We start from the raw sequence: 132823 nt of genomic DNA, 5'->3' as shown, positions 1-132823 counted from the left end.
CAAAGCCGAAGTTATGCATCCTGCATGATGTAGAGGGCGTGTTTTACCGATGTGAGAAGTGTACAATACACGTGGGTGTACGTGCGTACACCACGTACGTGCCGGTAGAAAGGTCGGTCAAGCTTACCCACATGTAAGCTCTCTTGGGGCTCCGACAGCTACAGGGGTGCTGTTGCTAAGTTTCGTGGCTGGGTGGGTACGTACGTGCACACATATGTGTGCACGTACGTACCCACCCAGCCACGAAACTTAGCAACAGCACCCCTGTAGCTGTCGGAGCCCCAAGAGAGCTTTGTGAGTAAAATCGCGGTAGAATCGGTGTATATGTATTTGTTTAAAGTATTTGTGCAATCGGTGGGCCAAGATTTATCAGGAGTGCACAAAAGCTGGCATTATCTTTTTAATCCGTTGAAGTCTGAGGCAGAACTTTAGTGAAATTGCAGTTTGCGCCATTGCCGTGCGTGATTGGTAAGTGTTGTGGGTGTATTGCGTAACTTTGCACAGAATAGCTCTATCATTTTTCAGGTGAACTCGGGCATTGTCGGCGGTTGAACTTCTGTCCTAGGTCAGCAGCGAGAGATTGTGTGTGTCATTGCTGGAGGGCAGAGTGCATTTACTGTTCAGCGCAACTTGCTTGACGTACATGTAGGTCAGGTGTAACCTGTAGCCACCCGCAGTCAGCCGTGAGTTCGATGACATTTTGAGTTTCTGAAGGGAACCCAACAAACTTGATATCGTTCGAAAGCTTATGAACTGAGAAACCTGATGATACTTAAATCAGCTCATTACCTTTAAAATAAACTGAGATATTCCAATTTCACTGGAACAAAGTGCAGAGTTTTATTCTGCCAGTTTTGATTGTGTATTGCAGATTCACTGCAATCAAACCAGCATATAAGTAGCAATAAAGAATTGATAGTTATTGGTTATATCCACATAACTTTAGTATCATCGGAATGCTTATTGAAAAAGACATCTAATGTTGTTTAAAGTAGTTTATTACCTTTAAATTTGACCAACATAATGCAACTCTGAATGGAACTGTGTAAATTTCTCCTCGCACAATCGATTAGAAATAATTCTACAAAATTGGTCCATAAAAGGCCTCTATATTTCACTGCAGTGACAGGCTGACATGATGACATCTAGAAGAGCTTGTCTGCACTTGCTCCATAGCTCGTTGTCTTAAAGTGGTGCTCGACTTGACTTGTACGTGTACTTACTCTAAGTAAATTGACTTGTGACCTAACTTGTGACTCGACCAAATGACTTGTGACTTGACTTGGGCTTGCACGAATTGACTTGCTATCACCTTTGAAAAGTAGGTACGAAAACTGACGTGTGTTTCATGATTACGATAAATTTGACATCTGTGCGTATACATATAGCAAAATAATTGAGGGTTAACATTTTGTGGGTTGGGATTTTGTACCAAGACTTAATACTTGCATATCCCTAGTATGAGGTGCCTAGTGGGGCTTCATAGTAAACTAGGGTTAGACAATGTGTAGTTGTGAGAATATTTAATTTTTGTGTTTGTGTGTGCAATTTTTATCTTCCCCCAGACTTTGGACAAATTTTTCACTTTCTCGAACATCGATTGTCGACCATCATGGCCCCGGGAATCATTTCCAAGCTGATTGCTTTTGCCTTTACTCTGACCTATGCCCTGCTGAGCGCCAGCATGGTCCTGTTTGGTATTTTCATGAAAATCATCAAGAAGGGACCCAAGGGGGTCTTCAGCTGCAAGACACGGGATACCAGACCGCCCTGCATGGACAATCCAGACCTTGGAACACACGGCTTCCTACGAATAAAGGTCAGTAGCTCTTCTGCAGTTCATTTTAAAGTGTGAGTCTGCATTTGACAACCAGATTTAGAAGTCATCACTGAGCTAGCACAACGCTCGTGGACAGGTGGTATGCAAATATTACATGCCTCTTTGACCAATAAGGTGTTGGGATTTCCCAAATGCACTCCTGCATCAAGGTGGAGAATGTGGGTGTGAATGAGGTGCCACCTCATATGTCAGATCTAATCAGATCAGTCCATAAAGTACCAAAAGTTATTGACGTTATTGTGAATAAGAAAGTACGGTGCAAAGAAATAGAGCATGTGCTGTGTTCACGCTCTAATGCCCTCTGCACACATAAATGTGTACGTGACATATCCACTTTGGTACTCTGTATGGGCCATGTGGATTTGAAGTGAAGAGATCTACAAGTTTTTGTATTCAGAGGCGCCTGCTTTTTCTCAGCTTTATAATTATGTTGGAAAGAATGCCACGGAAAGAATATGGATGCCACTTGACACCCTGTGTACAAACCCCCTGAGACTGGTCTGCAAAATGTGAATTGTTTTGTACATGCACCTGTGAGTGAATATTGCCTCAATATTTGCTAGGCTTAAAATTTGTTGTTGTTTTGTTTTAAAGGCACTTCCAGCTACTCAGGCATTTTGCGCCAATGTTTATTCGGTTATTCATAACCTTTATTAGCTTCACATTATGGAGTTAGGAAGAAGGTCCAATTTTAGAGGCAGGAGGAAACCGCAGTACCCGAAGAAAACCAGTGAGAGCGAGTATGGACTGGAAACCAAATGCACTTAAAGCCTGGGCCAAGCCGGGACTCGAACCCGGGCCTCATTGGTGCAAAGCGAGGAAAGAACAGCTACGCTAACCCGCTCCCCCGCTTAAAATTTGACCTTTCAGGACATGTTATTACTTTCAGATGACTAAATAGGTCATTGCAGGGAAAACTTGGTGGTGTCCATACAATGTAGATTGAATACAGTACTTTCCGCTCACCATTTCATGCGCAAGTGACCTTTCTTCATTTACAAAGAGGCTGGGATGACACTTTAACTCCTGTGGGATGCCCTTTGTGAGCAACTGGTGTTAACACTCTGCATTGACTGTGCCCAATGAGACATCACTGCTGAGTGACAGCAGTGTAGCCGGACCCGGCATATTCTTAGTATCTTTTTTTTTCTTCACCATTCGGGAGGGGGGGAGGCAAAACAAGGGGTGTGTGATGATTGTTTGTGTAGGGTGTGTGCCCTTAAGCCCCCCCCCTCGACAATGCTGTTACTGAGTAATCATATAATGTACATCTTGCTTCAATCCACTTGCAGTTTCTGTAAGCCAAATCCTAATGTTGTCTTAGTTTCCGTGTATACCCATGATTTCCAATGTCCGCCTCATATCTACACAGTTCCCCCTCTCCCATTTCTCTGCCATTCATTCTGTGTGGCACAGGCTGGTTTCATTTCTTGTCAACTACTCTTATTTTGGTGGTGTTGCCTTGATCAGGATGTCCGGCTGCACTATGTCTCGGCTGGTGATGAGACCAAACCCTTGATGCTGATGCTGCATGGGTTTCCAGAATGCTGGTACTCTTGGCGCTACCAGATCACCGAATTCAAGAAAACCTACAGGTAGGATTCCTACAGCGGGCTTCCCTTGATCGTAGAATATCATCCATGTCAACTGTCTGAATTGACTAACAGTAAAATGCAATTTTGTGGATGAATCCAGCCATTTTTTTCTTCACATTCCCAATGTCTTCTTAAATTGTGGGAAGTGTTGTGTTGGGTGCTTTGTATAGAGCGACTGTCACAGAACCATGGCTCTGTACAATATTATCACTGTGCTTTTGATAGGGCTGGATCAATTCAAATAATTCACTATTCAAATATTCGACCTTCATTTGGATCAAGTATCCAATTATTCGGTTGTACCAACCGGCAGATTGTTGTGGAACAAACCATTTACAAAATCAGTTGCAATAACACACACAATTGTAAATTAAGATCAATATAATAGCTTCTCACATCTATGAGTGTCTCCAGCCATGAATTTAGTAAGAGTTAAGAGATGAATAATACTTCTTTTCCTGTTGAAAATGTATATTCCTTTTAAATTTTTTATTAGTAATGTGCTTTTTAAATTGTAAGGTTTCGGTCACTTTTCGTTTGAATCTGCTTGGAACAAGCCTCCCATACTGCAATTTTTCTCATTTAAAACAAAAGAAAATTCTCCCTTTTCGTAAATTTTGCATTTGAATATTTAAATTCAAAAATAATATTTGAATATTTAATGATCGATGGGATGTTCGGTGTAGCCTTCCCTTTTGGCCGTCGATTGGGGCTACTACATATGACCAGTGAAAGCATTGTAATGGGCAATGGATTGGTCTTTGGTTAATCACGGTCTAATTTTAGGAGTTGAGAGGAATCGTGCATCATTATTTACTCAAATGCACCTTCTGCAAAAATTACTGTCCCAATCTTGTCAATGTTAAGTGAGACACCTCTTTTCACTTTATGCGTTGTACATGTATATGTTTGTTGTGCAGACATTATGTTAAGTTGATGGAAAGATAAGGGTAAAGTTTATTTCGTAGTCAGTTAACTTCTTGCTACTTTTATGCAACCACAGGGTTGTTGCGATTGATCAGCGGGGCTACGGTGACTCAGACATACCAAGTGGTGTTGCTAACTACTCTGTGAAGAAACTAGTAGGTGAGGAACTCTGGTAAATTAACAGATTCTTTGTGGCTCAAGGCTGAATCAGACTATCCTAACACCAACCTGCCAGCTTTTCCTCTGGGGAACCCACTCATAATTACAGAGCTTTTGGTTAGCTGCGATTTAATATTGTTGACGTTCTCAGGAGGGATGTGCATGTAGGCAAGGCTCACTCATCAAAGCTTGGAGCCTGCCAAATGGACAGGAACAAACTAACATCCTGATGAACAGCCTGGCTAAGGTCACCATGATTGATTGCATCTGACAGTTGATTTCTTATTAGACCATACATGCAAGCTCTGGGCAGAAGTCCTTTAAATGGTTTTGGGGGCAGAAATGAAACTGCTGTCATTTCTATGTGCAGAGGACATAAAAGAGGTGGTGTCTGGCTTGGGCTACAATTCCTGCACCCTGGTGGCCCATGACTGGGGTGGACTCGTAGCTTGGTATGTGGCTGCTACGTATCCAGATATCGTGGACAAGTTAATTGTGATGAACATACCCCACCCTCGCTGCTTCACGGACTCTGTCGAAGGAGGCAACTTGAAGCAACTCCTGGCATCCTGGTAAGATTAGAGACGCTGGTAAAAAGTGGCAAAGTGATTCTCAGCAAGAGGCTAAACTAATGTCTCCGAAGTCAACTCGGTTTGGATCATCATTCCATTATGTGGTATGCCCAAATAGATCCCAGTCATCTGATTGGTGAATTACTGATCATGTGACGTGAACTATTTCAACCAGCACATGGCTTGCACTGCAAAAAGCATGTACTTGTAATATAGCCACACACAAAGCTGCATGATAGTGCACAAGTTTTTTAAGTTACATGTACATGCAACAGTTGTAGAATGACAATCACATCAAATTGGCTGGAAAACCTTGAATGCAGCTTGAAGGACAGGCACCTTTGTTTACATCAAAACTGTTCTCCTGTCGTCCACTAGGTACATGTTCTTCTTCCAGCTACCATTCCTTCCAGAGCTGAACGGCTGGATAAATGACTATGGTTTGATCTCTGGCTGCTTCCTGGGAGATGGAATAGGCCTCCAAAACAAGGACAACATGAGCAAGGAAGACCTCGAGGCATTCAAGTACAGTGCCTCTCGGAAAGGTACATGCGCTGGTCACATTTCTCATCAGTCTTTCTGGCTCTTTTAACCTTTAAACAAAGGGTTTTACCTCGATGGTGCTGCTCAGAGTCTACCAAGGGGTAGAACTCATTCAGTAAGCATTTTGACCTGCATGAACGAAAGCAAGTGCTAAAACATGGACATCAGCTGATAGTTGTTACAGAATTCAAATGACTCAGCACAAATGCTGGTTTACGGTCCAGATTTCCATTGATTTTTCACTTGACAATGTCATGGTATTGATAATGTACTGGAGCACGTCTGAGAAATGAGTCTTTATACAGATATTACACAGGCAATTATTTCAAATTAGTTTAACAGGGGATTAAAAATGTGTTTGGTCAGTCTTAAGCATTTGTCTAAGGACCAATAAGGAAAATGGATGCTGAGAATGACCAGGCTGAAGACAAGGGACATTATCAACTTCAATCCTGAGCGTTGCCAGTCTTAAATGAATGCTTAAGACTGGTCAAGCTGGTCATAAATACCCTTTGAGTCACAAAGTCAAAACAAACTTTAAATAATAAATTTCTCATGATTTTGTTTAACAAGTTGACTTCTTTTTTTTTCAAATACCCCCCTTGCCATGGTATGGAATGTTCCTCTCATGAGTAGTCATTAACAATCTTCCTATATGGAGAGTGGTGCACGCACAGCATGTACTGCTTGAGGTGGCGCACAGCCAGCTGGTATGGCGTGCAAAGTTAATATTTATTCCTGAAAGAAAGATACCTCTATTTCTATACTTGCAAAGTTAACAATTTATAGTGAAAAAGAAATATCTCTATTTCTAACAGAGATATCTTCATAGAAATATCTCTTTCTAGAGAGACCAATCAGAGTGCTCACGTAAAACCTACTAGCGATTCTCATGTGTTATTTACAAAACTGAAAAAGGCTCCAAGTTGGTAATTGAATAGTCAGTCATCCTCGTGTTGGGGACAAGACAACCAGCGTCCCTGTGCAAATACATGTATACACACATGTACATGTATACTGTGCGGGTCATGTGTGGAGCACCAAACTGAATGAACTACCAACTTGGCACCAAGTCTAACCACCCACTTGCCAACTAAATAGGCCAGTCTACGTGTGTTCATCCCACGGCTTTTAAAGAGAAGTGCCATACTGTATGTATAACGTTGTAGATTTAGGATATAAGAAGTGTTCCCTCTGAAAAGTGGTTTTGATTAACCAAATAGAAAAATGCAACTACGTGCATGTACATGTAACTGACACATGAATAGATTAACCATGTGATTGATTTTGCTGACCTGAAACCAGCCTGTTTTCCAGCAACACAGAGGAAAAACTAACAAAGCTGAACCTGCATCTCCACAAACATGCACAATGAGATCCACATCTGCCAGTTTTATTTCATTTTCCTCTCTCTTTATGGGACTCTTTGGAAATGGAAAACCTGCTGACCGGCTCATTTGAAATCATCTTTGATTTTACAAATCTGATGTTTGGAAAGATTTTCAATAATACGGAGGTGATGCAAGTCGGCGTCATGTTTACTTAATCTGTCATCATGTTGACCTCCAGGAGTATGGGTCGGTTTCATGAGCAAAGGTGTTTCTTTATCATATCACTGTCATAACTATTTGCCTTTTGTCTGGGTTTGTATTTACTTTTGTGACATAAACTCCTATAACGTGATTCATTAGGTAGTAGTGGTAGTAGGTATTTTCGATTGAAGTTATGCAAACTGTGAAATCAAATTTCATTTAAAAGTGCCTTTGTGGATAAGTTTATACATTCAAAATTTCAGATGAAATATGACATAGGTTATTGCTTAAAGGTATAGTCCTTCATTTGCAGCTATCGAAAAAGCAACTGACGAAATTACCGTTGTAAAGTACAAGTTGTTTAAAGACAGTTATGGGACTAAACTCCTTGTGAAACTATGCTTTCCGGTATGCTGTTATTTTTGAGAAAACAATGAAAGAAGGCAATTTCTGATGATGCGTCTAAAGACACATTTCCTGGAAATTGCCAGTAGCAGTTTGTTTTCAAGTGGGAGCAAACAGTGACAGGGCGCACGCTCACAGACGCTTATTATAGCTCGTCGGTTCAGTGCGTGCAACATTGCATAACCACAATTGGCTGAATGAAAATTTGTTTGGTTGAAAGTAGGCACTATTCAAAATAAGACTCACCAACTGTTAATTTGAAACAACAATCTTAGAATATTGTTCATTTCAGAATGTACAGCATTCACTGAACTAAACCCTCCCCAGGGTTAGCTTGAACTAAACTTTCCCTGGGGTTAGCCTGAACTAAACCCTCCCCAGGGTTAGCCTGAACTAAACCCTCCCCGGGGTTAGCCTCAACTAAACCCTCCCCGGGGTTAGCCTCAACTAAACCCTCCCCAGGGTTAGCTTGAACTAAACTTTCCCTGGGGTTAGCCTGAACTAAACCCTCCCCAGGGTTAGCTTGAACTAAACTTTCCCAGGGGTTAGCCTCAACTAAACCCTCCCCGGGCTTAGCCTGAACTAAACCCTCCCAGGGTTAGCCTGAACTAAACCCTCCCCGGGGTAAGCTTGAACAAAACTTTCCCTGGGGTTAGCCTCAACTAAACCCTCCCCGGGGTTAGCCTCAACTAAACCCTCCCCGGGCTTAGCCTGAACTAAACCCTCCCCAGGGTTAGCTTGAACTAAACTTTCCCAGGGGTTAGCCTCAACTAAACCCTCCCCAGGGTTAGCCTGAACTAAACCCTCCCCGGGGTAAGCTTGAACAAAACTTTCCCTGGGGTTAGCCTCAACTAAACCCTCCCAGGGTTAGCCTGAACTAACCCCCCCCCCAGGGTTAGTTGTCAGGCACCCGTCTTTACATTTTGAGCACTGTTGTTGCCTCAAACGAACTTAATGCACAAATAACAATGAATAGACTGTTTAATAGACCTTTAATTTTTTTTTTAGAATTGTAACTTTTACCCGGATCAGCTACTGCCCTCTCTTTTCCATGTATGGCTGTACCGTACATGTATGCCCTAACAAATTAAAATTACTCTGGAAAAAGACGAGTGCAGCTTGGAAATCCAGCTGCTTGCTCGTTTTTGATTAGCTGATTCATATTTTTTGTACATTTGTTTACCGGCTTGTTCATTCACAATTCTCCCAGAGGTGGTTTTGACCTCTAAGGAGACAAGAAAGAAGATTTTTTCCCCAGAGTTGGGGAGAAAAAGTAGCCGGTCTGTGCAAGCACGATACTATATGCTAGGCTCAGACCTTGAACATCCTAACCACATTGTACCCTGGTTGCTGTCCCTAAGTCACCCTGGATGCTGGCAACATGGAGACTAGAACAGTGTGAATGGCTGACTTGATATTTATTGAAGTAGTATAAATGCAGTGTATGTGCAGACGTGTTTCAGTCACCTCACATGATACTCAATGGCGAAACAGGGTTTGGATATGCAAACTGGTTTAATAACAATGCTCTCTCTTTTATGAAACCTGTGAGAAGGTTTACAAAATTATCAGTATCTTTACCATCGTCACCCTTATGAGTGAGTGATATTCAGGTTTGTGTTCCCAGACATTTTGCCTTAAAGTACAAGATGTACAGTTTTGTTGAATTAACTTTCACGGATACCATCAACAAGTGCAACCAGAATGTTACAAATTTGCCCGTATTAGTCCATGTTGTCATTGGTCACCACCCATACTGTGGTATTTGATATTAGCACTATCTTGGGTGCCGCATACGCCATAATTTATAGAAAAGTTACCAATTTGCATAATCATCATCCAGTGGCAAATCCCAGTGGAGGTAATCGTTTTCCATTCTCACCACCAGGTAGCCTGACTGGGATGATCAACTACTACCGAGCTGCTTTTCGTTACCGTGTCGGCATCAAGTCATCCATGTCCACCCCTACCCTCATCATCTGGGGTGACCAAGACAAGGCCCTGACCCTGAAGCTCTTGGACGGCACAGGCAAGTATGTCCAGGACTTGACCATCAAGATCGTGCCCGGAGCCAGCCACTGGGTGCAGCAGGATGCCCCGGAGGCGGTCAACAAGCACATGAGGGAATTCCTTAGTGGCAAGTAAACGAGATGATGGCGGAGGAAAAGTAACACGGCTGGCACAGGGTGTATAACAAATGCATTCCAGAGGTTGTGCTTTACTCTCAAAGGATGTATGAGAAGGTTGAAAGTTCCAAAAGACCAGATTAATGAACTACGAAAGATAACAGGAGCTCTTTGCGGTGTTCCACGTGCCAGAAGTAATCAGCCTGAAAAATGATCCGACATTATGAGCAGACTGCATATTCTGTGGCTATTTTGTGCGTGTAATGCAAAATTGTTAATTAGTCGATTGGTAACACAAGAGTGTAAAAAGTGTCAGTGATTTTATTTGTTCTTTTTTTTTAAAGAATTTAGTTATTAGAGCTGTGCTGTGATTAGTCTCAGTGTCATGTACCATTTATGTAGTTCGCAACATTCATGTACACGAGTACACAATGACAACTCACAAAACTTACTCTTATCTGAAAGATGAATCGTCATAAAATACTTTTCATAACACTTTTGCTGCACTCTCATCGATAAGATGAAGGCATCTTAAACTTGAGACCAATTAATGAAAACATTTATTACTGCAAACATGTTGAACATAACCTATTAGTTAGATATCTTTTCATACAGCAGTTTTCATAGTCGTGTGTCGGGTTTACCATATTTTGAAGTGTTCATTTTTAAAAGTTGAGCAGTTACGGTCAAGATGGTCATAACTGTAATTTGAGAGAGTGACACAAAATAAGCCATCAGAGCAGCATTTGTCAGTTTCATTTGAGAATTGAAACAAAATAGTAAGTCAGGTTGGAAATTAGTTTTAAAATGCGGAGACAATATTTGGACTTTTTGCTGTAGAAGTTTTAAGGTCAGAATATGGCAGTTGTTTGCTATTAGAATGCAGTTTTCATTTACTTGAGAGTTTAAATTCACAATGAGTTTGTACATTTCTTCCTAATGTGTAAGACTGTGAATCTTTCAAGCATTATAGAAAAAAACAAGGCCTTGTCCAAGGCTTATCCTACGTAGATTTCAGTACTTTATACAATCATCATATTCCATGTGTTGCTAGATCATAGGCCATGTTGGCATGGTAGGACATGGACATTGGACCTGGCTTGTAGTGCTTCATTTTTTAAATGTTTGTCCTTATAGCTTTTACAGCTTTGTAAACGTGCTTGAGATAAGCCAATATTTGGTGGGTACTATAATGTATACATGCTTTGTCCACAGCTTGAAATAGAAAATTTTGTAATGAAATTCAGAAGTGGGACATATAGAATGTAATCTGTCAAAGTTATATTAAAACCAAAATTGCAAAATACTTTATCTCATTGGTTGTGTCATTTTGTCACAAAAAGTATTCATAGCCATGTCATGTACCTGCCTAATCACTGCTAATGTAAAGGGGGAGGTCCAGAACCGACTTTTTTTTGGGGGGGGGAGACATTTTTCCTGGGGGCAATAACAAGTTGAGGAATTTTTTGATAAAATGTTAATTGCTCATCGGAAGAATGCAGCCCTTAAACACGCTTTCGCAAGATGGGAAATTAAATTTCCCCTAACGCCTTTCATTCATAGTTGAAACAAAAATTTTCCCCGGGGGGATAACCCCTTTGGGCCGCTCATCTGACCAGCTATAGGGCAAAAGAGAAGAACCATGCCCCAAGTTTCTCGGCAAAGCCGTCTTCAAAACGAAAATGTAGGTTATGCCTGGTTGGCAACAGGTACTTCCAGCTCGTTGGAGCCACGTCGATCAATTTAATGCTACCCTTCCCCTTGCAATCACGTTTGCTGTCGTTATCGTTCATGGTTATAACTCGGCATTTTAACTTCAGAGCAGTCGCCTATATTACGCGTGTATATTGGCTACACACCTTGGCTCAGAGTTCACTCGTTACCGCTGACTGAATCGGTACCCTTTGCCTATAGGATAGGGGGGTGACACTAGGGTCATTAGTAACAGCTACGTGGTCTTCAATCTGTTCTCTGTGCAGTGCGCATTTCCTTTTCCTTTTTGTCTTCTCTCGAAACTCGCTGAGTGCCATCGACACGCCGGAGAAGGTAATGGAAATGATACTTAGGCCTAGCAGAATGTACACGATAAATATCACTTTGATGGAGTAGGCGTAGCCAGTATACGGCGAGGTTCTACGGGGCTGCTCGTCCCCGAAGCCGATGGTGCTAAGTGTGACAAAGCTGTAATACTGCGCCGTCAGATACGGCCATCCCTCGGTCTGCATCAGCGTCAGGTTTGGTATGACAGCCAGGAAGATCCACAGCGAAGTGAGGGGCATGATGAGGTACAGAATACGGCGGCCCACTCGGTGTTTCAGGTTGGCAAAGCAGTTGAACAGTGTCACCCAAGCCGTCCGGAACGTCTTACCCACCACCATAAGCATGTAGTAACATAGTGGGACCCCTGCTGCTGCGTACAGCGTGCAGAACACCTGGCCTCCCGTGGTCCTTGGTACTAGATCTCCGTATCCTGACAAGAAATTCAAACCGAGTTCACTCTTCAACCTTTTTTTGAAAGGGATTCTTTATCTAAAGGGGGGGAAGAATTCTGTATCGGACCGTCACAAATTTCACTGAAACACCCCATGAAGTTTAAAGGAGGACACCTGTTAATCATGTTAGATGGATTTTGGCTAGAAAAGGGCTTCAATACACAGAGGAATAGATTTAAATATAAAATAAAAAATTTTGCTGGTGTTAAATTTTTACTAATGATGACAACCTAATCCGGAATTTATTCGACATCAATAAGCGGAATGGTCTTTTCTTACGTGCAGCATAGCTAAACTTTTTGCAATGATTGTTGATTTTTTTTGGGGGGGGGAATGAACGGTGAAGTTGTCTGACGTAAACCCATCAACTCAGCCCACTTACTATAAGCTCAAGCGTGAATGGGTGACACATTTTATGCGCTAATAAAAGTCGACTGCAGGGATGATTGTGACGTTATTTTCTGCTGAAGCTGTTCATTGGACTGTAACCTTTGGCTCATCATGGCCATTAACACAGGGTCCTCCACGAAGCTAATTTCAATGACAGACCTTGATATATGCTTTTGTTTCATTTGAAGACCCTTAGTCACGCCCTTGACTTCACTTCGGCATTGCCGGTGTGTAATTTGCACTGATGCGAAGGATAAACCAAAAATTTCCAGTCTTGTCTTTTATTTACCTGCACAAAAGTAAGGCCTTAATTGACTCGTACGACTTGTAATTTGCGGGATACACCAACGTTGTCTGTGAGCATAATTTGGCATACAGCAGGCACGTATAACTGGGGGGAGGGGGTCCGCCCCCACGCGACTAAAAGGTCTGCTTTTGAGGAACTTGAAGAAGAGATTTGGAGCCATAGTGGAACATTTTGCGCAAACAAATGCCGCGAACTTTTTGCCTTGGTCAATACCCTCTTCGGGAGTTTACTTGTAACCCCCTGAAATCCCCCTATGCTTGGTCCGCTTTGTTAAGGATTCGCACCCCCCCCCCACGAAAAGTCCTAGTTACGGGCCTGTACAGTGTTATGAATATATGTCATTGTAAGAGCAAAGCCTGTCGTTCAAAATTTTTCTGTACATTTACATAGAATGTACATAGAATTGACTTACGTCAATTGTTATTACAAATGTGAAGTTAGCTCGTTTTGTTCATGAACAGATTTTTATTTGTGGATTTACAAAGACGTCGTTTTTCTGACTTGTGGAAGCAACGTGACGAGGGTGAAGGAGGCCTGCTTACAAGGTTGAGGTTGCTACTTACGTTTTTGATGGCATAGACACATTTGGTTCATATTTTATGTGTTAAGACATATTTCCTCACCCGATCGATGCAGTATGATCATGGTTGCTGCTAGCCTGATCTATAATGGCACGCAGCTTGCTTATATATATGTGCATCGCTTTGTCTTTCGAATTTAGTCACAGTTGGCAGGATGGCAAGTTAAAACCATATTTGTTTTAGCAGTTCTTATTTTTTGGCACACAAGATGACTCAGAACAAAATTCTTTCTCCACAAAAACATTACCTGTTACTCGCAATAACAGGAAACACGAGAAAAATGGCGAAATCAGCTTTATGAAAGTGCTTTTGAGCACCAAAGTCAATATGCAAATTAATGTTAATTCATGTTACAGAGAAAAATTGTACAATTACAAAGCTTTTTATGGGGTTCTGTTGTAACACAAAAAATCACTGTACAGTCACGAGGTGCGTCCGTTACAAAGATTCCCTGTCAATTACTGATACACTTTACAGAAAAAGCATTGTAGCACAACACAATTTTAACAGTGTACATCTTGCAATTTGCTGTTTTGTTTGAAGTCACATGAATGACATAAATGACAAGGCGTGCCCGCTATGTACAGACTGCCAGTGAAAATGCGCAACTACAATATTATATACAATGTTATACTCCAAGTGTAGTTGGCATTATCTATCGTGTTCGAAAACAAGTACTGTGGCTTGACACCGCTGTGCAAAAAAGGAGGAAAAATATTTGATTCAAACTAGAGGCCTGCGACAAGTAGTGTACTTTGCGTCGGGGAGACGTTAATTTTGATAACAGGTTTTCCCCTTACCCGACTTATATATTTTTGCCATATCCTTTCATCAAAACATTAATATCTACTCATGGGCGTCGTCAGGGTTTTTTTTCCAGGGAAGGGCAAATCTCTTTTTTTTTCATGGAAAAGATGGGGAGGAGGAGCACTGATTATTTAACATCGTGGATTTTTCCAACCATGTAAAGTTTGTGATTTTCTTCAACTTTCATGTCATATTTTCCGTTTGTTTCCCCCTTCTTTCGCTTTTACATTTTTCTTTTTTTTTCAGATCAGTGCACCCTCTCCCTAACAGCAACCATAAATCTGCTCCTTTCCAAAGCCTGGTATTAAGACCAGGCTATGAAGGGCTCCAACAAAGGACATTTTAGGTTGAAACTTCAGCTTCATTCCCACCTATTGTTGTGACGACCGCCAAGCTGAATGCCATTGAGTCGACCAGGTTCCAAACAGGTTGGACACCATTGGACGGATCGACGAGGAAAGCATCCCGTTCCCACGCGTTGTTGGCCGCCTGGAGCAGGGCCCTGACACGGTCCATAGCGACGCCGCATCCTTGGTTCGCGTCAGTGAAGTTTTGGAGGGCTCGGAGAAGTTGTCGTCGCGATTTCTTGAGCAAGTTCCGGTGTGGCTCAGCCTCTGTTGCTTGGAAAGTGAGCGCTCCCAGCATCAGGTAACCATAGAAACAAACGCTCAGGATGATTGTCTTAATCAGCCGACGGGGAAGCGGTTTCATCGTGTGGTGCAGTTCATTGTATACCTCTTCAGTATTAGGAAATGGTTCGACTTTTTGACGGTGTTGAGAAGATCCTGAGTGCTGAATATTGAAGCTCTGGGCTCAGTTTTCTTCGTAAGTGCAAGTTCGTCAGAAATGTTTTGGACATGTGTGGTTGAACACTGAAGATAATGTCATCATAGTGTAGGCCACCTCAGCTATATACGAGATTGCGTTACCCCCTCCAGCAGAGGTCTTGAGATCCTAACCTTTCAGGCGCGAAACTTGAATACCAGTGAACCGTTTCGAGTATGGCATTTCTCCATCTGTCTGGGTACTGTATACTTGAGATCACGAGCATGACTTCAGTTTTATACATGTACGTACCATCAGATTGTTCTCTTGAAATAGCAGTCCTTTAATTTTAACTACAGCAGACCTCGTGTTTACTTTTATACCACTACACGTTTACGTAGGCCTACGTTTGTTGTATCAGTTGCTACAACAGTTGACCGTCACACTTGAAAAGTCAGACAACACAGGGAGGCAGTAACAAACCTGTGTGAGCTGGTAGACAATATTCGGACTGGTAAGTTCACATAAGACGAGTGAGTTTGATGGACCACTCCATTTTTCTGACAAAATTCCTATAATTCACGAGGATCACACCCAATGATCTCAGCAGAACTCAGGCAGTGTACCGTCCAGCAACTAAGTATTCATTCGGCGTTAACTGAGAAATTTAAACCCTTTTCTTTGAATATCTGAGAAAATTCTTAATGCAAATGAATATCAACAAGTGCCTGTAAATAACCTTATTCTTATTTAGGCTGAGGAAACACACTGGAATAAATTATTCCAGAAACGAACGTGACAAATTATTTTGCTGGTATGCCAGTGTCGCCCGAATACGTGTCCAACCGCAATTTGGACAGCCATCCTCTTATAATCTAATCCAATGAAAGTGTCAGTCAGTTTTATGGTCCTCTGTAGTTTTGTCGAGACTATTATTAATGCGGGTATGGTACAATTTGATGAACACGTTGAAAGAGTATCAACCTCTATAAAACGGATAGCATCGAAGCGTCTAAACGTAGGTCAATGTCTATTGAAATTCACATGTACATTTAGAATTCACATGTAAAGCATATAGGCCTATGCCACTTTGTATTATGTCAAAGTGTACCGATGCACCATTTTGTGTGAGTGACCAATGCTACGTAATTTTAAATCACGATGATCTCCATGGGGTAAAGTTCAAATGAACCGCATTTTTTCGTCTTTATGAAGAGAAAAAAGTCTTCCATAGCTTTAACAACAAGACCAATGGCAAAACTTGTTTTGCCGTTTTTATGAAAAGACGGAGTTGACAAATATAACAATAAGCCTTCTGCGAATTAAATTTGATTAAAATTTGGTAGTTCTTTAAATTCGGGTGAACATAACGATTTAAATTCTCCTTACTAAAGACACTGCTGCTATACGTCGTGATTTGGGGCAAGCTTTTGCTTAACTCAACATATGAGGCGCCTTGCTCCAATACAATTTTATACTGTGCACAAGGGCACAAGGGAACCAGTCCATTCCTGAGATGGTGGTTGCAATGTAAAAGTTTGCCCTGAATCACAATGTATAGCAACAGAGTTCAAATTGTTATGTTTATGTACAATCAGTTTAATCAGTGTACAAGATTTTATTCGCAAGCACGCTGTCCACACTGTGCGTGCTTTTTCCAGAAGAGATAAAGTGTGTTTTTACAACATTAACAATTTTCATTGATATCTATGCATGTTGCTTTGTAGTTTTGTGTCTTAAGATCCTTTCTTTCATGAAGTATCATCGATTAAGTCAAAGGAGTGCTAAATACTTGGGAAATAAGCGTTTGAAAGAGATACCTACTTCAAAAATGCGATTTTCATGAAATTTAGTTTTTACCCTCCGGCGAGACTCTCTTCGTGAAAACGATGACGATTTGTCAAAAGCATTATTGAAAAATTTCAATGTCTAAAAAGGACACTTATCAATGAAAGCCATCAAAAAAAGGATTGTATACGGTGTTTTTAAATTAAAGAGGAGTAGAAAGTTGCACGAAAATGATCCCAGGAAAGGTTTCCATAAATCTTTCAACCTTAGCTTCTAAAATAATTGATGCAGTGGTTTCAAAAATTAGGTTGGTAACGTGATTGAATCATGAAATTGCCTTTTTTTTTTACATTTTCTGACCTTTTTTTTCGGAATTTGTTGTAGTCAAGTGGAAAAGACCATGAAGACAACTAACAAATTTGTGACATACGGCACAAGACACAAGAAGGTGGTTGTTAAAAAGTTACCGATAGTGCTTGAAAACATAATAATAATTTTTGCATATACGTGTATCCAACAATTCTAAGAAGAACAGATTTCTTTAACTTCACAAAAAGTTATATATAACAGGTTTTGCCCTTACCCAACGTATATTAATGAGCACTGTATGCTCAGTGCTTGTCCGAGAGCTTGCGAAAAAACCTCCCAAACTTACTCGGACGGGACTCGAACCCACGACCTCCTGCTTACTAGTGCAGATGTCTTAACCACTCGACCACCGAGCTTGCCGTGGTCGGCTGGCCGGTCCGAGTGAAATGAAGCAGCGGGTACCACGAACTATTTTCAAGATGTATTTTTTTTTCGCAAGCTCTCGGACAAGCACTGAGCATACAGTGCTTATTAATATACGCTGGGTAAGGGCACAACCTGTTATATATAATTAACCTCTCCCCAACGCAAAAATTCACAAAAGGTCATTGCAAACCTTCAAGACTTTAGAAAAGAAGACAAACGTCAAATGTCGGTATGGTATTTGTCACGAAACAGTAAGAATAAAAGGTTTTACAAATACAAATAAATTTGGTTACATTGTTAAAGTTTTAAAAAAGTGTATATTGTCAAATAATACTTATTTTTATGTATATTGTAACAGGAGGTTAAAGTCACGTGTTCGATTTCAGCCTAACCGATTGAAATTTTTGCGTCTTTTGGATGGAATGAAAATCTCTGAAGACAATTCCATTTATTTATAATGATAAACTTGGGAAAATCCTTTTGAGTTTTATCAAGTATACTGCTTTTCCAGAAATTCTGTGCACAGGCAGGAGGACACTGGTGCTTTTCTCGCGCCATTGCGCCTGTGTTTTGTTTTTTTAATTGTTCCTTGAAAGAAACAAGCGGGCCTCGTTGCAATCAAGCCAATTGCTTCTAAACCGCCTCCCAATGGGGTAGGTACCCTGTTAATGTGTTTCAACGGATGCCCTTCTTGCGTTGTGTCATAGTATTTTGACTCTTCTATTTAATTGCATTTGATCCTGAGACTAACACTGTTGCCTCTTGCATTTTAAGATTTTGGCTGATCGTAAATCCATGCCTCAAAGTATTAAAATTAATTTATTGTACGAATGTCATTATAAACAACGACAACAGAAAACATTGTTTGGATTCGAAAGACTGACCCTCCAGTATTTAAGAGAGTGCTGTGTCAAAGGGGAAGGCAGATTCGTTTTCCGGACCACGTGATTCAATACGCTCCGGTGTCTTTGATACAGGGACAACCAAAATCCTGTTCGGAGTCTTGAGAAGTGGAGAGCCCTTGCTCTGTGGGCAACTGATCGACACTGTAAGGAATGAAGGCGACCTTTCTTGCTTCCCCTTTCCCAGTCTCCTTCTTCAGTCTCTTGGCCTCCCTGTGGCTACGCACTTCCTTCCTGTACTCATTTATACCCTTCAAGATGACGGAGATGATGCCGAGACAGACAAAGTCGTAGATCACGGAGAAGACCTTCCTGATCCAGTTCATCATGACCGAGTCCGAACTGTGCGCTTTCCGGGACAAGTCTCCGAGTCCCACGGTGCTCATGATCATGAAGCAGTAATACTCTGAGGTGAAGTAGTTCCAACCCTCCGCTATACCCACGAATGTAGCCGGAATGGTGACCAGGACTAGATACAACACGAAGAGGGTACACGGCACTCCTAAGGTCAGGCGAATGGATCGTCGTCGGATGCGAGAGAAGAGTCGACGCAGTTTCCTCCACATGAAGTAGCAAGTGTCGCCCACCGTGGTCAGCATTAAGTAGCAGAGTGGAACTCCGAAGATGGCGTAAAACATGCAGAACAATCGACCCCGGAATGTCCTTGGCACAATCAATCCTTGCCCTGTTTATATTGAGGGAAAAGCTAAATTAAAAAATTGCAGTGTGACTTTGGTATTAATGATCTGGTACTGCCCACGTACCTAGCAAAACAGTCGTCAGCCTTCGTTTGACTTTCACAAGGATCAAGGTTTAAATCACGGTGCTCTATAAATTGACACAGTGTATTCAAATAGCATTATATCCCTTTGGAATGTTTTCTCACGAAATGGACCGTTTTAAGTTAAAGTTCAGCTCCCACTTACAGTGACAAAAGCAGCGGAGTAGACAGAGGGTCTTTGCGGCAGCGATAACCTCGCCAAGTAGGCTCAGTTCCAAACTGTTTTTGGATAATAAAAACCCTTGCAATGTATAAACAGCAGATAAGCCCCCCCCCAAAAAAAGACTCCGGTTTCTGGTCATGGACTTGGTTCAAATGTGATGCGGTGAAACGTGTTTTCCCCTCCTCTTTTTTTTCTTAGAAGTGATGTACATGCACATAGACTTTAGAGCGCATGGCCTTGTTACTATAAGAAGTGTGAATTAACAATTAACAATTCTTTGAATTAATAAAAAGACCATCAAATATGACAAGAGGCAATGGCTTCAGTCATCTCACTCAAACAAGAGGCTTCTATTCTTGGCATGATTGAGCTTGTTAAAATACAGTAGCACAACCATGGAAAAATTAAATGTGAAAAATAAATGTTCAGCTCCAGATTCCGGTTTTAAAGAAATTCTCATGAGGTAGCATTATATGACATTCTTTGGCACATTGTTTTCTGCTTTAGCTTATGAGAAACAAGTTGCATATAACATATTGGAGAAAAAATTCAGCTCAGAAAATGAAATCTCCTCTCACTCTAATCTGCCTTCGTTCTTGGCAAGTGACGATGAGTGTGTTGTTACGTGTACATCATGTATGGTTGCCATAATATGATAACGCGATGTCCATCGCCACAGCATGCACTGCATACGTATATGTAAGTGTATGTACCGCCCCTGCCTCACCGACACTGAAATAGACTGACCTCCCACGGCTTAAAACCGTTTTCAGATTATATATGTAAGCAGGACGTAAGACCACTTCGTTTGTCTGGTTCGCAGACGTGGGCCTGGGTCCGAATCAATTGGCTACGGCCGGAAATTACACCGAGTATTTGGCAGCATCCACGGTCAGTACCCGTAGAATCATGCATAATATCAAGCCGCAGCCAACTGATTCGGACACGGTCTTCGTGTGAAGATACACGCATGATGTCATCTGATGAGAGTACCTGACTGAAATGTGTGGAGGCCTAGGGGATTCCTTCACCGTGCATTTTTATCACTCAACTGCACCCGTCAAAAACACGTTAAAATTACGCGGTAGCAGAATTCCTGCTGATCAAGTAAGTTTAGAGACTTTTGAAATCGTTTTTTACTAAATACAAAATATTATTATTATTTTGCCGACGCGCAGGTCTACGGCAACGCGCGCGGTGACCGGGGACTGTTTTTTGGGCCTGAAACCGATAGTTCAACGCACATGTGCATACGCGCAGAAAAATGATAAAATCAAAACACCCCAAATGATTTTTGGTCTATAGTCTACGTTTTCAAAGTGACCGTTCATTTTTAGCATAATTATTGTCAATGCTTTTGTTTACATGGTAGCGCTAAGAGCTTTAATCATTACCAATTGTTGTAACGACTTCAAACGAGAGCTGAAAGGCGTTTGAAAGGACCCAGACTTCTTTTAAGCCCGTGGCGGGGTGCGCTTTGGACCAAAACACCCCATTTTCGTTCGCCTTGATGACCACTTCCTCCAGGAAGTCTCGCAGGGTTTCATCCGTTACACCACAGCAACTGTTGTTGGCCACGAAGCTGGCCACAGCCTCGGTGAGTTCTCGCTGAACTCTGATGGGCTCCTCATGCTCTAGGGCGATGAAGGTGACTCCGCCCAGCACGATGTAACTACAGGTGCAGGCGAGGAGCAGCAGGCATTTTATCCAAGCTTTCATGACCGAGTTATTCCTCCGATGAGCTGAACTACTACGGTTCAGGCAGTTGTCTCTGACCAGAAAAGCAATGGCACGACGGTCAAAGCCCTTCAAAATAGCTGTGGGTAACCACAAAGTGTCCACGGTGACATCTTATTGATGTTTCCATTCGTTTCCTTTGCTTGTTTCCGTAACTTGTCGTGAGATCAGTTGTAGCGCTAACACAAAACCGGTAATGGATGTCCGACAAATGAGGAAATTGGTACGTGCCTGACACTGCTTCGGGAGTTGTTTACTTCGTTCCTGTCTGCAATTAATGTCTGTATACCTGTTCACAGGTATTGAAATGCGACTTAGAGTGGAAGAGCAGAAACATGCTGGTAGTTGGACAGTATTACAGCTTGTCATTATGCATAAAATGTAATAAGTACCTTAAATTAGCTCACTACTCAACAGGTAAGCCCCAGGTACCAGGCAAAATCGACCAGGGGTTGACAAATTAATGGTCGATGCTCAAACTCGCCCTGGTGTTATTCGCCCGTTATAAAGCCACAAATCTCAGGCCCTTTTAACAAAGAAAGGTCGCGTCAATTAGTACCTGTACGGGGAACTGGGGGTGTGGGGTATGACTTGGCCAGCCATGGAATGGGGATACTGACATTGGGACATTCATGATGTGCATCTGCAGTATATTACACTCCTGCAGGAAATTACATCAAACGGCATATTTATGGTAAGTTTTTAACCCTGGTGTCAACGGCGTGGTTCTCCCCCTTTGAGTCTTATTGAATACATTTTGGCTGTAAGGAAGCTCCAACAGTTCTTCACATCCCACCTTAGTTTTTCTCACAAAAACGGAGGGGGCTGATTATGATTGCCTCGTCAAAGAGTGTGGGGTAATATATACCTCCACATGCGGGAATTACGCCCGTGAACAACGCAGACACTTTTTGTGCAGGGGTAATGTAGAAGCTTTAAGTGACTAGCTGCATTAATAAAAACTATTACGTTCGCTATGTATCCTGAGATAGCCCCAGACTGAGGGCCAGTCTACTGGACTCCCTCTGTATCCTAGGCCGTTTTCCAATACTCAACTTGGGGTCCGTCGGGGGCTTCAACTGTTTTTTTTTTAACTCCCTGACTTTGAGGTTGTAAGCGCAATAGTAAGTCTGATAGTGCCACAAAAGATCAAGTAAGATGCAAAAGAGCCAAACATTACAGTATTTCAATTTAAGTTAAACGCTTCAGGCCTACAATCGGGGATTGGTTTCTAAATACGAAGCCTGAGACGAAGACGAAGTTGAGTGTTGGTATCGGTATCGGTCCGTTCAAAACGTGGAGACACAGCGGAAACGCCTTCTTTGATTGAAACCCCTTTTGCGTGTATATATCACTCACCCCATCAATACCTTGATGTATTACTTTGGGCGATTTCCAATTTGTAAAAGTCCGTGTAATTTTGGTTTCGATTTGGGCCATTCGTTTACTAAAGCAAATAACTCCCAATCGGTGACCGATGCCAAACACAGTTGGGATCTGTTTGGTCTGGGAACCAAACAGCATTATTACGTAGATCCCCAGAGCATGACATTGTCAATGAACATTGATGAACAATGAACCCAAGTGCATACAATGCGTGGGATCGAGTGTGAACTCGTCGCCAGACATAGAGCGTGGCACGTGTAGAGCGCACACCATTAGCTCGTCCAATCCTCATCCCGCACGATGATGACGCGCACCCATGAAAATTGCTGCAGTCTTGGTCACGTGGACATTGGGTGATACCGGACCATCGATTCTTGAAGTAGTCGGAATCATCGGGTCTGGTATCCAAACTAACCGCAGTAATGGCTCTTGAGTCTTGTCACCGGATCTGGGTGTTTGGGTGGCTGGGTGGTGTCTGGGTGGAGCTTAGATCAGTGTGTGAATTTTATTTTGTATAGTTGTGTGTTTGTTGAGGTGTCTGTGGTGACTGTTTTTACCGGGGTTTTGTTGAGTTTCTTGGCTGGCAGCTGTAAGCACAGTAAGTAGGCGATATTGCTTAGTTGAACTCTGAATGTCAAGGGATTAATTGGTTATTGCATTTAATGGTGCTTCCTTAGCTGAAATTTCAAAGTTGTTGAAGAGATTGAAGTTGCCTTGGGAATTTTGCAAAATTTATTTTGTTTTCACCATGAGCTTGGCATAGGTCTGTGAAAATTTCCTGAAATTATTCACGCTTCTTCTGGTAAAAAGTACAGTGGACATGGTCGTAAACCCCGAGGTTGGCAAACTATTGAATCCCACCCCCCTTTTTGTTAATGTGATGAGCAAAAAAAATTTTAAAAATAAGCGGGTCGTGAAGAACTTTTAGGATTTCCCAACGACTGAAATGTTTGCAATATCACTTAAAAGGGAAAACAATTGTATAAAACCATACATATGTCACTCTGATGTAAGATTCTGCATGATTTTGATACACATTACAGATACGTCTTTATCATGAACATCACCCGATATGTAGTGTATGGTGTAGCCCCCCCCCCGCTATTCAAATGTCCATGCATGGCTAGGCAGGTCACCCCCCCTCCAGTTTCCTGCACAGATTTACGCCATTGACAATATACCCAGCAAGAAATGAGACCGAGGGGTACCCCCCTAACATGTCCAATCCCTATACACATTCCAGACTATTGTTACTTAACACATCCCCCCAAGATGTCTGAAAGGAGTTCCCCAGATTCCTGCGAGACAATGACCAACACAAAGCAGGGGGGGTTCTCTCCGTCTCATACCTTGCTGCATATGATTGACAGTGGCATCACATAGGAACGCTGCACCCTTTTCATGCCATCCACCCCCCCCCAAGAAAAACCCATCCGGGTTAAGTCGAATTTTTGTACAGGGCAATGAAATATTAAGGGCTACTGACCTACAGTGAAGTTAATAGATATAATTATTTAAGGGCAGCACCAGTCATTAAAGTACACTGCTTGAAGTGTAAACAATTTCTAAGTTTCTCTAAACTGTATATAGGTTTTCCCAGCCGAATTTGTGTATTAAAACGTGTGTATTACAATTTACAATTACAATTCGTGAACATGCATTCACATTCGAGCGATTTCTCAAAGCCCATTATTTCCGTGATTCATTCCATTTTGTTTGCAAGGATTCGATTTCGTAACAGTATCGGTCAATTTCACGATGCACAAGCGTCACTCAATTTCGCTCTAGGTGACTGGGAGGCGGATTCGTATCCAAATTTTACTTTCGTTTTCGTCAATGGGCACTCATATTCGCAATGTAAGCTGTTAAAAGTATACGCTGCCTGAATATTGGAGACAATATAGAAGTGTCTGTATAATTATAATAGGCGTACAATTCCAAAAACTTCTTGATCGCTGGTGATATTTGTCCTGGACCTTTATTATCCCCAACCTTTTCATTTAACTTCACTTTTCTTCTGTTAAATGCTTTCCTTAGGATAATATCGAGTTTGATTTTATTCTTTTAAAGTAGAACATGTCGGATTACACGAAACCAATTTTTTTCTTTCTTTTCATAAATCTTCATTGTACCAAGGTTATCTGCCAGTTCTAGGTATACTTGCCCATTTCCCTCAAATGCTTCAATCAAACGACCACGATCAACATTGGATATTCTTGTGTGGCGAGCACGAGCTGCTGCCATATTGTTTCAACGTTTGAGCTCATAGAATAAGAGGTTCTCCCACCAAGGTGAATAGTGTACTAAGAGAGATTTCTTCATAGTGAAACACGTTTTCTTCATGATGTTATTTGAATAAATTATTCAAACCTCAAACATTTCAAATTTATACTTTGATGAAAAACATTGCTCGGATATCAGAAATGCTTGCCTATTACGAGTACCACAGAATGACTGTGCGAAGGACTGCTGTTCCTAGTATTTTCTAAATTGAATAGCGACTTAACCTTATGGTTTAACAAAAAATCGCAATCGTATATTCATGGAGTTAAAGTGATAGATTATTTTGGCTGATTGAATGTTGATATGGATCATCAATCAATTTCGTGCTAAATCGAACGAGCCTAACGTCAATTGGAGCGCCAATTTTGAAAAGTTGCGGGAAAACCTATATTATTGTGCAATCGATATTTCAATACAACGGGGTATTTTCCCCGGCTGGCCACAATCAGAGCGCTTCCCCGTGGTGCTCCGATGCTCCAGCAGACTCTACCTGGCGCCCTACCAGTTTTCTGTTATAATATAACTCAAGAAATCAATATCGTCGAAATTGGATCAGAGGAATATTGACAAAATGTCACGGGGATATAACCAATGCAGTGTCCACACATCTCATTACCAGGTATCTGACGCGAAGTGGGAATCCATGTAAAGTAATGTATGAACCGAGGGAGGGAACGGTGTCTGCTTGATTAATTTCTCGGTCGTGTGTTTGTCAAGAACTGAGTATGCGCTCTCAATTTTTGTGAAACCAGATTTTACTAAACCGTACCAGGGATTAATATCCCCACTGCCCCGAAATACTTGTGCAGCCCTATGCACTCCGAGTGGAAGTAAAGGGGGCGTGTTTTTTGGTACTCACCTCATAGGCGCGCCTCATGGCGCGCAAGTATATGCGCGTTTGATGCGGAGCACAGTAATACGCGCAACCAATTTATTCCGGCTTGCGCAGTGTTTGCATTGATCTCCATATAATGGAGATCAATGGGTCTTTGCGTACATGCAGAACACGTGCAAGAACCCACTTGTAACCACCTTTCTTTCTTCCGCCGATGGGGGGGGCACTTCATTTATTATACTCAAACAAAAAAATCATCTTTTTATTCACTGTCCAGGGTCCGATGACGTCAGCAGAATAATTAAAGAAAAAAACTTGATGAAGAACACTGCGCGCGGACCGCACTGCGTGATCTCGTGCGCGTTTGGCAGCGGCTATTCACCGACGTTACGTTACCACCACTGCAAAGCAAAAAAATGATAATGTATGGTATTATGTTGGTTGTCCCGTATGGCGTCTCTTTAAATGCATGCCACTTTATGAAATGTATAATTCACTTGTTTGCGGGGCGACAAAACTTGTCTCTTTATTTGCTTCCATTCTGAACCGGTGCGAACCAACTCCAAATTTCGGTTCTCTTCTGTTCGGAACAATGACGTCACAGACACATAGCCAAAGTCGCTGCAGAGCGGCAGTTTTAAAACTCCCTAGGCCCTATCCGAAGCTCGGCGAAGCAAGGGCTCGTTTGTGTATATTTGTGCTTTTGTGTTTCTTATTCACTAATGTATACCGGTGATAATCTGCCCCGAGTTGAAGTACACCCCCTAGCGGCAAAACAAAGACAGATGGTAGCAAGTTTTTGCACGCGTTCTGCGCGTGCGCAAAGACCATCCTGTTCGTAAGTGACTTCGTCACAAAGGCAAACGCGCCAAGATTTGCAGGCTCTCATTGGACAATCGCTGAAGGTGCACATGTAAACGGCAATCAATGCATGTAACCCTATGTGCAGTGAACGTGTGCAGTGGGCGTGGCTTAAACTGAAGTGACGTCACACTTACGAACCGGATACATCAAGGAATAAATTCATCACGCTCACTCATTGTGCTCCGCGTCAAACGCGCCATTAATCCATTATAAACGCGCGCCATTGCGGAGAGTATACTTTAAAAACCTGCCCTCTTTTGTTCCGATCGGAGCGGCGCCGTCCCATCTGTTTGTTTTCTTCTATCTCTCTCTCTCTCTCTTGTGTCGGGGGAAACAGAGCACATTTTCGGTGCCTTGTTTTTCGCACTTCATCAGTCACCATTTTTGGTTCTTTTTTACTGATTTGTTGCAACTGTTGGTCAAGAATCTTTATCGTTGTTCTGTAAGGTAAGATCGGAGTAGGCAAATTCCAATGTTTGTTATTTTGGGAGTGAATTCCATGCCTAACCGACACTTTTTAAACTTTGTTCCTCAAGGTGTTCCATTAGAATTTGAATCAATGTTCTCCACGTCCATTCTTTTCTTAAAGTGGATATCGATAAATGCTCGACAGTACCACTCCTGTGCTGTTTATATGCAATGAAGGGTTTAGTTGGGACGAGTGCATTAAGATATTCATTTCAGTCGATCAAATCCCAGTTTTTAAGAAGGGCCTGTTTTAGCGCTGAGTGTCGCCTTGCTGGTAAGTGGAGTTTTTTCTTTTTAGCACGCTTGCTCGAATTCATGTAAGCTCGCCTTTTTGAGGAAAGGTATTTTGCTATTTCATGTTAACTCGTGTTGAAGCCATTGTCACATGTTACATTGGTAAGGGTTATCTGTAACCTTCCAGCATTGTACTTTATTATTTGGGATAACTATTCTCTCAGAAACAGGCTAGCTTGGTGGCCACTTTTTTTAGGCATCCCGTCGATTCTTCATGGTTGTATCCGCGTTTTTGAAGTTTGTCTCCGCATAATTCAACCTTCTCCTCAAAATCTATCGAGTACAGTTATATCTCGCTGTTTCTCCCTTGATTAATCCGCCAAATACTGACTTAGGGTGGGCTGAAGCTCGAGTACGATACTGAATTATGTCCTTTTTTGGTAGCTACCGGAGTGTTCAATTTCCATTCAAATGTAAACCGTTCGCCTTTGTTGATGACGAAATCGTAGTTTCGTCCTATATATATTTCTTTCGTCATATATATTATTTTCATTTGATTTCTTTTACTAAAAAAGTGATAGAGGGCGCCCACAGTGATCAGATCGGATCACATAGCACGCTAGTCTTGCCCCAAGACTGGTTTTACGTTTTTGGCCGGTGCATTGTGCATGTAGCAGAGGGCGCTATATTCACACGAGACGTCGTATATAAGTGACTACGTCAGGCGCATAATTGTGTGTGTAAACAGCATTAGAGCACGGACGTGTACAATAAACGCTGGACTCGCAATGCCCTTAATCAGCTTATAGAGGTCATTGAATCCACTCGCGGCCATTTTACCGAGCCGAATACAAAGCTTTCCTGGTAATGCCCGCCCTTGTTCTTCCTGACGTCAATAAAAGGGAGCCAACCCACGCAAATTTTGTATTCGGCTCAGTAAAATGGCCGCTGGTTGGCTTCTTCTTCATACAAAGGCGTTGCAAGTCCATGTTTTTTATACACGTCCGTGCATTAGAGTGAGAATCAGCGCACGAACCAACACGCGCGCATACTCCATTTGTTTGCACTACACTTTTTGGTTCGCAGTGACGTCACACTTTGGTACTCTATGGTCGAGATTGGGCGGCCTGTTCTCGTATGTTCACGAACAGCCCGATTTGTTGTTCGTGGGTCGGCCGCTCGAACGCCGGGAACAACTTGAAACAACCGGTTATCGCTGGTAGTTTATGGCATGCACATGCAACATGGCAGCGTTTATGCTTTGGCTATGGAGGACGAGCGTTGTTACTCTTGTGTGCACTTTTTACTGTGACTTCAGAAATCCTAACTTGAATCCGACAGCTACAGCTGCTGATTCGCCGCTGTTTGTATAAAGCGGCGAATCAGCTCATCTACCAAAACAGGTAACAGTCAATCAAATTGCTGGACTTGTTTTTACGGCATTCATACCGCTACTACAATGAACGAGTCTACAAGTCTGACTACATGTACTTTGGTGGAAATTCCGTATACATTATGCAAGATCACGTCGTTCATATGCAATAATGAATGACTATAAATCACCGACAGGGGTCTGGTTGGCTTATCCTTCAAGTTGGACTTACTAACTGGTAGCACACATTTTACAACAGACCTTCTACCAATAAATTCTAATTTATGTGCGCATGCGCATAAATGGCATGTTGAGGCAAAAGCTTCAGCGCTTGAGCGACCCCGTGAAAATGTACAGGGGCACAAATTTCAATGTCATTTTCTCTCAGCTTATACACTTTTTCACTGTCATCTTCGGAAAACCATCAAAAATTATTATAGCTATCCGAGCGCAACGACCGTGTACTATGTATGCGAAGGGATGGCTGACTGGGGAAGAGAAACGTAAGCCCGACTTGATTCAAGTCAAGGTCAGCACTGTAAACCGGGCCGTTATTTTATGCTGGTACCAAGCGTTTCACACGTCTCTCCTTGGAGTTGGAAAACAAAGCGCCTCCTCTTGTTAAGGGGTGGCTATCGATTGACATGAGCATTAGGCTGTTTTCCAATACTCTTCACAATCAATGCCCAATAATAAATTGAAATACTGTAACATTTTGCTCATTTGCGTCATATTATTTTGACATTCCTGTGGCACTATTGGACTTGTTTTGGGCGAATAACTTCAAAGCTCTTCAAAACTGCAGATAAAAGCTGAGATTAGAGATCAACGTGAAAAATTGGGAGATCTCCATGGCTAATTTCTTTCTACTCCAATACTATTCAGCGCATTCTGAGATAAGTGGATATTTAGGGACTGATGCGTCCAAAATTGAAACGTTATTAGAGTATTCAAAATCACACATAAAAGTGTCAGTCACGTGATATAATTAATGCAGCAGACACGCGAGACATATTTTGAAATTCGTGAGATTTGTTGAAACTCATTTTCTTAGAAACAAAACAAAAGACGCATTCCTAATTTAACTTTCCACTTTATTTTAAAGAATGCAAACAAATGATGTGACTGTTACGTCGACCTGTCGCTTTTTTAATGATAAGGTACAACAACAAAGTGACAATTCACATAGCTTCACAAAACTTTTCTTAGTTTTGAAAGTGAGTGAAAATAAACATGTCTCCTCATTATTTGTGATTGGGCAATGAGTCAAAAAGTGCATTTTAGACTGTAAAATGATCCTAACTATATGCCATCGATATTTGAAAATGCCTCACAAAAACCTTTTCATTACCTTTTCTAACTAGATCTTCTCAAAAGACGCAAGTAACAAAAATAGAATTACATCTGAAAACCGAAGTTATTTCACTTGTAGGCCTAACGTTTGTCCTTGAGACAAAAATATATCGACTCTAGAAGGCAAATTCTTTATGTCCTCTATTTCGAATTCTTTAAAATTACAATGTAAAGGAAGTGCTTACAATGATGGGATTTCGTTTTCAAGTGTGCTCTCTGGCACTGGTGCTTCTTGAGGAACAATGAAAGTAACAAATTAAATTGACTTTTAGTCATTCAAAGGTTGATTTCTTGGCAATGTTTTTTTCTTGTTCTACGTGGAGTCAGGTGGTCACATCACGGGTGGACTTCTTCTAGGAACGAAGTATTGCACAACCCATGACGCAAGTCTCGATCAGCCAAGTTTTGTCTCAGCGAGACAGTCCGGTATGACAGGGAGATTATGGAAATTTTCCTGTCTCTCACCTCCATGGCATCCATGGCCATTGTCTTATCAATCTCCTCATCGTCTCCAGCGGAGTGCTTCTCGAAGACAGGCTCGACCACGTCGCCGCTTCGCTTGCGCGTAAACAAGCCGTTCGCCAGCAGGGCCTTGTCTATGGCCTCGGGAGTTCCGAGCGAGTAGTTGCGGTGCCGACCGCCCCGGTTCTGCCAAAACTGGCGAGTAGTCTTCTGGGCGCGTTTGATGCGCGCCTTCTGAACGCGCCATACCCCCTTGAAGACGATAGAAATCACGCTGAGGCCGATCAGAAAGTAGACCAGCATGCCGATCTTGTACAGCCAGTCCTGCTTGACTGTGGCCAGCCGGTCTTCCATCCCGTAGATGATGTCTCCGAAGCCGATGGTGCTGAGAGACACGAAGCTGAAGTATTGGGCGTCCACCAATGACCATGATTCCGTGTTGGCAAAGATGACGGCCGGAATCATGACCAAGAAAATCCAGAGAACCAGACAGGTTACCAGCACCCCCAATACTTTGCGGGTGCGCTGAGATTTCACGCAGGCGGCAGCCCGGTCGAACAGTCGGAAAGAGTGATGCCAGAGACTGTGGAAGGTATCACCGACCACTGACAGCATTTTGTAGCATAGAGGGATACCGAAGATAGCATAGAAGATACAGACAATCTGACCGACGGCTGTTATGGGCACAAGCCTTCCATACCCTGTGTTTTGTGAAGAGATAAACAAAACCCACTTTCAAATATCTGGATTTAAGTATCTCGTGATTCTGGTCCTATATGACCAACATGTAGGCCTATGGCGATCATTATAAGAATAGGCTTATGTGCTGATTTTACAAGATAAATGAATTTGCGGTTACAACCACCAACATGAAGAAAAAACATCTCAACCACCAAAACTTGAGACAATTACTTCAGGAAGGGAACATTCTACCTCCAGTCTACGACTGAAACACACGTCACAGGGCCACCACTTGGAGTTGGGCGAATCTGGCGTATGCGTAGCCTACTGCTCATGCGGTGTGTGGACCCGTTACATGAATGCATTGGGCCACGCTGGTACATGAATTCCAAAATGTTCGTTGTGTGTGTACGCGTAGCTTGGTATGGTCTGCCGTATTGCAGTACTTGCACCGTACGAGGGTTGGAGCGCTATACGTGATAGTACACACTATTTTTGGCGCGTTTGCCGTGGGTCCCGTGCGTGAGGCCGGATAATCTCCCTATACGACATAAAGCGCCGAGACCGCCTCGGGCATGGCTAATAAGACCTCTGTCTTTCTTTCAGTGTATTTATATGAATGTGAATGTTGAATTTCCCCATTGTTTGTAAAGAAAATGTTTTAATCAAGTGGGAAGAGAAGAAAAAAACGACAAACGGTACTTTATAGCGACAGCACGGCGACATGATAGCTTGGCCGTGGAGGGTTAGAGATGGGCAGGGGGTTCCCCTACAAACAGCGGAAAAAAGGGGGGAGACCGGAAGAAATGAAACAAAAAATGAAAGGAATCTGTAATGACCGATTAAAAATAATCAAATTAACCCTTTCCCGCTGTAAACTCTCAGTACTAAGCCGATTCGTGCTCCCCCCCCAGGAAAAAAAATCCCACGACGCCCACGAGCTCGGCCAACATTCAAAAGAGCCCACCAACCTGTTGAACAGACCTGAAGCAGTGATATCAACATCTTACCTACGGTTGTAACGATGGTCGCCGCAAACACGACGGCATTAGACCAACTCCAAAAGCCAACCAAGTGCCCGGCCAACACCTGGGAGGGGTACATCACACCCTTGGCCCTGGCTTCCGAAGCCCGGTCCAGGACAGAGAGCAGAGCGTCACTCGATAGACAGTCTGAGTGGTTGATCGCAAAAGGTATCAGGAACTTGAAAAACTCCTCCCGCTCAGCGGCCGCGTTCCCCTCCTCGAGTTTGTGAAAAACATACGCCCCCAGAAAGATGTACACGATGAATATTGGAATCAGTATCAGCGATTTCAACCAAGCCTTCATTTTGACAGCTTTCAGTGGGAGAGTCAAATGGAATGTTAATACGTATCCAGCTGATAAAACGGTCTAACTAAAAAAAAAAAAAATCTCGTGCTTGTGAATGGTTTTGGACTGAACACATTACATACATATCGCATAGAAGCCAAAGACCCGATCACAGAACCATTACATTTCTCAAAATATGCGGGTTCCTTTATGCTCTGGTGTGCAATGGTAGACAGTCAAGTTGAGAGTATATACCCTTCATGAGTTGTCTCTGTGCAGTGATATTCAACCTCATCAATTCATCCAAAGATGGGTGTTGTGACACAAAATGGAGGTCAATGGTTTCGGTTGAGATAATTTCTGACAGCTTTATGTATTGACAAAGCGAATGTAACTATACAGTGTGCGTTTTCATTTTGTTTACACGAAGGATATCAGACCCCATAAATTGGGCAATTGTTCTTCGTTCAAAAAGATATTTTATCCAGGAATTTATTTTTGAAAGTGGCGGAGATTGCCGTGATAATGGCACAGTGGTGGCAGAGAAATGACAGCGACAAAAACGCGACAAATGACGAATACAAAAGGGACTTTGGGATCAGACTCAGCATTTTCCCAACCTGGTGGAATCATATCAGTACAATACTCAAATCTCTCTGTCAACCCTAACGGCAAAATAACGACGTCATTACACCTGTCAACTTTGAGGGGATCGACGAAGCATCTTCGCCCCGTCGGCCCTGACTTCATTATATGAAAGTTCATGCCTGCCTGTCATGCTTTATCTGCACTCAGTGAGTGCGGCACACGATAAGTATCCAGTGGCATATCACGTAGGGCGGGTATAGGGGGAACCCCCTCCCCCAATATTGTGTACCAAGTGCCTTTTGCATTGAACGGCGGCAGAACAATACTTTTCAAGGGAGGGGGCAATTGTGAGTCGTCCATAAAAAGGCCTATCCGTTAAGCCCAACTCAACAACTGGGGGGAGTGGGGGGGGCACTGGGTTCCCTGTTTGTTTTCTTCGATGCCCTTTTTATTTCAGTGTAATAGTCTAAAAATGTTCTCGTTCCAAAGATGTCCCGGGCCCCCTTCTAGCTCCAGTACTTTGCAATATAAGTTTCCTTTTCCCCATATTAAAGTAACTTAGGCGCCCTTATTCACGAGTGTGCTTTTCACGTAATAATTTTCATTAATACCGCACAGAATGGCAAAGCACTGTTTATTGTCCGATAAAGTTGGCTTTGAAAGAGCAGCAGCGCCATTAAAAGATGGTGTTAGACGACTGGTGAAACAAACGGTCTATTTTTCAGCGGTGATGTGGACTGAGTGCTACTTTTTGTATTAATTAAGACGTATTTTCTGCAGTGAATTTTCTTAGAAGCTTTTTTGAAACTGTATGTTCCTGTCCAATGTGTGAAAACTACGTTCATCCCAATTTAGGGTAAATGCACTAGACATTGCACTTTTTAATATATTTAAAATTATCTATGCATTTCCTGAACAACTGAGGGCGCTGTTTTGATGTCATCCAGGGAAGATTTGTGTAAGATTTCTCCTCAAATTGTAAACCAGAATTTACTCACTGGAAACGTGTCTCAGAAGAGATTTGTTGATTGCTAGCTTAGTGATAAGTACGTAATATAAAACAGTAGACAAAAATAATAACAGACAAAATTTAGTCTGACAAAAGTCATATACGAGCAGAATTTTTTGTGTACAAAGCGATGTAATATCGAGGTTTCGGATCCCTGGGTGACATCACAGTTTTGCTCATGAATGTGGGCAACAGAAATATGTATTAACATATAAATCAAAAAGGAAGGAAAATACCGTTTGACATAGTGAAACACAAATTGAAAGTGAGGTTGACTGAGACAGGTGTGTCGTGAACGCTTTGCAAGCTACCCTTCGAAACACTTCCAATCAAGATGACCTTGTTATACCATTCCTCTCAACCCGCATTTTTTTGTCTTTCCTTTTTGCAAGAAGAAACTGCAGCATTGTACAATGGATATATGCATGTAGCTCAGTTTTTCTGTGGGGCAGGTATATATATAATGGCACTTGAGAAAAATGGTTTTATTTTAATCAAATCCTAAACTCTCACTCAATTGGGCCTCTCAAGCGCAAGGACAGAAAGGAAAGAATCACATTTTATTACTCTGATCTCGACAATGATCAATCACTCGCACGCACGAACGACAAGGCCTTGATTCGTCGTGATCATGAAACCCTGGAAGAAGTGCCTGCTACTCCTCGCCGCCTTCTTGGCCTACTTGTTCGCCGGTGCCTTCGTCATTATTCTGATAGAAAGGGATGAGGTAACCCGGGCCCAGGAAAAGTTCTTCGGCGAGCTGGGCGCCTTCGTTCAGAGCCACTATGCCTGCGGTGCGACACCAGACGAGGTGATAGCGTTGATGGAGAAGGCAGGAGTTGCGTATTCGAGGGGAGCATTCTATTCGGAGATGGCCAGCAGTCACAACGAGCTACTTGCGGTCTGGTCATGGCCGAATTCCATTCTTTTTGCATCTAGCGTTGTCACAACTATTGGTGAGTACTGCTAAAGCGTTATCTTTGTTAAAAACGAATTTAGCAAATACAAATTTCATCGATGAATGACCTTGGCCGAAAGAGGACGAAACACAAACATATTAACAGCATGTGATACCGACGTGATCTTTATCTAGTATGCACTTTATAAACTGAAAACCTCAGCTGCATGTGTTAAGATTTTACTTGCAGGGAGGGAGCGTCATTTGATTTGTCATAAAAGAAACTTCCCCAACGCTTTTAATTCCCGAGATGAATAAAAACACATTATGATGTGGACGACACGTCTATTCACGGTAAACGTGAATCTTAATCAGATCGTAATCAGTTTTATTTATCTGCGGTTATTTGGACCCATTGCATGCTTGCCGCGAAGAGACGTTATCCTTTCTTTAAAAAAAAAGTGACAACCGTAGCTATGGTACGGTAACCAGTAAAGGCTAGTTCAAAGTTCGGGTTCGGGGTCGAAGAGAAGCAATTCGACATTACGGAATATTTGCGGAGAATTTTGCTTGAGTCGAAATGTGTTAGCTTTTGTGATTTAGAAGCACGAGTAGTCGATCTGACGTCACGGTTTTGCGTTGCTGCTAGCCAATTGTGAATCAGACTGAAGACGTTCCCATATTCCCACTAAAATGTTATAAATGTTGCTGTGTTTCAACTGTAGTAGATTCCTCGACGTTTTACAACGTGAGTTTTTTCTCCTGGCAGGCTATGGTAGATTGGCACCCAAAACTGTTGGTGGGCAGGTTTTCTGCCTGTTCTTTGCAGTTCTTGGGGTACCGCTGTGCTACGTCGTCTTCTCCATGGTGGGCGACACTTTCAACGCGCTCTGGAAAAGGTTTACCCGGTGCTCTGATAAGTGCTTAGAGGTGATCAGGTCAAAGAATGCCCGACGGTTTCTTCTGGGTGCAATCACCCTCATGGGACTGTGGATCCTTCTGGTTCTCCTACCTTCCGTCATCTTCACCCATACAGAGCCCTGGGAATGGTGGCGCGCTCAGTACTTCTGCTTCGTCTCGCTCAGCACCATCGGCTTTGGGGACGTCATCTACGGCCTGGAGAGGGAAGGCGACTCCTACGCCCTGGACTGGAGCTACAAACTGGGCATCTTGGTGTACTTTTTCCTCGGCCTAAGCTTGATCTCCATCGTCTTCAAGGGGGTCTGGCACTCGCAGAGGAAGAATCTGAACCGCGCCAAGGCCAGAATCCGCAGCACAACACGTGGTCTTCGGAGCCGCACATTCAACCTGGGTCCCCATTCCGACAGACACACTTTCCTCTCGTCGGCGCACCGGCACGACGTCTTGGACCCTGTCGGTGTGATGGATGCCTTGGGGAAGGAATCGTGGAAACAGGGCGTGGTTGGAGTGTCTTATCGGATCATCGAAAAGAATGATGCAGGTGGCAGCTCCTCGGGTTATTCGGACACAGTATTAGAAACAACGGTTTGATCATGTTCAGGAGCACTAACTAAACATTTTCATCTCGCAATAAAAGGCTGGAAGAAACGGCACAATGAATGTGAGCTAAACCCCTGAGAGCCCCAAGCTGGACCTAGAGAGCAAGGGTGCAATTTTCCTAGCAACAGGCTTCTGTGGTGGGAACTACACTTCACTGGTTCACAAACGACTACGCAATGCATACGTTACGGTCGCGTCGCTGGCGCTCCCAACAAAATGAATACTCCCCACCAACCTGGCTCTTTTCAACATATGGTTTTATGCTCAAGGCGGATGGACGAATCCTGTGACGTGGTGATTTCTTGAAGCAAAATACAGCCGTGGAAAATGATTTCTAAGATTTTTGGTCCCCTGCTAATAAACTATTATACACAACAAATAAATGAACAAAGGGTCTACTTACATGTATCCTTACGGAGCAAGAATAGTCATTTATAGTCACGAAAGGATTGGTTTGTAGACGCAATGGTGACTGGCTATAGGCCTACATACAAAAATGGGTTTGGCTTCAATATCACCGGAGACAGGTTTTCAGCGGTCCAAAAGAAAAAGGCGAGATAAAAAAAAATTGAGAAATAAAGTTTCTCAAAAAATTAAACACACATTAAAACGTGTTAGCGTTGACTTTAAATACAAAGTTTAAAACGCGAAGAGTAATTTTATATATAATATGTTCGCATCTCATTATGCTGGAAATTATTAATTCAGACCAGATAACAGGTTCTTTATTTGATATCGAGAAGTATTTTATTATAGCTTTATCACTGTAAATTTTATCAAGTGATATATGTTTTGAAGACGAGTGATTACTGAAATTTATAACAATCTGAAAGGAATTTGTTTTATATCGGCTGTCTAGAGTAGACTATACATTAATAAATTTGAATCTTTATTGCCGTTTGTTCAGATCCCAAGACGACTCTCTGTCAGGATGATTCGTCATCACCAGTTTTTGAATTCGTGTCTTATTTTGAATGTTTATGATCACACTCGCAAAATGCTTGATCATTTTTGAATTTTGAAAGTGAAATTTAAATTTCGGCTAATTTTACTTGACCTACTCGACAAATCTTTTGGGAAATTATCGTCCAGAAAATTGTCATCCTTTTGACCGACCCCGAAAAACTCATTCTGCCTGATTTGAGCTATGCTTGCTTGCGGGTAGGTTAGTGCTTTTGAAAATTTCGATCCGTACGGTTTGCTTCAAAGTCCATTCCCTGGGCATATTGAAGTGGAATCAACCCGCATAAACTGGTTTTTGATGTCACTGACTGTTGTTGAAGGCGATGCACTAACATTTGTCCTTGTCCTCTAGGCAAAAACGATATCATACCAGTCGTTTGTAAATTTCTGTTTGTAAAACGTGATTTTCTGAGATCGTGGTCTGTTACATGCCCACTAAACATTAAAGAAATGTAAATTTCAGAGGTATCTGTTAATCAAGTATTTAAAAGCTCATTAGTTTTCCGATGAATAGTGTTATATAATACGTTTCTGCTGGGATGTTGGAGAATGATGTAGTATGATATGACCATAGGCCCATTTCATTTAGTAGTGCAGTGATATGAACACGAAAATAGTCTTTTACGGTTGACATTCGATTTTTCTGCAAAGCTAACATGATGCACCATTTGGCAGACGATAAAAACAGACCAGTGTTCCTTAGGTATCTAAATATTTTTCTGTGTTAACAGTAATTGTCAAACCTTAAATCCACGTACCTCACCCTGACATGAAAGCGTATAACATATGCACAACATGTTTTAATAAACGTGTCAAAAATTCGTAAACCAAAACAACTTGGTTACTCGATAGCACGTGTGTGCATCGTGGCCGTATCCACACACTTGAAATTTCCGTGTAAGACAACTGTGCCGTTGAGAAATTTATCCCGTCTTCATTGGATGAAACATGTTGCGAAAGAAACAGAGTTTATTGTGTAAAGTGTACAATGTGCTTGTCTTAGATGCTCTGGCATAAGCGTATATATGAATCGGCCGGTAGCAGAATAGACAATATGGAACTTGATCACTACATTTTAGTTGGTGAATCTTTTTAAGCGGCCAACGTTGGCTTTGCAGGATACAAATTGTGTTCTTTTTGTGTATAAAAAACTGCAGCAGGAGAGTTTTTTGTTACATAAATCGGCGTGAATGACTAAGACATCTGTAAAAACAAAATAATAATATGAAATATCGATTGTATAAAACCAGGGAACGACACAATCACTCGGAAAGTAATGCAGGACACAGTTAATATGGGGCAGAAAACGAGAATGAACTTAATTAATGTGCAGCAGCAAGGCACCGTCGCCATTGGGGGGGTGTCTCTCCGACCCTTACACGAGGGTGAAAATGTAACGAGTATAAATAGCAAAAGGGAAATGGTAGCAAAGGAGAATCATGAGATATCGACAAGGTGAGGTAGCAAAGGACAAAGATGGGAGGGCTGTCTAAGGGGGAACGGGTGGGGAGGGAGACTGTTGGGAGAGAGAGAGGAGGGGGAGGAGACAGAGAAGGGGAGGGAGGCGACAGAAAGGGGAGATGATAAAAGCTGGTGGCAAATCATTATTAACCGAGTTTTTCAAAAATGCTATCCAAACGAGACAACAAGTATAAAATCCCTTAGTGTAAGCCTACAGGAAAGGATCTTATAACCTAAAGGGAGATCATAGATTACAGATTAAGAAAATGTTTTAGTTCCAGCATTAAAACGGAATAGGGATTAATTTTACTTCCGGGTTTTTCCCTTACACCGACGTGCATACATGCATAGATGCATGTACATGTACATGTACATGTCCACAAAAACGATGCCCGCGCACACGGTAAAAGTATGCGCACACGGTCGCCGCATAACGTGCTGGTGTACAGCCTGGTTTCCGTATCAACGTAAAAGAAACGCAGAGAGCAACGCGATCAAGACGCAAACTGCAACCTAGACATTATGGAAACATGTTAAACGGAGGTATCGCCGATAACCCACGCATAACGCAAACCAGCCCCAGACGGATCGACAAAGTTGAGCCCAGTTCAACTTTGCCGACTGTCTGCGTTGAGTCGCTGAGAAGGCCTATACAAACACGCACGCAGGAATGACGGGCGTTCAACGATGTTTCTCCCAACGTTCACATTTTGCCCATTTTGTCCCTGCTACTAGAATATGCAGCCCCGATCGTCAACATAATAGCTGACCATTAACAAATCACATAAAACTGGAGTATCAGTTTGGCTTCAAGAGGCAACATTGTCACTTAAAAAGGCATTTCTTTGGCGAACATTTTCCAAGTTTCGACGGCCATTTTGTATATTTTTTTGGTGGAATGGCGTAGCGTAGCGTTTCTTCCGCGAATGTCTCTGTGTCGTTTTCTTGCGGACCGTCTGCGTTATTTACAAACGAAACCAATTATTACACACAAGTAGATTGAGTGGAATAGAACGGTCCGATTGGGAAGCATTTCATACAGTTGGTCGTTCGCGTTTCATGAAAGTTCATGAAATCTCAAACGAGTCCTATGTTCGGAAGAAAACAAAGTGGCTAGAAATGCCCACTGCACAGTTTGGAGCTTGTCGGTCCTGACCATTTGGCTCTGGTCAGTCTGACTTTCCATGTCTAAATTCCGCTTTGGTTGGATACTTATGCAGGCTTGTCCCATCTTTATACGTGTTGCCGTAGCCTTTGGCAACACATCTACTCGGTATATTTTCAAGATGTACTTTTTTGCGTTGGGGAGACGTTAATTTATATAACGGGTTTTGCCCTTACCCAACGTATATATTAATAAACACTGTATGCTCAGTGCTTGTCCGAGAGCTTGCGAAAAAAGTCACAAGCTTACTCGGGTGGGACTCGAACCCACGACCTCCTGCTTACTAATACAGACGTCTTAACCACTCGACCACCGAGCTGGCCGGGGTCGGCTGGCCGGTCCGAGTCACGTGAAGCAGCGGGTACCGCGAACTATTTTCAAGATGTATTTTTGCTCGGTATAATCTATAAACACCCGAATATTGGACTGAATTTTCTGGACTCGACCCAAGACAAGCATAAACGCGTTAGCGACGTGCGACGATGTCTTCTCAAATGTACGGGAACGTTTCGCCTAAAACTTAAAACTTCTCGTATTTATTAATCGCATTAATTAATCAAATCAGCAACTTTCACATTTTGGATATCGTTTAAATACGAACAATTTTCAATTATAACTAATAAAAAACCCCTTTCATGGACCTTCAATTAATCACTTTCGGTTTTGTCATAACTGTTTTCCCCTCTGATTTAATAATAAAGTCATCCGAAAAAAAGTTAACTAAATGGCTGATCTTAGGATAAGTAAAGAAATGAACAGAATAATAATTCAAATAACTAGGCCAAACCACTGAACGCAATCAATTTTACACTCGAGATAAGTGGAATTAATTTCAAAATTTCGTGTTTTCCAAAAGAAAAAAATGCGACTAGAGAGTACTGTTGCCCAATGAATGATTTAAGTAACCAACAAACTGAAACTTTTTGATGATAAAATATTCAAAAGAGAACATGGGAAAGTTACAGGTACCAATAATCTGCTTTTACTGCTGGTGTAGCTATGTGAAACACAACACAAAGGAATGTACCTGCAACCCCATGTAACGAGGCAAAATTTATATTAGTCATTATTTTGCTAGGCCTATTGTCTGCGCGTATCCTTGTATAACTAAAGGAGTTAGGACGTAACATCTCCCCCCCCAAAAAAAACAGATTTGGATGCAGTCTATGCTCTGGATCGTGGTCGCACCTAACAGACATCTTTTAGGTGACGTAAGCGAGAGGATTGCCTTTGCGCTGCTTCGTATGAAAGAAAAAAGATCTCAGAATTTCATACTTCCTGAATACTGAGTCACAATTGAAGTGACGAGAGCACGGGGGAAGGAAATTTCATCGGCAGCAAACTGGCTAACAATGGATGGCGGAAAGGTGACATTTCAGATGATTTCTACCCAAAGTAGAGTTTTTATTTCAATTTATCTCTTTCTCTTTTAGTCCCCTTTTTGTTAAAATCTAATTTATTTCCTTTAATTTTAATTTTTTTCGGGAGAGGAGGGAGTACCACCTCTGCTCCCCTCGCGACGTCCATGTCATTCACGTCATATAAAAAGTCTGGACGGGGGACGGGTACGGTGCTTTTGTATCGACTAAAGCGACCAGCAACTATCTTAGCCGGGGCCGTCCATAAAGCACGGGCCCTACGCATAAAGGGGGGGGGGGATTGGTGCCGTTGCGTAAACTATGGGTACAGGGGGTCAAGCCAGTACGTACCGTACTCAAACCGAAAATTGTCCTGCAATTAATCTTCATCATAGGCCTATTAATAAACTTTTTCATACAAATAACTACCGCAATCAGCTTTTGTGCGTCAACATTCAAACACAGTATTCCCTACCGTCCACATCACCATTTATCCTTCCATACCATGCAAAGCCCATTATTAGTAAACCGCAACATTACTCATATCACAAAGACCGGCAGCGTCTTCCAGGATTGTAGAGTGCGCATGCGTACAGGGGGACGGGGTGGAGCCACTGCGTACGCCATGCGCACAGGGGAAGGGGGGGTCTGAAAATATGGCTTTTGGGCGTACATATACATGTACGTAGTTTATGGACGGCCCCTGTCGAGTGCATGTTATGAAGGTGATCGTCCGCTTGTAGGCCACTGCTGTTATTATTGTCACGAACGATTTGGTTAACAATGGAGTGCAAGCTTTTGTTTTATTGGCTCGTTATGATTGCCGCCAGTGGCTTCAATGACGTAATTATGTGGGCTAAACAAGGGCCTAGCTATACTTTATGACGTCCGTGGTTCATGTCGGAGATCACGAGGCAGATCGTTAATGAATTTCGATCAATCCACTGATCTCTATGCACTGGATAGGCAGCTCTGCTCTGCGAATTAAAGCGACTGCGCGGCCATCTTGGGCTATTCAATACAATATGGCAGTTTCCATGTCACACGACGAACATCTAACAAAAGAAACAAGTTCACAAACAATGAGCGTCCACTGTTATTGCAGCGCGCTTCTTTTGTTAGATGTTCATAATGTCACCGGCTTTAGAGCACCGTGCATGAATGCACTTAGTGCATGAATGCACTTAGTGAATGGACTGAAATTGGAGGGGAATTACATGTACACGCATATTGAATATCCTAACATGGCCGTGCAGTCACATCAATTCACAAATAGGCACTTACGCTGAGTTGCCTATCCAGCGTACAGAGATCAGTGGTTCAATCCCGTCGGTCCTCTGTAGCGCCTCCTCGTGTCAATTTATATTCAGCACTCCCTTACCCCATTTGTGACGAGTCAAACCGTAAGCACACCCTGCCAGGGGTATGGAGGTATATATCCCCCAGATGTTTGTCCGTGGGAATGCGCTATTGAATCTTCCCCCACTGTCATGTTTCATGGTGAGAGAAACATTAAGGGGGATAGAGCCTGAAAGTAAAAGATCACGCGGCAAGCTTCCGGAACCCTTGCGCAGTTTTTCAGGATTTTCCTATCACGTTCGATAATGTTTGGAAGAATAATTGCTTATTGAAACCACCCCATGAAATACTTGGATTTTTACCTTTGTCTTCCTCAATTAATTTATTTTGGAAAAGTCACATGGATATGGGTAAAAAACGAATTTTATTGACGACCTTTCACGGAGTCCGGCGTCTCTCACTCATCGTGCTTTCTTGAAAACGAGATTGTACAACCTTGCAAGGATTGACCTACCTGCAGTCAATGGGTTCCAGATTCTGTTGAGTTGAAATCACGCAGTTGTTGTCAGCAAAGGTTAAATAAAATATTCCAATCTTTCGTAAAGTAGAATAATGCTTTGTTTATTACCGTATAAATAAATTCGGCTCTTACACAAAGACGAGCATAAACTTATAAATCGTTAATGTGCATCTGCGTACGAGACTGCCTCATGTATTTTAGATTTTCGGAAGTTATGGGTCAATTTTTGGCAGGACATTTCTCTTTTAAATCAGGTAATTTTTCGGTTTCTATAAATTGATATACTAGCAAATGTTTTTCTAAGCCCTTTTCCCAAGTAGGATTTTAATAGAAGAAACTGAAAAAAGAACTATTACAAATTCTAAAGTCTTTGCACGTTATTTGTCCTATCCAAGGGTTCCGGAAGCGCGCCATCGGGGGTCAACTTTCAGGCTCTATTACACACAATTTTTCGGACTTATCAACATCCAAAATGTAGTCAATTGCACTCAACAAGGAGGATAATTTAAAAAGCCACAACGATGTCGTTTTGCTGGAAGATTAGGAATACGATTCATATTACGGATACACATGTATATCGGTATCACGAATATTGCCCCCATGGCGTCATATGGTGTCAGTATCCCCCCCCCACACTTTTCAGGTTACCAGTAAGTCATCCTCCCACATTATCCATCCCCCATTTCGTTCAAAATTTATGCCACTAACGCAGAACCCATTTTTCGGAGGGATGGGGGTTTTTTAGGGAGAGGGCAAAATTTTGGAATTTTCAAATGTAAGTGTTGCCTTTTTTGAGGAGGGAGTTTTTGTGCATTTGTCTGCTTTGGAAGGAAGGAAAAGGAAATGAACTATTAAAAAACTCACCCTTCCTTCATGTTTGGCTCTTGTTTTTTTGGGGGGGGCATGGCCCCCTTTGCCCCCCCCCCCCAATTAACCTCCCTCTCCCTGATCCACCTGCCTCCACCCCAAACATTGCCTGCAGATTTGGGGGAGGGGTTTGTGTTGCATGTCGACCTTGATAACTCGTTGACTAAACACAATGAATAGGAAACCCAACTTCTTTGATAACTCAAAGGACTAAAGTGTACCCTTTCGAGGCCGGTTCATACTTCACGCAAAATGGAACACCTCAACGCAAATTTGCGCTGTTTATTCGCAAAATGTGGATACATCTAAAACTCGAGCGAAACTTTGCCACAAATCTCTCGTGACGTCAAATTCCTTTCACTTCCACATCTGCCTGTGATATAATATGGCATTACAGATGTTAAACTACCCTTATTAGTCATGCACTCTGTAAAAGCCAGAAACACGCTAAAGTGAACACTACCGCAAATATGTGACGCTACAATGAATATGCGCATTGAAAATTCTTTGAACAGTTGAACACATTCAACTCAGCGAAAGTTCGCTGCAAGTCTTTCATAACGTCCAGTTTGCTTCGCTTTTGCATTTGCGTTAAGTATGAACCGGCCTTATAGTTGCACCGTCTTCAAAGAGTGTATGAGTCAACATTACAATTTTGCCCTTGCACTGTCTTTCGCACCAGGTAGAAATGACCTTTAAGGCAAAATGCATGGGGTATATCGCGGCTGCATAACATCTAAACAAACATCCTTGGAAAAATCCTGGTCATACTCATATATACTAAAAGTTTTTTTTTCAGAACCAAAATGACGAGACGTCGATCTTGAGCTGTGAGCATCATGATTAGGATAAACGACTTCCTGCTCTGTTATTAATCTCTCCGCTTTAGTGATAAAAAGGTGTAATGTTACTTTGTTTAATTAACTGTTAAAATGTCATATTGGCCACTGCTCCTTCAACTTTGCACACATGTTTGCAAACTGATATCAATACAGCGTTTAGAAAAGTATGCAACAATTATACCAGGTTTTTGTAGTGCGAATGATAAATTCAGTGACAAGTATAAAAAGCCCCCAGTGCAATGACCCCCTTATATCTTACAAAATGAGCAGTTTATTGTTTTGAGTACAATATGTACTTTTAAAATTGATTTTGCAACGTGCAATCCTCTATGCCGTTCTTCAACAAATATAAGTCTTGTACAAATAACACCAGTTCTTAAATGATACAAAACAACTTAAATAAAAAACTTGTATGAACTTTCAAAAATTCGTATTGTCTGTTTTCCTGCGGTGCAGCGTCACTGTCAAATGAAGACTGAATCTACTCAAAAGAGGAGAGCTATGTACATATTCTACTGTGAAAAATCAGGAACGTACTATGAAACACCAAGAGCCACAACGCCCAGGCCTTGGGTCTCTGGTAATAATTCGTTCATTATTTTCCACTGGTCTGCATGCTCAGTCCACATCAGCGAGAATGTCTGAACTTCGCCATACCAGTCTTTAGCACTGATGAACGAATGACCAAGCTCGCTGAATGAAAACTAACTCTTCATTCTTGAGGTTACTTCACGCCCTAGACAGCAAGGACCATTTCAGTTCCGTGGTTTACTGTACTGCTCTGGGGTTGCAGACTGCTATATGTGATCTCTGCTGTACTGTATAGCCTAGCCGCATTCATGCGCGAGGACTCTGCGTCGTGCACATTGAGATGGATAAAATGAGACAGTTTCAGAAGCAAGTGCTAGTTTGTAGTTTCTGGTTTGAAGATGGAATGACCATGCCTGGCTCTACCCGTACATCTACTGCCGCAGCCCTCGAGGGGTGTGACCAAACATAGGGACAGGTTGTGGATTCCAACCTCCTGTTGGAGGTTTGTGTTAAAACAGCGGTGCAGGGGGGGTCATTTTCATTAAGTTCCGGTTAGTGACGAAATGAGTCTCCAGTACTGAGGGAGGGATGTTGCTGCAGAGCAGGTCCATGTCATTACCTTGCTTGGTTTTAGGCAGCAAGATATTGCTCTGCGTGAAGTGTCTGAACTGTCTGCCTCTAACGTTTCTTTAAAGCAGCTCTTGCTGAGCAAGATCTGCGATCTGACAACTAACGGAATCCAGGCGTGTTTAAACAAACTGACGGATACAAACCGACCCGACTGTACACATTTTTTTTTTTTACAAAGGAATGCATTCTGTGCAAACATCAACTCCTCTGATTTCAGTGAAAATTAAAAGCAGTTCATTGTTTAAATTATTACGAAGTCCCATTTTCGGCATGTTAAATTACCTCCGTTACAGGCACCTGAGGGCGCTAACTCCCGACTCACTTCACGTTAATAATTATGATTCACGCGCAATTGTGTCGAACAAAAAAAGAAAACTCTTAAGACAGTTAACAATTTAAAATCAATTATTAATATAAAAACGAACAAAAGCATTGACTAAAGCGGATATGAACTTTGACCTCCAAAGCTCAATCTTAACTATCGCTATACCACTCCTGAAATGTCCAGACAAAACTGAAAAACAGTGGCAATGTTTTGTGGAGGTAAGGAAATTTGCTTCCAGTCTTTTAGATTTTTGTGTGACGTACAAAGAGGTCCAACAATACTTCATTCTTGTTAGCAAAATTAATCAAATTCTGACGGTTCTTCTCACTTTTAAAACCATCTTTAGAATTCATTGTAATACATTCTAGTGCTTGGTGTAGAAACACTAACCTACATAACAATTGTATATCACGCGTAAATATGAGAATCCCTTTTATGTTATCCCAAATATAGTCTTTGGTAAATTAATTTAATTAAAAAAACAATGTTCTCTGATGAATATTATCCGCTCGTGCACGGGTTATTCAGTTTGATTGTCGCATGTTTACCGTTGCACTCCTGAGCATGCTCAGTAGCTAGCTGGTGTTCCTCTTGCTGCTGATGCGGCTGGTGTTGTTGCTGGTGTAACTGCACCAGTCTCTTGGCCGCAGTCTTCGCCTTCCACTTGTTAATTTTGGTCTGCTGTGAGGCCATGAAGCCTTTGATGGCCACAGATAGAATGCTGAGCCCTATGATGAGATAGGCCGAGGTACCCAGCTTATACACCCACCTGGAGAGAGGGGTCAGAGCCGGGTTCTCGGCCGGCACGAAATCCCCGAAGCCTATGGTGCTCAGGGAGATGAAGCAGAAATAGTGAGACTGGAAGAAGTTCCAGTGCTCCAGGTAGGCGAAGGCAATTCCCGGTAAGGCCACAATGAGGACATACAGACAGATGCAGATGATGACAACCTCGACCACGGTCCGGGCGTTACCGGCCTTGACGTGCTTGGTGCACCGTCGAATCAGACCGTGGCAGGGTCGCCAACATCCCTGAAACGTATCACCTACCGCGGAGAGAAGCCAATACGTCAGCGGGATGCCCACCAGTGCGTAGAACATGCAAACAACCCGCCCGATGGAGGTCTTTGGTGCCAAATTACCGTAACCTGAAAGAAATAGTTGAAAGGTTCATACCTGTTCGATTTCTTATTGGCTTTTTCTTCCTCTCTTTCATTTCTTGAAATTGTAGAGCACACGTAAATGCCAAAAGTTACTGAGCGTATGGAGTTATGTATACACCAAACCGTCGGAAAAATATCACCCTTTCAAACGAACACAATAACGCATCCTTTGGAAGCATAAAATAAAATCCTAAGCTTAAACTGTAATTTTCAGCGCTTTAAATTAAGTAGAAATTTGCACTGGCAATAACGATGGTATATAATGATGAACAAACAAACCTGGTATTATAACGCAACAAGGAAAGCCCGATTATGCCCTCTGTTTCTTATTTTGCTCTGCAATACGGAGAACTATTTTGTAAAAAAAGTGATACTGACTTACCGATAGTGGTCACTACAGTGGTTGTGAAGAACACAGCACCAGGCATGTCCCAGACAACCAAGTCCCTATCGTTGGTTGGGTCGCTGTCCAACTTGAAGGCCCCACTGAGTAGAGCTGTCTCCACCGCCTGGAAGAGTTCCCGGAGGTCGTCCGCAGAGACGCAGGTGTGGTTCTCCAAGAAATCCTCCACCTCCCCCAAGAAAACGAGCTGGGCCTCTTCGTTGGCTCCCAACTCCAGGAATCGGAATACCACCGCCCCGAGCAAGAGGTAGATGAATAGTGCCAGCATGAGCACCAGGGACTTTTGCCACAGTTTCATGGCTTGGTGAGGCTCTGATGTCATCTGCTGTGTACGGACCCAGGAGACAATCCACCAGTCTCAGCGATAGGTGGTAGCCATTTTGGATTGCGGTAAGATGCCCGTTAAAGTAAGCGCAGCCGATATCTGGGTAAACTTTCGCTAATGCAGGCTTCAGTGGAAAAAAAATGACGAATTCAAACATTCGAATGAAGGAAATGAAGAGACAATTTTTCTTTTCTCACTGTTTTCAGTAAATGGGACTCCATGCCCTAAACATCATTCCTTGATGTCAAAGAATACTGCATTTTCAAGCATTTTGACAAGTGTTCTTTCTCTGTTGTAAACCGTTACAAGCAGTCAACCACAAAATGGTTCCACGAAAGCAATCAACTACCAGCATGTTGTTTCAACAGACCTGCGCACATGTCAGAACCTCATAAGCTCAAGGATTTCTTGTTGGTCGTTGTTTTCTCTGTCAGTATTTCACGCTGGTGTAATACGTTTCGTGCCGCAGGTATTAAAGTCCTTAGTTTCGATGCCGGTTGAGCTTTTTGGAGAGGTTGGCATGGGCTGGGAGGGCAAAAATCCATTATAATTTTGCAACATATCCCCAGATATCAAGTAGTTAAATTAAAGCGTCTCGGCATATCCCGTCAAAATGCTGGTATTGCCGGCATTTTTACTGCTTATAACGCCTTCTGCAAATGCATTTAGTCGTCGGTGTTAATGGCCATATTTTGAAACCACTGCGGTTGCGAGTTGAAGATAAGCATAGGCGATTTCATTCTGGTGCAAATGGTAACAATTTAAGCTGGAGCCTTTAAAAAATCCAATTTGTACTCCGTTAGCCGAATCGTGAACAAAGCGAAGCCAAAGATGGCGGACAACAAAGGACGTCAAACAGAATGCAAATGATGCTGTCTGCTTCAGCCAGGTCACAGTTTGCGTCATGTTTTGAGTTTTTAATTCCACGCCATTAAGTAACTGGAATGAAAGCTATCGTCGGTACCTTGGGTATAATTTATTGTAATTTTTTTTCACGAAGGAAAGATATGGGGGATTAAATCCTTATTCACGAAGTCCTTATTAGAAAAAGGTATTTTAAGAGCAGAGGTCCGTAAAAGTCCTTGTGCATTTCTTGCATTGAAGGAAAATGGAAGAACAGATGAATTTTGTCTTGGATGATTAAATAGTCAAAATGATCATGAACACATCGTACTGCAATATGTAATATCAAATAGCTTTTTCTCCAGGTCCACTGTTTTTCATCGAAATTAAATTCATCGTGTGATTTTTTTTCTCTGCTGGCGTTCCTCCTGTTTAGTTTTTTTTACGTGTGGAATTCTTGAGATGCGGCTTTGCCTTCAGTTTGAGCCTTTGCACAATAGTTTTCTATGGTGTTCTACTACTGCCAAAACTGCGTCGTTTCGTCCCGTCGCCCCAACGCCATGACGCGACGCTACAACGGCTCCGTTGCATCCCGTCGCATCGTGGCGTCGCCTCCTTTCTCGTTACTTTTACGCTGTGATTAATGCATCGCGTCGTGCCGCCGTGGCATCGCGTCGTGCCATCGCGTCATGCTGTTTCTTGATGCCGTCGCGTCGTGCCGGCTAATCTCGCTGTCGTATCGTGCCGCCGTGACGTCGCGTCTTCCCGTTGTATCGTCGCGTCGTGGCGTCGAGGTGACGGGACGATGGGACGCAATTTTGGCGGATATAGAACACAATAATTTTCTTTCTTTAGCATTCAATCACTAAGCAAACTTTACGAGCAAACTGCTGCTTGGAGATCGCGTGATTAAGTTTAACCGGCCTGCCTGATTTTTAAAGTCAAATTACCAAATTAACTTAATTTGAAATAAGGCACAAAACTTGAAATTTTAACTTTTGCCCACTGGGAATCATTTTCAAGTGGTTGATTTAACAGGCTTAATTAAAAGGAATATCAGTAAAAATCTGACTTGTACATAAAAGACTACCGAACGGAACACCAAGTACAACAAACTGTGTTTATTTTTTTTTGTTCACAACTTTGCTTGACTCAATAGTAAACTACAGTTTCTGGCTCAGGCTCTAAGGTTCATAGATAGGCGGGTTCATAAGTACAGATAATGCACAGACTAGGATGAGTGTTTTTCAGTAACATCACAACAGTAGCTTCTAAGGTGTCTGGAACATGAACTTTGGTACCGAAAACGGTAAAATTGTGCACTTTTAATCCAAGTGTCAAGACATTTGTTACTCTATGCTTGTATTTTCCAAATTCAGGCATCTGCGTCAGTGTGATCCCCATCCCTCATGGACTTCGGAACGTACTTCCTCAAATATCTACAGGATTCCAGCTCAGTTAAGTCCAGAGGCTCCACGCTGATACCAGCCAGAGCTGCCGCCTCTGGAACGTCCTGGTAGTAGCGAATCACCTCCGCCGTGGATGGGTCTTCCTGCCGTGCCCTGTTCCCCCGGAGCGCCATCGATCCCCTCTCTCTGGATCTCTCGGCCGCGTTTGTCGGCACACCTTGCGACGGCCTCCTGCCGAGATTGAAGTTGGAGATTGCCACTAGATCCGAGTCCAGCGCGATCCCGCCCCCCTCGGCCTGGTCCAAGAAAGCACTGCTCATGGACGCCGCCAGTCCCGTCCCAGGGCGGCGGAGTGTCCCGTGCAAGGCAGCCGAGATGTTGACCAGCGGAGGACTTCCTTCGACGGAGACTTTCCTAACAGCTCTCTGGAGGGCCTCCTGAGACGGAGCCGGTCCCAGGAGATTGTTACCCTGCTGAGAACCAGTTGACGTCTTGCGCTGAGATGCTGAAGTTTGAGACGATTGTGGCAAGGATGTGACAGGCATCTCATTGGTGCACGTATCAGAGCTTAGCTGACCATAATGATTGATTTGGAAATCAGAGGAATGAAGAGTCGGTTTCGTCTCAGTCGGAGGTTTGTCACCTTTGGGGGCTTGAACTTGTCCTGACTCGCTTTTGACTGTCTTGTTTGTTTCAATCTTTCCATCGGGAATGCTAGGGCTCAGGAAACTTGGTTCCAATTGCATATCTTCATCTTCCGGAGCCTCGTCCTTTGTTATCTCCATTTCGACGTTCATTGTTGCTCTTTGGCCACGGGGAGATGACTGGCCGGCTGCCTCCGACTCCTGATTGACTCTGGACTCTCCCGGCGTTGGATGGAGCCCAGGGATGTTATCCGATTGGCTTCCCCTAAAGACCCTCTTGGCACAGGGTTCTGACACAAAACGGAGTTGATAATCGCTTGAGGCCTCGGTTACCCTTTGTTCTGGAAATGGCGCGTTATTTGAAGCGTAGATCAACTGCGCCAGTTCTTCACTGTGGTTACTGGGTTGACCCAGAAGTTTCAAAGGCCGTAACTGTGGTCGCTGGGTGGTCACCGTCCCATGCTTAAAGGTGCGCGGAACCCGGAATATGTCGGGCCCCACTATCGGTTGTTTATCCTTTTGCCTATCCGATAAAGTAGACGAACCTTGGAAATAATTCAAGCCGTCCGAAGTCGATAATGGCGGGAGACTGTTGGTCGTGGAAATGCTCTTGTGATAGAAGATAGACGCCGGCGATTTCTTGCATGAAGTTCCCATGTTCAGCGAACTAGATTCCTGCTTTTTAAACGGTAGACGTTCGTAGGACATGCTCAGTTCGTGGTTATGTGTACCTTCAAGGTTTCGCAGCTCTCCGGGTAAGTCTACAAGACTTCTGGACTTGGCCCGTGGACGTCTGAAGAATGTCTCTCCATCCGAAGAATCGCTCCTGGCGAATTCAGGCTCTCGCGTTCCTGATAAGAGTCTTGAAGGTGTGGAAATCTTTCTGATAGCCCTATTACCGGAAGTGCTGCTGAAGGTTGTCCGCTCCGTGTCAGTTGGTGGCGTTGACGATGAGCGGGGACCAATGCACCTCTTCCCCCGAGACAGATCACGGAGCTCTTGGGCTAGTTGCCTCCTCTCAAGCTCATAGGCGGAGCGTTTACTCACGAATTGTCGATCCAGCTTGACGGTAGTTTCTTCGAGTTCGGCCTCTGCAAGCTTATTTTGGTAGGAGAGATACTGTGCTCGTCTTCCACTCGCTTTCCTCATTTTTGAAGTGGCAGGCCTAAAGATCCCAAGGTAAATTCCACACGTTTTAAGTGATAGTTAAAGAACGCGAGCACCCTTGGGCGGCGGATGATATTGAGCCTACATTATTTTTCTTCCATTCATTAGTGAGTCTGGAAACCAACCAGTTTGTGTCCTGTCCAATTCAGGCTCACTAAATTTTCTACAGTTAACGAACAGATGTCCTAGTTTTGAGGACGACATATGATGATAATTTCTCACAAGAAGCATATAATTTAGTCCTAAACACCCGAGCATCAGACCATTTATGGTTTCAAGCACACACGCAAAACGACAAAATTGGTTTACAGTGATTTTTGTTCTCAGCAGCTGAGACCAATACACACCACGAACAATATCAATCTGATTACATACGTGCCAAGGGCAAGGGTCAAACCTGTCAACATGGCCCGACAGTGACACTCGAGCAGCGCAAACAACGGAGCAAGCTTACCGTTCCTAGTTATTCCTTCACGTTTCCTTTGTGACGCATTCCAATCTCGCTAAGCCCCGGGCCAGGCCCTTTATCTGAATTTTATCGATCAAGTGGTGTTTCTTCCGCCAATTTTGACAAGTGTGTAGACAATCATAAAATTAGAGCTGCATTATTTGAAAAGGGCTCTTTGTGGGTGTGGGATCGTGCCAGCACTCAGAATTATGGGTCTGTCAGAAAAATTAGTGCCCGAGATAAGTTTTTACATATACGTAGGTGTTTAAGGGGAGTCTGGGCCGCGAGGTATGTACTCCCTCCTTTCACGACTTAAAGTGGGATGCCCGCTCCTAATTCTTGCTTCAATATGTTTCGAGTTCCTTGCTGGTTTTTTGTCTGGCTTGGCTTCGTATTGTCTTGTCGTTCCGGATTTTGTTCTCCAGTCTCCATAGAAACATTCGTCCATTGGTGGTGATGATAAAGTAATAGTTGAGTAATGGATGACAATCAAGAAAATATTACAAAATTATTGTTATAGGCTAGCCATGTAATGTAGGAAGTGTCAAATAAATAAATATGTTCCTTGGCAGTGGCACACCCAGGATTTGTCGTGCAGGAGGCTCGGACCGGAATTGGCAGTCCCATTCCCCTTGCGTCACACTGGACTGGGATTTACGGCTATATCCAAGCTCGTACTGTAATTATGTAGGTGTATCGGTATGTATCTTGTATCTTCGCTTGTAGGAAAGACAAAAGAAGCCTGGGGAGGGCTCAAGCGCCCCGCCTTCTTGGGTGCGCTGCTCTCCCTGGACATTCGCCAATCATTGTGACGACTTGACCTGAGTATAGCTGTGATTTCAGCTCTCTGGAAATGCCACAAGTGTCGCTTCACTTAATTTAGACCTGGGTTTAACTTTACCGCGTTAACTGTAACCTACAGGTTTATGCAGCCGCGGATACTGTACATCAGTGCCAAAATAGAATATTAGTAACCTGTGCACTGTTTCAAGTGAAGCTCTATTCCTTCCTTTCTATGAATGGAGGAGTCACCTAAAGTGATTTGACACTTTTCATTTGTTTAAACTTTTGAAATCATCTTTATAGTAAGTTTTTATTTCACTTTAGTAAAAGATTAATACAAACTATGTTGCCATTAATCAGTGCATCAGCTGATTGTAATTTCTTGACGACCGAAATATAAAATAAACGGTTAAGTTTAGAAAACTATAAAAAGTGTAAACAGAAATAATCTTTTTATAGCTTCCCTAAGTTGTTAGGTACTTGCCACGCGGGATCAATAGATTTGTGAAAATAAGCAATTTCGTGGTCAGTGAAGCGGGCGTTGCGCGACAACGCTTAAGCAACACCCCAGTCACCCTTGCCATCTCTCAAGGTGTGCTTGGTTTGCTGAGTGAGCTCGCTATTTACCAACCGTTGCTTGGCAAAGCGCGTGTACTTGTTTAGTGTGCACGAACTATTTACCAACTCACGTCTAGATACGGATGTTTGTTGATGGCTTGTTTATAGCCGACCTCTTTTGGAAATGGAGTCTTTTAACCTTGAACCATGAGTTGCAATCATAATGTCCAATACTTTAAGGGGAATTCAAGTACAACAGACTGTTTTCCTAGGGAATTTTATTAAGGGAAAGTCCGCTCTCACAATCATTACAATTCAGTAGAATTATCTTTCCCAGTATCTAGTGCTTGGCACTTGGGGCTTCGGCAAATTGCATTATGCTAAAAAATATTCCCTTTGCAGAAGCCCGTATAGTTTGATAATTTCATTGCGATTGAAGGTGGGCACTGAACGTCGTAGTTAAACCTTTGGTACTCTTAGTCATCAAACATGAGGTAGGTATTAAGCACAGATTTTGCCTTCTCTGCAATTCATTTTGAAAATATCAGACCAGTTTGAATGGGAGGAAACGTAAGTCACAATAAAAGATGGTAACAACCGTCAGCTTTGAAATCAAGACAACTTTCACAATGAATCAAGATGGTGACACTGCCTTTAAACGCAAATAACTCAAAGGCCTAGGAATCACAAATTCATTTCTGGAATACACTAGGATCAGATATTGTACGTGGTCGAAACAGCAAATGTGGCCTATTCTCCGGCGGTACACTGTGTGCGTTGTCATGATGCACACGAGCATTTCCATGTAAAATCTCAACAATAAAAATTTTGGTAGATGCTGGGCAGGACAGATTGCTCTGTTGTGCTTTATTTTGTAATTACATCTATATATCAGTGCGGAAGATTGAAATATATCATTTTGTTACAATGAGCCGATAATTTTCGTTCACTTTTACGAGTCCTTTGTCATTTATGTTGGTCCTGGGACGAAGAGGAAATGAGGAAATTTCTCATCGATAAGTGAAAGACAATAAATCTTCTCACGAAATTCGGGTCATTTAGGTTTTTTGTTCAATAAGTTACCCGTTAAATAATATAGTGTAATTGTCTGGTTCATAAATCTTTCATTAGATGTAATTCATTGGCTTATAAATAAAGAAAAAATGCCAAAACAAACTTAACTCTTCCCAAAACTCTGAAACCAAAACTTACATTATGATGAGATGTTTGATCATATCTTTTTGCATAAATATTTCCATGTGTAAACTTAGTGACTGTTATCCAATCAGTTTCCATTTTTATCGTGTTTGGCAGGTTCACTTCATGACAAGTGGCTTTCTGTTCAAGTTGCTTTCCCCTCGAAGAACCCGTCTTTTCTCAATTCGCACCGTTGTATGTCTACCCTGTCCGAAGGCGTTCGTTCTGCGAGCTTTGGTTGCTACAGCTGGTCCCAAACCCGACCCAACCCCTTGGTCAGGACCGTAGAACGTCCCCTCCTCGAGGTAGTGCAGTGCAGCTGTGTTCACACGGTAACGGTTCGCACGGGCTGACCTTTCTTGCTGCCTTGTGCAGAATAAAATGTCACCAGCATCCAAAGTTCCAAGATGTGATCTTTTTCCCACGCAGCTTGTTGATGAATTACTAGGTTCGATCGGTGGAAGAAGGTGATCGCTGGTTTGCGAGGGTTCAACAGTCGGCACCATTACTTCACCTGCCTTTGAAGACTCGGGAGATGACATTGTAATTTCGTCACCAACCCCGGTTCCGAGAGCAGTCTGTCTCATCTTGTTGCTGAGCCATTCTAAGCCCCGCAAAAGTCTGACGGATTGACTGAAATCACCGGTTCCAGATTGCCCTTGCTGGGACAGCGACAAACGGGGAGTGGTGCCTGTCTCAACAAGCTCGTCAGTTTCCTCAATCTTTCCGAGACGGGAGGGTTTGATGTAGGACGGTAGCTCAATGTCTGGAGGAGGAAGAATCAGTGCCTTATTGGAATCTGCGACAACCGATATGATATTATCCTCGGTAGGCGTCCGGAGTCCTGATTCTGTCGTCTGACGCTTCAGGGCCTCTTCTTTTTCGTTTGCATTCATCCCAGATGAACGGTTGTAGAATATTTGTAGGACGTCCTTTTTCGTATCTATTTTTCGTTCTGCTCTCTGCCAAGGCCCAGAGGAAATCGGACTTCCTTCACCTCCGACGTTAAACTCCATATGGTTGCTCCGGAATTGATTGAAACGCTCATTTAAACCCTTCAATTTAGAGGGCTCTGTTACCGACAGTGATGGGTCAACGAGCTTCTGGACCGATTCATCCCTCGTTTTTGCGGTAAAAGCGGCTGCAGATTTCCCCCGTTCCAGTCCAGTGCTGATCTTCACCATCTTGCCCTTGTGTCTTGGAGACCGAGGTGATCTCGCCGGACGAGACTCTCGAATCCTCTCGTGTGATGGGACCGTGGCTGGCCTCCCAGTTTCGTCGTCCGGAGGTCGCATGCTCCTCTTGGCCTGGGTGAAGCGGTGCAGCTCCTTCCTGAGATCGGACATTTCCGAGTCGTAGGCCCGGAGCTGCCGGACGTTGGCCCGGTCCAGCCGCTGGCAGGTCTCCAGGTATCTGCGGTGTTCCAGCATGTTGGACATCAGGACTCGCTTGGACTGCTCTGCCATGTCATAGTCGGCAAATCCGCAGATGAACTCCATCATTGGTTTGTGTCACCATTCCATTATCAACCCAAATGGAATGAATGTCTTTTAAAGTTTGTGATGAAGCTGCTGAATCTCAGCAAAAGTTATTGCGCTGAGACTCACGTTAAACCGTGTTATTGTCATCTGCTGTTCGGAGTCCTGCTCTCGCAGTCCAGCCGTTCTAATCTTCAGTATATTGAGAACTACTTCCAAAGTGTCCAGCCTGTCCGTTACCGTGCAGTACGTGAACCAAAATGGGACGGTTCATCCTGAAACATGGTCGACGACACCGAAAAAGTTTACGTTAGGTTTCCACTCCAAATGTGTAGCAACGTACCCACTCTTAAGATTGCCACCCACCCGAGTATTATTCCGCTTGAAAAGTCAAACAGCGATTTTGTCTTATCTTCGCTGCTTGCACGATCAACAAATACGACACGGTGTTTAATGTTTTTCTTTGGGGGGACCGCAATTACCTCACTGGCTACATAGATTAATCTCAGCTCATGTTTGTCTTTTAAAGTGTACACAGAGGAGATAATCCATCAACAACCCCTTTCAAAACTGTTGCCACAAACTGAGTGTTTGAAAACGACGCTGAATGGCTAGCAAGAGGTCGAAGAAAAGAAACAATTTACATTCTGCTTTGCATTCTCGTCTAGGTCTTGCTGGTGTAAAGACCCTACACTGTGCATGGGATTCAATCGTTCATGTGGGCTACGGTTCGATACCAACGTTGCATATCAACAACCTCGAATTATGAAAGCGAGGTTGTGGGAAACCCTTTACACGTAGACCTTTGACCCTGTTGTCAACGGGGCGGTGATGAAAGTCTCCACATATTACCAAATATGGTCATTACGTTTTCCCAATTGACCAACTTCGCAAAGATTCCTTGTAATCTTCACCCCAGGCATACACCACAAGCCTGTATAGACTCCCATTGGCCAGACTCCAACCACTGCAGAGTAAGGAATGTTGAAAGATTAGTAACGCCAAGACGCCCATAAAAAATGACCCGGTAGTACAAACATCCACCTCGCAGCTCAGAGTTATTTTGGGGGCGTGGCTACAAATGTACTTCCACAGCAGCATAATGAAATGTAGTCAAAGAGGGGGCCTGAGAGATGTATTGGCTACCATAAAACTGCCGTACAGGTTCAGGCATGACCGGGAACTCCGGGAACTGATATGGTGATGATTTTTTTCCCCGTGGAGAAAAGGTCCCCCTTATTTTGGCGTTGCGCCTCCGAGGGCTTTTAATTAATTAAAAACGAGACAACTACCCACCAGACAATACCGTGGATAATAAAGTGACGATCAGTCGTTCGACTATCAGGTCATTTTGATGAGTTACGCAAGTCCATTACGACTCATTCCGTCGCAAGCCAATACATATCTCAACTGATCTTTGGCCAAAGTTTTTGTTTGCCATTTTTCTCCATGTTATATTTGTGGCTGATATGTGAGACCTTACGACTGATGGTCTTATGAAAGGACTTGTAGCTTGACTTGTGAAAGGGCTTGAAAACAAATCTTTCTATAACTCCATGACAATAGCACTATTGCTTTATCTTTACATGTGCCATTCGTCCATTATTGCTAGTTCTGCGCCCGAAGTAGCAAACCGATCTATGTTGATAAGTTATCGTTAATCGCTGGTCAGGATAACTCGATCCGTGGACTTTGGTATTAGTGTGTTAATGATACTCAAACAATCCCCTGAAATGTTTGCCTTTAAGCAAACACATACACGCTCGCAATACCGCGATGACACTGAGACAAAGCACCTGTCGGTATTGTGTAATGGGTCATCAACAGAGGCTGCAAGTGAAAAGGTTGTCGCAGAGCTGCGACATGAGTCTCTCAATTGTTGGAACCAAAATGGTGGATTTATCAGTGCATACGGACAATTAACACACAATAGAAGCACGCTGTACTGCACACAACAGCCAGTTGGGATCCATAAGTGTGACGTCAGCACTACTCTCTCTGTATACAGATCTGGCTTGTTGCAGGCCAGTAAATTACAGACCCTAATTTGCCTGCGCGGACCAAATCACGATTTGCATGCTATCAAAAAAGTTTCTTCTAGGAGAGCGTTTTGTTGCAAAATTCTCAAGTCATCGATTAAGCCACTGAAAATTGAAACGATAGTGAAGAATGAGGAAACGAGCTTCAATTTGTTTTATGTGTCTTGAAGTCCTTAAACACCTGATTTTTTAAATTGGGGCTATTTATCACCCTTTTGTAAGGCAACTTATTTACTAGCCTGCAAAGCCAACTTTGCTTATGTCAAATTCAACCGGTACTGTATTTTACTGGTTCACTGGCAAGGTCTGGTTCTTTCGGGACAATGTATTGACAATTTTTTTAATGGCCCCCATTGTATAGACGTTTAATCAATCTCGTAGTTCTTGCCAACCAGATATTGCCAAACTGGGATTCGCTGTCAGTACAAAGGAAAAAAAATATAATTCGCCTCGTACTTAAAAAATGGAGCTGCTGTCAAGCTGCAAATACTGCTGCTAAATGAAAATGCCTCCGTTTGTAAAACTAAGGGGGTACTAATAAGATATTAAAATATTTCCATATATGCATGTTTTCTGCATTGTCTTCCCTAGGTGTTGGTTCCAGAGCCCACTATGTACGATCACTTCAGAAATAAAATTGATACAAAGTTAATAACACGAAGTTCCCTCAATGCGACTTGAACATTTTGCCTGTAAGCCTCGCGCGTGCAGATGGAGGCTTCCTGTAGGCTGACAAACGGCGTGGACATGGTTTGACTAATAACGCCCCGTTCCAGACCACTAGCTGGATTTAGTTTCCTGAGTATCATTTATGGGTGAGTGTACGTCATAATCCATGTTAGCCTTCAAATCTGTTATCGGTTATATGCAAATTTCAACAAAAGAGCCTTGCAAGGCTTTGGCCTGTTTCCTCACTGATCAACATGCGGTGAAATTGAGAGATACTTTTTAATCCAAGAACTTATTCATCGTAACACTTTGTAGATACGTGATGTACGAAATATACAGCATGTCTTAGAAATGACTACTCGTTTTTAAAATTAAAAACCTGAATACACAGCAAACACTTTTTATTGTCAGAATCGTAACGCAAGTGGCAAATGTACTTAGCAGAAAATGTAACCGTATTGAAAGAGAAAAAGGGGAGAAAACCAAAAATGAGAATATTGTTTAAGCCTTCAATTTCTTCATGTCGGAGGATTTAACACTTGCAAGAACGACTGCTTGACATATACATTTTCAGTGATACTTTTGAGATCTGAGAACCCAGATTTGCCGATCTATTGAATTATCGATTCGAAAGTGTTCATGATTATCCCAGAATATTAAAAAAAAATAACACATAAAAGAATTACAACAAACTTAACAACGGGTACAAAATTTTGCAATTTGTGTCATATATACGAAGGCGATAAAAAAAATAGCAACTGAGCTCTAAGTGATAAGTGCATTATTTATATTACATAGAAAAGCATACGATAGAAGAACACGTTTAGATTCCTGGCGGTTGTTGCAAAACCTTTACGGTTTTTGTGACAGACTCGGGAACGCGACTAAATTCAAGGGCACTGCGAATTTGTTTATTAATTATAAAGTCAAGTCCCACTGCACCCACATCAGGAAGGTTATAGATGTGAACTGGACCTGCCAAAAGCCAATTTAGGATGAAACGGTTTTTTTTCCGACTTGTACATTGAATTTAAAAAAAGTTATCCTGAGCAATGAAAGTGCAAAGTCTTTTGTGATCAAAGCCCAAATAAAGGTTAGAAACTAGAGTTTTTATCACGAAAACGGAGATTCAAACTTGACTCAGGATTTTTTTCTGAAAGATATAACAGTATCAGTCTTTAACTGAAGGTGTCACCTTTTTACTAGAGGTACTGTTTTTCCTTGTCGGATTATTACCAGGACGGTTAACAAAGAACGGATCTTTGGTAAACACACCACCCTTCATTACGTCCTCCCCTTGGCTGCCATGAATCCTGTCTCGTCGTTTGTTCTGTATCTCGATGCACTCTCCTGCAGTCAGGAGCCGTGTGTTCAACTGCGACAGCGTCTTTCTCCTCTGCAAGATCTGCTTCTGAGACGCCACCATCACCTCCATGGATTTGGCGTGGGACACCCTGGGCCCCGCGGTGGATTTGAGCGGCAGCAGGGAGCGCCCAGCGATTGGGCCGGTGGAGCTGCCGTCCTCCGACGCGGAGTACCGCCGGCCGGTAGCGTCAGCGTGGACGCTGGGATCGTAAGCCTTGGTGTCCATGGCGAAGCCCTCCGAGATCTCCACGCTCTTGCGAATGGAGGTGGACGAGATAGGGTGGGCCACAGAATGCCTCCGGGTCGGTAAGCCCGTTTTAGGGGCCGGGGAAGACGAACGGCTGGACGAGGAGCCAGACGGGTCATGGTTGATTCCCTTGGGGTGTAGATGGCTCAGAGAGGGAACCGTGTAGGACACACCGTTGCTTCCATTTGAAGGCAGAGGCAGGGATGATGAGAGATGTTTCTGCTGATCAACGTTATTGTTCACTTCTGGAATGGGGCTTCTGGAATGCCTCCGGATAGGCACGCTTAGCTGACTTTCGAAGGATGTTGATCGGGACAGTCTCCGCCCGCCGCTGTCACTCTTCATGTTGAATTCCAATGTTATGGTGTGAGACTTAGGTTTTTCTTTAGTCTGCGGTGGACGAGGAGCACTTGCATCGTGCGAAGTCTCTGACGTCCGTCTCGACTGCTTCCATGTTGGCTGGTCCTCCGGGATGGGCGATGAGGACGGGAGCATCAGGCGCGGTAAGCGATGATCGCCACCGTTTAGGCTCCCCTTCCGTGGTGAGGTCGGCTCGCTGACAGCCCCATGTTTACCTGAGTCACCATTGACTGGCAAAGCACTATCACTCACAGACCTCTGCCTGTTTTTTCGGTGATTGCTGGGTGGCTCGGCTACCGTATTCGGTCTGGTCGGTTGCTTGTTAGACCCATCGTCGGGAACCAGGGCAAGGCTGTCTTTACTGGGTGCAGTGACGGCACGTACCAAACTCTTCCCCGTGCCCGCGACGAAACCGTCGTCCAAAGACGCACCGGGTCCACCGTCAGAGTTGACGGCACGGATACTGTACAGGAACCGCTTGAGCTCTGCGTACTCTCGGTTATGAAGCAACATGCTGTCTGCGTGGCACTTGTCCAAGCGCAGATTTTGCTTATCAAGGCTCTGCTGTGTCTGTTTGAAAGCGTTAGAGTTGACTAGGTCCACTTCAGCAAGAGTAATGCTCCGCCGTTTGTTCACAATCTTTGTTGCTGCACTCATGATCAACGATTACCGTGTACTAATGTCAGTTGCTAAAGTGCATTATTTGGATGTATTCCAAAAGAAATTGATTTGGAAAGACTTCAAATAGTATCAAACGGTACAATATACTTCTAGATGATCGACATTAAGATGTTCGACAGGGTAAACATTATCGACATCAAGTCCCGCTTTTCACCATTCTCTTGACGTAAGGGCTCCAAGAGTAAACACCAGCAGTTTTCACTGTTACATTCCGCTAGAGGATACAGTTCTGGTCCACGGCTTTGAAGATGTCTTGCGGAGACATCACAGCTAGTTTACTTGAGGTCGCTCATGTGCTTAGGTCAAAATCACTAGTCCAAACACTTTAATTAACGACTGTTCCGTCTGTTGCCATGACAAGTTTCAAAGGCGCTTCGTTGCTGGAGTTCGGTCTTTTGCTGTGCTGCATTGCTGAGAAGTAAGAAGTCATTTCGTCTGTCCAACTTCCGCCACTTCCATATCTGCAGATGTCTTCCAGTGATATGAGCATCGGCAAAATATGATTTAATCCACGGCCCTCAGATGAGGATCATCTCCTTAAACAACTTCACCAGCAAACAGATCTTGTCTCTTAGCATGGTGGCAGAGACAAAGACTCTAGATCCTTTGAAGAGATGCGCAAATTGGGACGAGTGTTTGACCTACAGGGATTTGCGGACGATCTTTTCCAAGAGTAGGACCACAATGGGCCACCACCAGCAGGTACACAACAGGTAGAGCCTCCCCGATAAAAGGCACCGTTCCGAACCTTTGTCAATCCTCATTGGGGCGAGAGGTTACCAAGAAGATGATGCTCTGGGCATGAATGACAGATAAGGAGCATATGTAGGTTTTCAACCTCCAAAGCCCCCGGGGAACCTCCGTCTATTTTGGTTGGACGGCTGGAGATAACGGTGCACCGCTACAGGGAGTCGATTTCAATGATTCAATTTGAAAGGAAGCTGGCCTCCAAAATAGAGTGCATTTTATCGCCAAACCGTAGAGTTTTGTCAGTAGTTCATTTGTAAAAGATCAAGTTTGTTCCAGTCTAAATAATTTCCTTTCATATAAGTTTATCGAAGACGCAAAACTCCTTAGAACTATATTGTACCGGTAATGGATTGACGGAGCACGACTTGCTCGAAAATAACACATCGCCGAGAAACCGTAGAAATGAAATGTATCTTTTCATCTATCACGCGCACACGGCTTCTCCAAACATCATTAATCCTGCAAGTATTCAGAGGCAGGCAGTTTGTATTTTTAAAGGGCATCGTGTCTGTCCTGTTGTGTTGACAAACACTGGACATAGCAACCGTGCCATCATTAGTTACAGCATTTGAATTGTATGTTTACATTGCCAGCTGGGAGTTGATTACCAGTCGTGTAATTTAATCTCGAGGTGTATTTGTTTACTTTTAGTTTTCATAATGGAACCCACGATAATTATTCGCAAAGACATCTTGTCGATCTTGCTTAATGGCCACGGCAGGTTTCATTATCACACGTTTCAACACAACATCCACTGGTGAAATTTATTGTGCATTTTCGCTCGGTGCGTGCAAAAGGCCGAAGATACCAAACACTTTTTACATTTATATATATGTAAGCGGTGCCATGTGGATCATGGTTGAAAGCTGGGAATGCTGGTTTGCACTTTTCCTTTTTCTGCAAGGTCACAGGTTGCTCTCTTCATATCCATAATAGGGTTTATCATAATCTCTGCACGGTAGCAACAGCACCAATTTTCTCGCACCATGGACAATGAGGCTCCAGATAGGATGTAGGGCAATGTTCATTCATACATTCTAAAACAGTGAAACAATCTGCAACCGAGTAAACAACGCAGATTGTGCAAATAAGACCATCCTTTCCACAAAATGCGGCTTGTATCGATTTCGTCAAGTATATGGAAACGACGGGGGTAAGAAGAAGTTAGGTGAAGTTTTGTCTAATCCTGCCTCCTTGAGCTGCAATCCAAAAGACGGACCGACCTTCCGTCCAAGCTGCTCCCCTACCAGCAGTTCCCTTTTTTAAGATGAGTGTTTTCAAGAGAGCTCAGCCAACCAAAGGTATGCCGTGAAGTGTTTGGGGCGTTTCTTTCAAGTGGATTTTACAAGTGCAGTTCCGAACAGCGGCTCTAAGAATTTAACAGTTTCTAATTCTCGTAAGTTTAAAGCAAGACGAATTCAAGGGAACAATGATGGAGAATTAGGCGTGCATGATTAAGCGTAAAGGCACCCAAGAATTTAACATCAATTGTAAATTTGTACTTAACAACGTCATCTGGAAACCGGATTTAATCTTTGCCGTCCGTCACTGGATTGAAGTTTGACTTCTAGGGTCATACTGGTCTGCCTTTACCCTGCCGAAGGCAAGAGATTACCGCCAGGGCTTAATCCGGTCTCTCTCGTTCTCAGCTTTTGAAGGGGTGAAAAGAAAGATTTACACACTACAAGGAGACCGTACATTATTTGCATGCAACTGTGACAGTGTTGCATCACGTTTCTGTTTCTTATTCAGTGGAAGGTCCCCGCCAGATTAAAAAGAATCTTGTTACAGAGATTTTTTGTGAGATTGTTGTAATTTATGCAAGCTATTCTTTAATCGAACGTCCACTAGTTTCCCAACTTTCATTTTTTAAGGACTCCCCCATATTTTTCCGAACATCTTTCAATCAGACGTTATTCGCTGCTCACTAAAATCTAAATTCCATATAACGTCTTTGTTCAACCCCGCCACAAAGGGAATTTTAGAGCCGCATCAGTAAATCTTGCATTTATTTTTATTAGTCACTTAGTAGGCTTAAATAATAACAGGATCTTGCAACCTGACATGTATATGTACTGGTATTCCACAAGTTTTTCAACGCAACGAGCATGCATCAAAATGTTTGATCTTATCAACAGAAAAGCTCTGATAGCTAAATCCACCCTTCAGGTTTTCCTCACTTGTCTTATAGACCAATACTCGTCAAGCAAGACTATTAAACCTAACCCCCAAGGGTGCAAGTAAAATCATATTGAAATCAAAGGATTTTAGACTGTTAGGGTAACAATCATCTTTCAATAACCCCTGAAATATTTCATTTCACCGCATCTGTTCACCCCTAAACTACAAAGTTGGATTTTTCACCTTCCCTGTGGTTAACTTTTAGTTTCTCAGTGTGTGATTTCAGCACTGGTTAGACCGGTGGAAATTGCTTTGTACTGCCAATATATAAACCTGAGCGTATATGACCTCCCTCGTAAGTGTATCACTGAAGAAAAAGTACACACGTGCTAAAGCAACGAGGGATGGACTTCATTTCTTCGCGAATGCACTTTATGTCTCATGAAGCTTACTGATGTGGAAAAAAATAAAAAACGGGTGGGTACCTTCAGTTCTGTGGTTTTCAATAAATGCCAAGAATTTTAGAAATTCGTTTAGAATATCTACAGGGTGTATTTGAAAGAAATGTGAATTATTCTGAAAACTGACTTTTTTTTAAACGTCTCAACTCTCCCATTTCTCACAATGAGCGGCAGCGGGAGATGATTAATCAGACATTAGGCATTCCATTCACATCACACTACGATACTAATTTCTCTGAAACTCATCAGGCCATATAGCTATAGCACCACTGGGTATAAAAGCCAAAAGATAAAAAGAATGGGTGAACAAATGTCAAACAAACGATTATGAGTCAGCAATCTTGGTGTCATACTCAGTTATGGTATTGTGCCATTTTAAAATTTCAGACTTTTGGCTTAAAGTAGAACCATGCCCAGAGCTACCAGTAGTTTATTATGGAATGATGCCATGCTCAAGTTGTTTACATGGAAGCCTATATTTATCTACCCATTTCTAGTCATCTTTGAAAGATATTGTGATGTGCAGATCTACACAAAGAGTTTGCTTATGTGTGTACAAATATATGCATTACTGGCGCTGATGGTCTCAGATTTTATGCCAGGGTACATCATGTACTCAAGTATATGAAACGTGAGTAACTTGTAACGTTCACATGTCCTTATTTCTATGCACAAATGATTCATGGCAGGGAATATAGTTTCCCACATTCCTATATTCACGGACAGTCTGTGAAAGTTCATCTTTTCTAGCCTCCAAGGCATGGGTGTAGACCAATATGCTAAGACGACGACCACATCTAGTAAACAGCCACATCAGTGTATACATGTAACACACAGTCACCCTCCAGAGACAAGTCGGATTTTCTGTTTGAGTACAACATAAACGGAAACCACTCAAGTGTGAGGGTCTGCATGCTCGTCACCCACTAAGATGAGCAGAAATTGCAAGACTGTATGAAAAAGTTGCCTGCGTTCCTGCTGCAGAAAACCATTGCAGTGTGAAGTGGTTGAGAAAAAGTTAGGCTGAACAACAGAACTGGGAGCCCCACTACCCAACTGCTGAAGTCAGGAACTGGTTGATAAACATAGGCCTGGGTCCTCCTACTCAATTTCAAAAACGGGAAATTTTAAAATAAAAATCTGATGAGGCATCATGGGCGATGAAACACTGCATGTACATGTATGTCCAAATGTTGTGATGAAAGTTTTGAGTAAGACAGAACTGGCACAGCATTTGAACAATATCCTTTTTTTTCGCTGAAGTTTGGGATGGGGTTTCTTTTAGGTTAACGACATGTAGGTCCCTGTGATTTACTTAAATAAGGTACCTGGTTTCCTCTACTGCAGACCACTATTAAATGCTATGAACGGAGCAACGTCATAGTGGGGTATTAGTTAAACCTCTCAAACGAAAGCAAGATTGTCTTGATGGACATTTCATCTCTCAACAGTATGCAAATAAACTCCTCACTCCAACGTAAGTCAGTTCCTGTACAGTTATTGCCCAAAGGCGATTAAGAGATGCGGCTGGGGTCATACAAAAGTTGTTGCGATGGCAAACACTTTGGACAGGTCTTTGCGACTCCTGAGATGGGACGGAATGGGCACCTTGATCCTGGTGCCAGTGGGGTTCCCGTTGTCCTCCAACAGGATGATGTTGTTGGTGTCAAAGCGCGGGGTCATCCTGGGACCCGTTTGCTTGGTGCCCACGATCAGGGCCTTCTTCTTCTGGCCTCGGATGGCCACCAGGATCTTGTCCCCGACTTTGCCGATGCGCTGCTTGTTGTAGACCATGATGCAGCGGGGCGGCTTGTGGGCAGCGGCCGCCCCCAGGGCGGAGTTGTCGACGACGCGTAGCCTAGACAGGAGGATGATGCTCATGGCAGGGTTGGTTGTGCTGCCAAGACAAGTTTGGCCACATAAAAGTTGTTAAATCTTGACTATCAATTAGCTTCTGACTGTTCGAGTCACTACATGGAGATGACAAGATAATATCAAACTGCAAACCCGACTAAATAATAGTAAAGGACACAATCTCGCTGAAAGGATAAATTAGGCTGCATTTCAATCTCTTGTCTAGAGCTAGGTCTAGGTCTTCACTCCATTGGAAATACACAGAGACGTGCTGACAGTAGACCCAGCCGTAGCTCTGCAAGCCCATTTCGGACCTGGCCTTACATCCAGAATCTTCACCAAATCTTTCCAAGACACACTATTTGTTTAGCAGAATCATGTGTACATTTCTCACTTAAACTAGAAATATCTACTGCTAGGCTCATGACATTGGGAGATTCCCCTGAAGCACAAGTAATGGGTTCATTGGGTTTTTGGCGATTTCCCTTTTCAGGCTGATATTTTCCTTTTTCAGGTCGATATTTTCCCTTTCCAGGTCGATATTTTCCCTTTTCAGACTGATATTTTCCTTTTTCAGGCTGATATTTTGCCTGTTCAGGCTGATACTTTGCCTGTTCAGGCTGATATTCTCCCTTTTCAGGCTGATATTTTCCTTTTTCAGGTCGATATTTTCCCTTTCCAGGTTGATATTTTCCCTTTTCAGGCTGATATTTTCCCTTTGCAGGTTGATATTTTCCCTTTTCAGGCTGCTATTTTCCCTTTGCAGGTTGATATTTTCCCTTTTCAGGCTGCTATTTTCCGCTTTGGTCATGGTATCAATTTATCACTCACCAGTTTAACGGAGTAAACGTTCATTAAGCAGCAATCCACCCAATGTGTAAATACATGTATAACTCAGCTGAACCAGACAAAAAGAGATATTTCCTGCACTAATATCAGTATGCACAACTGTCTAATTTGTCAAGCCTTCAGAACTTTGTACAAAGAAAATTGTCAACCTTGTCCCCGGAGGGGAGAGCAGCTTGGGGACACATTGCTCAACATTATCAAACTATGGAACAAGGTAACAGCACGTAGAATCATGTTGTGTGAATGGTCAGAGCCCCTTGTGTCTTTGTTCACATGGTCCAGGACCTGTACTCAATTTTTTGTACACAGTTCAATAAGCTTGACGAGTTGGTTGTGCATATCCCAAGTAGCCCAGAAAAATGCCCCTTAAATTGTATTGAATCTGAATTACACATGTATTTACCCCTTGAGTGGATTCTTTGCTTCATGAAAGTTTGTTCCATTAAATTGGAGAGTGTTAAGTTGATACCTTGTCGGAATGGAAAAATATTCACCTGAAATGAGAAAAGTGCCAAAATAACCCAATGAAGTACTGGGAAATTTGTCAATGAGCCTAGTGCTAGATATTTCTAGCTACATGTATTCCCACTTACCTAAACTTAGCTGAACAATTGTCGGTAATGCTTAACGCTGTCCCTAGTGCCTGCCGAGAGACAAGTCGGTTGAACTGCTGTAGCAGAAACATCTATAAAAAAAAAAATTCCAGTTCCCGATTTTTTTTAATGGTTGGTATTTTCCAGTTTCGTTTCAGGTCATTTGTCCAGTCATTACAAATAATTTGTGATGTAAACCACCGACACGTCCATGTAGCAATAGGTCTAGCAATCCTAACTTTTGTACAACTGCAGAGTTCAAAATTACCTGTCATCAGGTCATGCCTGTGCATCCAGTGTTAACTTGCTGTTTGCATTTTATTAGCCTTGGCAATCTTTTCTTGCCAATACATGTTGTTTGACTGTGACACAATTGATATTTTGTGGAGGAAGTAGACAGAAAAATTGAAGTCCTCTCAAACTATTTGATGAATGTAATCAACAAACATGAGGGAGGAATGCTACATGTATGATAAATCAATTAAATAGACTACATGTAACTAGGCTAGTATGCACGGATAGTTACTTGTGTTAAATTTGTTCCTTTTGCTGTCTGGAAATTGGCCATCATGTAAAAATACCTTGCAAGTAATGAAGTGGGTAAGCATGTGCATGTAAAACGGTAGCTGTAACAAGACCATCAAATTCTATAGTTAAATGGCATTAGTCAATTATCACTGCCAATCAATATAACATTTTAATTTCCCCCTCTCGTGGTGGTACTGCAATAACCAGATCAGTGTTACACCGTACAGGGAGCTGAACATGAGGGATTTGAGCATGCCTTGTACGCCAGTTTCTTTTTCAGTTTGGGTACAAATCCGCCAAAAATTAAAGGAAAAACAAGCATAAAAGTAAACATGCGATCAGATTGAGAAAAAAAAGAAAATGGAAAGAGTTCCATACATGGACATCATTTGACACCCTGTACACAGACCCTGGTCTGAAAAATTCTGCGTGATTTCTAAGTGAATGCTTTTCTATTTTCACTGCTAAATTTGACTGTTTAGGATATGTGTTATCCCTTTTGATGTGTTACAAGCTACGCAAGCAAATATAATTGATTTATGTACATTTATCAAGAAAATAAAAGAAGAAAAAAAAGGAAAAAAATTGCATACAGAATGGACTTGATCGTGGCACGCCGGAATTGAAGAAAAGTGTGCATAAAAATTGCAGTAACATGATAAGCGGAAATTTAAACCTTACAGACTGGCAATAATTGTGTAATGCTGTAACTCTAGAGGGATTATGTATATAGAGACACCCCCCCAGTTTTTGTCATTTTAATCTTGCAAAACTGATCACTCCCCCACAAAAAAAGCCAAAGGCAATTCTCTCTTTATTGTGCTGACCCTTTTTTTTTAGAAATATGGAGTTAGGCCTAAATTAGGAGAAAACTCCATCACGTGTCACATGTTAAACACTCAAGAGTTCCCCTCATAATTTCCCTGAAAACACAAAACCGTGTTCTCTTTTCACAACATCGCCCCTAAAGTTATTCAGCATGATGTCATCTACCTAGGTGAATCCAACCATGGAGGATGTGTCCTTCGTCCATGATCCAACAGTTAACCCTAATAGTACTGGGCGTTGTTTGGCTTAGAGAACTCAGTACTACAAAATACTACATGTATGTAACACTCTGAGCCTGAAGGACCTAGCACTACGAATTACTATTTCTGGCTAGGTTTATTCCATCGTTACTCCTACAGAGAACAATGAAACCATGCATTCATTGTACCACAGCAATGTATGGTACATTGTCTTCTCTATTGTATTTTATGGCTTCAGAGAATAATAATGTCATGTCCTCTTACAAGCGACAGGGCTGAGTACTACATTTTACTACTAAGTAGTACTTTGTAGCATTCGGAACTGATAAGGTTTAAATGTAATGTCCCTGACCATGTAGCCACCAGGCCCCTTATTTCACCACTTACAGTGAAAACCAACCAGTCAACCAGACTTGGCAATAGGTGGTGAAATTATACAGCAACAGTTGTTAGGTCTCGCATGTACATGTAGGCTTAAACCTTCATGGCCTTATCGCTAACCGCAGGGGTAATTTGCACAATGGTAGAAAGGCATTGTGGGAAGGAAAAGGAGCAAGATTGCCCTATTTCCCTTCCCACAGTGCCTAACATTGTGCCAAATCGCTCATGCAGTATTAGCGATAAGGCTTATAGGAATGAGGTCCCCAAATAACCTGGTGTCGGTCACTTCACTCATATACCACTTTGCTCACAACCACTTAGCCCACGAGCCAATTCGCCCATGGCCTTTATCAAATTGGAGAGGAAGACACAGTAGAACAACCACACAACCCTTCCTGAATCCACTCTGATTGCTGGGAAAGATAAAAATATCAAATACGTGTAGTAATATTTAAGATACATGTATGAATTGATGGATTTAGAAACTGTCGAAGTTTTCTTTGACGTGGAATACCTGAGCCACTCCTGCAACAACATAAAGTACATTCCCAAGTTTGCCAACCCAGATTTGATACAAAATGATCAAAAACTTCAGAAATATTTCTGTGACTTAGTTCATAGAATTAGAGTCCTCTTTGCATATTTACTATTTTTTATGAAGTCCCAGTACAGTGCACCCTGTTGGAAAACTTCAGAGCATTGTGACAGAAACACTGCTTTTGAAAATACATTTAGGGCCACTGTGTCAAAATCCTGATGTTTTTATTTTTATATCCGTTGCATGCAATGGAGATTTGTCGATTAGTGAAATTAGGGCATGCATTATCACCACCCGAAATTTTGTGCGGACGAAGTGGCACGTGGGCGAAGTGGTATGTGGGCGAAGTGGTTAATGGGCAGAGTGGTAAATGTGCCAAGTGGCAAATGTGCAACATGGTTGTGGGCGAAGTGGTTGTGGGTGGAGTTCCAACTACTAGGCCTACCTACCCTGCCTAGGCCCTAAAATTGAAATGAAAATGTTCATCACTATTATACAAACCAACGTACTGATTTCCGCCGGGTTTTATCGTGCACTGAGCTTGCTGCAACCACGATAAAACACGAGAGACCAAAATTATGGAGTTCATTAGATTCCTCGTTAAAAAGTATTGACAGTAAGTCAGTATTTAAAACTAAATATAAGACTTACATGTACTTGTTAAATAATTATTTATAGATACAGATAAAGGGTTTACTTGTCATACGTATGTCCATGTTTTATTAATTTATATTGTCTTATGTTGTATGTGTACATGTGTAATCTCTTGATGTAACTTTAACTTAATTAACATGGGGCCTTTTCTTGACAAGCTTTGCTTTTTAGTGACCCCCGTCCACCCTAATTATATAAACAATCTAAATAATGTGTATTTATCCTATCTTTGTGGTGGTAAATAAAGTAAGACTGACTGACTGAAGTAAAATTTGGAAGTCACACAGGCCTACCATGATTACAGTTAGGTCTACAGTTAGGCACATGCCTCCTCCACAAATTCCCCCTCCCCCCCACTGAAAACACAACAGAGTGATGGATATTGAACAAGGCTAACAAAAACTAGCCCCAAAACACCCCACCACTGCAAGCTGGTGCCCCTCGCATACATGTACATGTAAGATGCTGGTGCCCGCTTTGTCCCCCCCCAGTAAAATCCTAGCTACACCACTGCAAAAAGCAAATGCATGCCCAGAAAAGTTCATTTTAGGCAGGTTAGGAGGTACTTCCTGAGCAGTAAGGCACTACTCCTTAGGCCTTCTTGGGTTCATCTTTTTGATGGTTCTGGAAGCTATGACATTTGTGGCCGTACGTAGCGTGACAAAAACAGGCGCAGCGTATTCACGTAACGTACATTTTTGTTGCTTTGGATACCAGTTCCTATAGTTCTAGCTCACGCTAAGATTATGTATAGAGACCTCAGGGAAATCTGTGGTCAGGGAAGCAAACTAAAAAGTGATGCAGATGTGTATGGATCATCGAGGAATGAGAGGTGAGGATGGTAGAAAAAACCTCATTTTTTGCCAATAATATAGGTTAAATGCTACAAAATACATTCAAGCCCAGTAGTTCCAAATGGAGGTTTTCTCTGGGATGATCACCTGATGATTGCAGGGCACTTTTCAAATGCCATAGCATACCGAACCATCAAAAAGATGGACTCAGTAAGGCCTACGGAGTAGTGCCTTACTGTTCAGGAAATACTAGTTAGGTTCGGAGGGAAAATGTTACACCCCAACTGAACAGTCCCGACTGTAGTGCTGCAGTTGGGCTGGCCCAACTATTGTTGACCAATTTCTAGGCCCCCATATAGAAATTTTCTCAACCTTATCCAAGTTTATGCATCTTAGTTTACACTTGACACAGTTCATCTAAAATATGGCACTTCATCTATGACATGACACTGTAAACGATATGACTCTGTGCTGTAGTTGGGCCGGCCCAACTAGCATGCCTAACTATAGTTGGGACTGATGCTGTAGTTGGGCGTAACAAAAATACCAAACCAAGCATGCCAAATCGTTCAAAGATTTAGACATGTTAGAAAACACAGTCTGCTGTCCATAGGCATATGGAACTCTTTCTTAAAACAGAATCTTAGGGCCTACGTAAAAGTGAAAACTGTACAAACTCGACGGCTGATACAATGTATTTTTGACTTAGCATTAGCAAAGCCCTACCTCGGGACGTACATGTAGAATAGCGAGGAAGTGTGGCTACACTACATGCAGATGAACATCAATGCACATAATGCGCCGGTACGATACCGTACCGGTGAAGATCGAAGATGACAGCGCCCCCATTCGTCCAAAATAATAGTCGGGTTCTCGCTATATTAAGTAAAGTGCTTATTTGGTAATATTGTCAGTCAGGGTTTCGAACAATTTTTTGCGGGGGGGGGTTTGCAGTGGCTGTGTCGAGGGTCCGGTGTCAGGTGCTTCGTTAACGTTTTCGAGGAGCTGTCACATGAACGATCTAACGATCGTGAACGCTGGAGTCTGAAATAACGAAGAGGCTTTTTCGTGTACCTGGAACCGTAAGGTAGTATTCTTGTTTCAGAAACGACGTAAAATGAGTTTGTGTTCTTGTTTGCATCGAAACATTTCTTGCATGATATCTGAATTAAAAAAATGTTGAGTCTGTAATTTGTGTAAAGTTACAGTGTAACGTTAGGCAAGCCTCATGAACGTCAGGCCTAGGCCTATCCATATGCACTGACTATAGACTAATGAGGCTACATACATGTACATGTACACTGTCTGACTAAACTTAGTCATTCCTTCATCCACGGTCCAATCTGACCATGATCAGACTAATAAAAATATCCTTCCATTTGTGTAATGCTGTTAACCCCAACTCAGATTTGAACTGAACCCCGATTTAAGCAGGTTGGGGACCAAACCACAGTCTAGCAGCGTCCCTAGTTTCTGCTTATGTCATGTACGATGTATGTTGCTTGTTCAAGCGGCAATGACGTCATTTTTATCAGGTCCCGTGATATTATTACGCCCCAACTATAGCATAAGTCCCAACTATAGTTGGGACAGTCCCAACTGTAGTGCTGCGGTTGGGCTGGCCCAACTATTCTTGACCAATGTCTGTGGGAAATGTCTCAACATTATCCATGTCAATGTGTCTCACACTTGACACAATTCATCAAAAATGTGGCACTTAGCCCTATGACCAATGACATGACATTTGTAAACAATATGATTTTGGCACATGCTGGGCACATCATGCACACAGGACCTCTCTGCTGTAGTTGGGCCGACCCAATTGTGGAACTCTAGTTGGGACCGGCCCAACTATAGTTGGGACGGGCCCAACTATAGTTGGGACTGATGCTATAGTTGGGGCGTAACAACATGATGTAATTTCCCCGCACGATTTTGGGAAAATAACGAGATTTGAAATGCTGGCAGCCAACATGGCCGCTGTTACCGCAATGACCATTGGAATCTATGGCAAAATTGTTTGCGATCGCTAGGATTTTGGAAAATCGCCACTGTAGACATAAATTTTGCCACTGAGAATCGATGGAAATTTTTAATGGCAACATTTTCATGCCTAAAGTAAACTTCGGCAGAGCTTTATTTTTCCACATAAACGCTTTCATCAGCAGAATAAGACTCTCCTGCCCACCGAATTATACAAAGCCAGTGCAAGATTGAACCAAAAAATCTCCTTGATCCACCTTTATAGATACCAAATGAAAGGACAGTTTCATTTAGATCTTGGGTAGCAATGTTTCCTTTAAATTTGATTCTGAGGAATTTGTATTTGTATTGAAGCTTTTTGCCGACAAAGAGATCAAAGTCATCTGTGAACCATGATCGCAAAATACATGTAGTTCAAAAATTACATCATCGTTGCACAAACAAGCAGCGTATGCATAGTCTGGTGTCGTTGCTAGATTGTGGTTTGGTCCCCGACCATACTATTACAACCCTGTGTAAAGTAAAATGGCTGTAAGGCACCCTGCAGGTGCCTTTTGGTTTCGAATTTACCTGTTTCCTCACTTCACTCTGGTGCCAAGATCATAATTTTGGCTTCAGAACCATGTCTGTGTGTACAGGAACAGTGAACAGCCATGACAGTTGTATTTGTTATCTTTGGAAGTACGTGTACATGTAGGTGTACAGGTGTGTCTACACTGTATATGTACATGTACAAGACAGTTACTACGTGTGTAACTGATTGATACACATGTACAAGTTCATATCAATTTACCCTGCATCTACATGTAAATATGCTTTTCCTGCAAGGGTAAGGCAGATGACTGGCGAATTGGTCTGTCCATATGCTTTTGCTGTAACATGTACATGTAAGTGCATGTACATGTACACGCACTGTATTTTAGGGTTGTTCTAAATCTTCATCTGGTTCCGTGCCTACATTGTCAATGTGAATTCGTATTCACAAAATGGAATTTAGATCAACTGCAGTTTTGAACTTATTAATTAATCAGTATATTAGTAAAAGCTTGTCCAGAGCCATGCATCACAATTTTAAGGAAATGTGTAATATCTTGTAATTGAAGTTCTGCTTTGATTTACTAGTACAGTGTACTTGTACCTGTATGCACCGGTAGATCATTCATGTTGCAGGTTTTTTGGGTAGCAAAAGAAACTTTGCATTCTGCTGATCTGCCTAGGGAATCGATGCGTGATCACATGACTTCATGGTTGGCTGCCTGACTAATTACACCATATACCGGTACTCAACCATTCCCACCAGGACTTTAGCATTGATTCAATGCAGTCTGTTTTAAAGAAAAATGACCAAATGAGGCAAAATATACACTTTAGAAAAAATGGTTCACAAAAAAATTTGAAAAATGCAAGAGCTACTATTTTGTTCAAAGAGGCTTCTGTTTCTATTACATGTACATGCATGTATGGGTAGGTCTATACCATTGTGCTTAGAATCTGCATTAAGATTGGAAATCAGATATACCGGTACCGTACACACCAAAAGGAGTCCATTACAAAGTATTATGCTTGTTTGATTAATTTGAGTCCTAGTAATGCTCAACATGTCACTAAGGACTTGAGCTATGTATTGGTACAGGTACCCGGTACTAGTACTGTGTACCATACATGTAGAGTTTATAAATGTACGTACCTGCCCATTGCTGAAAAAGAAATACATTGTACTTTGATAATTTCCTTTGAAAGAAATTTCTTCGATCTTTATAATAACCATGATGTTAAGCACCTTATTGGTTTCGCTACGTTGTTTGTTGGATGATGTCTAAATTTAAGTACATGTATAAAAAATGCAAGAGAAGGCAGGTTGTAACACAAAACCAAGGCATTGCTGACTGAGGGTTTCAAGTCCGTGAAAACCTTCTTCAGCCATCAGTGTTTTGATTGGTGCCTGACTAGTTAGGTGTCCTTGCAAAGCTTTTGCTTTATTTCTTTTTTTTTCTTTTTTTTAATTTTTCTGCTGTTATCCTTGCAACTGGTGGGCCCAGGTTTGTGAATGTGTGGTCCTACATGTGCACATGTACATGTATTTTACCAACTGGTGCATGCAACTTTCAACATGTATTGTACACTTACACGTGCACTTACCGTATGTATCGTGGTTTATGCAGAACTGTACATGTCAAGTTCCAACTGTGGTCATTAGCTGATTTTGATATTTGCTCAAGTACGAGTACATCTTGGACACGAGTCTGACCTCTAAACACTTAATTGCCATTCAGCCATTTGTGAATACAAATCCAAATGATTGTTAATTCAACCATCCCAACAATGCTAAAGACAGTTAAGGCACAATTGATATTCTCTGCACTTCAACAACCTCAGGGCAAGAAATGCATGTAAGATGAGGTGTTCTGGCAACGTTTCCGTGCGATGTTAGTCTGAGGATTGATATTGATAATTTTGGGGTCAGGTTGGCGTAGTCGTTCTTTCCTTGCCTGTCACCTCTACAGCCCGAGTTCAATTCCCGGCTCGCTCCACATGTGGATTTGGTTTTCAGACCCTATCTGATCCTGTGGGTTTTACCTTGTGGTTTTCCTCCCACCTCTATAACTGTAACGGCGTCTCACTGTCTCCTCTCTACAGATATGGGCTGTTTGGCGGCTGCCTGAGGCACCCTGCCTTGTACAGTATACATGTATGCCTTTGGCCCACCTTGTAAATCTGAGGGCCTCCACGAAAAGCAGTGCTGTGCACTTGGAGCTTACCCTCATTAAACATGACATGCATGTAAATAAAAGATATTGAACACAGAGGAAACTACTTTAAAGACATGCAATGACATTTGTTTCCCCCGCCAGACAACCATGCGTTATCCGTTGAAGATCTGGCGGCCTTAAGAGTATACATGTACATGTACATGTACAGTAGCTAAGGTGTAGAAGGCAGCGCTTAAATTCAGTTGAAGATTGAGATGATCACTTGAGTGTTACACATTTTACTCTTTTGCACAATGTATGGTACAATTACATGCACATGTAGGTGACTTAGATACACTGTACCACTTGACTTTAATTAACCATTAGACTTCACAGGCTATTATCAAACTTTTAAAAGGTTAAAAAGTTTTTAACTTACACTGTAGCTTAGAAGATGTTATTTTGAAATAGAGATAGTGACAAATTATACATGCACATACCGGTACATGTACATGTAGGTAATACTACATGTACATGTATAGGTACATGTATACATATGTAGTCATGTTCACACTTCAGAAGTCTAAAAACTGAAATTTTCCAACTGGACTCTTTATTTATAGAATAACCCATGTATACGCATACATGTACATACTGTACATATATTACATGCATATATGTATGTATTACATGTACATGTATTCAAGTACATGTATACATGTACATGTACATGTATGTGTGCACTGGTTGCGTGCCTAAGGCTGTTCATACCGAGACTTCAGGTGAAAAAACGGTGAAACCAAAGCGAATTTGAGATCTCAAATTCTTACAGCAAACTTTACATGAATTGAAATGTGCTCAACTTGAGCGGATATTTTACATGTACATGTACATGAACTTGTACAGGATTTTGGTCCAGTGTCACAATTTTTGACATTTTTTTCATGTTCTTTTTTAAGCCACCCATGAACCAGCCCTCATGCGTGTACATGTACTGTACGTGTACAGTACATGCACGGTTACACTGGATGCTTTTACATACATGTGCAGTACCAAAACACCCAATAAAGAAAGGTTGACTCACAATACATGGTAGTGAATGTTCACCTGGATTTTGTTGCATCGCTGTGGTTACATGTACATGTACGTACTTATGTTGTACCGGCAGCTTAAGGCTTTAAAATGGATTGTAATATGAAATGTAGGCCCTACATGTACTGTATGTCATCTGCAAATTAATAGGTTTAAATAAATGTGTTACACATACATGTACATGTAGTATGTCGAATTCTAATTTTACAAATTACAGTTAATTTCATTTTCCTATCCCTCTCTCTGTACTCTGATGAGAATTCCCTGTGTCTTCGTTTATACATGTAGTATCTCTAACCAGATGACAAATTATTCCATTGACATGAATATTGGTGAAGGGCTAATGAAGAACATGTACATGTACAGTGCATACATGTACATGTACATACATGTACACATGTAATGTAGGAAGTACAGAATGGATGAGCAATGTGTACTCTGCACTTGCAGATTAAGTTGCAGCTGCAATGTTAATGGTTTTTCCATTGATTGTCAGACAAATTAGTGAGAAGCCAGTGCAAAATGTCAGGTGCTCACCATGCACTGGGAAAACAGAGTCCTGATCTGTCATTGAGAAATCCACTGCTTGTGTGCAAGTACAAATCGATGATGAGACGGTGCAGTGTATCAACTTGAAGCAGCTAGTCCAGAGGAGGAAAAAGCCTCTGGCATCTACAGGATCACAGCAAGATTTACCCCATGCACCCCGTGAGGATGTATGGCATTGTGTGAGAATGATTGCATTGCATCTTGCAAGACATTAGGGATACATTATCACCTGCCAGATGTTGCATTCTATGTACATGTGTATGTACATGTGTAATTCCTCACAAGAACACACTTGAATGCTTTTTGTGCCAGATCATTTAGAAATTTCAGTGTTGAGTTTAAATTTTTTTTTTAAATTTAGGATACAGTGTACTTGTACTGAAAAAGGTCTGGCTCAGTTCTTTTTGTTTTTTTTTGTGGCTGATCGTTGTTTATATGAACATCATACAATGTACCATTATTGTACATTATACCATGATACATACGGTGTATTTTTGGCCATACCGTTTAGGTGTTAAGGACTTTAGAATAAATTAATGTGCCCATGCATTGCAACATGAAAACAATACCGGTGTGTTTTTCAGTCATCTATTGTTGATCATTTTGCTTAAAATTGGAAATTTAAAATTGATGTGTGAGTTAATTGTGAGTGAGGGATGGTACCAGTACATGTACATGTATTAAGGTATTTCATTTAAAATGCTCTTTTGATTAAGTGAAAAAACTTCCTCACTAAAAGTTTACCAAAATGTAGCGGTAGAAATAACTTGTTTCTAAAAAATCAAAATTTAATGATCCAATACATGTATTTCATGTTCACTGTACATGTGCATACAGGGTACATGTTGGCTTCACATAAATTGCATAGTTTACATTAACAAAATGTGATACTGAAAATATTACAACAAACCAAAATGTGTAAACTTAAGCCATGGCCTGTACACGTAGATCTTGAACGTGTGTTTATACCTGTATGCCTTGGCCCTGCTTTCATGGCTTTCTGCCAGGCATGTACTGTACATACATGTATATAGTACAGTGTGTTAGAATTATGTACAATTTGTACAATTTTTGTGTGCCTTTCAACTAATGCAAATGAACAGATGCTGGCTACATTATAACAACAAACAGATGGTTTGTTGACATCTGGGCCATTCTATAACTTTGGGCCCAATTTTTTCTGCATGCCTGTACATGTACAGGTATGTCTTTAATTTCCAAGAGTGATAAAGTAATTTTACATGTAAATGACAGTATGGTACCTTCCAACATGTCCAAATGTACCTGTATGTACATACTGCATGTACATGTACATGTGCAAGTACAGTTTGAAGTTACATGTTATTTCAACGACATTTCCAGGTCAAATTACACAGGTCTGAGTCAGGAACACAAATTATTGCTCATTTGGACCCCAAATTTATGGAAAGACTTTGGTACCGCTACCCCATTTTTGTAACTGTATTTCAGTAGATTTCCTTGAAATTCTTCCCACATCAATCCGCTCCGAGCGGAACAAAAGAGGGCCTGTTTTTTGGTACTCACCACATACATACATGCACACCATGAGGTGCGCAAGTATATGCATGTTTGACGTGGAGCGTGCTGAGTATACGTAACTAATTTATTCCGGCATGTACATGTATGGTCTTTGTGCACACACAGAATGCGTGGAAGAACCCGCTGGTAACTGTCTTCCTTTTGCCTGTTGGGGGTACACTTCAGCTCGGGGCGGATAGGCCTACAGGTACATACATGTACATGTACCGGTATTTGAATGCAATGTAGTTTGGGCATGCTGAGTGTGCCATGGTACCGGTATTATAGAAGTGGGCAGGCCATCACCTCATTAAGGAGACTATTCAAGTTCTGTTGTTGTGCAAAATACCGGTAGGACCGAGTTGTTGATTCATTTGTCTATCCTCACAGCATTTTGGTCCCCACAAAATCATGAAAATAGGTGAAATACTGGGCATCATATACATGTACATGTATACCGGTATCACCACAACTGTAGAACAAGTACATGTACATGTACATGCACTAGTATGTGTGTGTACTGTACTGGTACACTTGGCACATGTACCATACATGTATGTTCCAATTGATAACCTTTTACGTGTACATGTACATGTAGCTGGTTTATATTGTACATGTCACATGTACTGGTTCATATTGTACATTTGGCATTAAAGTGAACATGAATGCAAAATTATGTACATGTATAAGTACATGTACATGCACATCTAAAAGGTTATCAATTGGAACATACATGTATGGTACATGTGCACTATTCACCAATGTACATATACATGTACATTGTACATACATACATGTACATGTGGGAACTAGCCTAGGCTGCAAGAGTTCAGCAATATTTACCTTTGCCATGTTTGCTGTAAATTTACACTAGTACATGTTAATGAACATGTACCTGTACCAGTACAATAGGCCTACATACATGTACCTGTACATGTACATTTCTTATGGATACATGTAACAGGATCTTATTCAACATTTTTCATGGTTTTTAGGAAATTGTAGACACTTGTTACTTGTCTTGTAACTGTGCATAATGTATGTGTACATGTACATGTATTTCACTGTTGTAACAGTCATGACTGTGTACATGTAACCATGGAAAGCATGGTGTATTCACCAATAGAACCTTGTACATGTAAGTCATTATTTCAGGCTGTCATGGCTGCGCAGCTGGGTACTTTTTACCAAAATATGATAACTTATTACCTGAATAATTACCGGTATATAACTGAATTCTTTAGGAATTGATCAATATGAAACCTCAGTGCTTCACCGTTACATTTGGGACCAGTTCTAAATTAGCAAACTGAATGTATTAACCTCATCCACTGGAAAAGAATATAAACATTTTAAAAAAATTTTAATTTAAAAAAATCTGTAATTATGGCAAGTCATGCCCTCATTCATCATTGATAGTGTAGGCATGTAGACAATGATTTTGTAGTAATTTTGATGTTTAGAATAGAAAAAAATTCTTTCTTGTCAGGCATATGTCAGGACTGTTTCTTTTTTTTTTAATTTTGGATTGGGTATTGTTAACAGTGTTTATACAAACATTACCTGGATACACAAGTTTTACATGCATTACATGTACATGTAGAGCATATATGTACATGTACTTGTAGTTCTCATACTGGTGTTGTAGTCAAGACTATCATAAGACCAGTCATGAGACCAGTTAATGTACGGTACAACCCCAATCATGAGTTACTTTTTGAATAGCAGAAGCATGCCTTTGTTGCAGTTCATTTGGTTAGCTTGCAAATTGTGACTTGCATCATGCACTGGTGGTTGGTTGATGGTTTTGTCAGGTTTGTGATGGCAAAGAGGTCTGGACCACATGTGCAACATTTTCCCACACCGTACTACAGTGTACATGTATGTATGTACACTGTAAATGTACATGTACGTATATGCACCCCCCTACTGTACATGTACAGGTACCAGGGGTGCATTGCACTCAAGCACACAACAGGAACGTTGCGTGTTTTATGCACACATTTCCAAACCGAAATTGGTTACCAATATACCAGTATTTCTTTAGCAGATAACATTTTCTCCTGCACAGTTACACACGGTCCAACAATCTTTGCTCTCAACTTCCACTCACATTTGCTAAAACTAATTTTCCAAGGTATAGAAACCAAACCAGCAACATTGTAAGTATCATAAATTCTTCAAATTTCTGGCTGCACGAAGTGAGACAATGCTGTTTTCTGCCATGTTTACAAACTGTGGCGAAAGCACTGAGGAACATGTACATGTACATTCACGTACGCTCTAGTCCAAACTTAGCTTGGTGCACAGTTTTCAGACATTTACCCAAATGCTAGCGTAAATTGAATGTACAATATACAGTATGTGTAAGTCCTGAACTGTTCACCTTTTCCCTCACATTGTAGATTGTCATTCTGCTAAGGTTGAAGTGAGAGGGGCTGTTTGCCATGGAGAACTGTGTCCTGGCTGGAAAGAACAACTCTGCGATTGCATTCCTGGAGTATGGAGGGATTCCGTCCAATATCGGCTATAATATCCTCTTCTTTGTGGTGAGACATGCACTACATGTATCTGTCCTCTTTTAAAAAATATTTCTTAATTTGATCATTGATAAATCTGTATACTTTGTGCTTTGGTATACACTTTATGCCATACGCTGTATAATATCAGCCATTGAACTGTGATTTTATTTCATAAAAATGAAAACAAGAATTTGACAACTCGTTTACCTGTATGTACAGTACATACTTGTTTTGTACCGGTCGCTCTGGGGACTGTCCTCGTGTTGAAACAATGAAGCAAATGGCATATACATGTCCATGTTACCATGACTTGTTCTGCGCATTCTAATGGACTGCCTCTTCGAAAATAGTTGCTCTCAGAGGTCCCTTTCAGTTTTTAAATTTAATACCGGTACCTTAACATACTGTACCCTTTCAGTCTTGACATGCCTAGACCACAGAGGAACTCATCTAATGTTCCTTCCGCATTCAGTGACCTGTCTCTTTCAATTAAGGTTTGTCTTGCACATGCACTGGTACACGTGTAGCTGGGAGTATTACATGTGCATGACAGATCATGGAAAGTCACGAAGAAAGCAATCCTGTGAGTTACATGGCCTGTCATCTCAGTGATCTCATTTATCAAGTGACACATGTATGGTACATGTACGTGTACATGTACACTGTATGCATGTTTTCATGTATACACATGTTGTGCATGTTGTAAGGATTTTCATACATTGTAAGTTGCTTTGTTAGATGTATACATGTACGGTAGTTTAAGTACATTTAGCGGTACTGCTATGGAGAAATAGTACTTTTACTAATGTAGGCATGTTCAATAGGCAAACTGTTTTGGATTTGTTTCAGATTCTAGTGCTGCTTTTTTCAGTTTTCCGGAAGATAGCAGGAGACTACGGGCGCATCGCTCTTATGCAAAATGGAGAAGAGAGGTGGGTTATACACGTACACTTGTTGAAGTGACAGTATGCCTTGCATTATTAATGATCACATGATCTGGAGAAAACCATCTGGTTAAAAAGATCATGTGAAGTTTGGTGACAGAAAGTGTGTACCATTTGGCGCATGTGTGATAACATGAACCTCATGTTGTGTAGACGTACGTAAAACTTGGTCATGCATATACAGTGTATGCTTCAGCTCAACATTTGCAGCCTTTGGTAGGTTCGGTACTTATCCCTCCAAACGGATAAAAATTGTAATAAGTACAATGCAGGCGAGGTGAGGGCCTCTGCAGAGAAGCGTATGAACAACAGATCATGTATTGAATGAATGAGACAAAAGTTTGGGTTGGCACCCTGTGAACCTCTTGTGATTAGCGAGGCTCTGACTTAGATCAGTGAATCAGTGGGCTCAGCATTACCGACAGTATACTCTGTCAGTCATCGGGAGAAGATGACCACGGATCTTCTGAGAACCTCACTCACTCATGAAAGAGTTAACACGCACACATTCATATCACAAACCAGTATCTTATTGCTATTTTTTTAGTTGTACATGTACACACCCGTATATACTGTAAATTGTACTGTAAGTCCATCGTGCAGACCTTCAGATCATATGTATTGATTCCCAATCACTTTTACTCAGTCACATGTAACTGAATTGTAATCACTTCATTTTGTGTTGCTCTCCCCATTGATATCATTTTCCCCCTTTATTCAGGTTTCTCCGTGGAGATTCAAGGTAAAGCATACTGCCAGCTATTCTTTTTTTTGTTCCAGTTAACTGCCATTAACATTATTGCTGATTGTGGAAATGTCACAATTAATCTCATGGCCTCTTTCATGTACCGGTACATGTACAGCACATGTACATGTACATGTAGCTGGGCAGGCATACATGTTCTGAAACTTTTAAGTCCCGTCTTTGTCCTTTGTCCAGCTATTCCTTTAGTTGAATTTCAAGGTTCTGGCACATGTACATGTACATGTAGAAATCTAGTTGTGTCATGACAGAAGTTTGCTTTACCGTTTTCTAAAGCTGGTTGTTTCTGTCACATTTAGTGCAAGAGGGTTTTTTAGTCTGATTCCATTATAACCGGTAGTTGGGGTGATTTTTCCGACTGGGATCTTGAGGCGAAGATACATGTACATACATGTAGTTGAGGAGGGGATATGGAAGATCAGCGGTTATTTGACCACTTGAACTTCTGTCATAGGATCTTGGGCTCATGTCCTGGTTTCACATAAATCTTACCACTTAAACCTTTTGTCTTGAATAAATATATTGACAACTTATTGCTTTGTCATGTAAATGACAAGCTTGTAAAAAAGTGGGTGCAGTGCGTACTGGGGGTACACTGTACATGCACATCTGAAAAAATTATCTCTAAATACCACTGCAAGATGTCTGTGTACATTTACCGTATCATTTCTGTTATCCAGTTGTTTTCCCATCGTTGAACACTTTTATGCCTAGTGATGAGAGCGTCAATAACAACATTTTAAATTTGACTTGGTTTTTTTTTTTACACTTACGGTACATGTACATGTACATGCACCCACGCATAGTGAATCACCTACCTGTATGTTGATTAAGGTTATGAACACTGTCTTGTGAAAGTGGATGATACTTCAGTGCGCCCATACAGGTGTGAATCCATGTACAATGCCTCAGACATGGCAGTTAATTCTACATTATACAAATTATACATTTTCAGTTGGTTGAAAATGTGCTGCTTTTTCATTCATATCAGGAAACTTTTTTATTTCAAAATGCACCAGCTGAGTTGGATTAAAAAATTATTTCCCTCGTGTACATAAGTGTATATGATTGATGCATGTTGTTCATAAATGTATGTACCGGTACATGTGTAGTCAACTCCTGTGTTATACATGTACCGGTACACAGCATCATGTATTCTCCAGAATCTTACAGGGGTGTGGGGGCAGAAAGTGTGAAAGTGCCAATTTCATCATGATGATCAGTCTCAGTTGATGCACCCCATGGTGGTTATGTAAATGTACCTGTACTTGACGTACACGTGTAAGGCATTAGCCTTCAAATTTTCTAGATTTCTCAATTTCAACCCTCCTCCCTGAAAAGGCTCTGCAAAGGACACAAGCCAATAATAATGTTGTGTCTCTATAGACCAGCATTCAAGTGGTCGCCAAGTGTCCACAATCCATTTACTGTCCCCTTTAATTAACACAGTATGCCTACCCAGCGTGATACACATCTCATATACCACATGTCCAGGTTGGATACAATGTTGTGGGTTCTAGCCTATTTAGATTATTGATTGCAGAGGACAATAATTCAATCAAGCCGGCTAGATTCCCCTCAATGTATGAAGCCATCCCCTATCCCCCATCCAGCACTACACTTCAGTGCAACATCCATCTGTCCCTCCCTCCCACGTACATGTAGCACGCATCATATTAATGTCAAGTTTTATTTCTGCATCCTAGCAGATTGTTCCCATAATGACGGCAGTCTCGTGTTTCCCAAGGACGGTTACCTTAGCCATTCTCAGACCATTCACACACTGCCTGGGGTGGCAAATCCTGTGTTGATATTTACAGAGGACGATGTTATCGTAATCCATTCCAAATCAAGAAAGTTGTTTGCCATGAGATGTTTGTAACAGACCAGGCAGACAAGCCTCTGAGGCACTGGTGATACCGTTACTAGTCGTATGTCCAATATGAGCTGTTCTGATATCTTCCCCCCATAATATCTTTACACTTTGTATGTTGCATCCTTTGAATGCGCACGTTCTTGGAAAACAGGATTGCTGGATAAAAGTGTTAGCTTGAGAGTTGAAATTGAAAAATTTGTCTCACATGACACCATACTTGCATATCAATTGGGTCCTCGGAGTAACAAATTCTTTAATGTTAGACTGAGTTTCCCAGGAAATACACATGTTTTTCCTTAAATTTCTTTGAATCCCGTTTATTGTCAAACTACCGGTAATGTGATTTCCCATAGATAGAGGTTCACACATCTGCATGGACAGCTACATGTGTACCTGTAATATGTTAATGAATCCGCTGTATCAATTCTCCTACTACACCAATCCATCAGTTGAAATTTATCCTTCAGGCTCAACCATGAAATGAGTTCATGCCTAAAGCCATGTGGATTTAGTGTACCTCCGAACCCTCTGTAATTAGACCTACATGTACATGTATCATTAGCCTATGCCTGCATAAATGCCTGAGTGTACTGCCTACATTGTACAGTACCATACATGTACTAGTACATCATCCTGATATGAATTAGAGTAAATACATGTATGTGACAAAATGACTAACCGATGAGTAAGTGCAAAGTTACATGTACACTTTTATGGGGCACGTTACCATTAGACAAGCTTTAATGTACACATGTACAAGTATCGTTACATACTGTACATCGTCACATATACATGTATACACACATGTACATGTATGTACACATGTATGTATCTTGTGTTATTATCATGTTCGTGGTGGTATTGAATCTTACAGTTGGTCTCGAATTAACCCTTTATTAAAATCTTACAATTTAATGGAAGAAAACTTGAGGCAAATTGCATTTGAAGTGTTGCTTGTCTGTTCTTAAAACACGTACATGTATAATAGTTGCTTTACAAGAAAACTTGCTAACGGTATGAACTTCGTACATGTATAGATGTAGGATGTAGGAATATATTTCACAGCCTCCGTGTACTTGTGAAATGTACTGTACATGTATGTACCTTACAAACATGACAAAGAATATTCTTTTGGAGAGTGACTGTCTGCTTCTCTGGTACATGTACGTGGACGTGTAGAACCCTGTTAAATTTATCTTTAAATAAACTCTGTTAAATTTATTTTTGAGTGTCTCGTCAAAACTTGAATCATTTGACACATTCCAGCAGGCCTGTACATGTATGTCCTCAACCTTTTGATGTGAGCAATGCAGGGCACTTTCCGTGGGAGCATCTGAATATCAGGTGTTCCAAAATGGCAGCCATATGTACAGTACACCATATACACTGTGCATGATGCATTTGTGTACTACTTACTACTAAAGAGTATTTTTTTTTCAACTGGGATGCAACTGATTATTCCAGAAGATGTCAGAAAATCAACATTTCCATAAAATTTTGAAAATGTGAACCACCTTTCTGGTACTGGTCGACTGATACACGTACATGTACATTGCAGGGTATCGAGGGCGAATGTGAACATTGGCAAACAGTGCATGGGTTTAATTGCTAACAAATACAGTAGACTTTAGTAAGACTTTGATCTGTTTCCACCAACCCTTTTTGTACAAGTCAGCCTGCATGGTTTGGTGAAATAGGCCCTACTTAAAGTTTATATTACACATACATGTACTGTACATGCTTTGCTCTTGTGGGTGGGACACAAAAGATGTGTGCAGCCCACTGAAGTTTCACCCCAGCTGCATTGCAGCGTACCGTAGTTCCTTGCTTCCTCATTAATGTAATGTAGCAGTACTAGTTTCAGAGACAGTTTAAGCAGAAACTCTTCATTGTACATGTATGTGGGATGCACTCACCGATAGTTGCACACGAGCCTTTAGAATTCCACAGTTCATCAGTATAAATGTCCTGGAATATGTTTTAAATTGAGCTACCTTGCACGTGTGTACTGTTCTCTAACCTTCAGGCCCACAGATGTGTCCTCGTCTGTTGTGTCTTCTTGTGTTTTACTGTGGTTTGAAAGTCTTGCTTCTTCTACATGTGCTTTCTTGTTGTTCCCCCTACCCACCTACAGGAGACCACTGAACAATGGCCAGGAGGGATCGACCAACGGATACAATGTGTATGGCCAAATTATAACTTTTCTTGGAATTGTTTTTCCTTTTCACTTTTTGCACTTTGTCATTATCATGGTATTGGCAACTGCAAGCTCATGGGAAAAAATTATAGCATGTACCGGTATGACCTTTGGCTTTTGGGTGGGATTTCATTAGATTCTGAGCCTGAGAAGTGAGTTCCTAAACTCACTCATGGCAGTTATTCTAACAGTTAAAAATTTATGTGCATGTAACATCCACAGACAGGAAAAAACACTTTGTCTTCACCTCAGCTTTGGCGGGGTGGGGATCCAGAGGGTATTTCTGCTGATCAAAAGTCAAGGCGCTGATTGATTGGGATGCCCTCAGGATGTCAGGATGTTGCTTCTGCTTGCAAAGATTTTTTTTTAGGCAGAGTGGTGGGTGCCAACTTCCAGCCTACCCAAAAGAATCTACATGTAGCTTGGCCACATGCAATTGAGATGAATAAAATGAACCCACGCTCGGCCAGTAGCCATGGTGTACATGTACATGCTCTTCAAAATCATAACTGATTCACAGTTTTCTGTAATACTGGTAGGAAATTAACATATTGAGACAAAGCCAAATTAATATCATTGGTAATAAACAATTCACCGGTACCTCAGTGACAAATCTAACCTTTAGCATAAATCATGATTATTACATACATGTACATGTCTTCAAAACTGTCATACATACATGTATGCACTTGAATGCAGACTAGACTGCATTATTTTCATTTGGCAATCATATGCCTTAGTGATTGAAATACCGGTACGTTTACATGTACATGTATACAGTACTTATGCATGGCTGTACAGATGACGTACATGTACATGTACCTGTGTACACCCACCTCCATCATCGCTACTGACTGGGGTAGGGTTAACATACATGTACACTTGATCTTACTAGAATCGGTGGTGACTTGGACTTGTTACTGGCTGCCTTTTGTTTCTCGGTCTAATAACTAATTTTCTTTCCAAACGCTTATTCTTGTTGAAGCGTGTGAAGAATGCTGATGTTTGGTGATCCCAAGCAAGTTCACTGCTTTGTAAATTCTTGTGCACATAAAAACTTCCCCAAAGACACCATCTTGGTGTAGTGAAGAATTTAAATAGAGTTTATGCAGTAAACTGCTAACTACAATAATGCATGTTGTTCATAAATGAAATGGGATGGCAGATGCTACATGTGCAAATCCTAGTTGGAATCACCCAATGTTTGTGGTAAAAGAACACGCCACAGTGCACTGCCGATCGAAGGCCTTGTGCACTAGTCATCTTATTTTTCCTTTGCTCAAGTGTTAATTATTTTATGCATTTTGCATGACAAGTTGAAAACGTCTTGAAATTAACATTGGGGGAGCAGCCTGTCATCTAAGCATATCCAGACATCACTTATCCCGCTCCAACATGCTGGTGCACATGTAAAAGTAATAGGTTGTTTTGCATGCACTCAATGGTCACGCTTGCGGATTGCTGTCCTGACAGAGAACTTTAAAACCTTTTTATCCGCCATGTCTGCCACGTCAATAGAATTTGCAGCAATCATCATGATTATATTGAGAGTCAAATCTTTCAAAATTATCTGCAGTGACTGCATGCGGTCAGTACCATACATGACAAAACCCTGTACATGTAGATGTCTGCCCATGGTGTCTCTACAGTGTATGAAATGTGACACTGTACATTGTAAGGCATCTACATGTGCATGTATGCACTGGCTAATGGTTCAGGATGCAAAATTTGAATCAGATCAATCAGCTGCATGGGCCACAATGCTAAAGCTTCACTTTTGTTGGACTTAAATGCTGCAGTTTCTTTGAAGGGGATTCTGCTTGCTCCTACGAATCTCACCTTCCTCTGGAGATTTTGCACTTTCGGCCAATCGTTTTCAGACCCATCATATTTCAGTGTATCCATGATTGCCTGTCATTGCAGTCACTTCTCTTGGGGAGTAGTTTTGCTTCTTGCAATCCACTGTTGCCCATGGCTTTTGCACGCAGATGCGACTTCCAAGTTAATTTGTGAGGGGGAGCTTAGAAAATGATTGAAGAGTTTTCTTGAGAACATGTTTTCACTCTTGGGGAAGAACATGTACGTTTCTCTTGACCTTCATCTTGCAGAGAACCTTGTCTTTTAGTCTTGGATACTCTAAGCCCGGTTCATATTTTGTTTCTTCTTTTAAACTCAATTCCTTTCACCTTTTTTGCTCAGGTTTTCAGCCTTCATGGATTTTTCAAAATTGCTTTCTGCATGCATTGTACTAACACTGTCTTCAATTTTAACCATTTTGCACTGTTTCTAGATTAATTTCTTCATTTTTGTACACATAGGTATGCTTGCATACATGTGTGCGTAAATTTTACACCTCGGCTATATTTAACTTTGCTGCTGCAGTTATTTCAATAGACTGATCCATGAAGCCCCGCCCCATTGTGTTCTGACCAATCACAGCCGTGATTCATGTCCAACTTGCATAAAAGTCTGACATGCTGGAACTTGTAGTGTGGCATTGGGGAAGAGCATGTGCACAGTGGACGGGGCTTGCTGGATTAGTCTATCAACCATGTTAACAGCTTCTTTGCGCTAAGTTTTAATGGTGTATTGTACTAATGTTGTCATTTCTTTGAAAGCGTTTTGCACATTTTGTACATTGAAAGTTGCAAGTTTTGCTGCCTTTGTTAAATATGCAGCTTTTCTCATACTCTATTTTCAGCATTTTCTGTATGTATTTTACAAATTTATGCTCAGGTACATGTATCCATGTATGTTGTACATAGTTTGATTGTTTTGTACCATTCAACTCTAGAATCTTGTGGGAATATGATAACTTATGCATACAGGACTAATTGGTGTCACATATACAAATACATGTAACCTGTTGAGGGAGACTGTCAAGCGTTCAACAACTGATGCTACCTGCATGTACTTCCACAAAATTTCAACTGATTTGAATGCAAGCTTACTCAAGTCACATTTATCAGTTCTGTTAATTAGTGTTGATTTACACATACACGTAGATGTACAATGTATAATATCCTGCTGGTACATGCACATTGACATGTGTGCTTATCGGTGCGGTTTGGCTGCATAGGTATTCACAGTGCACTTTTGTCAAAAACATGAATGCAGCAGTCACACAGGAAACGAAACAAGGACGTTTGCATGAAACCGGTGTACTGTGACCGATACTGGTACCTGTACACCGTATCTCTTAAATGTCAGAGTCCTGAATAGGGTACGATACATTGGAGGAGGGCGTGATTATTCACTGAATTATAATTGATATCTTAGACACGTTCTAGTGATTGTTTATTAAAGTGTATGGATAGATATGTACTGGTACTTCTGTCTGGGTTACCGTGGTAAAAACTTCACTTGATAAAACTTTCAATGGTTCTGTATTCCCTGAACCCTCTCCCCCTGAAAAGAAACACATACATGTACATTTATGCCCCTTGTAGTGAATTAGAGCCGTAAGATCATGGCCCTAACTTTCATAAGTGGATTAAAAACAAAATGTTTATGTAGGAGGGATTACTCTCTGTCGTGCAGTTTGAAGGTAAACAAAATGTACACATATGGAGTGTGTTTCTCATTGAAGCTACATGTACATGTAACAAATATCAAAACATTTGTAAATTCCATTGCCATAGTACATGTATTTGATAAACATTATTTGGCATACATATATGTGATCCACTCTGCGAAAATGAGTCTTAAGTCGCCAGAGATACTTTGGAGTAAAAAGTGTTTTAGAATAATTTTGCACAGTGTAAATCAATAGGAACACACAGCATTTGTCACCATGGAGTATCCACTTTCATCAGGATGCCAAACTGAGTGATACATCAAAACAAAAAACTCAATTTGCTCTTTCTAGTACAAATGAAAACTCAAAAAATGGCTCTGGCGACTTAAGACTCATTTTCACAGAGTGGGTCACATATGTCACCCACAATTCTTCCCTACATTCTTAGCATTTACAAGATAACTGGCAATCAGGTAATTAATTTGTTTCGCAGTCATCTTTTGTGGCACATTTGATTGTCTCCCAAACCATTTAAATCAAACATATCAGGACAACATTGACAAGAAGTCAACATTTTACGGTCTGTTTGAATATTATATGCCCACCCCATTAAAGCTAAAAGGGGTTGGACTAGCTGTAAAACCAATCACCCTTCTCAGCTTATCTGAAATCAAAGTGCTCTTTCAAAGAAAAACACAAGGTGATTCTCATAGTTCTGTTAAAAAAAAAAGAGAAACTGAAAATACCCTACATATAATCTGAATAAATAGACATTATAGTGAATAATTATTAGAAGTCAAGTGGCCGTGGTATTAACCCAAGAGCAAATTCCAGCTACATTAGGCATGTTTAGATTTTTACCCGCTTTCACACAACCAGGCACATCTTTGTTATTCATGTATATCCTTTGTCAGATGCACTGAATTATTTAGTACAGGTTGACTGATCAGCTCATTATGTTACGGTATTTAGAGCTACCACCTAGCTGAATGTCCTCCGTATAAATTTGCATTTATTAATAACTCAATTTTCCCCTCGGACTGGCAAAGCAAAGTTCAAGTGCAATTGCTTTGACAGATTGCATCTCTCATCTCAGCCTTGGTGCTGCAGTAATCTGCAATCACCAAATCAAAGCCAAAATAGTTGCCTTGAAGAAGACATAAATATTTCACAGGGATTTGGGTTTCGGGGGGGGGGTGCTTATATACATTTATCTGGCCTTTGGCCAGCATTTTAATCCGTCAAGTAGATAATCCTTTGACAATTCAGGAAGCTTTTCCATTTTTTTCATCAATAAGAAGTCCTTCCGCATGGACATTTAATAGTGTACTGGCAAAACGGGGGGAAAAAAACAGGAAAAAATGTTAAGGAATGGTGTGCCAGAATATTTGCGGATGATATTCGGCGCAAGCACTCATCAACCAGTTAATAGGATTTCAGTGCACACTACAGTGCAGTGTACAATTTATTATGAATATTCAAGGTCTCACGGCACTATTCACTATAAGCAATACATGTACCATCAACCATGCCAGAGTAACGCATTACATAGAAGTGCTAGGCTTGGATGACAGGTAAACACAAGCTGGTTATTGCCTTCAATCAGCACCCACTTGCAGCGCCATATGGTGGCCAGAATCATTAGCATTGGCAAAATCGACTGATATGTTTGATGCACAGTGGAACCAGAAATGTTTGGTCTCTTATGAAATGCTACAAGAAAGAACGAGTGCAATATTACATGCAAATAACTACTACAGTTCGTTAAAGTCATTTCTTTGAATGAAATAGCATGTAAAATCAGAAGTTCGGATCCAGTTGCTACCGTTAGTATTCGCTGCTCATCTCACTTAATCTTTTGTAAGGCTTACACGTCGGTGCCAAAATATGAATGTACATGCAACCAACATTTGAATTAATACTGACACCTGCTCCAAGCCATAGATATGCTGAGAATTGCCAGGATTATTTACTGCAGAATACTCGCATCTACATGTAGGTATTACATGACAAAAATTTCATTTCCTACACTACCTCATGAAATGCTATATCACATCAATTGGAATATACTGAGGTAAACTCTGAAACAACATTCATTGTCACCCGCTTGCATTTTTCAATGGACCATATTGTCATTCTCAGCTGATTTGGTCAAGTGTATTGACACATCCATGTAATTCATCAATGAGAACATGACCGACAAAAGGGTGGTATTCAGAAGATTACATTCATCTCCCAGAATTCTCTGACCATGTTAATAATTGTTTCCCCTACGCGCAGATGGACCAGCATGTTTTATGGTGACCATAGCAAAGACAGCAAACCGCCTATCAATGCCGATGGCGAGACAACATCAGGGCAGGTGGAAGAACCACACAACAAAGCACCGGTATAGTGGAATTCAGCAACCCAAATTAGAAACCATTACTGCAGTGGCATAATGCTCATGGACAGGTGTTACTTATGTGCAAGTTGCACGCCCTTCAACCAATAGGGTGTCATAATATGTGTCAAGCTGAACAGTGCGCATGTGAGTTTGTTGCCACCACAGTTATGGTATCTCCTTGTATTCATCTATTGATGTTATAGTCTGTTCCTAGTATTAAGGACCAAGAATCCACTCTGACTACAAGCAGGTGGGATGGATTTCAGTTTGGCTTGCATGCAAAAATTGTATATTTCAACAGAAATGGGTCACGCTTTCTTGGTGTGTCCTGCACCGTACGAGCATGAACCTGTGCACTCGTGGTATTTTTCCACCAAAGGAGTGTTGCTCCTGTAAACAGGCCACTGGTTGGCTCCCACAGAGTGGATCATTGGCTGTGGTACTGGACCAAGTTCCAGCTCTAAAAACGGAAATGCAATGAAGTTGGAAGAATGGGCAGAGGATTGTCCCAGTCACAGATATGGTGTGTTTAGGGGGAGGGCAAAGTACTAGACAGCAGCCAATAAGCCATTTGCGAGTTAAATTTGAATAGAATCCGGTACACTGAGTTATCTTATTGCACATAAACATAACAATTTGAATTCCCCAGACTAAAGACAATGTTGCTATACCTCGTGATTCAGGGCAAGCTTTTGCATAGCGACCGCCATCTCTGGAATGGACTGGTTCCTTTGTGCCCTTCTTTCCCATTGAGAACAGTGTATTGTTGCAAGGCGTCTCTTATGTAACTAAGCAAAAGCTTGCCCCGAATCATGAGGTATAGCAACAGTTTTTTCTTTTCCCCATTGTTTTTTTCACCTTTTTTTTTTTTTTCTGTGTGATACTCATGGGCGTGTCCAGTTGTAGACATGGCAGCAAATCCTGGGAAGATTCTCTGGGGAAACCCATAGAATCGGGGCCCACTTTGATAGAGCTTCCACGCCTCAGAATCAAAAGCTCTCGTTGTGCCAAGTCGCTTTTGGACTGGTTGGTCAAGCCAGATGTTTTACATCAAATCAGCAACTTAATGTGCTGATGAACAGCATTGTGAAATGCCACGGATAGGCCAGGCATACATAGAGTTCTACTGTGCCCACCCACAGAAGGGATTATGCATTATCTGTTCTGCTCTAATATCTTTGTAATGTGAGAACTGATGAGATGACAGCAAAGCTTGACTTTGTTACATTTAATATTTGGTAAGAATTATTAATAATTAGAACTGATCTACTTCTCTGTGTAAATGTAACCAGAGAACTGGGAAAACGTGAAGTTAATATCAAAGCGATGTGATATAATTTATATCCTGGCACTGCTAAATGATAGCCTGGACCCTTTTCTTTTCTCTTTTAGGGTTTTCTTGACTGGCTTCCGGCTATGTTCAAAATCAAGTAAGTAATGGCTTCACATGTTAGTTCCATCCAAAAAATTATTCATTGACTTTGAAGGGCTTGGATATTATTTTGGCTGTCCTAGTCTTTTCAAACCAGTTCATGTTAATCAAGTCAGTGATGGACACACTTTTAGTTTTTATATGTATATAAAATCATGTATTTATGTTGTTATTATTATTTCTGGTAATGACACCAAGACTTCCTCAAAAGTGCCCCAGGCTCTGTAGCTAACAAGCCTGAAGAAACCTGTAGAGAGGAGACAGTGAGAAGCAGTTACAGTGTTTGGGAGGAAAACCCCAGAGGAATATTCTGGGTGAAACCTACAGAATCAGGTGGACCAAGCCGGGAATCGGACCCGGACTGCAAAGGTGGAAGGCAAGGATAGAACCACTTCGCCAACCTGAAACAGCTTCAACTTTTTTTATCTTGTTTTCAAGCTTTTTAATATACACAAATGTGACATTCTATGTGCCTGTTGATTCTTGGTTCTGGTGTAAAAATCTGTCGCTGAAAACAATATCAGACTTCATGAAGTTGCATCGCTTTCGTCTTGAATCATTTTCTGTTTCTGTAATAACAGGGACGAGGACATCAGGTTGAAATCTGGTGTGGATGCAGTGCAGTATCTGCAGTTTCAACGTTATCTGATCATACTGATCATCATCCTGTGTGTACTGTCCATCGGCGTCATCTTACCTGTCAACTTCAGTGGAAGCCAGGAACTCGGACCAGAGAATTTTGGTCGTACCACCATCAGTAATATACCAACAAAGTGAGTGGAATGTTTCCTTGTTGTTTGTGTGTCCAATAATACAACTTCAGTCGAACCTTGAAAATAAGAGCCTTGCTAATACATGTACATCGTTCAGTATGTAACAAGGAAATGTACGAGGTCCTGATCCGTTCTTCATTCTTGATAGTACAAAGTTCCTGTTACAAAGTTCCTGTTACAAAGTTCCTGTTACAAAGTTCCTGTTACAAAGTTCCTGTTACAATGTAATCTGCAGTGTCTGAGGAACATCTTATTAGTGAAGATCAACTATAACTTTTCCTCAACATCAATGTTAGGATGATACAAGCAAGATAGCCTGAACTATAAAACTCAACTTTACATATCTTGAAGTGTTACATGTATGTCTAGCTTTTGATTGAATTAAAGTCAGTGTGTTAACTCCAGACTGGCATAGCCTACCCAGTTCCAACACCTCGTTGATGAACCTTACTGTTGATTTCTTCCGTACCTTTGTACTTTGTTTTTGCAGTTCAGATAAGCTCTGGGTGCACACCATCTTCTGTATGCTGTTCTTCTTGATAACTGTGGGTGCTATGAGGCACTTTTCCACCCATTTACCGTATAGAGAGGAGACTGATAATGTGAGTATCTTAAACATTGCAAGGGCTCTAACAATAGATGTCTAGAATGTCAGTATGGAGAATGTGACACATGCTTGAAATTGCCAACACGTCCAGATGTTAAAAGCTGTCTCCAGTCTTGAGTTTCAACTGTACTGTTTGGAAGTGGAATTATTAAGTTACTCCCAGATGTATGTGCCATGTATACCTACGGAAACTCTGTCTACATGTGTGTACACTACCTTTAAGCAGGAGGTCTAGTTTATTTATCATGGACATAGAAATATGCATGAACGCAAGTAGACATCGTGGCAGTGGTATCTTTTCCAATAGAAATTTGTGACATTGGATGCATCTGAAGCATGGATATTTTCTGTTGACAGTACAGTTTGCTTCATTTCATGCTCACAAATGAAGCAAAATCACGTTTATACTGTACCTATCTGTTCAAACAATGACCAGCTGTAGAAGTCCCCTGCATTTGCTTTTTCTCCAGATATCCAGTACACTCTTCGTCACTGGCATACCATTGGAGAGGACAGATGCGTCTCTCATAAAGCAGCATTTTCAGTAAGTCTCCCTCGACTGTCCTATACCTGCACTTCTTAAAGCATTCACATGCGTAAAACATGGTCCTAGTTTACATACAAAGAAATATTTCTTCGTGTGTTGACTAGGACCGTGTGTGGACAATTTTTTCCCCGTTTTCCCAGCATGTTTGTTCATGTTTCATGTGTTTTGCTTTGAAGAAATTCATGGTAATGAAAGTCTGTATACTTTGATATTTTGAATAACAGGGAAGCATATCCGGATGTCACTGTCCTGGATGTGCAGTTTGCCTACGACATTGCCAAACTCAAAAAACTGGACTTACAGAGGTAATGGGAACCATGAGAAATGGTGTAGGTATGAGGTACAAATCTGGCTTAGAAAAACTAGTTGGTTGCATCACCCACCTTATGGGTTTCTGTCAAGAAACCTATTCATGTGTATGTACTGGTAAGCATATTGATGTGTTGTGCACACTCTTTCCGATGAAGAAAACACGCAAACTGGTGACTGAACAAGCAACTTTTCATGAGATGCATAGGCACCCAGTGTATGTACCATTTACCATGTACCAGACACATAGACGTAGATTTGACGTTTTGAAAAAGCACCCTTTGTGTTCTTAACTGCCATCTGGCTATCTGTACAGGTATACAGCACATGAACTCATCTCCGGTTAGTATTTCAACAAGCTAATCCCCCATTGTTTTGTACATACACAAAATCCAAAAAGCCTTTGGAGGCAAACCATGTGTTGAACTTAGCTGCACTGCACTGCCTGTCGTGTTAAAATGATTGCTCTCAGGGTGTGCACCAGAGTGTTAAAAATACGAGGTTGTGGTAAGAATCGAAATATAGAGTACCGAAGTGAATACGTCACGCGCACAATTAATGTGTAAAAGGCATTAACGCGAGAACCAGCACGTGAACCAACACGCGCGCGTACTCCATTCGTTTGCACTGCACTTTCTGGTTCACAGTGATGTCACACTTCGGTACTCTATTATGCAGACTGTTGAAATGACTCTTGTGAATCAGTATTTGTTGCATTTGGTCGTCCAAAAGTCTGTCTAAAGGTGGATGCTGTATCTTGTCCTTTTTGGTCAAGATTTTGGCAAAAAAAAAAGGTGCACTCAGTATTCCTGCCGATATTTACACTGTGAAGAGCACCGCTGTGTGGTTTGATTGTTTTATGAACTTTTTATTAGTAAGGTTTATGTTAAAAATTGAATCGTATTTCTTTTATTTTTCTGTGGGTTTATGCTGTGTAACGTACAAATAATTTTTTTTGGGGGGGGGGAATTTTGCCAACACTTGACCCTATCTTGGAACCAAGATTATCTGTTCATTACATGCAGACGTGACGCAAGACTGAACCGACTACATTGTGAGGGCATTTATTCCAAGACAGGTGAAAGACCCAAACTGAGACAAGGCACCTGTGGACAGATCGGCTGCTGTGATTGTTGTGGAGGTCCCAAGGTATCCCAAACAACTTTCAAACGTACATGAAGTGTGCTTTCCTGGCTGTGTACTTTGCTATTTTAAAGCTTGTGAGAAAACCCAAAGAAAATTTAATGCAAAACTCGGTAATGGAGTGGTTGAGTTGCACTAGTATCCTTGAGATCACTTGCTCAGATCTCACCTGAGCCACTTTTTGAAATTTGCCTCACATTCTTGAGAGCCTTCACAGCAAGGAGCATCCTAATGATTCCACGGTGAATGGAAAAACTTGCATTAGTGGTTTTCTTGGTTGCCTTCGTTCCCTTTAATTCTTCCCTTTTCCCTCCTTATGACATCCAAATTGTCAAAGTACTGAAATTGAAAACCAAGTGTTCCTTGCAAAGTCTTAATCTTCATCCAATATCCAATATTTTTCTCCCATGATCCAAATATCCATTTAGCTATCCTCCACAGGGCCGTATCATTAACAACTCTTTATTTTCCCCAGGTGGATGCCATCGATTACTATAGCAACCGTGAGGAGGACCTAACAAGGCAAGTCATGGAGGAGAAGGGTCATGCCCTTAAGAGCAACCTGGGCATGGCGTTCGTTACAGTTCAAAATGAGCTCATGGCTGGCAGGTAAATATTTCCACTGTTATTCTTGAACTTTCTATTCATATTGTTGTTGCAGTCCTAAGACAGCCTGCATATTTTCTCAGTTGTTGTGGTTTTGGTATTGCTTTACGTATTGTATGTTTCAGTAGGTTTAGCAAGTTTCACTCCTCAGGTGTCATGTCTCTTCATGTGAACTCGGTGTGATACATGATGCATGACCCGCTCACTTCCCAGAGTTACTGAAGTATACAGCACATACATGCACTTGCTCCGGAAGATATATAGAACTTACCACATATATTTGTAGTTATTCAAGGCATTCATAAACAACGTGATCTCATGCCACTATCACAAAACTATATGAATTGGCATAACTTTAATAACTAATAGTTACGTTTGCTCCGTAAGTTACACCATAAACTGTGACACTGTGTGCCTTTGGCCTGTGCATCAAATTATTGAGTACTCCATATGGTCATTTTAGCATGTGGCATAACTTACCCGAAATAAATTCCAAATTGACAATGTTTTGGTCATTTTAGTATGTGGCGTAAGTTGCCCGAAATAAATTTCAAATTTCCTAAATTTTGCAGGATTGTCAACGACTATGCAACACTGAAGACTGGGCCTCCCACAGTATCCAGTGTCAGTAAGCAACTTCATTCCACCGTATGGAGCGTCCACTTTGCCCCCAAGCCTGATGACATTGTCTGGTATGAATAACTTGGTCTTACAGTTACCCTTACAAATAGCCAACCCAAGAAAGAGATGGTGGCAGTCATTTTCAACCGTTAGCTAACAAGTTTGGAATTGATTATCAATTTTGAGTGTTAATAGATATTGCTGCCCTCTGCATAGATTCAACATGGTACATGTACGTAAGGGTGTGTCTTACTCGTTTGTCTGTCGCTGTAGCAAAACATCTTCCTGTTGAAGCCTCTGTCTTGCAGGTGCAGCCATTTTCCATAGTTCCATGTGTGTTACTTCCAGTTGTAGTAAAGTGATGTGGGCACAGGCAAAGTTTCAACTGAATGTGTACAAATGTAGCATTTTGAAAGTGTAGGAGTGCACTTGAGGATGGGCACAAATTTTCTGAGTTGTTTGTCAGGTTTTTTCTTTTGTATTACCAAGGGCATGCTAATGCACAGGTCCACATTGAAGTACATTGTACCTGAATATGCTTCCGGATTAACACTTAATAACAAGTGGTGCTGTTTCGGAGCCCAAGTCCCTGTTATCTAGTGTTCTGGAATATTAGGTGTTGTAATAGGAATTGACCCTAAGTCTCCCGGGGTACTTGGCTAGAAACCCTACCAGACACATTAGACTCCATCGTTTGTCAGAGTGGATTGTCTGCCCAGTGTAGCAAGGTCAACTCTCCTTAAGGCCAAACAGGGTGGGAGCCTATGACTGCCAGTTACCACAAGATCCGACAGTGGCATTGTTCAATGGGACTAGCTCCCATTGTCTCAACATGGCCAGTTTGTTTGGCTGCTGTTGATTGCCAGGTGCATTAAACTGTACCAGACTTTTTCACCTGATGCACTGTGCTGCATTTGGCAGGGTTAGGGTTAAGGAAGGCTGTGTTGACTGAATATTTTGAGTAGGAATATGTTATGGTCATTTTGCTAATACAGCAAACTTTGCATAATACCTGTTTGTTCATATACTCAGTTTCATTTATAATCAAACCCTTAGGTCTCAGAAATGACTTGCTGAGTTTTATAGACTCACTTTTTAAGCTGTTCAGAGTACTCGCATGACTTTAATATCATGCATGATTTGCATTTCATTCTTCACGTTTCCATCCTCCAATAGGGAGAATTTGTCTGTTGGACCATTGCTGTGGTGGGGGAGTGTCATCTTCGTCAACATTGGTGAGAAGCCATCCATAGTGTACTTTGCTCATTGATCTTAACCCGCCTGGGTTTTTGGCTAGAAACCCTGCCAGGTGCAAAAGTTTCACTTCATTTGTCAAAGTCTGTTGCTTGCAGAGTGCCTCAGATCCAGCAGGTACATGTACATGTACAGGTGTACATGTAAATTATCGCAGGGCCAAAATGCCCAGTGCAAAAAAGGCACCAGACTGTAACACCTGTTGCTTTTTTACAGCATTTCACAGGTTAGGTTAAGCATCGTTAAACAGTCACCAGACGTATGTTCAAATTTAGCAGCAGAAAACTTCCGTTCTCAAAGTACTGTGTATTCATGACCAAGTGGGATGATTAGTAGGTGGTGAGATAAGAATTGCTCCCACCCCGACCCTCTGCAAATTTTGTCTTGGCAACTTTGCTAAATGCAAGAAAATTGCAAGTACTGTGTGCACTATAAAATGTAAAATGCCAGCCATGGTACATTGCTGCTCCTTCCTGTTTTTTGCTGAATCCTGCAATATACGGAAATTCTTTTGACCACTGTTGCATTTTGCTAGTTGGCAACAGGCAGGGAGACCAATAAGGCATCGACATTCCTTGATTTCCATCTTTGATGTTCCATAGAGAATTTGCTGCCAGTTCGAATTACACATTTCTCTACATGTGACCGTCCAAACATTTTTACTGTGCTAAATATAGTTTGGTCCAGATGGAGACCAGTGTGAAAACCTGTTTACATTACGAAGAGAATGGAAGTTGAGAACAGTCCTGCTATATGTACATAACATGTACATGTATAATCAAAAGCGATTTCATTCTCATCCGCAGCCTTATTTATTCTATTGTTCTTCCTGACAACACCATCTGTCATCATGACTAGTCCCGTTGGAAGCAAAAACATAGAAGAAGCAGTCAAAGATGTTAAGGTGAGCCTCAAGCTAATAGCGTGTCCCAGTACCGTTCTGAGGTGCCTAGTTGAAATTGGGGGGCCGTGGCACAGACAGTCATTCAAAAACTGCACACATGTGTCACTGGTACTGTCACAAGTTTGCGCATGTCGAAGTGGAAAAATAGGATACTTTGTTTCATTTTGTGACACGATTTCCTCTTCATGAAAGAGGTGACGATTTTGTCAAAGCACTGTGTCTTTTGCCTAAAATGGTCCGGCAGAGAATACTGTTGAGTAGAATGGAAGGAGCATCTAATGGGAATGTCCCACAACTGCTAATATAAGTTCTTCGTTAATCGTGTCTGTACTTTGAAGCAGAAGGAAGAATGAAGCATTGGCCAGCTCTTGAGATTGAGATCTCAAAACCTTCTAATGCCATCCTCATACACAGCTTTAGTCCCTGTCTTACCACCTACATGTACATGTGTTTTGTGAACTGAGGTCTGCCGTCCACCTTGTTTACCCATAGACATCTGAGGGAAAAACCTGGACTGAACATATCATAAAACTGTTGTTTTTACATGAAATGCATGTACATGTATCGTAGGCTGACAAAATGCATACATGCAAAACACTCAGAGGGTAAATCAGATTTGCTTGTTCTCTGTAGCTCAGAACCTGTTAATAGTAATATTTCTGACCCTGACCCATCAACGTAAATACCTTAAAATACCAAGAGGAGTATTTACACATGTGGACTTCAGTTTTGCTTCAGGTGCACTGTGAATGGGACCTGACCAGTCCAGATGTTGTGTAGAGGAGATTCAACATGAACTTTTTCAAGTATAATATAAATTTTGCCCTTTCTTTTTGCCTCTTCAGTCTCCCTTCATCTCTCAATTCTTGCCCACCATTCTGTTGTGGACCTTTGCTGCTCTGCTCCCAATCCTGGTCATCTACTCCAGCTACTATTGTGAGTTCCACTGGACCCGTACCAAGCTCAACCACACCATCATGCGCAAGACTTTCATCTTCCTGATACTGATGGTGCTTGTGCTGCCCTCGCTTGGCCTGGCTAGGTGAGTTATCTCTACCACTTTAATGTACGCATATAAATCCGGGATGTGTTAGTATCCTGACATTGTGATTTCATTGTATTTTCCTTGACACAGTTTGCCTTCGATCTTTTTTGGGTTTAAAGGGTTTGACACAGTTCCCTTCGATCTTTTTTGGGTTTAGAGGGTTTGACACAGTTTCCCTTTGATCTGTTTTTGGTTTAGAGGGTTTGACACAGTTTCCCTTTGATCTGTTTTTGGTTTAGAGGGTTTGACACAGTTTCCCTTTGATCTTTTTTTGGTTTAGAGGGTTTGACACAGTTTCCCTTCGATCTGTTTTTGGTTTAGAGGGTTTGACACAGTTTCCCTTTGATCTGTTTTTGTTTTAGAGGGTTTAACACAGTTTCCCTTTGATCTGTTTTTGGTTTAGAGGGTTTGACACAGTTTCCCTTCGATCTGTTTTTGGTTTAGAGGGTTTGACACAGTTTCCTTTTGATCTGTTTTTGGTTAACAATAAAAATGACTGAAACAGCATTTTGAACTGTGACCTGTTTGCCATACTTGTTGTCACTTAACTGAACTGCATCCATACCCAGCTTATGTCAGCCAGGCTTTTTGAAGAGATCTGTGCCAGCACTTACATCAAACCCAGTCACTGGTTATGCCCTCTCTTAGTGATCCCCTGCTGCCATTCATCACAATTCCTTGTATTATGACTTTTGGAGTGATCCTTGGCTATATGGAATTCTGCTCTTTTGACTGGTCTTGTGACTAGTCTTGGGACTGGTTTTGTGTTTGATATCTTGTCTGGTCTTGTCATGGCCTCAGCTACAACACTGGTAGCCTGAGGGTCCACCAGATTTAGCTTTGGGCAAGTTCAATTGACAAATAGTCAACCAATGGTCAATTTTAACTGGTAGCCGATGCATTAAATATGCAGTATATTGGGCATCAGGGGAAACCAATCAGTGGTTAACAAATTGCTGCTGTCAAACTTGCCTTTTATTGTTCACTGTATGTGAAAAATGGCCACCAAGCCTTAAAATCTGGCTGCAAAGTTTAAAACATGGGGTGTTCTATTTACGTCATGGAATATTTTTCTTTACAGCACAGTATCTTGTAGGCTGTTGCTTCAAATTTTATGGCAAACAAGATTTACACGTATCTCATTGTCCTGATGCCCAGAAATTCACTTTACCTGATCTCAAGACATGTGAAGGGGTCCTTGTGTTTATCTTGGACCCCATGGTCTGTCTTCGCCCTGTCCTCCTTCCCGGTATTTTTATTATGACTTCTGACCAAGTTTGATGTTTGAAACTAGGAGAACACCATGTCCCTGTGCTCAGTTCTAGCTTGCCCTCAACACTACACGTTGTCCCATCCCCTGTTTTGTAAATGTCTTCTTTCATGTAGGCCATGTTCTTTCCTGATCTTGTTTGGAATCCTTTCTGTAGCTGTAAACGTGTGTTTCATGTTTTCATTTTGGGTATATGTTTCATCCAGTCAGAAAGGCACTAAATGTGGTATTGGTATGTGGACCATTGAGTAATAATTTTTGAAAGCTCATTTCTCTATTTCCTTGTTAATGATTTCTCGATAGTGTTCTTGTTATTAAAGTTTAGACTCGGATAACAATTGATATTGATGTGTTGTAGACTATGGGGAGTGTTGGTCATTGTAATCAATTGTTATGTACTAATCCCTTCTTTGGTTTTGGTGTCTTGATGTGTGTGTTGACTTTTTAACACCCAGTGCACAAGCATTGTTTGAATACTGGATCCAAGCAAGCACCAAAGATGTATCCATACGTTGGGGGTAAGTCAAAAAAAGTTCCAAATTCCCGTCAAAGTTATGTAACCGTCAGTGTTTTTTGTTTCTCTATCGTCCAACCACAATTCAGTGCCCAGGCTTTGTTTGAATATTGGCTGAACTCTGCTGAACAGATCAAGATGAGATGGGGGTAAGTCGGGGGTAAACAGTGACCCCTTGCTGGGTGCACTTTGACCCCGTGTCATCATTCCGTTCCTGCAAGCTGACACCATTAAATCTCATGCTTTTTAACAGTGTGACCATCTCATCAGTTTTCTTGTGGCACAGCATCTTGAATTCTGATAAAAAGGTTGAATTTGTTGAGCAAAGCCAAGGATAGAGTTGCAACAGTGAGTGGAATGCTGTAAATCTGGACACAAGATGTATGCATGGGCATTGTGGAGTCGGCCATTTTGTGTCCATATTCAATGATGCCCATTGTTGCAGTCCTTTAGTGTTGGCTTTTGCTGTTGTGGCATCTGAAGTACCTTTGACTGAGTTGAGAAAGTGGCGGTCAAGGAATTACTTTTAATGAACTTCTGAAAATTCAGTAAAAATATGCATATAATACATGGACATACATACTCATGATACATGTACCAGTAGGTACAAAAATGTAGAAAACAGTTCAGAGACAGGAGTTTGTACACTGGAAAATGAGTTTTGCTGCCACTTTCTAACTAAGATCACAAGAGGGCACTTCATGGCAATGTCATTCATGGGCGAGTTCGAATGATGGACCATTTGTCAACCACTTGTTGATTTTTCCTGATACTCAGGAAAATCCGCCAGTGGTCAACAGATGTTGTCGCTCGAACTTGCCACAAGATGAACTTTAATTTTGTTCTCTTTTTGAGTTACTAACTTTTTAGGTCTTAGGTTTCTCCTCTGGGAAAGTGTCTCCTGTGGAAACTTATTCTTGTAGACTTCAAACCCTCTAAAGGATAGTCATTCAAAATTTCTCATTACTTTTGGATTGTGAGTTTTTGAGTTTATTCTTGGTTCTTTTCAGGGTATCTCTAAAAATTGGCAAATATGTGGTATTTTATCTTTACCAATAATTGTGCAAATGACTTCTCTTTTAGTCAGGGTGAGAATAAACAGACCCATTCTTCGGTGGTGTTTCCTAAGGCATGGGAATTCCTTTTGTCAGATCAGACAAATTGACACTCTTCAACTTGAAAATCTCTGTCTGATTTTCCCTACAATTTTGATATCTCTCTTGATTTTTGTGATAGTCACCACATTAGAGTAGAATACATCATGCATGATTGTTTAATTTTTCCTTTTAAATTTAACTTCTAAATCAGAAATAACAAGTTGATTCTTCACGGCCCACCTAATGAGAATGCTATATGCAGAGGCAGTAGTTGCCAGCATTTCAACATATATGTAACTCTGATACAACATTGTGGTAGTCAGCAGTTAGACCCTGAAAAGAATCCAAAGTGATTTCCTTATAAATGTAAAACAGACCCATCATGTTCATAATTTTTGTTTCACGTTTTCCTATTTTGCCTTTATTGGGCGCTGCATCACCAGTGTCACTCAGCAGTTGTTTCATTTGAACTCAGCTAGCTCAATATAATTTGCGAACATTCCATCTGACTCCGCATTTGCACTCGTTTGCTCATATCAACTAACTCTGTTGATTCTTAATTAAAGACTTTTATATTGCACTAGCTAGTGAGAGTGGCCATGTTACTTTGTATACTGGTATAATGAATCATTCTTAATGCTGGGGGGATGTGCGGTTATCAAATACATGTTGATAGATCCTGTTGGTTTATAGTAGTATTCGCCTAGCTTTTTGATGCAGACATTCAATACCAGTCATTTCATTAATCCCTGTAGCACGCTCTTCACAGTAACCAAGCATCAGATAATTCAAGCTCATTCTACATGTATCATGTCTCTAAACCTGCTGAGAATTCTTTTCGCTTGGAGTAATAATTTAACCCAAACGCGACAAGCAACTCTTTCATATCAAGCTGTATTGCTTGGTTACAGAAATATGGCAAAATGAAAACTTCATGTAGCAAATCCAGTAGGAACCATTAACGTTAAATGGTTGATTTGTCTCCAGTTGTAAAGCTAAGATGAAATTTTGTTAACAGACTGCAAGTCGTACACGTGTAGATCAGTGCTATATGTCTTTGCCGGTGTATGATGCCCTTAATAGATACATTAACAGAAATGACTTTTTAAAATGCAGTAGAAGTAATCTACTGTTCATGTACCTAATGTGAGTATACTGACATAACTGTATACATGTAAACCCAATACAAGGATGTGCTAGCATTTTTTATGTACATGTATGAGTACATTTTTAAAATTTAAATGATTTCTCTCCTACTAGAAGGATTAACAGTCTTATTCCACACTAGCAGAGTTTTGTTGGACCGTGTGACCATGTAGCACATGTTGTTGAAGGGGGGGTCACATGTACATTTACATGTTTGCAAACCTCTGACATCTTCACACACTAACCTTCGATAGTTGCTTTTAGACGGTGGTAATAAGGTAAACTCACTAGTTGCTTGAGCATTTTTATATACAGCAGCAATATGGACGTGGTTTTGTTTTGGATCTGGGTAGTTGACTGTAGACTTTTCCAGTGACAAACTTGCTGATTTTCTTCCTCCTGATACTGTTAGCTGCATCTTCCTGCCAGAGAATGGCGCTTTCTTTGTCAACTACGTCATCACTTCGGCATTCATCGGGACAGCTCTGGAGCTGATCCGGTTCCCTGAGCTCTTCCTGTACGGCATTACCATGCTGTGGACAAGGTCCAAGGCTGAGAAGATCACCAAGAGAAGTGTAAGGGAGTCAGGATTGCTGTCTTTCCTTCAGGACTAGTGATTGTAATGCCACCAGTAGTTCGGCTAACAAAGTTCATTTGAGCCAAGTATTACTGCAGAGCCATTGGCCTCCTGATTCTGTATCACAACATTCTTGAATCAGGATTTATGGATGCTTTGATCCACCCATAGAACGGACACATCAGAATCTACAAACAGAAAGCTGAGTGTTGTCTCCTGCTAATTATCTTGGCCTCATTATGTAGTTGATTATTTCTTGTGTTAGTTCATGGTACACTCCTTGATATCATGACAGTTTATTCGATAAGTTTGCAGTGTTCTAGTCATAGTTTTACTAGGAATCTTTTTCTGTTTCTGTGCCAAAATGTACAAACACCTAGAAGGTCGTTGATGTAGGATGAATCAATTCCAGTCATTTGTGTTTCTGTTTGTATGATTTCTTTGAATACTTCCATTTGATACAGAGGCTAGCATATGAGTTTCAGTATGGTGTCCAGTACGCCTGGGTCCTCACTACGTTCTCCATTATTCTGGTCTACAGTATCACCTGTCCACTTGTTACACCTGTGGGTAAGTCAGTTTAGTACTTTCCTGTCTTGCTTTTTTTAGGTTACAGGTGATGAACGATAGCCACAGTACACAGGTAAAAATGCCAAATCCAGTATTGGCCTAAAATGACTAATGTTGGTGTCTGGAAAAAAGTGTTGTAGTCCAGAATAGACACTCTGACACCAAGACTTGGTCCTGGTTCCGAGACTGAGACCAAAACTCGCAAAGTCAAGACCAAGACCGCCGAAGACCAAGACCTTAAGTCCAGAATAACATAATTGCAGTAATCAAAATGCACACAAAAAATTCCATTTTATTTAATTTTTATGTATGCTACATTAGCTTTTTCACCAACCCATACAATGCAGGAAAGTTACCTCTTGTTTTCAAGTAGTTTAAATCACATATAATGTATGTACATACACATGGAATGAAATGAGTTGACCTTTGAATTGCAATGAAATTGCAGCTTGTCCAATTGTAACAGTAATAACAATGGATGAGTGTAATGTTATCGATTACAGGCACAAACTTGCCTTATATTGCTTGTCTCAACCTGAGACCAGCAGAAATACTGAGACAGCTATGTGGGTACTGAGACGAAGACTGAGACCAGCAAAGATGGTCTGGAGACCAGTCTCGAGACCAAATGCGAAAAATTATCAGACCAAGTCTTGCAAAGTTTCTTGTTAAAGTTTCTCCTACTGTCTTCATGTATTTTAAATCACATAGACATATACTATATACTATATACATATACTATACACGTATATGACAAAAAACCTTTCTCAAGACATACATGTACATTACTGCTGAAGAAACAAGTAAAGCTAAAACATTTTGGTAACCATGATAGATGCACCTGTCTTTCTGTACTGTTTTTGCCCATTATACCAATAGTTTACCACAGCTTAAATTGGTCACGTCATTATCCCAATAATGTACATGTACCTGTTACTTGCCTAAAAAGTGGCATTGTAAGAATATGCTGACGTTTGAAATGCTCAAAGCTCAGTTGTTTACCGATAAGTTAAATAATTTTTTTTGTCCCTGTATTTGAAAATTAAAATACAGTCAAGAGAAAACAAAAGCACTATTTTATATGAGAGTAGTTTTGGGGTTTTTGTTTGTCATAAATATTTACTGGTAAATATTGTACATGTACATGCACATTGGATAAAATCTCCCTCTCGCAGTTCCTTACCAGTACAAGTAGTTCTGCCTTATTCACTATGAGCATCACCTGACAGCACGTTCATGTGCATGTACATTGTACAGCCAGTGAGGGATTATCACTGGTACAAATATTGCATCTTATATAGGCTTGTCTGTCTCCCCGGGTTGCTGTAATTATCTCCCAGCAATGATTTATCGTGCCCCCGCAATGACCAGAGGGTAATGATGTGTTGGCGCCAGGGTCTTGGCCGGTTGCTAGGATATGTTGCTTCATAGAAGAAATCCCCAGATTATCTCCCGTGTCATCAAGGATGTGTCATCACCGTAAGGAGGTGGTGCGTTCGCGGGACAGCATCTTCAACAAGAACCAAGCATCTCGTGTGTGCTGCATGAGGAATCTGTGATGCCTTGCTTTAAGCTTGCCGCTGATTACGTTAAAACACTCCTAATCAGATTAAATCATAAAAGTCTTTTTTTTTTCTGTGCTGGTAACGACGTGCGCAAAGGAAGCATGTACATTGTAGACATGTGAGATATGTGATAAGGTTATAGTCACAGTGCTAATTGATGTGAAGCAATTTTGTGCCTTTAATAGCCTGCATGCCTGCGTAGAGTATTACATAAACACAAGTTAATCATGACTAATGGAAGGAAAAATGCACTGTTCATTTGGAGGCGTGTAGAGAGTTCAGCTGACCCTCCTTGCATCTCTATCCAGTGCCCAGACTGCACATACATGTATCAGGCATCTAAGATGATTGAGGGTACTTCATAACAACACCTTGCTTGTGTCCCAAATTGATCATAATCAAAACCGAAGTCTTCAGGGTGGTATGGTAGCATTAGCTTTGCTGTCCGTTGCTTTTTTCAGCAGTGGCAATTTAAACAAATTTGAATGTGCACTTTGAAGATAGTGACTGTTTCTTTGTCAGTGAAAATTTTGGAATCGGTTATAGTAGGCGGTACAAAAGTCTCCTGAACTGTTGCAGGTTCTGTTTTGTGGAATGGTCTGTGCACTTTCTTGTCTTACTGGGTGTTTATTATACTGTACATGTATTTTTAACCTTAACAGCCCTGAATCCTCCAATTTTAATATGATTTTGCACACACCCTAGGGAGTTAGGGTTAAAAATGATTCACATTCATTCTGAAATAGTGGTGCCCCCCCCATTTTCACATGGAAACATTTTGTGGTTAATATACATATTCTGCTTAGTTTGCAAGATCTTAGTGTCTATCAGGGAATATGGTGCAAAACACAGTCTAGGAGACCAGTCCTGTTAACAATGATGTGTCCCCAATGCAGGTTTTCAAAACCACACAAATTGTGCACATGTGAATCAGGATGGAGGCTGTAATTTAAGTGAAACAATAGACCACTGCATGCAAACGGAGTAAAATCTACGTACAGGTGCTGCCAGTTATAACATTGAAATGGGCATTGATTTTTTTGGTTTAAAAATGGGAGTCAATGTGTAGTTTCAATCCAGTTTTCGCCCCTTGCTGAAACACATAAAGAACAGGTTTTGGGTTGCTAAAGACTGAGCCAAAAATGTAAAAGCATGGAGGAAAACCTGGCTAACGGGATGGTAACTTATTAGCCCCTGTTTTCTTTGTCTTTCTGTCATGCCGGTACGTACAATTTTCTAAATTTTTTTTCTGGGGGACGAGAGAGGAGGAAGGGGAAATTCAAGACAGGCAATCAAAGGAGAACCCGTATCACATGACTGATTTGTCATGGATTCACATGCTGCAGTATGTATTAACCCATGTCAGTGTACGTTCATCATCATTAAACATGTCCGGGGGCGATATAAATCGGTTGAAAGCAGGAAAAATCAAATACGAAAATGGAGTGGGAAATGAATTTCTCACCCCTGCGGATGGAGGCACACATGCATGACATGAGGGAATATTGGGACTGTAACAGGAGTGCGGTATCACCTTTTTTTGATTTATGGCGCCGCAGTTTTTCTTGAACACTTTCGGCTGGTCCCAAGATACTGTTAGAAGTGTCCAGGTTAAATGAAACGTGCCAGAGAGGTTCTTCATCTGGATTCACTCTGAAGACGTTGATATCTTCCGTAGGAGGTGTCTGGGTCATTCTTTGGATTACAGCCAAGGTGTTTCTGTTTCCAGCAGAGTTGGCAATTCATTTCTATCAAGATTTTGCTGCACAGAATAATCAGATCACTTTCTAGCCGGCTTTACAGCGCTCTAGAAGTGGCTACTGATACAATACTGCAAAGGGATTTGTAAGAAAATGAACTCAACAGGGATCAGACTTTTTGAGAAAAGAAATTATTTGAAGGTGGGCTTTAAAAACACCAAGCTGACTACGTGTAGTTGTGGATTTGGTGCCAGCAGTCTGCTAACAGAGCCCTCTGTTGTCCTGTGTTTTCAGTCTCTGTGTTGCCAGAATTGTCGTGGGACCTTGTTAGAAACCATGAAATTAAACATGTCGAGTCACAAAAGATTTCTTGAAGGTTGTCAATAACTTGTTCAAAGTGCTTTTTTACACTTGCAGTGATGGATAATTTAAAAGCATCATTTATTAGACTTTATTCCACCGTTTTCCTCAAATTAGTTTCTGCAAGGGGAGGGAGCTTCAAGGGGCAGGCTGGAGCTTTGACTATCTAACCCCAACTTCTTGACAGTTTCTCTTCCTGGCAAATTTTTACATAAATGTAATTGCACCGATGTTCACGCAGTTTTGTAGTGATGTGACAACTACACGTAATTGTGTAGTGCAAGCCCCTTGGCTACCTGGCTATAAGGGCAAACACATGTGCCACAGAACGTAATAAAAAAAACTCTGAGAAATGTTAAAGTTGAGTCATTTGCATTTGGCCATTTTGCCAGGATGCAGAAAACTCCTGATCCACTCTTTGAATAATCTTAAGTGGTTCAGTTGATCAGATAAAATGAGACTGCATCTTCCTGCATCAATTTATGCGGGCTCATCACAGGGAACGGATGAAAATATAACTGGATTGTTGGATTTCAAGCTCATCCCAAACTTTAATTGTATTTCCTGGCGAGTGATAAATTCTGTTTGGCTCCTGGATGGCTATTTCTTCCCCAGACACTGGAATGGACAGTTTCTTGGTGAATTTCAGCTTTTAGTAATATAGCAGTAGGCAACATTATTTACTCTCTTGCAAATTGACAGTGATTTTTACAGGTTGCTAGGCTGAAGTTGCCTTGGATTGCTCCCCCAGATGAGAATACTGAAACAATCTATAGACTATGTTGATCTTGCAAATAATACGTTCTACATGTACCTGTACATGTAAGTTATGTTTCCTGCTTAGAATTGCCAGAATTGAATTAGAATCAGCATTGCTTAGAAATCCTCTCTGATTGCATGGATGGCCCAATCGCATCACATTAGCATACGTGTATTTTCCAAATTGGCACTCTGCAGGCACTTAGCCAGGGTTGGTTTTCCTGTCGCAAAATGGAATTTTTGTCTCTTCAGTTAAATTACAAAATTAAGCCAGGAAAACACTGGCAAGATAATAGTTTCACCATTTTTCTTTTACATTTATGGTCTGTTTTGACCATCTCAATTTTACATTTACATGTATAATCCACTGACTGTCCCAATAATTTTTGTGCATTTTTGTGTTGCCTTCAACTCAAGATGCTGAAGGATTCACTTGGCATTATTGTTACATGATTTTGCTGAACTTGATGTGTTATGTGACAGCATATTCATCGCATTCTGAATTAGCTGTTTGTAATTTGCTCAGGTTGAATAAACTCTCACCCCCTTAGGGTGTCTAAAACTCTTATTTAAATTGGAGGATTGGGGAACTGGCATCAACTGGAAATGCATTTAATGCATGGACGCTTTACACAAGTACCGTTACATGTATCAACTTACAACATCCAATGAGTCAACTGTCCAACCTTTTCCACTGTTTTTTGTTTGTTGGGTCGTTTGTTTATTTGTTCATTTTTCAAGACTTCATTTTTCAGACTTCACTTCTTTAAAAGAGGAGAGATTAAATGTTCCCCCCTAGTGTATTTTTAGGATATTTTATTTCATTTCCTCCAGTAGTAGGATTTGTCGGTTTTCAAATGATGGAGCAGCTGTCGTATGATGCTCTATGTGGTTTCTACCCTCTACAGAAATGTACATGTACCTTTGGGAGTCTTATTGCTTTGGTTCCTGAATGAATTTACTGGTAGTGGACATGGCTGAGATTTAAACTTGATAGATTGTCCCCAGCCCCTTCAGGTACAGTTACAGTGACCTGATTATGTAGAATCTTGTTGAATTGAGTATGGTTCGGGGTACAAGACAAGTCTGTGGATCTATAGTAAAGATTGCGGTAACACCATGTATTTATCTCTTCTTTGAGTATGTGTGGTTCTGAGAAGAACCTGGGAATAACTCGACGTTTCGAACAGTGTACTCTGTCCGTCTTATAAGTCTGTGGAGTTGTACCTGAGAAGTGGCAAAAGGAGTTAGTCTTGGTTTTGGTATTTGTCTGTTTTGTTGTAGGTTTTTATGGATTTTTAAAAAATTATATTGTCTACAGTACATGTATGTGGCTGGACACACCCTACATGCACAGTTCACTCAGTGAGAATGCAGAAAGTACTGAAATACCTGTATAAGGGTACTTTTCAACACCATTTGTGTATCTTATAGAACCAACTATCTGAGAAAGTTGCCTTGTGGTCGAAACATTTCAGTAATCCTGTCCTGTCCAAAACAAACAAATTTACTGTGTTTTATTTCTGCTACGTTATTTGCAGGTCTCCTGTACATACTCTTTAAGCACATGGTGGACCGCTACAACATCTACTTTGCCTACAAGTCATCGCGCATTGATAAGGACATCCACAACACGGCCATCAACTTTGTGGTCGTTGCTGGCATGCTGCTGCAGCTGTCTGTCTTGTTCTTCTCAGTGCTGAGGCTAGGTAAGTTCAAAGGTCAAGGAAAGCAATTCTGGCCATTCGACAAAGTGATAAAATTTTTCACAATGGTTAACTTCTTAAATCTTTTGGGAATTGTCTTGTGCACGTGCACATACATGTACATGTATATCATTAGAGGGTGAAATTTAGATACAAAAGTGTTCACACATCCTTCAGCTCTTCTTCCATTGTTCAGCAAGACTGCATGAGCTGTCATGTGTTGTGTTATCCACTTTGTACTGAAAATTAGGGTACTGGCGGGAAAAAGGCCCCCCCCTGTAATTTCACCTTTGTGTTTAAATAACATTCACAATTTCGCTGATGTCCATGCGTGGTTGATTATTCACTCACATTCAACGACTAAACACACATGCTTGTTTGGGGACGAGCAAGAGATGATGAGATGGAGTCGTGGTAATGATGTGCCACTTCCCATGTGCAAAAGTACACCTGTGTATTACTGGAAATGTTGAAATGTACAGTAAGTACAAAAAGTGCCAGCCGTTACATTCACAGTGCTGGATTTTGGAGGTACATGAGGCAGAATTGCCTTTGGGCTGAAGGGTTAAGATAGATCAGGGAAGTGACAAGACTCTACATGTACATGTGCTGTGCTAAGCCCATGCATATCACGAGTGTGGGAATCTCACAAGGGCTTGTTGTTTCTGAGATGTGCGTCTGTTTTAAGATGTGATCCCCCAAAAAATTGAAAGGCAGCTTTGGTTTTCAGGAAAACTGGCAACATTTTGGTCGGTATGTTGATGTTGATCCGATGATGTGTGCCGAGTCATTATACAGTACTTCAAATCTGAATTCTACATGTTGCATTTTAGAAACCATTCTGTTTGTCTTCAATTTGTATGGTCAGCCAAAGTTTGCAGAAAAATTACGCTTTGGTTGATTCTTTATTTTACCTCAAATTCATTTAAAATGTACATTTGTCTCATTAGTTATAAAGAGGGTTGTATTTTCACTCATTCTTAGCAGGTGTTTTGATAGCTGCGTTAGATTTTGAACACTTTGTGAGTTATTCCTTTACGTTTGCACTGATGGCCAGCCATAGATTTAGCAGCCACTTGTAGGAAAAACATAAACTGTGACGTTAAAAACCCCAGACCCTATTCACCTTATCGTAACTGTGCAAGAAGTATACTACTTCAGTAGTTGTTTTGTGATTTGCCATAATATCGTTTCAGTTGCTGCTCTAAGGTATCACCCGAGGCATGCATTATGCAGTACAAGCAGGGCTTAAAACTCAGTTCTCATTGTGAAATTTTATAGAATACAAATCTTTCAAACCGTAAAATGAGTTGGCTTCTTTGATGTACATGCATTTCATTTTTAATGGGTGAGAAATCCTTTACTCTCTCTGTCCGGAGGGTGTACATGTAGTTGATATAATCTTTTTGATAATCCCTTTAATCCCTTTTTTTCCTCACTTGGGTTCAAATCTATGGGTACCTGTACATGTAGATTTTTTATGGTAGGGGAAATATTCAAACAGCACCTAGCCCTTTATTTTTATGTATTTCTACAGAGCAGCCCTAGATGAGTCCTAAATGTTTTTTTCCTTTTCTTTTTTCACATTTAGCATTGCAGCGTGCATGACATGTACATCACTGTGTTTAGAGTGTCCCCATCCATTTGGAATATATAGGTCATGATGCACTTAATGTGGTACTAGTTCCTGAATGTACCGTTGGTGGTGGGTGAAGAATGCTGATATGTTTTTCTTACCTTTTCATACACATGTTGTTGAACCTCTGCGTTATTCTGGCCGAATTTTTTTTTTCCACACCTACAGTACATAAACTGAGAAATATGGTGTGGTACACCTCTTAAGATGTTTTGTGTCGCTGTGTAATGTAGTTCAAAACACTCGTGTTGAAAACAAACAAAGATAAGAAATTATTGTTGTCCACTCCCATAGAAACCTCCATTGTATTGGTTGTACAACTGCCAAATGTTCTTCCTAGGAAACCCATGATACTGCTTAAGAGCTATTTAATAATATTTGACATGTTCATGAGTTGTTTGGTTCACTTGTCATGGCTGAACCATCAAAACATGCGGCCATGACTTAGCAAACTCGCCAAGTTATCTTCGGTCTTTGAGAATAGCAGTGGTCCAAAGTAATCTCCCATATTCCAACCTCCCCTCCCTCCCTCCGCGAGGCATGCAAGCTGATTTTGAGGGCTCATGAATGTGAGGAAAATGTCAGGCAGAGCCCGCGGGACTCGCCATCTAATCAAATACTAGCTTCCAGAGTGCTCCGAGTTGATCGCATCATCTTGTGACTTGAAAAAAATCGAGTCATTTCATTTTTTTGAGGGGGGGGGAGGATCGGAGGATGAGCCATTACCTGTGGCACTGACCAGGTGTGCTCTGTGTCCGTGCAACAAATCAAATAATTTCATTAGCGATTGACTGGCAGACAGCAAGACCAGTCTAGACAGACAAACGGACGCATGAAAAACAAACACTGCCTGCAGGCTAGGTTTACCATTAATGTCTGGATGTAGTCTGGATCCTGCGTTCAATCTCACATTTTCAGAGGCTCTGGAGGCTTTGTTGTATATTGTGGCTTTGCACTGATTAAAGAGGGTCAGACTTGGTTACATGTACACATTAGAACACCCTGCCCAAAGGCTCCCAAAAGTTACCAGATATTAAGATTTTAGTTTCTAGATCTGGTTCATTCTGTAAATTAGGGGTCTAATTTTTATGTCCTGTCACATCTGACATGTGATTTTGTAACTTTAGAACACGTTCTCTAACTGCCAAGAGTGATGCGTTAATGCAAATTACATGTAGATGTACCTGCGAAACAAATAGAAATGGTTTAAAATCAATTTCAGTGATATTTCCATGTCAAATTGCACAGGTCAGGTGTAACAGGGACACAAAATGTCACACTTTTGGACCCTGAATTTACAGAGTAACCCATTTACCTTCATACCATCAAGTGAATGACAGCACAACAAGCCATCATAAAAAGGCATTTACACCCCCCCCCAAATGTAATGGCATTTCTGCTCTTTGTAATGCACTGCTCATGCCCCTGTATGGATAAGTGGTCTCAGGATGATGTATTAAGTGGGCTGTAATGTTCTAGGGCCATTTATTTCACCTCATCAGACAGTCTTTATGGAACATGCGCATCATTTTTAGCCTGACTAGAACATTACGAGTGTGATGTGTTAAAAGCTTGTAAATGGATATTGTTCAGGGCTCAGGTTATAGGAGAGGTGTCTGAAACATTCAGCCTTGAGGAAATTCATGTGGAGCACCTGCTGCACCACTCTGAAGTTGCTGGATTTGAGGAGATTTCCTGAATACGTGATGACGTTGTGATTTAATCAATTCAGCCAATGTGTTCAGATGCAAATAGATTGGTTTGTAATTTTATTTTAAAGTACAGTGAAACAGGTTTAGGGGGATCTTGTTAACGGACTTTTAACAAATTCTTTAGGAGTTTGGTGTTGCAATGAGTCAGAATATACCTTGCACTAACTTTCCCAGTCAACCATTAAGTGGAGAGTTACAAAATTAAGATAAGCATCAGTAAAAAAATTGCAAAATTTATGGATTTGGAATAAGTTCCTCTCATTCATCTGACCTTGTTTATATTTTTCTTTTCGAAATGCAGCATTGAGCAGTGCTGCCGCTGAGCCTATTACAAGTCCCTGCAAGTTCATTACGAGATGTTCAAGCTATTCAAATGAATTGTGAGAAAAAGCATTCCTTTGTCACTGTTTGCATACAAGTAAAATGAAGGAGCAGATTTTAGCCTCATGTCCTGATTGAGATGCGTTCGCGATCTGAGCCTTGTTCCTCGCAGGCGTTCCTTAAATTTTGATGCAATCCATCAAGCATACAGTAGAAAGTCTGGCAAATTCTACAAAATCCCCTGGAAAGCAATGTCACTTGATCACTTTACCGACCAGCAAGGTGGTCATGTTAGATACCATTAGAATTACACATAGGGTCACAGACCATGTGGTTTTTGGTTACATAAACGGTATCCTGCATTTGTTTAACCATTATTCTGAACAGATTAATACATGTACATGTATATGACTCAGATAAAGAATCTTGCCATTATGAAAGTTGCTATGGAAAAAAAAATGGTGGAAGTTCCTGGGTAGCGGCAGGAGGGACTTCTTGTAGATACCAGCCACATCTTTGCCACATCCACTTCATTAGACACAGTCTGAAGAAAGGCCAGTATGTTATTGCCCTTGTTGGTCTAAGATGCGGGGTGCAAGAGTGTGCATTCTACATGTTGAACGTGACACCAAAGGGTAGATTTGAGTGACGAAGGTAATCAACCATAGTTCGGCCAGTGTTGCCCTGACGACGGATGGTGTAGACCATCTAGTCGACCGTGTGCATCGTGAACAAGTAGTGGGCCATCACTTGAACTTTAGTTCATGCCCATTCGCTTCAAGTTTATAAGATTACTTCCTGCATGCTTACGAATGATCTTGTCACAGGTTTAGTGGTAATAAATAAATGATTTTGGATTTATTGCCCTGAACAGACCGCTACCACTTGTTTTACATACGAAGTGTGGACATTCCTTTGTTCTCCTGTGGTTAAGGTAAATGCTCCTTTTCTCCCACTAGGATAACTCCTTCGTGCTGGATTTTTGATGATGATTTTCTGGACTGTTCCTCTTCATTTTGCCACGGATAACCTTGACCCCAAAATGGCTCTGAAACTGTCTTTCAGAGAGGGGAAAACATTGTGTGGACGTGTGCAAGTCCACACAATGCCATTGTACCCTGCATTATTTGGACTTCTTTTGTGCAGAGGTCCACACTATGTATGACACGCCTGCACAAGCAATCACATGCTGATTAATTGTGCAAAATGAATTCCAAGTCACAGAACATGCTATGATGTTTCCAAACTCTTTACAATACCTGTTGTTTCAACTTACCATGGTATCCTGTGGCTAAGCCACCCTGTTTTAGCATTGCATTGTGGGATACATCTGCAAGTAATCGGCTCAATGGGTCTGTTACTTTGGCCAGGCCCATTTAAGCACAAATGTCACTTGAGCAGGCAGTCGCACTTACACGAGTCAGCACATAGTGCAAGGGGAATAATCAAATGCGCTGTAGAAAGGGAAGATATTCAGCTAGACAAAAAGCAACTCCCATTTCAAATCTTGAAAGGAATATTGCCAGCCCTTCAGATACATGTTCATTTAGGATGAGGTCTAGTCATCAGGCTATCGTAGTACTGCTGCATGTACATGTACCCACCTGTATCCATTACATTAGAATAATTTGCGTTCTTGTCTGTAGCAGAGTATTGAGGCAGCAAGGTGTCAGGTGTGGGTTTTGTCTGTAGCCATGACTGCACATTTTAGTTGCCAGGGATGCAGCCAGATAATCATAATACAGTGACATTTACAGCAAGGTACTTACGTGGGAAGGTGCTAAAGAAAGAATCGTGAATTTGACCGTGATGGATTAATTAAGAACCAGTATGAAGTGCTCCGTTGTAAAAAAAGAAAGGAGAAGGTCTTTTCTGGATTTAAAGCTTTACCATTTGAACTGCAAGTTGTTTAGAAAAATTTTGTTTTGTTCAACCTAGATGGCATGTTGTGGTAATGAGGTGAATGTATGTGCGTTGAATCATAAGAGACAATGGAGGACACAGGTTGATATTTGTGCATATTGTTATAGAGACGTTGCATTACAGTTTAGCTCATAATATTCCCCTGAAATAAAAATTTATTGCATTGAAAAAGTGTGGGTTTTTTAAATGAAATCCCAGTTAAAATCTGAAGTCTGTCTTTTAGGTACTCCTTTACTCTTATGCTTTTGTTTGCTGAATTAACATGAACCTTTTCATTTAATATGTACCTTCATTGTTTGAATAGTGAAGATTAATGGGAATAATGAGGTTTAATGGGGATAACGACGTGATAAAGATCACAATGAGGAGAAAGTCATTTCATTAAGCACCTGTCTCAGAGGTTGGTGAACATTTAATAATTGGCAGTCGGGGGCATAATACTCCCATGAAGCTGAAATATTGACACCCTGATAAAATTTCAGAAGCCAGAAATAGGCCTCCTAGCAGTTTTTGTTTCCGTTTGGTGTTTTTTGTTTTGTTGAAATTTGTTTTATGATGGTTTTGTTTGGTTTCTTTTCAGGGCACTTTTTAAGTGACAAATGTCAAGCAAGTTATAACTGCTCAGTTCTATTACTAATGCTTGTGAAAGTCTACACATGTACATCATAAAGCAGGGTATATTCACATTCCATTATAAATTAAGAAACTGTTCAGTTCTCTTGTAGCTTGTATCTTCAACTTCTATTGTTCATATTCCTCATCCCTTTTTTTTTAAAATTATCAGAAAGCCAAACCTGGAATGAAAGTCAAGGGGGCGTGGTGCCTCCCCTTTAAGATTCATTTTCCAAAGCAGCCATTCAGGGAGGTCGTCAGTAGGATGACAAACACTCATTGCGTTTACACGGAATGAATTTCTCACAAATGTTAATGCCAGGCACAGAGTGAGTTCATGTTACACTCTTAGGGTCCATTAATTCGGCTTGTAACACGCCGCACATGCCCGTACATGTAGCTGAGTGCACGCACGGTAATATCCCCTTGCACCTGGGCATTTATCAAGGGGGCCTTAAGTGGGGGGAATGCATTACTATTCCACATAGGGCTTTTCTGAAGTAATGCAGGCACGTTTGGTGCTTAGGAGTTTTTTCAATCATCATTTTTTTTCCTGATGGTTATTGAGATTGAAGTTACTAAATGCATGTGACTTGAATGGGTATTGTGAAACAAGATATAAGGATGAAAATATGATATCTATAGATTCATAAATCAATAATATAAAACTGATATAAATAATATAAACTTGTTGAATTAAGCACTATGGTAATCGTGCTTAATAATGGTGTGAATTTTATTTTTGATAACAAAGTACATGTAATTTCAAAGGATTGTGGAAAATATTGTGGAATAATTCTTTGTCTTAAATGGTGATAAGCTTCCCTGGTGAATTTGTTTTTATTGAAGTACACTCATACCTTGTAAAGACACCTTTAGTTGCTGTTTTTCTTTATTGCGAAATGTTCTGGCATTTTTAATAATTGACGAAGCTTGGGGACATTTGCCATGTCTTGTCAAGAAAGATTAACATTTTAAATTTAATCTTTCTTGATAAGACATGGCAAATAATCCTACATCTTCTTGTCCAAGATACTGGCACAATCAATGAGATTTGAAGATGAGTCATTCCAACCAGTCTGCTGTCCCATCTGAATGGTACTCTGTCAATCTAGACAGGTTGTAATTGAGGAGCAACACCGTATCCAGCCAGATATCCCTCCTGAGACACAGAGTACCTGCAAGGAGTCCTTAGCTTTCTAAATGGTCGTCCTGAAATTCTGTGACGTTGACTTGAAATGTGTGTAATTACTGACAGGAATCTGCAAAAAAATTCTCTAAGCTTCTCGACATAACAGGTGGCACTTCCATCTGCGTAATGAGACTCCTCAGAAAAACTGTTATTCACAAGCTAATGAAGTCCCTCGGACTTTTCTTTTCAATTTTTTTGCACACTTACATGTATGTAGTATTGTGGCTGAATTTTATCTTAATCACATTCCTTATTTGTTAAACAGATTTTTGTTTTCTATTTTGTTACGGAACAGCACACACCTTAATCCTAACGTGTCTTGACTTCTTCATGATTAAATCCACAAGTAATTTAGCAAATGGACTCTATCTCTCTCTCCAGGATCCAAATTGGTTAATACATGTGCAAACATCTTCCCAGTCTATGGCGGGTATCACCAAGGAGCAATGGCATACATAGAGCTAAGATTTTACTAGTGGGGGGAGGGGCACAGTGGGGCATCAGCATCTTATGGGGGGCACCAGCATCTTATGGGGGGCACCAGCATCTTATGGGGGGCACCAGCATCTTATGGGGGGCACCAGCATCTTATGGGGGGCACCAGCATCTTATGGGGGGCACCAGCATCTTATGGGGGGCACCAGCATCTTATGGGGGGCACCAGCATCTTATGGGGGTACCAGCATCTTATGGGGGGCACCTGCATCTTATGGGGGGCACCAGCATCTTATGGGGGGCACCAGCATCTTATGGGGGGCACCAGCATTTTATGGGGGCATCAGCATCTTATGGGGGGCACCAGCATCTTATGGGGGCATCAGCATCTTATGGGGGGCACCAGCATCTTATGGGGGGCATCAGCATCTTATGGGGGGCATCAGCATCTTATGGGGGGCACCAGCATCTTATGGGGGGCACCAGCATCTTATGGGGGGCATCAGCATCTTACGGGGGGCACCAGCATCTTATGGGGGGCATCAGCATCTTATGGGGGGAGCTAATGTTTCTCTGTTTCCTTCTTTCATCTACTCTCCTGCCTGCTTCCTTTATGGGGGGCACCAGCATCTTATGGGGGCATCAGCATCTTATGGGGGGCATCAGCATCTTATGGGGGGCATCAGCATCTTATGGGGGGCACCAGCATCTTATGGGGGCATCAGCATCTTATGGGGGGCACCAGCATCTTATGGGGGGCACCAGCATCTTATGGGGGGCATCAGCATCTTATGGGGGGCACCAGCATCTTATGGGGGGCAACAGCATCTTATGGGGGGCATCAGCATCTTATGGGGGGCATCAGCATTTTATGGGGGGCACCAGCATCTTATGGGGGGCACCAGCATCTTATGGGGGGCATCAGCATCTTATGGGGGGAGCTAATGTTTCTCTGTTTCCTTCTTTCATCTACTCTCCTGCCTGCTTCCTTTATCTTGGCGGGGGACAAGGAGTGTTGACCTGATTCTGGTGATGTTCCCAGTCATGTGTGAAATTTCCAATCATTCAGGGTTGGCTGAGCTCTCTGAACTGTTCTTTTCATCACTGTAATGACTGCCGTAGCCCAATTACTCTTACTTGGCACAGCCCTTGCACATAAATTCAGCTGCTTACCTACATGTAAATGTTGAAGGGCGGAGCAAAGGTGAAACATGGGTTTGTGCTAACTCACTTTTTGTTCTTCCCTCTTCGACTTTGAGCTGGTGTTGTATGAAATTTGGACTACATGAAATAAAGGCTCATTGACCGTAGTGCTCATGGGTGTGGAATAATAGCAACTGACTTAATCGTGAAAGGCTTGGAGTCCGTGTCAGAAAAGAGACTGGATTTCAAAGGAGTCCAAATTTCATAGGACATGGTTATCAACTGAGCATGATGCAAAGAAGGGAAATAAGGAAATACATTGAAAATGCAACATTATACATGGAGTGATTGAGAATGAAGTCCACAGAGCCATCAGCATAATTAAATAGTGCACCGCATTTCACATTATAAAGATTACAACAGAATTCGCAGTGCCACTTCAGTGAATCAGATTGCAAGAATCCTTATATACATACGTTGTACATGGGATGGACTGTGCGAGGGAAAAAGTACACGAAGCTGTATGACCTTTCCAGAGAGCTCCGTTCTGCACTGGATCAGCAGCTCAACTTTGACGAGTTTAAAGATCCTTTCCAGCATCTTATGGACCTTGATGGACATATCTCAGGGGGACGTCATAAAGGGAGCTATCACAAACCGAAGGGTTTATTGAAATCTTGTTAAGCTTTCTATCCTCATCTCAGATTTTTTTTGTCCTTCTGTTCATCTGGCTTCATGATATTTGAAACCAGTGCATTGATTCTTCCCCCCCAGCCCCATATCACTCTCACTCGTCCATCAGAGCAGCCAATTACCTCTGTAGGGTGTCTGACCTAACACACACACACACTCCTGGCGGCTTCTCCTGTTTACCATGCATATTTATTGCCAAATGAATAGTATTACCCCGAGTTCTTGCCAGTGGTCTCAGTTACTTTCATTGATGGTTGTCTGGAGTTACACAAAGGTGACAGACAGGGTGTCTGATGTGTTTCTCCAAGAACGGAAGCCATGGCTCTTGTGTTTGAGCGTTTAGCATGGTAGATAAACAAGGAGATGTTGAAGTTAAATGGCCACTCTTGAGTCAAGTTTTACACCGCCGAAATCAACATTTTTGTTTAACCTGTGAGGCACACTCATGTCATGTAGCCCCGCCCCCATGCATTTACATTCATCACAAAATATAAAGCTGACGATACAGTGTTATATCAGATGTTGTATTGTGCATGGAGAGTTGCAGACACTTGAAGCTTTTAGGCACACACCCTGATATGTTACTGAAATACAGTGCTTTTATTATTTTCATAGGTCAGTTGAACCCCTTACACGGCAAGTACGAAGGTCATGTGCATGCCTGCTGTAGCATAAATCACATGTTGTCCTGCATCAGATGGGGCTCTTAACTTAAGTACTAGTGCCACAGAATAATAATTACCTTTTCCTGTAGTGTTGAGTCAAAAAATCAAACATTTATGTTCACATTGAAATCTGTGATATTTGTTCCAAAACCAGTTATAAAGATAGATTATACAAAAACATGAAACATTGTTGAATTTACAAAGACACCAAAACTACATGTGATCGGTAAATGATGTCACCACAAATGAGAAAGATGGAGCCCTGGTTTTGTCCCTTTCCTTTGGACAAGATTATACTTTGTAGAGTGCTGGACTGTGACGTCATTTTAACCAGGAAGTGTTGTGCAAACGAATGGAATATGCACACAAGCTGGTTCTCGCGCTAATGCCTTTTACACAGATAATTGTGGGGCAGTGTTTTTACATTGGTGCGCTATATATGTTCTTCTCCCATATTCTACAAATATTGGACATTACATTCAGGAGCGTAATTACCAACTGTAATTAATACGCAGAAGATGAAAATATAATCATGAAAAGATATTCTTGAAGATAAGTTTTGATGACAGATCATCATCAACTTTTTGTCATACATTTTTACAGATGACTTGTTCATTTGTTTCCTGTTTTTTCCCCGCTATATGGCGGCTGGAAAGTGCTTCATATCGGTTCTGGAATGCCCCCTTTGGCTGTATCTTTACACCTTCAACTCAACCCAACCTTGGCATTCGGTCTAATTCCTTTCAGGTTCCGTGGATCCCCGCTCCATCCTTTTATCCGTGTTCCTGGTGCTCTGCATTGGGTTGTACATCGCCAAAGTCTGCTTCAATATCTGGATGGGATACATCCCTCCGGCTTATGATGAGTTCACCAATGTGGAAGATCAAGCCCCACCTGCAGAAGATGACGTCAAGGTATCCCACTTGACATTTCATTGATTTTATGCCCCTGAGGGTTAAGAGGAAAAGTCCTGTGCCTTCCCAAATCCAGTGCAATTTATACAGTTGCATATGCTATTTAAAGGGACTCGGGAATTTGTTTTACACACGTATTTGTGGAATTTTATAGGTTGAATTATTCAGGCTTTGCAGCTCTTAGCATTTTGCATAAAAATCAGTGCCAGATTCACATATCTGTTGCCATAGATGAGAGAACCGATCCTCTGGTTTAGATGAGAGAACCGATCCTCTGGTTTAGATGAGAGAACCGATCCTCTGGTTTAGATGAGAGAACCAATCCTCTGGTTTAGATGAGAGAACCGATCCTCTGGTTTAGATGAGAGAACCGATCCTCTGGTTTAGATGAGAGAACCGATCCTCTGGTTCCTATGAAAGTCTTAAAAAGCCACAGTTGTTTCATTGTTATTTATACAACCCCTCTGCTAGATGTTTTGTGGATTTCTATTTATCCACCAATCTACCCCAGTGACCAGACTGCCTAAATTGTTGCAGCCATGAAAATGGGCAGTTTTACAAGATGTTGAGTTGACCAGTTGTTGGAGGGTTACATGTAGGATTTAATATCAAAAAGCAAGGGCCCATTGTCAAAGAAAACTTTGTAACATTTGTCTTAAGTCTGCTTTGCTTCATTTACACATTCATGTGTTCATGTTCATATTACTTTCACAAAGCAATTGTACTGCAAAGCACACACACATATACATGTATAAAGGCATCTTCATAGTTCCGTTTATGTAGACATGACATGCCATGAGCATGCTGTCAGTAAATGTAAGGATGCATCGTCTTTTGGGCCCTGTTTGTAGAGTATTGCTATAATGTGCCTAGTCCTATTCCATGAAAGTTAAGTCTCTTCAAACAGATTGGTCATTCTTTTCACATTTCTGGTCTTTCCACCTTCTCCTTAATCAGCATTTCATTCCGGATGTGTTACAAGAAGGTGACGATACAGTAGAACACAAAGAAGGAGGGGCCGCACTGGGCAGCCATGCCCCCAAGCAGGCTTATGGCACAATGGATGGACAGGTTGGGGACCGCATACGCTATGGTCACCGAGATACACCGGACACCTCAGACGAAGAATGAGCATGCTCAGTCTGGCCAGTGATATTAAGAAACGGTGCCATCATCAGTGCATAGAACCAACTTAAATATGGCTTTGGGCTGAGCAAATCTGAGAATGTTTAGATTGGTTTTGTACCTGAACAAATCAATTTATTTGGAGATAACCAAAAAGACCGTTATGAATTGTACTTTAAATTCTGAAGTTGAACAAAGTGGTCACAATTGTGGAAGTGGTCAGCAGGTTGCGGTTCGGGATTATTGTACAGCAACGTCATGGGAATTCAAAAGATGAATGTTGATAATCAGACTGGAATTGTGACACAGGGCAAATCGTTGCCAGATGTACTCCCACGGCATCTGAGGCTTCCTAATCAAAGTGATTGTGTGGAAGGTTTCTTGTTTCTTTCAAGAAAATGCAAACGTTATTATTGAAGATGTCATTTGGAGGGTCTCCAGAGAAGTTTAGAATAAGTTTGGATAGATTTGTATTTGGAAAAAAATGTAGACGTGGGGTTATATTAGATTTAAGGTTTTGTTTGTAGTCAATTTTTTTATTGTAAGGTCAGTTCCCATAATAAAGATACTAAAAAGGCCACAATTTTATTTGCAGTTCCAACATATATTAAGGGCATTTGAAATTGAACTGTCAGTTTTTGCCAGAAAGTGAAAAGTCAGATTAAAAGTGATACAAAGTGAAAGATATTCTCTACTTCGTACTTTTCACTGCAGGCTTCTAGCAGTGGACCTGTCAAGGATATTAATGCCGAGTGTACTTGAAACTGAAATCCCAATTTACAATTTTGCCCAAGTGAGAATCGAACCCAGGTCACATAGATTGAAGGCGAGGTTGATGTAAGTGTAACTATGCCAAACTGGATCCCACTGCAGGTGGTGACCAGAAGACTGTATCAGCAAAATACATATACTTGTTTGTCAAATCTGATGGACACTGATGTTTAAATAGATTATTCCACATGAAGAAAAAGGTCATCCCATCTTTATATCTTAATTATCCACAAGGTGCAAGTGGGGGGGGCACGTTGGTTTATCCTAATCGGATTCCAGTGGCTGCTGCACAGAATTTCAATAGTTAAGGGATTGTGCACATTCTGTTGTCAAATTGAGAGCTTGGCATATGGAAAGACCAAGCTGGTCAGTTGAATAATCCATTAAAGACACAGGAAGTAAGGCCCAGTTAAGAGAGACTGTGATGCTATAGTGTAATTGAACTTGACTTATTGGCAACACGATCAGAAAAAGTAGAGAAGGTTTTCTGCTGGGATGACCGTGACTGACGGACCTACTGGAGCTCAAGTGCAGCTATTTAGTGTTGAAAATAAATTAAGCGAAACGGTGAGAGCACTAGAAAATGGGCCATCTCCATAATCATTAATTTTAAACAGCGAGATTAGGATGTTTATGTCAGTGTAAGGAGAGACACCAGTTTCTTGGACATTAACATGTCATTCTTTCATCTTTTTAGGCAGTTCAGCAGGCACTAGAAGCTTTTTCTAATCAATTCCCCCCCCCGAATAAAATCTGTTTGAAGGTGAACTTCGTGTATAACCTTTTCTACTGTTTTTCTTAAATTCAAAAATTAAAAAAAATGTTGACATATTGACTCATGAATGAAATAGTTTAGTCACCTTGTTTTCATCAGAGCCTCCTGTTACTATACCTGCGCTCATGATATTGGGAAGTGTTAGTGGTTGACTGCATAATATTCTGTGTAGCAGTTGTGTAATCTTAACTGAATGTGTACATATGTGTATGTAGCAGATAATCTTAAATGTCGAATATGCACATATCAAATATTCCATGCATATATTACAATAAAACTAAATTTTCTGATCAGTTCTCAACTTGTAACTACAGAAGCCTCTTAGAATGAGCTATTTTATGCATATACACAATCTTCAGAGTGAGGCATATATTCTTTAACTATTGACCCCTCCTCATGTGTAATAGGCCTGACAGTAGACTTACCCCAGTGAGGGTCACCAGCATTGGTTAGGAATAACTTTGCTCCTTTAATGTTGATGGCACGCGTGTAGTCTTAATTTATGCAGAATTGGCCGTGCTTTTTTTTACAAGATAATTTTTATGCGATCTGTTGAGTGGAAGTGCTATTGTATTTTGTGTTATGTTATGTTATGATATAGTAGTCAAAGTGACGTGTTTACCAGTACTTAATGTTGCATAGAAAATCAGTCTATTCATTCAGATTTTGAAATGTCACTTTGTCCTCAAGTACTTTCATCATTAATACGTGTATGTGCAATATATAGGTGAATTTGTTAAACCCAGGCAATGATGTGCATTAACGCAAGTTTGTGTGGTTTGTTGATATTTTATTGAAAAGACTTACCAGTGCAGCGGCCCGGCTGCTGTTGCTGAATGCTGATGTGTATTTATGTGAGCCACGCTGGCCACTGTGAAGAATGGTGTGCGAACCGGCCATCATGGCCATCTCGCATTCCCCGGCGGCTATACCAGGCATGTTGTAATGTGTGAGCCGTCACGACTGAATGAGCGTGAAGGCCAAAATTGAAGGGTAGGCCAGTTGTTGGTTTTTGGATAGAGTAACCTTTCCATTTAATTCTGAATTTTTTAGCTGGATTAGATATTTCAAGTAGTCATTTTTTAACCTGTGTTGACGATTACATTGTTCGTGCTTGGTCGAAAATGTTGAAACAATGCCGGAAAACAAAGACGCAAAGCCGCCGGAATAACGTCACATTGTGTCACCTTAAGTTACCCTGAGTGTTATTTACCATTGGAAAGCTTTTTTTTGTAGAATTTTAAAAAATACCAATATTCAAATTTTCAAAATTCCTACTTTCAGCTTAGTTTGTTGGTGACAGGTCACATGACTGGCGAAATGGCTACCATGGCCGTCTTGCATGCCTTGACCGTTTGATTGTGGCAGCACGGTGACCAGTTGTGTTCACCACGCCTTCATTGCCTATCATGTTTGTGTCCCGGCCAAATCGGCCACTGTACACAGAACGCGATGCATGCATTTTACATTGTCCCAGTAAACCTTTATTTCCTACTGTTTTCTAGACTAAGTCCGCTGTTAGTGATCAAATAATAAAAACGCCACTTTATCATGGATAACGGTACAAGCTCCAAGGCAGATATTCTGAAGGTTAATCACAGAGAGATGTACGGAAGTGTTCTATTTGATTTATTCTTCATAATGCATAAGCTGACTTTAAGTATAGATTCCCTGCTATGTCGAGAAGGTAAATTTTCCATATATACCGGAAAATAATATTTGACAATAAGATTTACGTCTAAGAATTTGTTTGCATTTAATAAATTGGGCTTTATAAACGGTTTTCATCATACATAATACTGTGAGGGCTACATGCTTCGCGCAGCCTGTAACATTCACTCGGTGTTCTCTTGGTTATCAGATTATCGACAACTGTTTATCGTGCAGTCTATCAATATAGCACCCGCATAATTATTAATGATGCATTCCACATGATACCTAGGAGAAAAGCGTGTCCGAGTAAAGAGACGTGGTGTACTCTTCAGTAAAATGTCGTGCGCCGCAAAAAGACAGGTACCGTGCGTGTAATCAGATCCAATTTTCGTATTTGCATTGCCATTATTGTATGTCAGTGCTTGTTTTCACTTAAGCATGCGCTCGAAAGTTATTAGGTAATTCCAGGTCGTCAGTCTTTCTAACTGTGTATAGAAGTCTCATAGGTTTAAGAGTAGAGTGTAATTTTTGGTACTTTTTGTCGGCTAGTTGGTAAGCCGAAAGACCATATGTTCTGAAATAATGCAGGACTGTAATATTTGTAATGTGTAGTTAATTGTTAGTGTTGAAACGAACTCATTTGAAATGTTTACCAAAAGCTGTCCTGGATTCTTACATTATACTACATTGTACGTGCCGACTGGTCGATGCATTGCTTGTGGGCATAGGGCAAACATATTATGTTGAGATGTGTGCGTGTGATTTCAAGCACTCACCGTTTATTTGTCGACATGGTAAACGATACACCGAATACTACATGATACTATCCCGTCGGTCAAAGTGTATAATGGTTATTAACCGTCATTAATTGGACTGTGTGTCTACAAAATCTGCTGTGTACAAATTACAGTCCACTTTTTCCCCATTGGCTATTCTGTTTATGAACTTCTACAAAATAGTAGACACAGTATTATTTTGTTATGAATTTCGTGCTTAAAAATTCCACCTTCTTCCCTCGTCCCACCTCAATTACGTAAAGCTGCCTTAAAAAGGAAGAACACAAAATACCAAAGGTTCGCAAATTAATTGTTTAAAGGTAGTTGTTGCTAAATTCCGGAAGTTATTCCAGAACATTCCAGTCTTGTCTGAGGTAGTGTTTCTGCTACAGAAATAAACTGAGTATTGGCCGTAAAAGAGGACTTGCTTCGGTCTCTTCATTGGAGGCAGTGTAGAATAAGTTTCAATAATAGAGGTTGAATTTGTGCTGGATATCCTGAAATCCCTATAAATAAATCTAACCATGCCGAAGTAGCAATCTGTCCAGTATTTATATTCTTTACAAGCCACCAAAAGCCCTGTATAAAGAAAGTTGTACGACTTTGACATTAAAGTGTTCGATGTTTGTTGGTAAAAAAAGACCGATGTAAGGAAAATTGGTTTAATTCATCACTCAGACTCAAAATGTCCCAAAATAATATATATTGTATTTTGTTGGAACTTCAACATCCTTATGTAACATCTTTAATTATTTCCATCAAATTAATAATTCTGTACTTGAAAACATATACCCGAACGTCTCCAGTTTGTATATTTTAACCTTTATATCCCATTGTCTTGTTGATTATAGGGTCACCCTACCCTAGTTTTTAAAAGTTCAATGTCCCAAAGAAACCAGCTTTGTTGAATCTGATATATAGATGTAAATCCAGCATGCACCTGCCTGCAATTTACTCGAGACGCCACGTGCTGTAACTGAGTTTATAAAACGTAAATTGCCGCTGCATGGCCGCGCGTACTTACGTGAACTTTTTAAACTTCAGTTTACCTACTGATGACAGCGTTCAGTATTTTCTTGATTGGCTCACACGACTTACAAGATAAGTGAAACTGATTTTTCACTTGTGTGGATGGACGAGGTGACCAAGGGCGATACCAGAGTCAATTGTGATCCGAGATTTATAACACTGTGTGATTTTATTTTTGAAAGAAA

General features: G+C 41.3%; 8 protein-coding genes across 18 annotated transcripts; 3 read left to right on the top strand and 5 right to left on the bottom strand.

Annotated features, from left to right (window-relative positions):
- The first annotated feature begins 208 nt into the window (after positions 1–208).
- On the top strand, positions 209–11005 carry LOC110986319 (epoxide hydrolase 4-like). Of its 4 annotated transcripts, XM_022248092.2 has the most exons (8): positions 209–294; positions 526–683; positions 1566–1819; positions 3311–3435; positions 4439–4521; positions 4892–5093; positions 5472–5638; positions 9462–11005. In XM_022248092.2, the coding sequence occupies exons 3-8, from the start codon at positions 1613–1615 to the stop codon at positions 9716–9718; spliced, it is 1041 nt and encodes a 346-aa protein (XP_022103784.2). In that variant the 5' UTR covers positions 209–294; positions 526–683; positions 1566–1612; the 3' UTR covers positions 9719–11005. The 4 variants fall into 4 exon arrangements, with proteins under 4 accessions (XP_022103784.2, XP_022103788.2, XP_022103785.2 ...); XM_022248096.2 differs by lacking the exon at positions 526–683 and having other exon boundaries at positions 215–294; XM_022248093.2 differs by lacking the exon at positions 526–683 and having other exon boundaries at positions 225–468.
- Positions 11006–11062: 57 nt separating this feature from the next.
- On the bottom strand, positions 11063–14987 carry LOC110986320 (potassium channel, subfamily K, member 16-like). The gene is made up of 2 exons (XM_022248098.2): positions 14648–14987; positions 11063–12169 (listed from the first exon to the last, which is right to left on the bottom strand). The coding sequence occupies exons 1-2, from the start codon at positions 14985–14987 to the stop codon at positions 11565–11567; spliced, it is 945 nt and encodes a 314-aa protein (XP_022103790.2). The 3' UTR covers positions 11063–11564.
- A 1230-nt stretch (positions 14988–16217) lies between these two features.
- LOC110986332 (potassium channel, subfamily K, member 16-like) lies at positions 16218–21483 on the bottom strand. The gene is made up of 2 exons (XM_022248118.2): positions 20805–21483; positions 16218–19151 (listed from the first exon to the last, which is right to left on the bottom strand). The coding sequence occupies exons 1-2, from the start codon at positions 21127–21129 to the stop codon at positions 18514–18516; spliced, it is 963 nt and encodes a 320-aa protein (XP_022103810.2). The 5' UTR covers positions 21130–21483; the 3' UTR covers positions 16218–18513.
- An 8183-nt stretch (positions 21484–29666) lies between these two features.
- Positions 29667–33321, bottom strand: LOC110986330 (potassium channel, subfamily K, member 16-like). Its single transcript, XM_022248116.2, has 2 exons — positions 32096–33321; positions 29667–31105 (listed from the first exon to the last, which is right to left on the bottom strand). The coding sequence occupies exons 1-2, from the start codon at positions 32412–32414 to the stop codon at positions 30279–30281; spliced, it is 1146 nt and encodes a 381-aa protein (XP_022103808.2). The 5' UTR covers positions 32415–33321; the 3' UTR covers positions 29667–30278.
- Positions 33322–34323: 1002 nt separating this feature from the next.
- LOC110986328 (potassium channel, subfamily K, member 16-like) lies at positions 34324–38850 on the top strand. The gene is made up of 2 exons (XM_022248112.2): positions 34324–34949; positions 35661–38850. Exons 1-2 carry the CDS (start codon positions 34625–34627, stop codon positions 36401–36403), a joined length of 1068 nt encoding a protein of 355 aa, XP_022103804.1. The 5' UTR covers positions 34324–34624; the 3' UTR covers positions 36404–38850.
- Positions 38851–44099: 5249 nt separating this feature from the next.
- LOC110986331 (potassium channel, subfamily K, member 16-like) lies at positions 44100–49022 on the bottom strand. Its single transcript, XM_022248117.2, has 2 exons — positions 47916–49022; positions 44100–47518 (listed from the first exon to the last, which is right to left on the bottom strand). The coding sequence occupies exons 1-2, from the start codon at positions 48256–48258 to the stop codon at positions 46875–46877; spliced, it is 987 nt and encodes a 328-aa protein (XP_022103809.1). The 5' UTR covers positions 48259–49022; the 3' UTR covers positions 44100–46874.
- Positions 49023–64895: 15873 nt separating this feature from the next.
- mrpl14 (mitochondrial ribosomal protein L14) lies at positions 64896–73470 on the bottom strand. Its single transcript, XM_022248114.2, has 3 exons — positions 73427–73470; positions 68778–68869; positions 64896–67378 (listed from the first exon to the last, which is right to left on the bottom strand). The coding sequence occupies exons 2-3, from the start codon at positions 68867–68869 to the stop codon at positions 67015–67017; spliced, it is 456 nt and encodes a 151-aa protein (XP_022103806.2). The 5' UTR covers positions 73427–73470; the 3' UTR covers positions 64896–67014.
- A 175-nt stretch (positions 73471–73645) lies between these two features.
- LOC110986312 (osmosensitive cation channel TMEM63C-like) lies at positions 73646–132027 on the top strand. 8 transcript variants are annotated; one of them, XM_022248077.2, is made up of 23 exons: positions 73646–73782; positions 82959–83102; positions 83925–84007; positions 84741–84761; positions 88793–88840; positions 94653–94761; positions 96151–96188; positions 96772–96963; positions 97454–97565; positions 98041–98114; positions 98342–98422; positions 99452–99575; positions 100045–100178; positions 100748–100867; positions 101973–102031; positions 102857–102954; positions 103800–103996; positions 105725–105787; positions 108439–108601; positions 109068–109173; positions 115099–115266; positions 126343–126509; positions 127467–132027. In XM_022248077.2, exons 2-23 carry the CDS (start codon positions 83001–83003, stop codon positions 127638–127640), a joined length of 2433 nt encoding a protein of 810 aa, XP_022103769.2. In that variant the 5' UTR covers positions 73646–73782; positions 82959–83000; the 3' UTR covers positions 127641–132027. The 8 variants fall into 8 exon arrangements, with proteins under 8 accessions (XP_022103769.2, XP_022103770.2, XP_022103772.2 ...); XM_022248078.2 differs by having other exon boundaries at positions 73646–73787; positions 82976–83102; XM_022248080.2 differs by lacking the exon at positions 105725–105787 and adding an exon at positions 105873–105932 and having other exon boundaries at positions 73646–73787.
- Positions 132028–132823: the final 796 nt, after the last annotated feature.

The sequence above is a fragment of the Acanthaster planci genome, linkage group LG01 (assembly GCF_054643075.1).
Source record: "Acanthaster planci isolate LZ-2023a linkage group LG01, COTS_SCS, whole genome shotgun sequence".
NCBI classification, from domain to species: domain Eukaryota; kingdom Metazoa; phylum Echinodermata; class Asteroidea; order Valvatida; family Acanthasteridae; genus Acanthaster; species Acanthaster planci.
The sequence above is the reverse complement of the archived record's forward strand: the minus strand, read 5'-3'. Positions and strand labels throughout refer to the sequence as shown.

What these genes read in the sequence shown, in the direction of transcription:
- LOC110986312 (XM_022248077.2), top strand. Translation starts at nt 83,001, where the DNA reads ATGGAGAACTGTGTCCTGGCTGGAAAGAACAACTCTGCGATTGCATTC. An exon ending in AATGAGCTCATGGCTGGCAG is followed by an intron (nt 100,179 to 100,747) that starts GTAAATATTTCC and finishes TAAATTTTGCAG; the next exon opens with GATTGTCAACGACTATGCAA. An exon ending in TCCACTTGTTACACCTGTGG is followed by an intron (nt 109,174 to 115,098) that starts GTAAGTCAGTTT and finishes CGTTATTTGCAG; the next exon opens with GTCTCCTGTACATACTCTTT.
- mrpl14 (XM_022248114.2), bottom strand. Translation starts at nt 68,869, where the DNA reads ATGTTTCTGCTACAGCAGTTCAACCGACTTGTCTCTCGGCAGGCACTA. An exon ending in AATTGTTCAGCTAAGTTTAG is followed by an intron (nt 67,379 to 68,777) that starts GTAAGTGGGAAT and finishes TTGTCTTGGCAG; the next exon opens with CACAACCAACCCTGCCATGA.
- LOC110986332 (XM_022248118.2), bottom strand. Translation starts at nt 21,129, where the DNA reads ATGAAAGCTTGGATAAAATGCCTGCTGCTCCTCGCCTGCACCTGTAGT. An exon ending in TGAAGTCGTTACAACAATTG is followed by an intron (nt 19,152 to 20,804) that starts GTAATGATTAAA and finishes CAATATAAACAG; the next exon opens with GGCAAGGATTGATTGTGCCA.
- LOC110986319 (XM_022248092.2), top strand. Translation starts at nt 1,613, where the DNA reads ATGGCCCCGGGAATCATTTCCAAGCTGATTGCTTTTGCCTTTACTCTG. An exon ending in GAATTCAAGAAAACCTACAG is followed by an intron (nt 3,436 to 4,438) that starts GTAGGATTCCTA and finishes ATGCAACCACAG; the next exon opens with GGTTGTTGCGATTGATCAGC. An exon ending in AAGCAACTCCTGGCATCCTG is followed by an intron (nt 5,094 to 5,471) that starts GTAAGATTAGAG and finishes GTCGTCCACTAG; the next exon opens with GTACATGTTCTTCTTCCAGC.
- LOC110986330 (XM_022248116.2), bottom strand. Translation starts at nt 32,414, where the DNA reads ATGAAGGCTTGGTTGAAATCGCTGATACTGATTCCAATATTCATCGTG. An exon ending in GACCATCGTTACAACCGTAG is followed by an intron (nt 31,106 to 32,095) that starts GTAAGATGTTGA and finishes CACAAAACACAG; the next exon opens with GGTATGGAAGGCTTGTGCCC.
- LOC110986320 (XM_022248098.2), bottom strand. Translation starts at nt 14,987, where the DNA reads ATGAAACCGCTTCCCCGTCGGCTGATTAAGACAATCATCCTGAGCGTT. An exon ending in GGCGGTCGTCACAACAATAG is followed by an intron (nt 12,170 to 14,647) that starts GTGGGAATGAAG and finishes ATTTCTTGTCAG; the next exon opens with GATACGGAGATCTAGTACCA.
- LOC110986331 (XM_022248117.2), bottom strand. Translation starts at nt 48,258, where the DNA reads ATGACATCAGAGCCTCACCAAGCCATGAAACTGTGGCAAAAGTCCCTG. An exon ending in CACTGTAGTGACCACTATCG is followed by an intron (nt 47,519 to 47,915) that starts GTAAGTCAGTAT and finishes TATTTCTTTCAG; the next exon opens with GTTACGGTAATTTGGCACCA.
- LOC110986328 (XM_022248112.2), top strand. Translation starts at nt 34,625, where the DNA reads ATGAAACCCTGGAAGAAGTGCCTGCTACTCCTCGCCGCCTTCTTGGCC. An exon ending in TAGCGTTGTCACAACTATTG is followed by an intron (nt 34,950 to 35,660) that starts GTGAGTACTGCT and finishes TTCTCCTGGCAG; the next exon opens with GCTATGGTAGATTGGCACCC.